Raw genomic sequence first — 141871 nt, 5'->3', positions numbered from 1 at the left:
CTCTGCCAGTCTGGGAGCTGGGGGGGTGCCACTGCCTGCAGCTGCTAGGAGCTGCTGGGGGTCCCCCGCTGCCCAAGCGGCTGGGCTGCTGTGGGAGGCCCCCCCTGCTGCCAGCAGTGGCTGGGCTGCTGCAGGGCTCCAGTATCACAGAGGTCATGGAAAGTTATGGAATATGTGACTTCCATGACCTCTGTGACATACTCGTAGTCTTAATCAGGAGCACCCAGAGTCAACCCTCCACTGAGCTGAATGGGGGCTGATCACTCCCCTCAGCTCAGCTCTGTCTGCAGATGCAGGATGAAAGCAGCACATCAGTTCAGGTTTGTTTGGGAACTTTCCTTCACAAACGTATGGTCTAGAAGCTCGGTTTTTTAAAAGTGAAAGCCTACACAATGCAGGAAGACCTGGGTGAAAAGCGAAGCACTGGCGTGGGGTCTCCCATTGCAGAGGGGGAGGTTTAGGTTGGATATTAGGAAAAACTTTTTCACTAGTAGGGTGGTGAAGAACTGGAATGGGTTACCTAGGGAGGTAGTGGAATCTCCTTCCTTACAGGTTTTTAAGGTCAGGCTTGACAAAGCCCTGGCTGGGATGATTTAGTTGGGTTTGGTCCTGCTTTGAGCAGGGGGTTGGACTAGATGACCTCCTGAGGTCCCTTCCAACCCTGAGATTCTATGATTCTATGATTCTAAGGCAAAACTGATCAAACCAAATAAGTAAAACAGAAAAACCAACAGGCTTTCAGTGTGGTGCTACCCTGCTGATGGAGTCCCCATTTCTGGGCCTAAACCAATAACCTCTCCATGGAAAGGATTCGATTTCACCTTCTGCAGGGTCTTGTTATTAAAACAATAGATTTTCTTCTCCAGTGTTGCAAGGCCTGTCAAACCAATATGGTTCCCATGGGACTGAGTTAATTAACAGGGAGTAGTAACAGAAAACAAGATATTCTCATGGAGAGCATTGTGCAAACATCCGTACATATACCGTTGTCTGCACTGCATGACTGGAGCATGACTTGGGTGTCTGGGGGTGTGAAGGGGTGCCCACCCCAGCCAAGGCCTGAACAGGTAAAATAGGCCGATTAACCTTTAGGCTGCACCTGGAGGGGAGCCAAGGCCTGATGATGCTCAGCTGGGGGAGAACACAAGCAAGGCTTATAAAACCAGGATGTTGTGAGCAGGACGGGGGCTGCAGTTACTCCCTAGAATGAGGAGGGGAATTGAAGGAGTTCTAGGGGAACAGGAAGCCCTGGGCTCCTGTCTTGGACTACAGACTGGCAAGAACTCGAGAGCAGGTAGTAGTCACGGGGCCCAGAGGAAGCTCCCATAGTAAACCCAGAAGGTAGGGAAAAGAGGTAGGAAAGAGTCCAGAGAAATACCAACAACAGGGTCGGAGCTTCAGCAGACTGTGGTTGCTGGCCATAGGGTCTCTGGTCAGGAACGTGGAGTAGTGGGCAGGCCTGGGTTCCCCTGCCAGACACTGGGAAAGTGGCACTGACTGGGCAGTGGATTGGGAGGCTGAGACGGCAGATAGATCATTTGGCTGGTGGGCCTTGGCTACCCAAAGGGGGCAGAGCACATTGACTGTAGTGCCCATCTTTTAAAAAGGGAAGGAGGAGGATCCGGGGAACTACAGGCCAGTCAGCCTCACCTCAGTCCCTGGAAAAATCATGGAGGAATCAATTCTGAAGCACTTAGAGGAGAGGAAAGTGATCAGGAACAGTCAGCATGGATTCACCAAGGGCAAGTCATGCCTGATTAACCTAATTGCCTTCTATGAGGAGATAACTGGGTCTGTGGATGGGGGGAAAGCAGTGGATGTGTTATTCCTTGACTTTAGCAAAGCTTTTGATACGGTCTCCCACAGTATTCTTGCCAGCAAGTTAAAGAAGTATGGGCTGGATGATTGGACTATAAGGTGGAGAGAAAGCTGGCTAGATGGTCGGGCTCAACGGGTAGTGATCAATGGCTCCATGTCTAGTTGGCAACTGGTTTCAAGTGGAGTGCCCCAAGGGTCGGTCCTGGGACCGGTTTTGTTCAATATCTTCATTAATGATCTGGAGGATGGTGTGGACTGCACTCTCAGCAAGTTTGCAGATAACACTAAACTGGGAGGAGTGATAGATACGCTGGAGGGTAGGGCTAGGATACAGAGGGACCTAGACAAATTAGAGGACTGGGCCAAAAGAAACCTGATGAGGTTCAACAAGGACAAGTGCAGACTCCTGCACTTAGGACGGAAGAATCCCATTCACTGTTACAGACTAGGGACCGAATGGCTAGGAAGCAGTTCTGCAGAAAAGGACCTAGGGGATACAGTGGACGAGAAGCTGGATATGAGTCAACAGTGTGCCCTTGTTGCCAAGTATCAGAGGGGTAGCCGTGTTAGTCTGGTTCTGTAGAAGCAGCAAAGAATCCTGTGGCACCTTATAGACTAACTTCTTGTTGCCAAGAAGGCTAACAGCATTTTGGGCTGTATAAGTAGGGGCATTGCCAGCAGATCGAGGGATGTGATCATTCCCCTCTATTCGACATTGGTGAGGCCTCATCTGGAGTACTGTGTCCAGTTTTGGGCCCCACACTACAAGAAGGATGTGGAAAAATTGGAGAGAGTCCAGCGGAGGGCAACAAAAATGATTAGGGGGCTGGAGCACATGACTTATGAGGAGATGCTGAGGGAACTGGGATTGTTTAGTCTGCAGAAGAGAAGAATGAGGGGGGATTTGATAGCTGCTTTCAACTACCTGAAAGGGGGTTTCAAAGAGGATGTTCTAGACTGTTCTCAGTGGTGGCAGATGACAGAACAAGGAGTAATGGTCTCAAGTTGCAGTGGGGGAGGTTTAGGTTGGATATTAGGAAAAACTTTTTCACTCAGAGAGTGGTGAAGTACTGGAATGGGTTACCTAGGGAGGTGGTGGAATCCCCTTCCTTAGAGGTTTTTAAGATCAGGCTAGACAAAGCCCTGGCTGGGATGATTTTAGTTGGGAATTGGTCCTGCTTTGAGCAGGGGGTTGGACTAGACGACCTCATGAGGTCCCTTTCAACCCTGATATTCCATGATTCTATGATTCTATGACCCAACCTGAGGATTACAAAGGGACCAGGAAGGTAAGAGAGTGAGCAATGTTAGGTCCCTTCTACACTGGGCAAAGGTTTTGGGATGGGGAATAACATGGTAGCACACAAAGTAAAGGATGTTTCAGCCTTGCAGTGTGGATCAGACTGAACCTGCCTTAAACTATCATGTTGCAGCCTTGGACTCTGAGGACTGAGAAGTGCCCCAGTCTGTCCCAGTAGCTTTTCGCTCCTTGCAAGCATTTGGTGTAGGCAATCTCTCCAAGTAAGATCACCCGTGCACACCCGGAGCATCCAGTGCCAGGGGCCCTGGATGGGCACCAGCTGCACTTCAGCTGAAAAATTGGAGTCTCTTGCCCTCTGCTGGTGAACTTCTGACATTGCAGGAACATGCCAGCTCCTCACACTGACTGCATGTGCTGTGTAGACCCTTCCATCACTGCCCCCAAGGCTTTAGCCAGCCCCCGTCACAGCCAACTCTATTGCCAGGATCTGTGCCCTGCCACACATGCAGGCACTCAGCACAGCGAGCTCCACTCTTAGCTCACCCAGGGCTGCTTCCCATTTGTCTCTCCCTAAATTATAGTAATAGGAATTTATTTTTACAAATGGACCAGCACATGTTGTGCTCTCCAGAATGGACAGAACGACAGCCTTGGCCTTCCGTGCCTGAAGCCAGAATTTTCAAAAGAGCTCAGCACATAGAAGGGCATGGTGGGAGCTGAGCTCATCTGAAAATCTGGCCATGCTTGTGGGTGCTGAGCCTTTGAAATCTGGCCTCATTTTATATACACAATCACAGGTGCTGGAACTAGGCATGCGGGGGAGTGCTGCTGCACCCCCTGCCTTGCAGTGGTTTCCATCATATCCAGGATTTACAGTTTGGTTCAATGGCTCTCAGCGCCCCCACTATACAAATTGTTCCAACCCCCCGTATACAATATATAAATGTGAAACCTGCTGTGAATGCAGCATTATGGATGCACACTTGAAAGGGAGAAGCAAAGTGTGAATGTGCAACCTTAACTCTGCCCCCTTGTACACCACCAGACAGTACTGCCAACTCTTGCTGGCTTATGATGAGATTCACAATATTTAGTATTTTTCTTTACAGCTCCTGGAGTCAGGTGGTTCCATAAAACTCTTGGCTTTCATTAAGAATAAAGTAAGTTTCTACCTTTGTGGTTGTGGAGAAAATGACACCCCATATGGCTCAAAAACCAGGCGACAAAGACTCAAACTTTATTATTTTTTAAGATCTTGTGATTTTTTTTTTTAGCCAGTTTCACGGTTTTGGGGGGGCTGATGCTTAACGTTTGAGCCCTTGGGCTTGGCCATGCTGTGTGCAATCATCCTTACCACACCTTTCCTGATTGCAGTGTGTTTAACAGAGCAGCCTTAATGTTGCATTCCCAGAGAGCTCTTTTATTTAACTGTCCTAAAGGGGTAAAAAAAGCAAAGTCTACTTCTCTAGCAGGCAAAGCCCGGCCGCAGGCGTAAGCTGTGTGTATGGTGCCTGCCCAGGCTGAAGGGTGAGCATTGCCTGGGAGTACTGCCGGCTAGCTGTATGTTTCCACACCCGCATATATACTTACTCTGTAAAGATGCAGTTTGAAACATCCTTCAGGGATTATTTATAGCCTCCAACCACTGACCCAATTCTCACAGCTCCTTGCTGTCCCCTTTTCCCCATTTTGGTGGAGCTTTTTCCCCAACCACACTTATGGGGGGGAGAAACCGTGAATACCATATATATTCAGGGATAAGTTGACAAGCTGCCCCCTAACTTATATCTGCAAATTCTTACATTCAGTTAGTCACCATCTCATCAGCGTGTATATAGGTATTTCTGGGAGCACTGGAACGTCACTACAGTGGCAGGGGAGCTGTAGGAGCAAGTTCCACTTGAGAAACCTGTTCCCCAGGCAGGGGAAGAGGAGTAGCTATCTTTTAACACAGCATAGTGAATTCATAAGTTCTTTGTGCTCCCTGGGCCTCGCTGATCCCCTCCTGCAGCGTTTGTACATTTCCTGACACAGGTTGTGCACTGGGGGTGGGAGGAGAGGGGCAGGATCTGTCCCCACAAAAGAAGCACAAACCCTGACTGGTAACTGCTCAGCTCATGAAACCCAAATCAAAAGATCCCTCCCTGATAAATGAACCAGCACTGGCAGTGTCCCCTTCCAGAGGGCACTCCACCCATTGAATGAGTTCCTGGTCTGTTCAGGGACAGTTCCCAAATTGGAAAGGAGCAAACATGTTGCATATAATCTTCAGTATGAAGGGGTCACCAAGCTCTATTCAAGGCACTAGACCAAACTGCAGGAAGTCAGCTGCCAGCATATTGGGAAAAACAGAGCAACTCCCCCACCTGTGATGCTCTGTACCTCAGGGGAACACCCTGCACCCTCATGTTCATCCTTATAATATGATTGTCTGGTATCCAATGCAAAATTTGTCATGTCAGGTGTCTTCGGAAGGCTCATGATGCACTGAGCATTGTTGTTATAGTAATGTTATAGGCTGTAATTTCATGTATATAGTTATGAGGCTGAAAATGTGTCCTCATGGCTTAAAACAAGCCCAGGCAAAACTCTCCAGGAAGAGAAGGGCAGTTCACACCTCATCAGGGCATGTATGGGACAAACTCAGCACAGCCTCACAGGAACAAAGGACACTGGCCTAGGTAGCAACAAAGGATCTGTTGGACTTTCAAGTGAGTCACCACCTTCCATTGGTCAGTTTGGGACTACAATAAGGTAATGCTCACCTGACCCTGAAGGGGGAGAGGCAAAGCCAAGAGGGAAGAAAGAACATTATAAATGTCTTGATTTGCCATGCTCTTCCTCTCTCTTCCACTTCCATCTACAGACACCTCCAGCAAGCGACTGAAGGGGAGAGCCTGGCTGAAGAGCAACCAGCCAGCCTGTGGCGAGAAGCATCTAAGTTTGTAAGGGCACTGAAAGTGTTAAGATGAGCTCAGAATGCATTTTTTTTTATTTCATTTGACCAAATCTGACTTGTTATGCTTTGACTTATAATCACTTAAAATCTATCTTTGTAGTTAATAAATTTGTTGGTTTATTGTACCTGAAGCAGTGCATTTGGTTTGAAGTGTGTCTGAGACTCCCCTTGGGACAACAAGCTTGGTACATATCAATTTCTTTGTTAAATTGATGAACTCATATAAGTTTGCAGCGTCCAGCAGGCATAACTGGACACTGCAAGACCGAGGTTCCTAGGGCTGTGTCTGGGAACAGAGATATTGGATAGTGTCATTCGATTGCACAATCCAAGCAACAGCTGGCCAAAAGTGCTCACTCACGTAGCAGGGAGCAGCTTACATGCTAGAGGCTGTGTGTGAACAGCCCAGGAGTGGGGGTTCTCACAGTGGAGCAGGGTAAGGCTGGCTCCCAGAGTTGAGGATTGGAGTGACCTAGCAGATCACCGGTCCAGATAACACCAGGGGAAGTCACCTCCCCCCAAAGCTGGTTTGCTAAATAGCCCCGAGCAGAAACGTTCCCCAGAAGAACCCTGACCATAGTGATAGATTCAAAACCCAGGCAAACCCTCCCAACTACACAGTCAGTGAGCACAAGCTAGACCGAAAGCAAGAACCACTGTGCAAACCATGTGTCAGAGGAGATCCTGCACTGTAAGGCATTTTCAGCTCAGTTGTTCAAACCACAGGAAAGACACTTCTCCAAATATCAGAAATGACAAGAAATCTCCCATTAAGGAGCCTGGGAAAAATGAGTCAGAAAGAAACTAAAGAGACAGGGGAAGCAACCTGCCAGCTAATCCCTGATGATAAATAGTCACAGTAAAACTCAGCTTCTACCCCCTGTGAAGCACCCTCCTAGACAGCTACTCGATTGACTATTATTTACTGCTGGCGGCAACGGTGCCCCAGCCATTGCAGTACAGTTATGAGCAGGCTTGGTGTGGAGACGAGGAGTGTGAAGGGAAGAAGAGCCAGACAGGCTGAGGGTGAAGGGGACAAGGCGCTCTGATGGTTAGGACACTGCACTGGGCTCTGGAGACCCACATTCAACTGACTCGACTGCTGACTTCCTCTGTAGGTTTGGGCAAGTCACCGTCCACCCTGCGCCCTGGTTTGCTGTCCGTAAAATGGTGACGATACTTCCCAGGGTGCTGTGAGGGACAAATCCATGAATGGGTTTGTCATGTCAGGTGTCTTTGGAAGGCTCATGATGGAAGATGCTCATGTCGTACAGGCTATGGACGGACCTAGACAGACAGAGGGTCAGCGAAGGTTGTTGTGTCCAAAACAAAGCAGCAGGTTGCTCTGTGTCCTGCTCTGCAGCACTTTTGGTTCCAGAGCCCTGCAATAGCAGGGGAACATTAGGGTGCTCACAGCCGCTGAGGCTGTGTCTTCCCTGCCCAGGTACTGGAGACCTGCAACATTGAGCTTGTCCTACCCAAGTTACTGTGTCCGCACTGGTGTTGCACTCACCTGTCTCTCTCACTAGGGCTTCTGGGGGCAGCTCCCATGGTTCGTTGCGCTGCCATAAGCTGAGCCACTCTGAGAGTATTTCCCAGTAAATTGTGGGAGAACTCCTGGGCACATGGGGAAACTTGTGGGAAGGCACTGGCAGACTACCAGTGATTTAGCTTGTGTCCTCATGGCACAGTGGATAGGTTTCCAGCCCAAGTGAAAGCAGCACCCATGCTCTAGCTTGTATTCCCAGCCAGGCCAGCTAGCCGAGGTGTAAAGCACCACCGAACACTGGTGCATGGGCTTTGTGTGTGGCCAGGAGGGGGGTGAGGGGCAATAGCTGAGAATGAGCCTGAGTTAATGGCAGTGGAGAAATACCCTAAGAGCCAGGAGTTCTCACTCCCACAAACATCCACATGGAGCACCCCGTAGTGTTGCCAACCCAAGTATTCAAAACTCAGGAGACTGGCTTAAAAGAATACATCTGGCGTCTTTCTAGTTACCTTCTGGATTCTGAGCCTTTTAGATGTCACATTTTCATGAGGGCTAGAAACTTCCTCTTTTTTACACTGAATTGCTACGAGAAGCATGCGATCACCTGATGAGGAGCCGAAGCTTTAAGAGAAACACCAAATAACATGAGTTTCACAATAAACTTGCAAGAGTTGCCAGCGGCACCCAACTAGCCAAGTGGGGTTCTTGTTTGCCTTTTCCTGTCTTGCTCAGACGCTGCAGGGCTGCAAGCTGGGCTGTGACTGGCTGGTTGGAAGGTGGCATTTCTCCTGCGTTCCTTTGATGGAGTGGGTTGGGTTGGGCAGGCGGCTCGATCGGAGAAAGCTGGACGTGTTGCAGAGAAGGGCATTGTCAGGTATGTTGGACCCAGCGATATGGACCGTAGCAGGGCAGACAGGGGAGTGTGGAAACCTGTACCCAACAGAGGATTGGCTTAGCTAAAAGGATGAATAGAAGGGCTAGGCCCTATCGTAGCTGGGTGCAAACAGCGACGGGCCCAAGGCCTGCATTTCACTGCAGTCTGGTTCCTTCTGTGAGGAGATTCCTGCGTTCAGCTACTGAATGAAGCAGCAGCTGCTGCAGTCTCCCAAATATGTTGAATCATCCCTGGGTGACAGAGAGCTGATGGTATAAATGGCATATTTATCTGCTTATCAACCGAATCCACAAGCCCCATCTAATTGCTGGCTGCTCCACAGACCCATCTCACTTTGAAGGTTGATTACACACAACTGGACACCAGGGGGCAGTGTGTTATTACTCATCCACATAACATAGCAGATTGGTGCCTCAGAGGTGTGGTCAATGGTTAGAGCAGCAGACTGGTAGTCAAGTAGGGTGACCAGATGTCCCAATTCTATAGGGACAGTCCTGATATTTGGGACTTTTTCTTATATAGGCTCCTATTGCTCCCCACCCCCGTCTCGATTTTTTACACTTGCTATCTGATCACCCTATAGCAGGGATCGGCAACCTTTGGAACGTAGTCTGCCAGGGTAAGCACCCTGCCAGGCCGGGCCAGTTTGTTTACCTGCTGCGTCCACAGGTTTGGCCGATCGCGGCTCCCATTGGCCGTGGTTTGCCGCTCCAGGCCAATGGGGGCTGTGGGAAGCGGAGTGGGCTGAGGGATGTGCTGGCTGCTGCTTCCCGCAGCCCCCATTGGCCTGGAGCAGCAAACTATGGCCAATGGGAACCACGATCGGCCAAACCTGTGGACGCAGCAGGTAAACAAACTGGCCCGGCCTGGCAGGGTGCTTACCCTGGCAGACTACGTTCCAAAGATTGCCAATCCCTGGCCTATAGTCAGGGGCGGCTCTAGAAATCACGCTGCCCCAAGCAGCGCGGTGCGCTGCGCCGCCCTTCCCCGGTCCTGCGGCGGGTCCCTTCTTCCCGCGGCTCCGGTTGAGCTCCCGCTGCGGCAGGTCGACCGGAGCCCGGGACGAGTGGACTTGCCGCAGGCATGACTGCGGCGGGTGCCGTGGTCCCGCGGCTCCGGTTGACCTGCCGCAGTCATGACGGCGGCAGGTCCGCCGGCCCAGACTCCCGCCCTCCCCGGCGGCAGGGGACGCCCCCTACATTTTGCCGCCCTAGGCACCAGCTTGTTTTGCTGGTGCCTAGAGCCGCCCCTGCCTATAGTCAAGACTTCTTGGTTCTTGTCTCGACTCTCACACTAACTCACTTTGTGCATTTCGGCAAGGTCCAAATCTTTGAAACACACACCAGCCTTTGCACAGGCTTGGCTGGTGCACATAGAGAATTGCCTGTGGGTGTGCAAGTCAAGTGTGCGGGTGTGCAAACCCCTGACCTGCACGTGAGATTCAGGTGTAGCCTGTGTGCAAGCCAGGCACCTGCAGACATGCCTGTGTACTGCTGAAAATTTAAACCTTCACTTCTTTGCGCCTCAGCTTTCTTCACCAGTAAAATTGAGATGAGGAGCTTTCCTGCCCACCTGCTACGTGAGCTGCAGGGCTCACGTCCGTCCGTTGTTGTAAGATCTCCAGAGGGAAGCAGCTATTGGGGGGTGGTGGTGGGGTGTTAATGATTTCTGCTGTTCCAGATGGGACATGTGTGAAGCAGTCAACTTGGGAATTTCGGGGCAACACGCTGGTTTCCCACAGAGGACTCTGCACCGGGGGTTTCAGAAATCCCTGTTAAAGGACATGCTAGCCCTGCCCAGGAGTGCAGGCCTCCGCCCCTGTGACTGGCAGTGATCTAGCCAGTACTGCCAGCCGGCGGAAGGGTGTGGCTTTGGGCAGAGCATGTCTGGGCTGTAACCCGGCCCATATTTCGAGCACTTTGTTTTGAGCCGACATTTCCTCTCAGTCTCTCTCTGAGCTTAAGCTGCAGATAAGCGTCTCTGCTCATCTCTGTTCTGATTTCATTTTCTTCCTGCTGCTTGTTGACAGCCTTGGTCCCTTTACCTGTGGCAGATCCACATTGCTCTGAAGGCCAAGGCTCTCTGCCATCGCCATGGAAACAGAGCCTGTGGCTCCTATGGAAACAGGAGTGGCTAAGAGAGGCTGGCGGGCCCCTGTGGAGTTAGGGATCTGGAAAGGCTGCCACAAGCCAGTTGCTCAGCTGCCTGGACAAGCCCACTGAGTTGGGGGGCTGCCCTCTCCTACCCCTCACAGGGCCCGGCCCAGCCTCGGCCATTCCACCCTACTGTCCCCAGGTGGTGGCCACCTCTTCCTGACACTGCCGGCCTAGCGGTGCCTGGCTGGGGTCTGATTCAGGCGTACGCTGGGGACGGGTGTCGTCTCCTTCCAGGCAGGGCTGGGTGACCTGTGCAGGGGAAATGGGCCAGACCAAGCCTTCTCCCTAGACGGGAAACAAACCCGCTATGATGTTCAGAACCAGGCAGTGAATCACTCCCAGGCGCTGTGTCTTCCCTGCGGCAACAGGGCCGAGTCGGGGCTGCCAGGCAGCTGTTCCCGCTCCAGAGATGGGGCAGCTCAGTAGGAAGGGTGTTCGGGAGCCTGAAGACAAGCCAGTGTCTCACAGGCATCGCCAGGGGTGACCGTGTGGGTCTCACAGTCACGCTCAGCCCAAAGGCCCTGTAGAGTTGAGGCCCCCAAGAGGCCTGCAGTGTGGGGAAATCCCTGAGCTATCCCTGCTCACTTCCATGAGACGCGGTTCCTGGAGGTGAGGGGTGGGACTCCAGGGTTCCCCACAATGTCCTTCATTTAACCCCCTTAGGGCTCACTCGGTCAGTGGCAATCTGGACAGGTTAGCTAGTTGCTTCCAGCATAGGAGAGAGAGAAGAATTGCAAAGGAAGTTTAGTGTGCGAGGGCCTAGGGGCCACGGGACGGGGGACAGGTGGCGAAGGGACAGCGGGCAATAGCTTTGGCATGTCCAGGGAACATGCGAGAGCACCAAATGGGGCAAGAGGCAGGGTTTGTTTAGGCCCAGAGGATGAGGTGGGTGCGGTTCTGCATGCCTGGAGTCCCAGTGGTATTGCTGGTGGGCAGGGCGCATGACGGTGCAGTAACAGCCTGAGGGCTGGCAGGAGAACAAACTTTATTCCCTGGCTTCAGGCTGCAGCCGCACGAAGAGCCTTTGTGCCCTCTGCCCCTTCCGGCCTGTTGCTGTTTAGGGAAGCGCTCTCCGTTTGGTTTTACATTAGGAAGTCAGGTCTTCTGCAGCCTGTTCAATTCCATGGACAACTTGACTAAAATTCAGTTAATTTGTGCTTGAAACTAGCCAGTGGTTTAGGCCTTTAGGATTCCTGGTGATGCTTAAGATGGGTTGGTTTTAGACTCACGTTAACCAGAATTTCATAATGAAGACATGGTGCAGATGGGGATGCCTTTGCGTTCAGCCACGTGCATCCCAATGCCAGGTGGTTTGTACCACAGCCACCCAGAGGCAGGGGCAGATTTTAGTTATGGGACAGGATTAGAGCCCATGGTTTGGGCCAACTTTTGGGGGATGGAGGAGGTTAGAGCCAGAGGCGATATGTGTGGGGGGAGGGGTGCCCCCCAGATTGGCTTGCCAGGGGCAAGGAGGGAGAGGGGCTCTGTCCTTCTCTCCCAGAGTATTTTCCCCTCTGCCCCCCTCTTTCCCCTATAGCACATTCCCCGCTTTCGCTGGCAGCTGCATGGGGAGTGGGACGGAGCCACTTCTGCCTGAGAGAGCCTGGCTGGGAGGCAGCATGCCGGTAGAGGGGAGCGGGGGCTCCGGCTTGCTTGGCCCCTGTCCCCAGCAGCTAAGCCCAGGCAGGGTGCAGGCCACCACTGCCTTCCAGCCAGGCTCTCTCAGGCAGAAGCGGCTCCATCCTTCTCCCCATGCAGCTTCCAGGGAGAGTAGCTGAAGGTGCCAAGGGATGGGGTGGGTGAGAGGCACAGGGAGAGAAGGACAGAGCTTCCCTCCCACTCCCACAGGTAACATGGGATGGGAAGAGCACGGTGACCCTGGGCTGGGCACAGGGTGGGGAGGGTGTCACTGGGAAGGGGAGATATATCTGGCAGTCACATTTCGCACCCTCCAAGCATGAGGAGGCACAAATCGTCCAGGGTTAGCGCCCACATTTTCTGATTGGACAGGATGAGAATCTAGGGTTGGGGATCAGAAGTGGCTTATGGGTGGCTTTTTGAGATGTGATGGGGTAAGAGCCCATTGTTCGGGATAGGACTGGGTTGGAGCCCCCAGTTTGGATGGGATATGGTTCGAGCCAGCATTATAGGATCGGACAGTACACTTTGGGGTGGGCATTGTGGGATGGGATGAGGCACAGGCCACAGTTTGGGATGGGACAGATGGACTCACAGCCCAGGTTTTGGAATGGAATGAAGTTAGAGCCTTATTTTAAGACAGGATAGGGTGAGAGCCCCCACTTTGGGATGGGCTGGGATTGCAGCCCACGCTCTGCGATGGGATAGGCCTTAGACACGGCCTGAGATGGGACACGGCCAAAGCATATGTTTGAGTGGGAAGGTAGGAGATCCCACGTTTGGGATGGAACACGGTAAGAGCCTACACTATGCTAATGGTCTGGGCTGGAATCAGAGGCCATGTTTTGGTCTGGGCTGGACTTACAAACCATGGTTTAAAGAAGAGATTGGTTAGTGCCCTCATTTGGGGTGGGACAGCGTTAGGGTTCCTATTCTGGGCTGGGCTTGGATCTCACATTTTGCGATGGGACTGTGGCACAGGATTTGGTGGGTGGGCGGGCGGGCGTGAGGGGGACATTCACCTGTCGTGCGTGTCTCCTATCAGCTGGGTGCCGTGCTGTGATCTTTTCCCCCCACTCCTGGTGCTCCCTGTAGGTTGCTGACCTCACTAGGCAGGCCTCCAGTGGCTCAGATCTCTGGCCAAGTCACACAGTCAAAAATGGATGAACCCCTTCCAGGGGAGCAAATGGTTCAACCAACTGCCTGACCTCCCAGGGTCTTCAACCCTGTCTCTGGGCCCTTTAAATCCCACCATTTGCTTGGGCTTCTGAACACGCCTGGCCCCCTTCTCAGGGTTAGGCCTCTCGAACAGTGGGGGAGCCCAGCCTGCCAATGCTCCAGGCTGCAGCCCTGGGACCCTATGAACAGCAGTTATGTGCTGCTCCCTGCAATCCTCTGCTGCTGCTTCTTCTTCCGGTTACAATCTCAGGCCCTCTTACTCTCAGGGCCAGTAAACACAGCCCCAAGTGCCTGGGGCCAGAACCAAACCCTGCTTCACTCCTCCACTCCCAGCCAGGAACTGAGCCACTCAGCCCCTGCAGCTCCTTTTATCTGAGCCTGCTGAGCTCCAATTGGCTGCTTCCAAGAGGCCTCTCTAGGAAGGCCTGGAGGAACCACCTCCACTGCTCCTTCCTGCCACGGGGTGTAGTAGGGCTGCAGGGCCTCCAGATCGGGGCCACAAAGTGTCTTGTGCACCCCATCCCAGTGGGGTTGGGGGCCCACAGCTTGGTTGGGATTTAGGGACTGTGGGAGGAGGAGCCCCCGGCTCGGGATTTGGAGACAGTCTGGATGGGGCCCACAGCCTAGGTTGTATTTGAGTTTGGAGACTAGGTAGGGTCCATGGGTCAGGATTTGGAGACTGGGTGGGGCCCATAGCTCGGGATTTGGGGACTAGGTGGGGCCCATGGCCCAGGTTGTATTTGAGTTCTGAACACAGACTAAGTGATTGTGTTTCACTGGATTTGTTTCACTATGGGGCAATGTCATCGCTCGTGGGTCTGTCAGAGGAGACTCTTTCTCAGACCCTGGGGCTGAGTCTCCATCGAGTACGGACGAAGACATACTGGGGTAGAGCAAACAGATCTGAGGAAGGTTCAGGGGATGCCCCAGTGCATCCACAGGTGGCTGAGGGCAGGACTGGCTGCCAACGTCACACAGTTCTTGTTCTTCCCCTCTGGAAGCATCAATGCTCCAAGGCTCCATCGAGCAGGAGGACAGAGCCGGGGGTCCTGGCTTGACTCCAACTCAGGCAAACACATTCCACTGACCCACTTGCCTCCCTCCAGACTAGCCACGGGAGATATATTGGGCTCCTGGTGGCTGGAAGAGGTGGCAGACGCCATTCTAAGCCATTTAGATCAAAGGTGCCAATAGCAGAGATCCGGGACTCTGTGAACCTGCATGCGTCAAACTCTCTGTGATGATTTATTAATCAGCTTGTTTGACCATGCAGTGCTAGGGGACAGAGCCAATAGCCGTTCGATGATTCCACGGAGACAGTGCCAGGAAGATGAAAGGCCCCAGGGGAGAGTGTGTGGGCGCAAACGCTGTGTTGAGTTTCGTCAGCAAAGACCTGGGGACAAACTAAGATGGGACAGTGCTTGGCAGAGCCCCCAGGCTCTGGCTGGGATGGCCCTGTGCTCAGAGCAGGACTGCACCTCGTCCCAGCCAGCACTGGTGGAGAATCGCCGCCCACCTGCTCATCTGAGCTGCAAAGTTCCCCCAGAACCCCAGCCAACAGTGCATCAGGCTGAGCTGGTTACGGCAGGTCATTTTCACAGCCAATGGTACATAAGGGAGCCATGTGGCCAGCATCACATCCGCCTGCCTTTGGCTGCCCCTGCCAAAGGATTGGCTTCCCATGTTGCAGCTGGCTGTCCCCCATTTAACCCCCCGTCTATTCTGCTGCCCAGACAGCTGCTAGAGGGCAGTGAGGCACCAGGCACTAGGCACCCCCTTCCCACTGGACCCGAGCTCTTTGCCCAGGATCTTGGAGTGAAAGTTAGTGCTAGACTGGGAGCCCTGGAGCTTGAAGGCCTCTCTCCATCCCCAGGACAGGCCTGGCAAGGACAGCACCAGGACAAGCTTCCCCACCCACTGCCTCTCAGCGTGCTGCAGCATCGCTGTCCCCAGACAGTCAGGTAGCCTGAGGCAGGCCCGCCAGCGTCATGAGACTGATTTAAAAATCAAGAGGATCAATTTCAGCTCTGCCTTCTTTGCAATCCACCATATTTGCTGGATGTTTCTGAACTGATCCATAGTGAAATACCTGACAATACTGACATTTACGGGTCATCGTTAGACATTCTAATTAAGACACCAGTGAGATGAATGGGGTTGTTCACACCTCACAAAGGTATTTTTCTGGCTCTCAGCAGACTCAGGCAGACAATACGGGATCAGGTCATCTTTGAAAAGTTTACTTCACACCCAAGGGGAGTGGAAAAAATGAAAAATTAAACCTTGCAGATACTATTGTGCCCCAAGGGGCATTTATGGCAGCCAGAGGGCTGCAGGCCAGGCAGCATTGCCCTCAGGAACAGCACGTTTGTTAGAGATGCTGCTTTGCTCTGACACAATGTTAAGAAGACGATGAGGAGACCGAGATTTTAAAGAGATTTTTAATGGCTCTTTTAACAGATTTATTTTAGATTTTTCTTTTCTACAATAATTCAGTGTAAAAAGTCCCAGTTCCATATACAACAGTTTGAACATCTGGAATAAGAAATCCAGCTCAGGGAGACAGTGGGATGCCTAGAATCAACTCATTTTCTAACAACACAGGTAGAGAAACCCCCATAGAAACTAACCAGAAGGGGAACATTTCAACTGGAACGCTTTGCAAATGGCAAGAAAAGCCCCTGGCCAAAGCCCGGCAGCCCCCAAGTAAATATTTACAGAGGGATCATCTCTTTGGACACATCCCCATGGCAGGGAAAGGGGACCGGACAGCTGCAGCTACCATAGCCTCGCTGAGCAGGGAGAAGCGACAGCTCCCTGGGAATTTGGTAATGGTTACAAACAGGTTTTCTCTTTTCCTCAGTGGAGCCAGCATTGGAGTTGTCCTCATAAATCTGCTGTCAAACAACCCTTCTGTCCCCAAATAGGAAACATCTAGCAGCCCCAGAGAAAGAGGCAGTTTCCCCCTGGGAAGGGGGTTTTGCCTCCCTCCAGGTGTGCCTGTCTGCAGGTGATGAGCCAGGCTCTGTGTGCACGAAGATGTGCTTGGCACAGGCCTGGCTTCCTGGGGTGGCCTCAGCTGGCATTTGCTCAGTGTGGGTTTCCAGCATAGCCTTCCCCTACTATAAGGAGCAGGCATGGCAAAGCCCACTGTAATGCTGTGAGTAGGGAATGTCTCATTCCCACTGTGCTCCCAGTTCTGACTGGGTGCTGCTGTGATGCAGCCCACAAAGAATACTGAAACTGGTGTGAACGCCCCATGTTCCAGGGGCTCAATCTGAATGAAAATGAAGTTCTCAGTAGATGCTACGTAGTTTGGGGCAGTTTCTTGGCTGGGTGCAGCAGAGCAGGGCAGCCACCAGGAAGCTGGTTACAGCTCCCTGGCCTCTCCCGGCTCTGGATGCACGTTAGAGCACCCTGGGGGCTGCTCCAATGTGTGCCAGCTGGCAGTTGTCCCCAAGGATCTGAGCACCAGCTGAGCACAGCTGGAGTGCAAGGGATGCCACCCACCCACCTTTTATCCCTCCTTGCACCCAGGTAGGAACTGCTACCTGCTAGAGACTGCCCTCATTTCGTTAACCAGAAAGAAATGTCCCCACATTTGGAGATATTTCTCCAGGCGAGATTTTTATGCAGACAAATTGCCGTAAGCAGAAGGCTGAGCAGGCCCCAGCAAGCAGGGTTGGAGGGGGCAGATGCTGAGCTTGCGTACTGTTTTGGAAGGGTCCTCTGCCGCATTTAAAGTCATGTCCCCTTGGCAGGATGTGTCTTGCTTGCTCTGCTGTGCTGCTTTGGCTGAGGGTTGTTTTCTTGGAATACAATTTCTCTTTGGCCAACCAGGCCCGGAGGGACACTGGAAATGCAACATGTGCCTGAGGCTAAATTAGGGTGAAAAACCCCCGCTCCCAAGCCTGCTCCCTCTGAAGGGTGCAGCTCACATCCATCTCGCAGCCTGAGCTCCAGGAACTGTGGAAGGGGATGGGGCTTGTGCTTTGGGTGTCAGAGCATGGGGAGGTATGAGGGGGTGGGGGGCTCAGAGGCCTAGGAGAAACACGAAGGCATCAGTGGAGCACCAGAGTGGGAAGCAGCATGGGGAAGTCAGAGAATTTACCCAGCCCAATCTGGAACACCATGGAGAAAAGGGATGTTTGGGAAGCTTGAGGAAAAGGAATGTGGTACCAATCTTCAAGCAAAGGGAAGGAGAGAGATCCTGACAATTACTGTGTCTTGCATCCGACGAAGTGGGTATTCACCCACGAAAGCTCATGCTGCAAAACGTCTGTTAGTCTATAAGGTGCCACAGGACTCTTTGCTGCTTTTACAGAACCAGACTAACACGGCTACCCCTCTGATACTGTGCTGGAAGGGTAATTTATAATGGAATAGCCAAGGCCATAGTGAGAAGAAGAAGATGCTGAGGGGGAGAGGACAGGGAGATGCTGCTGAGATTCCTGCAGGGAGAGGCAGCATGCTCACTCCCCAGGCAGGATCAAAGGGCTTCCAGCACGCACTGAAGAGCCCTTCCTCTCACTATTGCAGCACCGCAGCATCAAAGGGGTTATTCAGCCTGCACTGAATGCAAGCGCTGGCCTAGAACTTGGGCTCTGCCTCTGAGGGGAAATGGAAGATGAGTTAACAGAAGGGCAGAGGCAGGTAGAAAGATGGTTGGAGAGGAGGAAACAAGGGGATCAGGTGGAGAGAGGAGGATGCACAAGAGCAGGTCACAAGATTGATGGAGTTAGTTGAGGAATCACAAAGTGGTGGGTGAGGAGGAGGGTTGTGAAGTGAGACAGATGCATGAGTGGGGTGGGGGTTCTGGAGGAGTGAGGGAGTGAGACAAGGAAATATGGAGGTGGCATAAGAAGCAGTGGTGGAGAGAAATGGGGAAGTACAAAGGTGACTGAGTGAGCTGGGTAAGCATGAGGGAGGGATAGTGGAATCATTAGGGGGTGCTGTTGGGAAGTGGTGGTGGTGGAAGAAGAGAAAGCACAAGGGGAGAATCAGGTGGACAGATGGTCAGGAGGAAACATGGGAGTAGGTGGGAGATGAGGAAGGTCAAGGGGACAATAATGAAGGGAGTCAGAGACACCTGAAGTGCGGAACTGAGTGGGGAATCACAGCAGGTTATAAGGAAACCTGGTGGACAAGCCAAGGGATAGCAATGGTGGGAGCTGAGGAAGCATGCAGGTGTTGTCTTGTGAGGAGCAATTTTGGAGATGAGGAAGCACTGGGGCGGTCAGTGGAGAGTGATGCTGGAAGATGAGGGAGAGTAAGGCAGGAGAGATGGCAGCAGATGAGGAAGCATTGGGACAGCTGGGAGGCAAGGAAGCACAGGGGAATGAATAAAGGGGAGGGTTGATGGCAGCTGAAGAAGCATGAGGGGATGTTGGGGGAGAGGTGGGCAATGAAGAAGCACAAGGGAATGAATAAAGGGGAGAGTTGGTGATGGATGAAGCAGCATGTGGGGGTATCACGGGAAAGATGGCAGGAGATGATAAATATGGGGCAGTCAGAGTGGAGGGACAGTGGGAAATGAGGAAGCCAGCTGGTGTCAGGTGGGAGAGCTGGCAGGAAATGAAGCATGAGAGACACCGTGAGGGAGAGATGGCAGGGAAAGAGGAAAAGAGGACAGTGTGGGCAGAGCTGGTGGCAGATAAGGAAGCATGAGGGGGTGCCAAGGATGACAGAAGATAATGAAACATGCGGAGGGGCTTAGTGGGGAAGGAAGATGGGAAATGCAGGCACATGGGGATTGTCAGTGGAGAGCAATGGCTGTATATGAGGAGGCACAGAGGTGTGAGTAAAAGCAGAATGATTGGAGGGGTGAAGAAGCACAAAGTAGAATCAAGGGGCAGTGATAACAAGACATGAGGAAACACAGAGAGGGCAGGATGGAGAGATGGGGTCATGAGGAAGCATGATGGGGAGTAAAGTGGGAATGATGCCATGAAAGGGGGATGAATGGGGGTGGTAGATAGGGAGAAGAGAGGGTGAGAAATAAGGAAGCATGGAGAGATCAGAATGGAGAGAACGCAAGAAATGAGGAAACATGGGGTTCGGAGCTGAGGAAGCATGAGGGGGTCAGTGGAGCGTAAGGATTGTAGATGACGATGAATGAAGGGGAATCAAGGAGGAGTGATGAGAGTCAGACAAGAGAGATGGCACCACATGAGAAGCATGGGGGCAAGTCAGTGGGAGAGATGGTAGAAGATGAGGAATCATGGGGTGGTTAAATGTGAGTGATGGAGTGAGATGGGGAAGCAGGAGGTGGGGGATCAAGGTGAGGCCACATGGGGACATGGAGAAGTCCAATGGGATTTGAGGAGGAGTGATGGAGAAAGATGGGGAAGCCTGAGGGGGGATTGGAGACAATAGTGGGAGATGGGGAAGCATGAGGACGGAATGGGGGCAATGGTGGGTGACGGGGAAGCACAAGGAGGGAATGAGGGGATTATGGGAGATGGGGAAGCACTAGGAGGTAATGGGGTGAGGGTGGGAGACAGGAAAGCACGAGTCGGGAATGGGGGCAATGATGGAGAAGGGGGTAGCATAAGCTGGGAATGGGGGAAGGGTGGGAGACAGGGAAGTATGAAGTGGGAATGGGTGTGAGGGTGGGAGATGGAGAAGCATGAACTGTGAATGGGGGTGAGGGTGGGAGAGGGAAGCACTAGGAGGGAATGGGGGTGTGGGTGGGTGACGGGGAAGCAGGAGGAGGGAATGGGGGTGAGGGTGGGAGATGGGGAAGCCTGAGTCAATAATGAGGGGATAGTGGGAGACGGGGAAGTACAAGGTGGGAATGGGGGCAAGGGTGGAGAAGGGGGTAGCACAAGGTGGGAATGGGGGTGAGGGTGGGTGATGGAGAAGCACAAGGTGGGAATGGGGGTGAGGGTGGGTGATGGGAAAGCACAGTCGGGGGGGGGGGGTGGTGGAGAAGGGGGTAGAACGAGGTGGGAATGGCAAGTCGAATGGGGGGTGGTGGAGAGGGGGGGGAAACGAGGTGGGAATGGGGGTGAGGGTGGGAGATGGGGAAGCAGGAGGAGGGAATGGGGGTGAGGGTGGGCGACAGGAATGGGAGTAATGGTGGAGAAGGGGGTATCACAAGGTGGGAATGGTGGTGAGGGTGGGTGATGGAGAAGCACGAAGTGGGAATGGGGGTGAGGGTGTGCGATGGGGAAGCCTGAGTCAGGAATGGGGGGATAGTGGGAGACGGGGAAGCATGAAGCAGGAATTGGGGGGATGGTGGAAGATGAAGCATGAGTGGGGATCAAGGGTTAATTAGAGAGAGAGGGGGAAATGTGAGGGGTGGGGGTTGGAGGAACAAAGAACGGAGATGGGGAAACATGATGGAGGATTTAGTAGGTAACTTGTAGGGGGAAGAAGAAGCTCGAGGGCCTTCATGGGAGCACTGCAGGGAAATGGGGAAGCCTGAATATTTGGGGGCATGATGCAGGGAGATGGGGAAGCTGAAGAGGGTTCAGGATATGGATTGAGGGAGTTGAGGTTTCAGGATATGGACTGAGGGAGCTGAGGGAACACAAAGGGGACTTAGGGGAGCAATGCAGAGAGACCGGGTGGCAGGGGTGGGTTGAGATGTGATTGGAGAGAGATGGGGAACACAGGAAGGGAGGCTGCGGGGAGCAATAGAGGGAAACAGAAACACAGGGGGTTGGCGGGGGGAGTTACAGAGGGAGATGAGAGGCATGAGGGTGGGGACTGGGGTAGTGAGAGAGGGAGATGAAGCAGCATGAGACAGAGTCAAGTGAGAGAGGTGGCAGAAAATGGGGAAACACAAGGGACAGTTTGGGGGACAAAAACTGGCAGATGAGGGAACACGAGGGGGAGTGAAAGAGGAGCGATGGAGGGAGATGAGGGAACATGGGGGGTAGTGAAAGAGAAGCGATGGAGGGAGATGAGGGAAAACGGGGGAGTGAAAGGGGAGTGATGGTGGAGATGAGGGAAGACGGAGAAGTGAAAGGGAAGCAATGGTGGAGATGAGGGAACACGGAAGGAGTGAAAGGGGACAGATGGAGGGAGATGAGGGAACACAGGGGGAGTGAAAGTGGAGAGATGGGAGATGAGGGAAAACGGGGGGGAATGAAAGGGGAGCGATGGTGGAAGATTAGGGAACATGGGGGAGTGAAAGGGGAGGGATGGTCAGAGATGAGGGAACATGGGGGGAGTGAAAGGGGAGAGATGGAGGGAGACAAGGGAACATGGGGAGGAGTGAAAGGGGAGCAATGGTGGGAGATGAGGGAACATGTGGGAGTGAAAGGGAGTGATGGAGGGAGATGACAGAACACAGTGGGAGTGAAAGGGGAGCGATGGAGGGAGATGAGGGAAGACGGGGGAGTGAAAGGGGAGTGATGGAGAGAGATGAGGGAACACAGGGGAGTGAAAGGGGAGAGATGGAGGGAGATGAGGGAACATGAGGAGGAGTGAAAGGGGAGAGATGGAGGGAGACAAGGGAACATGGGGAGGAGTGAAAGGGGAGCAATGGTGGGAGATGAGGGAACATGTGGGAGTGAAAGGGAGTGATGGAGGGAGATGACAGAACACAGTGGGAGTGAAAGGAGCGATGGAGGGAGATGAGGGAAGACGGGGAGTGAAAGGGAGTGATGGAGAGAGATGAGGAACACAGGGGAGTGAAAGGGGAGAGATGGAGGGAGATGAGGGAACATGAGGAGGAGTGAAAGGGGAGAGATGGAGGGAGACAAGGGAACATGGGGAGGAGTGAAAGGGGAGCAATGGTGGGAGATGAGGGAACATGTGGGAGTGAAAGGGAGTGATGGAGGGAGATGACAGAACACAGTGGGAGTGAAAGGGGAGCGATGGAGGGAGATGAGGGAAGACGGGGGAGTGAAAGGGGAGAGATGGAGGGAGATGAGGGAACATGAGGAGGAGTGAAAGGGGAGAGATGGAGGGAGATGAGGGAACATGAGGAGGAGTGAAAGGGGAGCGATGGTGGAGATGAGGGAACACAAGGGGAAGTGAAAGTGGAGAGATGGTGGAATATTCAGGAACACGTGGGGAATGAAAAGGGAGTGATGGAGGGAGATGAGGAGGAGTGAGAAGGGAGTGATGGTGGAGATGAGGAAACACGGGTGAGTGAAAGGGGAGCAATGGTGGGAGATGAGGAAACATGGGGGAATGAAAGGGCAGCGATGGTGGATGAAGGAACATGGGGGTGGTCATTTCAGAACTCTGGAGAGAGGATGATGAAGCACAATGAGGAAGTGAGAGGAAGAGAGATAGCTGCAAATGAAGACACATGAACGGGAGTCAGGGAGAGATGATGGAAAATTAGAAAACTGAGGTCTTGAGGATGAGTGACCAAGACAGGATAGCACAAGGTGGAGGGGTCGAGGTAATGCCATGTGAGGAGGTGGGGAAGCACAAGGCAATTGAGGGGGAGCCATTAAAGATGGGGAAGCCTGAGGAGGGACTGGGGATGATGGTGGGAGATGGGGAAGCACAAAGGAGTTCAGTAGGAGACTTGGAAGATGAAATATGAGTGGGGATCGAGGGTGAATTGGAGTGAGATGGGAACAAGAGGTGGGAGTTGGGGTAGCACAAAGGGGGCTGTTGGTTGTGATGGTGGGAGATGGGATAGCAGGAGGAGACTGTGTGGTGTGATGGTGGGAGATGGGGTAGCAGGAGGGAGCGATGGTGGAGATGAGGGAACACAAAGGAGTGTTCAGTGTGATGGTGGGAGATGGGCTAGCAGGAGGGGGCTGTAGGGAGTAATGGTGGGTGAGGGGGCTGTAGGGAGTAATGGTGGGAGATGGGGTAGCAGGAGGGGGCTATAGGGAGTGATGGTGGGAGATGGAATAGAAGGAGGGGGCTGTAGGGTGTGATGGTGGGAGATGAGATAGCAGAAGGGGGCTGTGGGGAGCGATGGTGGGAGATGGAGTAGCTGGAGGGGGCTGTATGATGTGAGGGTGGGAGATGGGGTAGCAGGAGGGGGCTCTACGGTGTGATGGTGGGAGATGGCATAGCAGGAACGGGCTGTAGGGAGTGATGGTGGGAAATGGGCTAGCAGGAGGGGGCTGTAGGGAGTGATGGTGGGAGATGGGCTAGCAGGAGGGGGCTGTAGGGAGTGATGGTGGGAGATGGGGTAGCAGGAGGGGACTGTAGGGAGTGATGGTGGGAGATGAAATAGAAGGAGGGAGCTGTAGGGTGTGATGGTGGGAGATGAGATAGCAGAAGGGGGCTGTGGGGAGTGATGGTGGGAGATGGAGTAGCTGGAGGGGGCTGTACAGTGTGATGGTGGGAGATGGAGTAGCTGGCGGGGCTGTATGGTGTGATGGTCAGAGATGGGGTAGCAGGAACGGGCTGTAGGGAGTGACGGTGGGAGATGGGGTAGCAGGCGTGGGCTGTACGGTGTGATGGTGGGAGATGGGAAAGTACAAGGGGGAGGTAACAGATGACAGGGAAGCACCGGGAGGCACCAAAGGGAGCCACGGAGGTTGCTGGGGAAGCAGTCAGGTGGACAGAGGTGAACACATATGACGGGGGTCAGCGGGGGGCATCACAAAGAAAAGCATGTGGGGCGGGCTGGGGCAGCAATGACGGTGGATGGGGGCAAACGGGGGCTCAGTGCAAGTGTTTGGTGGAAGCTGGACTCAGTGGAGGGCAATGGAAAGGAATGAGTGGTCTGGGGAAGAGTCCTGTGGAAAGAGGCGCACTGCTGAGCTGCAGTGGGAGCACTGGGAAGAAGGAATATGGGGGTGAAGGGTGAATTGAAGGGTGTGGCAAGCCCAAGGAGAGGGCCAGGGAGCAATGGAGGAGCGTGGAAGATTGAGGGAGGAGTCTGGGGAACAATGGGGGAGATGTCTGGGGGACCATGGGAAAGGCTGAGGAAGCAGCGTGGAGGGCTGTGTCCGAGGCTCACAGTGGGCATGGTGGTAAACCTCCGCACTGCCGGGTCTGGTTTCCCTGTGGACCCTGGACTAGGCTGAGCTGGGTGGTCCAGGAGGCACAGAGCTGTGCAGGGCTAGGGTGTGCAGCACCTTCCCGGCACTTGGCAGGTTCAGGTGCATTCTGGGAGCACTGGGCCAAACCCTGGCAGCTATTTAGGCTCCCAGTGCCTATGGATTTCAATGGAGTTCAGTGGGAGCTAGCCAGCGACAAAACCCGTTTGAGGTCCTGGTGCTGTGGGGTCTCTGGCGAGCGTTTGGGGCAGTACGCACATATGAGGAGTGTGCAGGTTGGGAGAGACCCACGTTTGCACTGGGCTCTGTATGTACACGGATTGCTGTTGTGCCCTCAAGGCTAGGCCCCTCTGCATCACCCCTGTAACATCCCCCCCCCCCCATCCCCGGGGGTGAGCTGTTCTGTGGGTCCTGGGGTGGGGACAGTGCCAAGCACAAACACCTGCCTTGCCACAGCAGAAGCCCTGGTGGGTGCATACTGCCTGCCTCCCACACTGGGGCCATGGGAACGCTCTACCTGGGGTTTACTTGGGGGATATGGTCCCTTGGTCCCTGCAGCCCAGCCTCTAGACCAGGGGTGGGCAAACTTTTTGGCCTGAGGGCCACATCTGGGCATGGAAATTGTATGGTGGGTCATGAATACTCATGAAATTGGGGTTGGGTGCTGGAGTGGGTGAGCATTGCAGCTGGGGGTATGGGCTCTGGGGTGGGGCCAGAAATGACTTCAGGCTGTGGTAGGGGGCTCTGGGTTGGGCCAGAGGTGTGTGTGTGGGGGGGGTGAGGGCTCCAGCTGGGGGTGCAGGCTCTGGAGTGGAGCTGTGGATGAGGGGTTTGGGGTGCAGGAGGGTGCTCCGGGCTGGGACCAAGGGGTTCAGAGGGCAGGAGAGGGATCAGGGCTGGGGCAAGGGGTTGGGGCACAGGATATTAGGGGTGCAGGCTCCAGACAGTGCTTACCTCAAGCGGCTCCCAGAAGCAGTGGCATGTCCCACTCTTGGGCTCCTATGCAGAGGTGTGGCCAGGCGGCTCTGCGCGCTGTTCCATCTGCAGGCATCGCCCCTGCAGACCCTATTGGCTGCAGTTCCCAGCCAATGGGAGCTGCTGAGGCAGTGCCAGTGGACAGGGACAGCGTGTGGAGCCCCCTGGCTGCCTCTACGCATAGGAGCCCAAGGGGAGAACATGCTGCTGTTTCCAGGAGCTGCTTGGAGCCATGGCACACGTGGAGCGGGACAAGTCCCCGACCCTGCTCCCCAGTGGAAGCTCGAGGGCCGGACTAAAACATCTGATGGGTGGTCCGCAGTTTGCCCACCCCTGCCCTAGATGTAGGGATGCCCCATGACATGGGACTGGCCAAGGAGCAGCAGCTGGAAAGGATGCAGGCCAGGGCTGAAGGGCTGCTCCAGCCAGGAGCACTCTGCAAACGTGTGTGTAATTGTGTGCCTGTGACACTACATGAGTGTGTAGCAGGGTGAATCCTTGGGCTGGGACTGGTTCAGCAGCTGTGACCCAGGCTGAGGCTGGCTCAAGTACGTCGCAGGAAGTAGCTGCTGGAAGCAGATGGGAGGGGACAGCTGGGCGCCAGGGCCTTCCCGATCCTCTCAAACCTAGCTCCTGCATGGGGTGCAGCCAGGCCAGGTGTGCTGCAGGCCTGAGACTGACCGCTCCAGCTGGGCAGGGTTACTGGGGGCAGATGGAGGGGCAGGAGTAGGGAGAGCCAGAGCTGTGGAAGCTATTAGGGCGGGTGTTAGACACAGATGTTGGAGAGCCCTGCACCCCGCCCAGCGATGGTGTGCAGCTAGTGGCTGTTCGGCACTCCATGTGGTAGCCCTGCTGGTGAGGGACCGGTTCCGTGATCTCAGCTGCAAGCAGCTCGATTTCCAGGGCAGTAGCTGGGAAGCCCTGCAACAGGGGACACTGACTGGAGTAGAGGATCAACGTGGCTTCCCTAGCAGAGGGAGGCCTTGCCCCACGGCACAGTGCAGCATGAGCAGCTGCTCCTGTGGCAGGCAGCAGTTTGCAGCCCACAGCCCAGAGGATTTGCTGTCATGGCTGCTGAAGGTTGCCAACCCTCCAGGATTGTCCTGGAGTCTCAAGGAAATAAAACATTAATCTTTAAAAATGGTGGCATGTGACAAAACCTCCAGGACTACGTCCAAACAAAACTAGCAACCTTATGGCTGCTCCAGGTCCAGGCAGCAAGGGACATGGGGAGGCGAGGCTTTGTCCTTCTGCCGCATTAACCAGGACCTGCTGTGCCAGCACCTGCAGGACCCTGGGCCAGGGCCGATGAGAGGGGGAGGAAGCCGGTATAAATTACTGGGGCCTGGTGGTCTGGCCCTGTTTAGCCAGTCTGTCCTTGCTGGGGAGGGGCCTGAAAAAATTTTTTCACCGGGGCCCAAACCCGCTCTCGGGGGCCCTGCACCCACAGGTGCCATGCACAGCGAAGGGGCTGCACCGAGTCCAGCCCCACTGCGGGGCCACGCAGCAACAGAGTCCAGCCTGGTGCTCGCACCCAAGGAAAGGGCTGACTAGATTGTAGCAGTGGGCTCTGGCTCCCTTGGTCCAGCTCCTTCTGGGATCGCTTGGGGAGGAATGGGAGTCCAGGCGCCCCTCAGCTCCCCTGCTCAGTGGGGCCTCCTGCTGCTCTATCACTGGAGCCTCCTCCTGGGAAGAAGGTGTGTTCCTTCCAAGGTCTATCCAGGCAGCTGTTGCTGCTCCTAAATCAACCAGCAGGGGGCTGTACCCCAGCCTGCTGTCTTCTGCCGGCTGTTTACACCCAACTTCCAACAGCTGAAGCAGGGCTCCAAGGTCACCTAACGGGCATGAGGTTCCAGAAGCCGCATGTACCAGCAGGAGACCAAACAGCCTCCCTCAGCTCCTCTCTCTGTCTCCTGGGAACAGTCTGTCCCCTCAGCAACGGAAACACCCCTGACCTAGCCCCCAGGATCTGCTCAGGGCAGGATGAGCCAAGAGCAGGATTTTGCCTTTCCCTTGGACAGAGAGGGTGTCAGGGAGCTACTCCCCCGACCAAGGGGTCAGCCAGGCAGCCCGCACACATGGACACAGAAGGTAGCTCTGGGGGTTTCATTTCAGAGCTCGCAGGCCCTTTATTTTCTATCACACAACACACAATTGTACAGACAGAGGATGGAGTGAGTGCAGAAGCCCCGTCATCAGTGGCAATGAAACTGCCCTTCATGTGAGTGTGGGGCCATGCAAAAGGAAGGGGTGAGCACATGGAACCCAGACCTGGACACCGGAGGCTGCTAGGGAAACAGCGCCTGGGACAGAGAAAACAGTCCCCAGCCCTGCCCTATGCGTGAGCTTTGCGGCAGGACAGGCCTTTGAAAAGAGCTTGGCTGGCTTTTCAAACCCCACCGCTGCAGTGAGGAAGAGCAGGGAAAGGCTGCGATGGTGCAGGTGACATGGACAGTGCTCTGCTTGGGAATAGCTTACCAGTCATGTGGCAGGGCTGCAGGGGGAACAGTCCCCAAAGGGCAGCTTTCCTCTCCCCCCCCCCGCCTCGCCCCGCAGGGAGAAACCCTAATCCGGTAAGATGCATGGGAATGACATGAAATCAGCACCTCCCCGTACACAGACCCTTCCCCACAGGAGACACTGGGAAACAGGACATGGCTGACTGAATCAAACGGGCAGCTGGGAGTTAAAGAAGCCAAATTGGCTCATCTTTAATTTCAAGTATGCTATTTTCAGAATGGCCGGCACCTGGGGCTGCAGCCAACTGAGGCTCAGCTCATATTGAGATTTTGCTCTTTCAAATTCCAAGCAGGGAGATGACAGTGTCAAGTTTAAAGGCTGCGTATTACACACACCATGGCTCAGGGTTGCTCTCTCAGCTACCTCCCCGCATCCTTCAACTGACTTTGCTGAAGCAAAGTCCAGCTTCTTTGCACGCTCGTTGGGGTGGGCCATCAGGTGGCCAAGACAGAGCCCTGGGCACATGCCCAGTGCCATCCCTCCCAACCACAGAGCCGCTAGGTCACACATGGCCCATCACCTCCACCCATGGCAGAAATGCTCAGCGCTACTATTTACAGGACAGGACAGACACGACGAGTATCACAAATAATTAAAAAGGCATTTGTAAAAATGAGAAACCACATTCCAAAAAGTAGATTCTTTAAAAAAACCCTAGTTACCAATGAAAACGCGAAACCCACCCCAACAGAAGTATTTACAGTGGGTGTTATCGACCAATTAACAACACTGTCCCAGCCCCCTCCCAGAACAGACACCCATGCCTGCCAAACGCATGCAAGAACTAGCAAGAGCTGCACTAACCACCAGGCTCCCATAGCTCGTTGTCTGCTGGTAAGATTGGACAATAAGCTGCCTGTTCTGCCTCCTGCTCCTCTCAGGTGAGGACGTGCCCGGACCCTCTCTGGCTCTGCCAGTGGAAGGACACAAGACCCACCCATAGTCACCAGGCAGAGTAAGGTGACTTGTGCAGAACCAGCTGGGCCACTGCACTCCCCTCCTGTAACAGAGGTGCACAGAGTGTAGCCCAGGGCTGCTGACAGAGAACAAGGCTGTGGTACTAGCATACACACTGCCGGAGCGCAGAGCAGGGTGGGCAGGAAGCAGCAGCTTCATTTGCACGGACCCTCTGTTTAAGGGATAAATGCATGAGTTTCTCCGCATCCCCAGAGGTGGATTCATCCCTGGCTGTGCGGCTGTTACACATCTGGGTAGATGCATCTTCTGGCTGGAATCCTCTCCATGGGTTTGGCTGGCATCTCACACACCTACCCCCTGCTCTTCTGCAAGCCCAGGTGCTCTCCACACTAGCTGTCATAATCCTCTATGGGGAGGATGTTTGTACTCTATCCCAAAGCAGTGCAAAGAGCAGCAGGCCGGTAATTGGACTTCATTAGCACCTAATGCAATGGGCATTTATTTTTAGCTTCAGAAATCTGCTGGCATTGGGCGCCAGGGCTTCACAATAAAGTGCTGATGCCTTCCAGGGCTCCAAGCTGATAAACACTGGCTCTTTATTAACGGGGTGGCTTGTTGGCACTTCCTCCCCTCCCCCGAGACTCCATTCCCAGCCAAACAGCAGTTCTGTTCCTGGGCAGGATTGCACGACTTGCAAGCCCATAATCCAATTGGTATTTTTAACTCATCTGCCACCCTCCCACTTTAGCTAATTTCATTATTTTTAAAAATTCCTTCAGCTCTAAAGTTCGTGCTGATTTAAACTGACCCTGCCATGTGCTCCGCCCGGGCCTGCAGCACATCAGAATAGGTCAAACCAAAAGGAAGGGACATTTGCAAGACACTTGTAATGAGCAAATAAAACAGCCCCCCAAGGAGCTGAGGTGTCCCAGCTGAGTCTGTGAAACTGAGTAATAGATTCAGCAGGTGCTGTTAGCGAGAAGGCCAGGGCTCCCTGGACAACCCATATCTGCTCAGGGATACAACAGGGCTTAGGGGTAGCTCTGGGGCCTGTATTGTTTTTTTAAATATTGAAGCAAAATGCTGTCAGATACGGCTCCCCAGTACAAGTACTGGACAGGGCAGTGGGTTGAAGAAATGATTTCCCAGTTGCAGGCTAAATTAATTAAAACTCCCCACTCTGCGCACGCGCTCACACTCTCTCTCTCTCAATGTTCTCAGAGACCCTGGGGAGGGAAGTCAATCAAAATGCACCAGGAGCCATGATGATAAAATGGGCTAGAAACGGAGTTTACAGCGAGCACAGGGCTGCAGAGGAGGCTGATGCACAGCGAGGGTGGGTGGACCCTGCCAAGGCCCGGGGACCAGCATAATGGAGCAGCTGGAATCCATGTCTGATGAGGTCAGCTTTTCTCACACCACTTCCAGCACAGCTGGGCTTGGGGAGGGCTGGAAACACAGGCAGGAAAAGGGTCTCCCGCCTCCAGAGGTTGTTGGTGCCAGTCAGAAGCAGCAAGTGCTGAAAGGCAGAAGGGGGGCATGCTCCCACAGCCCTTAACTAGCCCCCCTCCCCTGGCGGGGCCAGGTCCAGCCCGCTCCACACTACTGGCTTGCTCTGAGGTGAGCTGTACGGCCCAGTCCGAATAGCAGAGGAGCCCCCCCCCGGGGGGGAATTCTAACTTAGCCTGTCTAACTGCTAGGAGACATGAGCAGAGCACAGTGTGGGGCTTACTGAAGTGTAACTAATAGCCCTGGGAAGAAGGGGCCAGACAGTTTGTGCTGGCTGTAAACACCCTCACTCACCACCTGAACTGGGGAAGTGGTTTCCAAGCACCAAGATCAAGCTGACCCTGAGCTTTGCTGTGGCAGGTCATGTGTCCCAGAGCACCCGAGGGACAGCCCACTCCATCTCATTGAGCATTTCCTGCCCTGACGCACCCTGGACACACTCTGAAGCAACAAGAGACACGCGACAGGGCAAGGCTATGCTACAAAATTAAGTTGACCATTGGGTGTCTACACTAAAAATTACTTCAGTATAAACTCCCAGTGATGTAAGTTACACTGATCTACGCGCTGGTGTGGACAGCACTACGTTGGCAGGAGAGCTCCTCCCGCCGACACAGCTATTGCTGCTCGCGGAGGCAGGAGTTAAGCCGCTGGAGAGCTTCACCAGAAGCGCTACAGCAGCACAGCTCCATGAGTGCAGTGCAGACACAGTCGAAGTTGCGATGTCCAGCCACCGCAGTAATTAAACCACCTTTGCACGTCCACACTGTGCTCCTTGTGGTGTCAGTGCGTGTCCTCACCAGGAGTGCTTGCACCAATTTAACTGTCATTGTAGGGCATTGTGGGAAGGCTTCTGAAAGGCAGCAACAGGATCTCAGCAACGCAATGTCTGCATCGACCTAAGTGCTCTACCTCTCGCGGAGGTGGAGTTATTGTCAGCAGGGCCGGCTTTAGGCCTATTCCACCAATTCCCCCGAATCGGGCCCCGCACCTTAGAGGGCCCCACACCCAGTGAGAATCCCTTCCCTGGCTAGAGGCGCCTTTTTAATTTTTACTCACCCGGCGGCGCTCCGGGTCTTCGGCGGTACTTCGGCGGCGGGTCCTTCACTCATTCCGGGTCTTCAGCAGCACTTTGGCGGCGGGTCCTTCAGTGCCGCCGAAGACCCGGAGTGAGTGAAGGACCCACCACTGAAGTGGCACCGAAGACTTGGAGCACCGCCTGGTGAGTACAAGCCCCACGTTGTTTTTTACGTGTGTTTTTTTTTTTAAGTCATCCTTGCTGGGGCCCCGTCGAAACTGTTCGAATTGGGCCCCGCACTTCCTAAAGCTGGCCCTGATTGTCAGCACAGCGGGTGAGTTACATTGGTGGGAGCTGCATTCTAGTGTAGATGCTGACAGAATTAGGTCGCTGTGATCTGTCTCTGTCGTGCAGACCAGGGCTTAGAGGCCTAGGGATGGATTTAATTGCAGTATTAAATGCAGCACGAGAAGGTGGGTTACAGACCTTCAATTGCTTTGCCTCGCTCACTCCATGGCAGTACTGCAGTCTCCTGCACTGATAGAGCAAACAGTTTGAAGTGTTTCTTGGGAGGTGCTGGGATGTTTAAGATTCTGAGGCCTGAGGGGACTGTTGTGACCATCTAGACTGGCCTCCTGCCTACCACAGGCCAGAGCTCTTCCCTGCATTAATTCCTGTTAGAACTAGAGTTCTTGGGAAAAAACCCACAATCCTCTCAGTTTACTAATGGCCAGAGATGGCAAATCCCCCCCAGCCCTGATGGCTGCTCCAGCAGTTAATCCAGGCGCCTGGCAGCAGAGAGCAGGGGAACGGCGCATAGGGCTGCCCTGCCTGCCACCCTGCCTCCATGGGCGGAGCAGCTGCTCAGTACGGCCCCAGGGAGAAGACACAGAAGGGTGCAATAAACGCTGTGTCTGAAGGGGGCTCAGGGAACATGCTCTGATCCCCGGGCCCTTCACTCAGCTCTGGGCAAAGTGGGAGTCAAATGTTACTAGCTGGGAAGCTTTAGCAGAGGGAGGCCAGAGAGCTGCCATGCAGGTCTATGCACTGTGACCCCAAGCTGCCCTAGCCTTTAGTACAACAGGGGGGCCCAAGACCCCCAGAGTCCCTGCTCAGCTCCAGCTGGAGCGGGGCATGCTGGGAGCTGCAGGCTCCCTGGGCAGCACAGCCTAGTCAAGCCGATGGCAGCTGCAGTCTGCTCTGGGTTTTGCCCGCGAGCTGTGGCCTGCATTGCCAGCACAAACTGCACGGCCCAGCCCGGCAGATTCTGCTCTGCTGATTCCTCCCCAGAACCTGCTGCAAAGCTGGTGAAAGCCGCAGCAACCTTGCCTTTGATGCTAAGTGAGCCTGGCCCTGGCCTGGCCCAGCACCTGCTGCTATGACCACCAGAGGTTCAGGGATATTTAATTAGAGCTCATTAACAGGGCTTGGTCTGAGAGCTCTCCAGGCCTGCCTGGTGCCACATAAAGCTGCCTGGAATAGGAGTTTGGAGACTGTTTCTGCACCTTTAATACAAAGTCCAAATGCCCCCCCCCCCTTCCTCTAGTGCACAAGGCCCAATGGAAGGGCAAATAGCTCAGTGGTATCAGTGATATTATGGAGTCTGTTCCCTGTCACAGCTCACTAAGTCCTGGAACTTTTAGTGCTGGGCAACCATAGCAAGTTGGGTGCTAAGCCTCGGGTGAGAATCACACTGGGACAAAGGCAGCCCTGGCTCTCTACACCAGGGATTACCCTGGCCCAGGTACTTGCACCACTCTTGTTACTGTGGTGGCTAACCCGTGCTAAGGCACAAATGCTTGGCCTTGGAGGCAGCAGTGCATGTGCGGAGGAATCCCCGTCCCAACGGAGGACACGAGCCAGAATGCAGCACCCACACTGAGGAAGGGAGCAGAAGGGCTAGGAAGAAGTGAGTGCGGGGGTCCTTGAGGGGCCAGCATGAGCTCCTGGGCAGAATTAGGGGTCTTAGAGCTGTTTGGCCACTGAGTCAGAGCCAGGCTCCCGGTAATGGTTGGGGAACATCAGATTGAATTCCAGCTGTGGCCCTGCTGCCCTCTGCCTCCTCCGACCGACACACACACACACACACACACACCCCTCCAACCGACACCGCCCCGTTCGATCTCCCACGACTGGCACAGTCAGACACAACCACAGCAAGGTCCAGGCTATCAGGCCAAACACACAAACAAATAACCCTGAGGGGACCTCTGCGAATTGCATCATAAACCATGAACAAATACCTTAAATAGTGAGAACCAGGAGACCCAGATGACCCTCCGTGTCCAACGAGACCTGCCAGACACTAGGTGGGACACAACCTAGGGAAATGCTGCCACCTTGGTTAGAACCTTGCTCAGACCAGCTGCGGGGGAACACAGGCCTGGCTCATCTTGTCCCCAGGGTTTCAGTGCTCTCGGCCTAATGCTCCGGAGGGGAGGGGAGAGGAGGGGAAGGGAGAACACACAAACATTCATTCACACATACAGACACTCTCTCTCTCTCTCTGCTCCTGCACAGCCCCCTGGAGAAGGGAGAATGCGTGCTGTACTTCCTACTGGCCTAGGCTCTGCAAGGCTGCTAGGTCCCCTCTCTACTGCAGTCTACCCACCCCCGCATTGCATTTTCTCCTGTTCCCATCTGCCTTTGGCTGTGCCTCCTGAGATCAGGCTTTCAGAGGCCAAGCGGCTGCACAGCTTCTGAGCCAGGATCCAGCTAGGCGAGCCAGAGACAAAGGGAGCCCCATAGCCACTCGGCCAGCACGCTAGCTCGGTGAGCATTCCAGGGGGGCAGCTTGCTTCAGCCACTGGCCACTCTGGTGCTGGGGTGGGGAATTAAACATTGTTTGGGTGAGGAGAAGGGCCTGAACGTGCCCTGTGCCTGCCCCCAGGATCCTCCCCTTGGCATCCTTCCAGCACAGCAGGTGAGCCTAGCACGGCATCAGCTGATGCAACAGCAGGGCAATCCACCCTGGGCCTGGGCTGGGTGTGCACAAAGCCCCCAGGTGCAGGGGAGAGGGGCCGTGTCAGTGAAGGGGTGTGCCAGTGCCACTCGAAGACAAAATGACAAGGGAGGCGACACAGTGAAAGAGCCTCACACCCATCAATCAGCATTATACAGCATGCCCCACAGGGCACACCCCCGGCCCACAGCCCTGGCTGTGAAGTGCAGTGACAGTATGCCTGGGGCATTTCCTCTGAGCGCTGACCCAGCTGCTCTCTGCGCTTCTGCTGCTGATTCCTCTCCAGGGCGCTTGTCAGCAGCACGGCCCCAAGGAATCCCAGGCTCGGGGCCTTGGCTTTGCCAGCTTTCCAGAGGCTGCTGCAGGGTGGTAGTTCCCAGTTCCCACATCCCAGGGCAGGCAGGGCCCATCTCTTCATTCCCCCCACCCCCCGCCGGCTGCCTGGGAACAGTCCATCTCCCTGAAGTGCAGGTCTCTGAGGAGCCTGGAAGGGCTATGGAAATTGCACAGAGCTCCCCACCCCACCCTCCTCGCTCCTGGAATCATCCTTCCCTTGCAGGAGCAGTGAGGTTGGCAGGCTACTTCTTGGGGGTCAGGAGACACCCACCCAGAGTAACTTCCCCTCCATCCCTGGAACCAGGTCCAGGCATAATGCCGGAAGCCTCCGTTCCCGACTATCCTGCAGCATCTGCTTCTTAAGCGCCTCCATCAGCTGGGGAACAGTTAGGAGACAGATGTGCATGTGCCTGTGTCTCTGCGAGAGTGAGGGGCCCACTGAGACCCAGCACAGCTCTCTCAGGGCTGGCAGGTCCCGCAGGCTGCGGTGGAGCTGGCACAGGCGGGAAGCGTGCTCTTTCGTCAGGACCGCAGAAAGCAGACACGGCTTAGCCCAGTCCCCGCTGCCCTCACTCACTCACTCAGAGGCCCTGCCTTCTCCTCCGCCCGGCTGGGGTCAGAGGGATGCAGCTTGCACTTGGAAGGGGAGTGCCGCACAGCTGAGCGGGAGGGCCGGGCGAAGCAGGAGGTGAGGGACTGGGAGCTGCAGTCGCATGCTGTGTCCTGCAAAGAGAAAGAGGAGGGGGGGATTAGAGGTGTGGAAACAGGGCTGCCCAGGAGGTGGGGGGTGGGGGGAGAGGGAGAGGCAAGTGGGGCAATTTGCCCCAGGCCCTGCAGGGGCCCCGACGAGAATATAGTATTCTATAGTACTGCAACTTTTTTTTAATGGAAGGGGCCCCCAAAATTGCTTTGCCCCAGGGCCCCTGAATCCTCTGGGCAGCCCTGGGGTCTCAGGGGAGCGGCAGCTGGGACCAGTCTGGTACCCACTTGAGGACAGATCTCCTTGGGCTAGGTGCAGTGCTAGCAGAGGGGACTGCTCTTATCAGCCATACTGCAGCAACACCCAGCTGGGACCAGGGCCCCCTGGGGCTGGCACTGGGTAAGCCCAGAGGCAGAGTGCCTGTCCCGAGAGCCAGCTCTTTAGTGCATGAAGCCCTGATGCGAGTGCAGGCTGAGGTCCCCCAGACCGCCAGTGTCTTGACCCAGCTCCATGAATGAGGGCGTGTACCCAGCCCCCCTGTGGGGAGCAGTCTCTGCATGGGAAAAGCCAAGGGCTGAGCCAGTGGGGCCCCTCCAGGCTGCAGCACAGGCCTGGGCTGCTGCTGCCTGAGTGTGTCTGGTTGTCAGATGCAGACAGTGCTACAGCCAACCCACCAACTGCTGCAGGAACAGGTCTACTCTTCTCACCCCTCCAGCCCCCAGGGTGGAGAGGGGCTGCACTTCAGGCTGGGGAGGAAGCTACCTCCTCTGGTGGGTGCAGAAGCTAAATACATTTGCTTTGTCAGCCAGCTCTGCCCTGAAGTCTGTGTCATTCGCTAGGGTAAAAACAAAGCTGCCAGGGGATGCTGGGCTCAAAAAAGAATAAGACAAGTTCATGGAAGCTATGTCCATCAATAGCTATTAGCCAGGAGGGGCAAGGATGCAACCCCATGCTCTGGGTGTCCCATAACCTCCGACTGCCAGAAGCTGGGCCTGAATGACACGGGATGGATCACTTAATAAATTGCCCTGTTCTGTTCATTCCCTCTGAAGCATCTGGCACCGGCCACTGGCAGAGACAGGATACTGGGCTAGATGGACCATTGGTCTGACCCAGTCTGGCCGTTCTTATGGTCTTACCTCATTGGCTATCACAGATGTGATGTCCAGGTCCCTTGGGGTCCCATCTTTGCTCCCCTGGTTCGGGGAAGACACCTTGGGCTCCTCGCTGCTGCTTTGCTTCGGGAGTTTCTTGTTTAAGCTCCGGGAGACATTTTCAGATGGATGGCAGGTGGGCGGCTGGGAGTGATCCTGCTTTTTGGTGCCATCATCTCCCGGTGATTCTTTCTTCTCTGGGGCAGAAGTGGGGCTCTGAGCCCTCCCGCACACATTCCTGAAGAACTCTTGCACGATGCCGTATTTCGGGGCTTCTGGCTTGGCTTTGCTCTCTGGACAGCCTGGTTTCCAGATGGACTCTGTACTCCCAGAATGCTCCACAACATTGAACAAGCTGGACAGGCCATCGTTGATGTTACTGAGGACCGGGCTGTCTCTGGTTGTGGTCGACCTAGCCCAGGCCGACCCATTTTGCTTACTCTGATGAAGGTTCCACAGGCTTCTGTCCTTTGAATTGTCGAGCTTGGAGGAAGACCGTCTCTGGAGCTTCGGGGAGCCATACTTGGGAGAACAACAGGGCCGTTCGATCCTGGAGTGGACTTTGTCCAGAGACGAAGAAATCTGTTTGCTACGCACAGACATCAGGGAGGAGCTGCGTGGGGACCAGCTCTTGCTGTGGAGGTTTCCCCGGGGCGTGTCTGTCTGCAAGCCGATGCTCACCATCTGAATGGTCTGGGTTCCGACGGTTGTCAGCCCTGTGGTCTGACTGGAGGTGCTCTTCACCTTCCTCTCCAGTGAGCTGGAGCGGATGGCCTGCCGCACGCAGTTGGTGATCTCTTTCATGTCGTCGCTCATGTTGCCGGAAATCTCAAAATCGTGCAGGGAGGTTGGGAACCTGGGGCCAGAAGGCCCAGCCTTGTCAGCACTGCGGCTGTCCAGCAGCTCGCGGTGCTGCTTGGAGAAGTTGCACAGCCACCTGCTGTACGTATTCTCCGAGCGGTCAGATTCCTCCAGCTCTGTCGGCTTGGCCATTGTGAACAGGAAGCCCGGCTCAGTCATGATCTTCCCCTCCTTATTGTGGATTAGCGGCGCCTCCAGTCTTCGCACCACCGGAGGGCTGTAATAGATGCGGATCCCGGTCTTGTCTGGTGCCGTGTAGCTCCTCTGCATTTGCTTCTGGGCCGGATCCTGCCCAGAGAGGTTGCTTGCCCGTGAATAATCCCATGAGGAAATGTTCAGCTTCTCTTTTGCCAGGCTCTCAGGGGCAGGTTGCTCTGTAGTCACATACGTACAGTTTTTGGGGTGGACTCCTGCAGGGTCTGTTATGCCATTAGGCAGTAGCTGTGTGGCTGGGGACACCTTGCCTCGCGCGTGGTCAGCGATCACAGGGCTGGTCTTGCCTGGAAGGTAGGGAGAACAGTCGAGCAAGCTTTCAAACTCGGACATCGAGGAAACGGACTTCGTCCTAAGTGGAGAGAAGAGGGGAGTGGTCAAAGCACACGTGGGAAAGCCGGGTAAAGAACTCCAGTGAGAGGCTGTGGATCCCATTGTAAGTACACAACTGCCCCATCCACGAGACTAGAGTGTTTGAAATAACAGTGTCTGTTGGGCCTGCGCTTGTTCCCCCTTCCTGCTCATGCTCCAATACAAGGGCCCACTGTGAGCCTCCCATTGTACCCTTGCAATTCAAAGCCCATGCTCCCGAGGGCTCCGAAAAGCGAGGGTGGGTCGGGATCCATGCTGACAATGACATCTCCAAGAACCGCAGTTCCTGCAGGGTAAGTACCCGTTCTTCCTTCTTCGAGTGTGCGTCAGTGGATCCCGCAGTAGGTGACTGGCAATTTCCCCCCTGGGCCATGGGTGTGGGGCGTTTCAGCTGTATCACTCAAACAGGGATTGAATCAGGGACTCACAGGGCTGGCAGGGACCTTGTGGGGTTATCTAATCCAGCCCCCCCCCCCCCCCACTGAGGCAGGACCAAGTAAAACCCAGACCACCCCTTGCAGGTGTTTGTCCAACCTGTTACTAAAGACCTCCAGTGTGGGCATTCCACAGCCTCCCAGGGAAGCCTGTTCCAACGCTTAGCTACCCTTACAGTGCTGATTACTTCTTGTCCTATCTTCTGTGAACATGGAGAACAATTGATCAGACCTCTCTATCACAGCCCTGAACATATCTGAAGACTGACTTTCTCTTTTCTCAAGACTAAACATGGCCAGTTCTTTTAACCCTTCCACATAGAGCGGGTTTTTCTAAACCTTTTTTTTGTTTGTTTGCTCTCCTCTAGACTCTCTCCGATTTGTCCACAACATTCTTAAAGTGTATTTCCCAAAACTGGACACAGTACTGCAGCTGAGGCCTCACCAGTGCTGAGCAGACACCTCCCATGTCTTACATACCTCCTGTTAATACACCCCAGAATGATATTAGCCTTTTTTGCAACTGCATCATGTTGTCCAATATTCAATTTATGATCCATTATAACCCCAGATCCATTTCTGAAGTCTTACTGCTGAGCCAGTTATTCCTCATTTTGTATTTGTGCGTGTGATTTTTCCTTCCTAGGTGAAGTACTTTGCACTTATCTTTACTGAATTTCATCTTTTTGATTTCAGACCAATTGATCATGGTCATTGTGAAGTCTAATCCTGTACTCCAAAGTACTTGCAACCCCTCCCAGCTAGGTGTCACCTGCAAATTTTATAAGCATACTCTCCACTCCATTATCCAAGTTGTGATGTTACTGACATGAACTGTGACCATATAAATCATTGTAGCAACCAGGGTCCTATGGTTGTACCAGGTCCTGTACAGAGGAGGTCAAGTGGGGGTATCTATGGAAAGGTTGTAGTTTGCTGGTTATGATTATGCTGTCTGTATGTGTGTATCATTTTTGTATTTGAAGTTATGAATATTGGCTATGTACTTTTATCTCAATGTGTTTGATTCTAAGTAGCCTCAGTGAAGCATTTGGTCAGCTTCTTGAGAAAGGACTATTCTCAGTAAGTGCCCAATCAAGGAACACTTAACTGACAATGGACTTTGGGAGATGCCAATCCACATCTGAGCTTTCCTGGGAACATTCAGACTAACATGCAAACAATGGCATCCGCCTGCAAAAAGCTGAATCATTCATGGACATATGACTTGCCCAGGTGGCTATAAACTCCATCTTGTTGCTGTGACTTTGCACAGAAGAACAAAGAGGTTTCCGCCCACAAGAGAGAGAATATAAAAGGCCCTGGAAGCCTCTCCATTTGGTCTTCAGCTGGCTCTCCACCCCCAAGAGATGCCTGAAAAAAACTGGAACAAAGGTCAGTAACTATGGGGGTATGAGTGAGTGCTGGACCCAGACTAGGAAGGAGTCCAGTCTGTGAAAGAAGCTTATTGGAACATCTCTGGGGGTGATATTTCACCTGTAATCAGTTTCTTAATGTATTAGGCTTAGACTTGCGTGTTTTGTTTTATTTTGCTTGGTAACTTACTTTGTTCTGTCTGTTATTACTTGGAACCACTTAAATCCTACTTTTTATACTTAATAAAATCACTTTTGCTTATTAATTAACCCAGAGTAAGTAATTAATAACTGGTGGAGCAAACAGCTGTGCATATCTCTCTGTCAGTGTTACAGAGGGCAGACAATTTATGACTTTACCCTGTATAAGCTTTATACAGAGTAAAATGGATTTATTTGGGGGTTGGATCCCATTGGGAGCTGGGTATCTGGGTGCTAGAGACAGGAGCACTTACTAAGCTGTTTTCAGTTAAGTCTGCAGCTTTGGAGGCATGGGTCAGACCCTGGGTCTGTGTTGCAGCAGATTAGCATATCTGGCTCAACAAAGACAGGGTTCTGGAGGCCCAAACTGGCAGAGAAAACAGGCTCAGAAGTAGTCTCAGCACATCAGGTGACAGTCCCAAGGGGGTCTCTGTGAACGAACCCGTCACACAAGTCATTAATTAAAAATTTTACTAGTACCAGAACAGGACAGACACCTTCAGGTCCCCACTAGATAAGCTCTCCTAGTTGGACAGCGAACCATTGAAAACATCTGTGAGTACTGTTTTTCAAACAGCTGTGCACCCACCTTACAGTAATTTAATTTAGACCACATTTTCCTAGGTTGCTTATGAGAACATCACGTGGGATTGTGTCCGAACAAGTCATACTAAGATCAAGATGCATCACATCTACTGCTCTCTCCCTCCCCCAGGCCAGTGACCCTGTCAAAGAAAAGCTCTTCCAAACTTGTGATCTGCCCTAGCTGCCATGTCAAGGACATAATGTTTAGCAAAAGTTAGTGGGTTGCTCCGTGTTCCAGCCTTGCCCATCTCAGAGAAGGCACATTCCTGGAGCAGGCAAAAGACAGTGCCTGTGCCTTGGTGGAGTGTGTGGTGACGTATGGAGGGAGAGGCTCACCAGCCATCCGCCAGTAGATGGAAATGCACAATGGGATCCATTTAGAGATTCTCTGTGGCAAGATGGCATGGCCTGTCGATGGGCTGGGGATAAATACAGAGAGGCCTGGTGCCTGATAGGTGTTAAGTCCTGTTAAGACAGCAGAGAAAAGCTCTGTCCACAGCAAAGGTATATGGCTTCTCTTCCCTCAGTGTCAAGTGGGGTTTGGGAAGGACACTGACAAGGCAATTGATGGGTAGGTGGAATTCCGAAGCTGCCTTGGGGATGACGGGGGGATGCTGAGCACCATCAGGTCCATATGGAAAGATGTGTAAGGCAGCTTGGCCATGAGGACTTGCGCACAGATCCACAAAGGGACTTGAGCATTGCAATGCCTCACTTTTGAGCACCCAGAAAATCACTGCTATGGGCCCAGGCTCCCTATGCAAGGCATGGCGGAGCCAGGTACCTCAGAGTGGGACTCACAGAAGCCAGCACACTGAGCAGTGAGCCGCCTAAGCTAACCCACGGGAGATGCTGACCATGAGAGGGTGTGTCCTAAGCCCACCCCCCTCACAGAATTTGGCACCTATGGCTGCTTGTGATCCTGGAGCCACGCACCATTCGCACTTAACTCCACACAAGTGAGATGGCTCCTCCCTCATAACCTTAGCCCAGCGGTTGAGTCACTCACCTGGCATGTGGGAGACCCCAGTTCAATTCCCCCCATTGCCTGATGGGGGGAAGGGATTGGGATGGGGTTTCCCATCTCTTGAGTGAATGTCCTAACCACTGGCTAAACTTTATAAAGTGGTCCTTCTCCTCTGGTCACTGGGTGTGGAGTTAGGCGTGCTCTGGGTCCACCAACCGGATTGGGCCCTGCAGATGAGGTAGGCGTGACCCCACCCATCTTCCCCGGCCTGAAGATTGTGCTGGGGGTTAGATGTGAGACAGACATTCAGACGCCTGCCAGCGGGGAAGGGTGCATTGCCAAGGAGAAAGGCTGGTACCCTCTGTTGTATTGGTGTGGTACTTAGGTTGCCTTGGATGGCAGGATGGCTCCACTGTCTTGATGGAGGCTGAGGACGGTATGGGATTGGGGCGTAAACCTCAGGGAGCACAGGATGGCCTTGGAGTCTTAATGGGTGTAGAGCGCCATCTGTCTGCTCTGTGCCATCAAAGGACAAGGCTCAGTCATGGCCCGTTCCTCTCTGGGGGTACCTGATGCCTAGGGCCACAACACTCAGTGCATTGTCATAGCGGTGGCCATAGACCGAGCTGCAGTGTCAGTGGTGTCCGTCACCAATGTAAGGCCATCTTGGCCACCAACTGGCTGTTCTTAATGACGTCCCTGAGCTGCTCCCTCTTGCTAGGCAGGACCTTTGAGAGGAAGGGGGCGACCCAGTACAGCCCAGCAATTAGCCGCATTCAGCTGAGGCAGAGTACGACTTTCTCCAAAAGAGCCTTCAGGGTCCTTGTCCTTAGGGATGCTCTTACTCAACTGAGACTGTTCTTGTACCACTGACATGGCTGGGGAAGCCTGGGCTGGGGTGAGCAGAGACGCACTTGAACCCTGTCAGAGACTGCACACAGAGTATTACTGTGGCAGGCATCTGCCACAAGGCCCTGGCCAGGCCAACGAGTCTCTCATTCATGGAGAAGAGAACCCTCGCTGGACCAGAGGTTGACACAGATGACAGAAGAGAGGGCTCTCGGCCGGAAGATGGGGTGACAATGCTCCAATGAAGGAGCAGCAGATCCCCTCTGGAGGCGGCACTGGTGTTTATGGCACTTTTGGTACCGGGGACTGAACTGGTGAAGGCAGGTTCTTCAGCAATGATGAAGGTCCTGGCATCGATGCTGAGGTATCACCAGAGTCTGCCTCTGACACAGGCTGCTCGTTATCAGCAGCCCTCGGGCTGTGCGGGGCATGGTGGTTTTATCCCCAGGGGCTATAAGTGGTCTGTCTTTATGAGAGGACACCGAGCTCCACTTGGAGTCTGCCTCTGTGCTTAGAGCTTCCTCTTGGTGTGACTTGAGAACAGGAAATGGTGCCTGATTTGGCACTGCAGGGAGTGTCAGTGGGGGTGCCGGAGCAGGGACCCTTCTCAGCATTATCTTCTCCATGCTGGGCTTTGGCACTGTGAGTCTGCTAGACGGGGCACTGGATAACACTTTCTACTAGCAGGGCTCTGGGCACGATCCTCAGGTTTTGATGAAACTCCACAGATTGCTCCAGAAGATGGGCCTTCAGCCACGTCTCATAAAAGACGGTTACTCACCGTAGTAACTGTTGTTCTTCGAGATGTGTTGCTCCTATCCATTCCAGTTAGGTGTGCGCGCCGCGCGTGCATGGCTCTATGGAAGATTTTTACCCTAGCAACTCCGGCGGGCCGGCTGGGCGCCCCCTGGAGTGGCGCCGCTATAGCACAGGATATATACCCCAGCCGGCCTGTCCGCTCCTCAGTTCCTTTTTGCCGGCTACTCCGACAGTGGGGAAGGAGGGCGGGTCTGGAATGGATAGGAGCAACACATCTCGAAGAACAACAGTTACTACGGTGAGTAACCGTCTTTTCTTCTTCGAGTGATTGCTCCTATGCATTCCAGTTAGGTGATTCCCAAGCCTTACGTAGGCGGTGGGGTCGGAGTTAGATGTTGCAGAACGCAACCGCTAAGCCAAAGGCTGCATCAGCTCTGGACTCTTGGACCAATGAGGCAAAGGTGAGGACCGAGGACCAGGTAGGTGTACAACACATCCCCTGAAAGGGTATGCGAGCCAGGAAGGCAGCTGAGAGGCGTGAGCCCTGGCGGAATGTGCAGCAAGGTGGCTCTATGGAACATGGGCCAAAACAGAGGAGGTGCGGATGCACAACGTCATTGAAGATGAAATCCTCTAGGAGGAGACAGGTATGCCCTTCGTCCGGTATGCCGGTACGATGAAGGTTTTGGGGGCGTTACGAGAGGGCTCTGTCCGCTAGATATAGATTGCGGACGCCCGACGGATGTCGAAGGAGGGCCACCGTTGCTCTCCTTGCAAAGAGAGTGGCTTCGGAAAGAAGACCGGAAGGAAGGTATCCTGGTCGATATAAAAAGGCCGACCCGTCCTCAGGGAGGCAGGTCGGACGTGGTAATAACTGCCCTTGTCCCTGAGGAATACAGTATACCTTGGGCCTATTGAGAGAGTCTGAAGCTCGGAGACTCGTCTGGCCGCAGGAAAGGCTACAGGAAAACTGTCTTGCAGGACAGGTGTACCAATGAGCATGTTGACATTGGCTCGAATAGGGCAGTCATAAAGCTGGTTAGAACCAGATTGAAGAGCCAGGTTTATGGCGGGGCCCCACTGGGGGGGAGGTATAAACGCTCCAAGCCCTGAGGAACCAGATGGAATGGAGCGGGACCTTGGCGGGGGAAACATTGCGCGTTTCGGAGCAGCAGGAGAAACGCTTCCGCTTGGCCAGATACTTCAACCGAATGGAAGATTTTCTACCACCCCGGAGAATCCTGTAGAACCGAGGCAGAACAACGTAACTCGGATCGGTTTAGCCACGCAGGAGTCCTGCTGTGAGGTGCAGGGATTACAAGACCGGGTGGTGAAGGTTGCCGTGATCCCACGTCATGGGGTCTGTGCCAAGAGGGTTGCTACCGACAGGTGTAGCAACATGGTGTGCCAGTGCTGCCCAGGTTACACTGGAGCGATCACGATCAGGGGCGCTCTGTCCCTGCGGAGTTTTAGCAGGACCTTGTGAACCAGCGGGGACAGTGGAAAGCGTACGGCAGATGGCTGGTCCACAGCCTCAGGAAAATCCTCCAAGACTGAGCCTGGGGAGAGGCCTTTGAACGAGGAGAATTGTCTCTCTTTCCGTTCTCGCGAGAGCGAGGAGGGCTATGCGGGGAAAGACCCACTTCTGGAAACAGAATAGATAAAGACGGGAGGAAACTACCACTTGTGAGACAGGAAGGATCTGCTGAGACAATCCATCAGCTGAATCACCTGGTACACAAGGCAGACTGCTCTCAGCTCTCGGACATTGATGTGTAAGGCCAGCTCTTGCGCTGACTGAAGGCCGTGAGTGCGAAACTACGCCAGGTGCGCTCCCAGCCGAGAGATGGGCTGTCTGTCATGAGGGACCCCAAGGGGTGAATGAAACAGCATCCCTGGATACACCAGGGAGGACGCTGACTCCTGGTCGAGGGAGCCTAGGCTGCTCGGGGGGAACGAGACGACCACGAGCATGCCGTCTCTGCCCGGGTGGCACACCCAGGTGAGCCACGATCGAAGTGAACAGAGGCGAAGCCTGGCATGTTCGGTTGCAAACGTGTAGACAGCCATGTGACTCAGGAAACCTAGGCAAGTGCGAGTCCAAGTTGGCGGAAAGGTCCATAGACCTTGTACAATTGTTACCCTCGCCTGAAACCAAGGCTGAGGTAAGCAGGCTCTGGCGAGTCTGGAGACCAGGACGGCCCCAATGAATTCCCATCCCTGTATGGGAATCAGAGTGGATTTTAATATTGATCATCAGGCCTAGACACAGGAATAGGTTCGTGTCGATGCCCACATGACTGGTACTTTGGGCCCGGTGGTTCTTCGAATGAGCCACTCGTCTAGATACGGAGAACGTGTATCCGACGGTGGCGAAGAAAGGCGGCGACTACAGCCATGCACTTTGAATACCCCTGGACCGTATATACAGGCCAACCGGGAGGGCCGTATACTGGGAATAACAATGGTAGGCCCCAAACCGAGGGTACCTTCTGTGTGGAAGAGAAATGGCGACGTGAAAACACGCGCCCTTCATAACGAGGGCGGCGTACCAGTCTCCGGGATCCCAGGATGGGATGACGGTCGCCCTGGGTACCATGCGGAACTCATCTGCATCGCGACTTGTTGAGTTCCCGCAGGCCTAGCATAGGTCTGAGACCTCCCTTCGCCTAGGGGATAGGTTTCACCCTTAGGTACCTCCTGTATAGCTCCGATGAAGAGGAGCGTCCGCGCCTCTTGCCAGAGGAATCGCTCGAAAGAGGGGTCCTTAGGAGGGGCGAGGATGGGTAGGCTTTTGCCCCATTGGTGGTCAGAAGGACCCTAATTTCGGCTCCTTTGGGGTGCGGATTGATGGCCACGACCGTGTAAGCCACGCCCGCTGGCCAAGTCCTGACTTTGTCAAGGTGCAGGGTAAGAGCGGAGGTTGGGGACGGAAACGTCGGCGCTGAATCACCGGCGTGTGCACGCCGAGAGAGAGAGAGAGCAAAGTGACCCTGCTCCCCTTTAGGTTCTGCAGCCTAGGGCCAGTGTTTTCAGAGAACAGGCCTGTGCCATTGAAGGGCAAGTCCTGTATAGCGTGCCGCAGCTGCGAGGGAAGGCTCGACAACTGGAGCCATGAAACGCGCCGCATGGCAACACCCGAGGCCAGAGTCATGGCAGCGGAGTCAGCTGCATCCAACGAGGCCTGGAGGGAAGCTCTCTCCAGCTCCGTCCTTTGCTGCAGGAGGGCATCGAACTCTTGACGGGAGTTCCGAAGAACCGACTCTGTAAATTTGCCCACCGCCACCCACAGTAGCGGATAAGCGGGGCTTGCTGGTTCGCTACACGAAGTTGCAGGGCCCCCTCCGGGTACATCTTACGGCCCCGTAAGACCACACGCCCAGCCTCTTTGGAATTAGGGGCTGGTCGCATTTCGATTAGCGGAGGGCCGGAGGGGTATGTTCCTGCCCCCGTCTCATCTGGGGAGGAGGAAGAAGAAAGGCCAGGGACAAGCGGGTCCCGTGTGGGCTCGAGCTCCTGGACGACCTCCTGATCCGGTGGGATCTGGGAGCCCAGTGCCGAACCGGGGGTTACTCTGTACCGGTCGGACGGGGACGACTAATTGTCACCTCTGGAACCCCGAGCTCCGAGGGAACGGAGCGAGATGGGATCACCGGTACGCCTCTGGCGTGGTAGTACACCGAAGGCGTCCAGAATGACCACTGATAGGTCTCCTGGAAGACTCTGGAGGGCACATCGGAAAACAGAGTGCTACGCATATGAAGTGTCCGCACGGGACGACACTGATGCGTGGCTGGGTGGCCCTGGAGGAGCTGAAAGCTCTTGGTAGAGTCTCCGTCAGTAACTGACGTCGCTCGATGCGGCACCGGGGATCGGTACCGGTAGGCAGACCGGTACCAAGAACGGGACCTGCCACCGAAGCTGCGCTGGGCGGTCGACCGAGGGTGCGAGGCTCGATGATCCGGAGTGGCTACGGGCGTCCCGGTGTCTGGGTCAGTGCCGGGAGCTGGATCGGTGCTGAGTGTCCCGGACCAGCGAATGGGATGCTGACCGGTGCCGCGAGTACTACTGGTACCAACATGGAGAACGGTGCCGAGACTGTGAGCGGCATCGAGACCTAGATCGGTGACGGGACCGAGAACATCCGCGACCCTGAGCGAGCGCTCCGCGGTGCCGACGTAGGGTGGTCTGATCAAGGCAGGCTTGCCCATCGACTATGTAACCCGCACCGGCGGTGCCGGGGGTTGAGGCAGCGCAGATGCTGTCGGTGCAATCAGCTCCCTCGCCGTGGACACTGTCTCCGGCGTGGAGGGAATAGTGAGCTCGACCATAGCTCGCACGACGGATGCAGCTTCATAGCGAGCTCGACCACGGTCCGTACCGGGGAGTGTTCCAGCACCGGACTCGACGGCTTTTGCCTGGCCGGAATGGTGGCGGCATTGTCGTGCCGCGCGGCAGACACGGTGCCCGGGCGCGATCCGAGGAGAGAGGAGCTCGGGCGGAGCAGGCGGCTCGGACGCAGCTTCCTAGCGAGCTCGACCACGGTCCGTACCGGGGAGCTTTCCAGCACCGGACTCGACGGCTCTTGCCTGGCCGGAGTTAACGGTGTGGATACTGTCGGCGCCGCGGCAGACATCGGTGCCGGGCGATCCGACTGAGCATCGCGCTCGGCTGCGGAGCAGGCGGCTCGGATGCAGCTTCCGGGCGAGCTCGACCACGGTGCGTACCGGGGAGCTTTCCAGCACCGGACTCGACGGCTCTTGCCTGGCCGGAGTTAATGGTGTGGATATTGTCGGTGCCGCGGCAGACATCGGTGCCGGGCGATCCGACTGAGCATAGCGCTCGGCTGCGGAGCAAGCATCTCGGACGCAGCTTCAGAGAGAGCTCGACCACGGACCGTATGTGGGAGCTTTCCAGCACCGGACTCGACGGCTTTTGCCTGGCCGGAGTAAATGGTGCGGGTATTGTCGGTGCCGAGGCAGACACCGGTGCCAGACGATCCGACTGAGCATAGCGCTCGGCTGCAGAGGCGGCGGCTCGGACGCAGCAAGGATACTGTGCCTCTTCATCCTCCAGGAGAGGGATCCATGCCGAGGGTACGTTGGAGCCAGCGACGGTCGTGCCAGGAGGCCTTGGCGGTACTGGCGATCCGGTGCCGAGGGAGCGCGCCTTGAAAACTAACTAGCGCTCGGCGCCAAGAGCGGAGGAGCAAGAGCTGCCTCCCTCAGGAGCTGTTTAAAACGAAAGCCCCGCTCCCCTTTGTTCACGGATTAAAGGCCTCACAAATGCGGCACTTATCTGTGAGGTAAGATCCCTCGAGGCACTTAGGAGAAGATCTCTTGTCGGCAGCGGCTTGTGGCCGGCCGAGCATTATAAAACCCTGTGGACCGGGCATCGGACCCGGCACCGGGTGAGGGGAAGGGGATAAACCCCGAACCCCTGTAAAAGAAATACACTAAACTAAACTATTCTACAAACAAACAAAGTTAACTACAACTATAAACAGAACGAGAGAAAACTACGAGTAGCTAGGGAAGTGGAGGTCAGCTAAGCTGTGCTCCACTGTTCCAACGGCCGTCACGGGCGGAAAAAAGGAACTGAGGAGCGGACAGGCCGGCTGGGGTATATATCCTGCGCTATAGCGGCGCCACTCCAGGGGTAAAAATCTTCCGTAGAGCCGTGCACGCACAGCGCGCACACGTAACTGGAATGCATAGGAGCAATCACTCGAAGAAGAACTTGGGAGTCCTAGACCAGAACAACAGGTATTCCAAACCCCTGCTCAGTATGTGCGACTCTTCTAGATACCTGCCATGCCCAGCTTTCAGTGAGGAGTCCTTCACAGGCTGGCCAGGGCTTGACACCCTGAGGTTTCCAGTCCACCACGTTAAGTAGCTGTGTCCAGGGTGGATGTCCAGCGGGCTTTGACACCATATTAAGGAGCTGCACCCGGGGGGGCGGGGGGGAGAAGAGGAGGAGGATGTCCAGTGAGGTCTGACAGCCAATACTCAGTCCAGACAGGTTGATGTAGATCAGGGGTCGGCAACCTTTCAGAAGCGGTGTGCCGAGTCTTCATTTATTCACTCTAATTTAAGGTTTTGCATGCCAGTAACACATTTTAATATTTTTTAGAAGGTTTCTCTCTATAAGTCTATATATTATATAACTAAACTAGTGTTGTATTGTAAAATAAACAAGGTTTTCGAAATGTTTAAGAAGCTTCATTTAAAATTAAATTAAAATGTTGATCTTACACCGCCGGCCCGCTCAGCCCACTGCTGGTCTGGGGTTCTGTTCACCTAGGCCGGCAGCGGACTGAGCGGGGCCTGTGGCTGGGACCCCGGCTGGCAAGGGTCCGGCAGCCAGAACCCCAGACCGGCAGCGGGCTATGCGGGGCCGGCTGCTGGGACCCCAGGCCGGCAGTGGGCTGAGCAGCTCAGCCCGCTGCCACTTAGGGGTTCCATCCGCCGGCTCCTGCCAGCCGGGATTCTGACTGCTGGATCCACTCAGCTCACTGCCAATCTGGGGTCCCGGCCCTGCCCACATACAGTGGGTACCTACCTTCTCCCTGGTCTGGCCCATTCTCTTCCTCTCTGCACTGAGCTGAGGGTGGGAGTGCACTGAGCACAGGGCTGGGGGTAAAGGGTCTGGCCAGGAGCTAGAATGAGGGAGGGGGCTCAGGGTTGGGGCAGGAGGTTTAGGTGTGGGGCACTTACCTGGGCAGCTCCCATATGATGCGATGGGTGCAGGTGGGAATGTGGGGTGGGATGGTGAGGAGCAGGAGCTCCCGTTTGGTGCTCCAGGTGGGGGTGGGGATGTGGGGGGGTGCAAGAGTCAGGGCAGAGGGCTGGGGGCATTTGAGGGGGGTGCAGGTGTCAGGGCAGAGGGGGGGCTGGGTATGCGTGGGGGGTGCAGGTGTCAGGGCTGGGGTCGTGGGGTGTGTGTGAAGAAGTCAAGCAGAGGTCTGGGTGTGTATGAGGGAGGTACAGGGCCCTGGGGTGTGGGGGGCGGGGGTCAGGGCTCAGGGCTGGGTGACTGCCCCCCTCAGAACCCCCAACCCCCTCGCTCCTTGTCCCCTGACTACCCCCTCCTGGGACCCCTGCCCCTAACTTCCCCCCAGGACCCCATCCCCTATCTAAGCCTCCCTACTCCTTGTCTCCTGACTTCCCCCCTAGGACCTACCCCCTACCTGTCCCCTGACTGCCCCAACCCTTATCCACACCCCACCCCCAGACAGACTCCTGGGACTCCCATGCCTCATCCAACCACTCCCTGCCCCCTGACAGGACCCCCAGAACTCCTGACCCATACAACCCTCCCCCTGCTCCCTGCCTGCCGCAACCCCTCTCCACACCCCTGCCACCTGACAGCCCCCCACCCCGAACTTCCGACTCATCCAACCCCCCCAGGTCCTTGCCCTCTGACCACCCCCTCCAGAGACCCCCCCACCCTAACTGCCCCCTCCCGGACCCTCCTTGCTCTCTGTCCCCTGACTGCCCTGACCCCTATCCACCCCAGCTTCCTAACAGACCCCGAACTCCCATGCCTCATCCACCCCCCCCACTCCCTGACCCCCCCTTATCCACACCCCCTCGGAATCCCACCCCCTATCCAACCCACCCTTCTCCCTGTCCCCTGACTGCCCCCACCCCTTATCCACCCCACCCCACCAGCCTCGGACCCCTTACCTTGAGGCTCCAAGCAGAGCCAGATACACTACCCCACGGGAGCAGGCAGCCCCGCCCCTTAGAATGCCACGCGCACAGCAGTATGGCTGCAGGTGAGCGGGGAGTGTCCTTCCCTCCCTGTGGAGCCAAACACTGCACCGCGGGAGCGCGCAGCCCCAACCCCCAGAGCAATGTGTGCGCGGCAGCAGGGCTCCAGGAGAGGGGAGAAGGCGGGAGAGGGGCCGGCGGCTTGCTGCACTCGGTCCGGTGCTCCAGCCCGGGACCGCAGACCTTGCGGCTTGCCGCGCCGGGCAGGATTTTTAATGGCACGCGGAGTCCCAGCAGGCAGCCACGTGCCATTAAAAATTGGCTCGCGTGCCGTCTTTGGCACGCGTGCCATAGGTTGCCAACCCCTGATGTAGATCATGGCAGTCATAAGTGGAAGAATCGGAAGAGCTCTCACCATTTGTAGAAGATTTTTGAGATCAGCCAAAGCTAAGAACTAGCAGGTCGGACACCAGCCAGGTTTCGGACACCCGCCAGGTTTCATCTTTGTGCTGCATGTGGTGAGAGGGACCTGAGGGAGGGTCATGGATGCCCTGCCCTTTATGGGAGCATGTGTAGGCACATGGGAAGACGTGAGAGACTCTGCTTGTCAAACCAACTCCGGCCTTGTGCACGAGACGCACGCTCCCTGCAGTGGGATCCACACCGACACATAACGCAACAAACCCCTGCTGCTTCTCCCTCCAGCTGTTCAACAACACTCGCTAGCCAGCAGAAAAAGAAGGAGCCCAGCCCAGCAAGCCTCTCTTGGCTGCTCATGGAGACGAGGGCTTGGACCTGTTCTGGGCTAGGGTGAACAGCTAGGCCCCTCCTGTTCTCCCCACAGCGCTGGCCCAGTGCTCCTGATGGCTTTGCTTCTGCTAGCCCTGGCTCCAGCTCTCTGACATACATGGCCAGCTACCGCCCTGGGGTTTGTTGGAATAACGGCTTCCGTAGGCTCCGACTACGTGGGTGCTCCGGGGCTGAAGCACCCATGGGGAAAAAAAATGGTGGGTGCTAAGCACCCACTGGCAGCTCCCCTACTAGAACCTCTCCCTTCCCCCAGTGCTTCCTGCCTGCTGGTGGGCCCTGCAGATCAGCACCCCCACTTCCTGCCCTGGATCAGCTGTTTTGCAGCGTCAGGAGGCACTGAGGGGGGAGGAGCGATGGAGCAACGCACTTGGGGGAGGGGGCGGGAAAAGGCTGGGTGGGGACGGAGCCGGGGTGGGGCCTTGGGGAAGGGATGGAGTGGGAGTGGGGCCTGGGCAAAGCTGGAGGAGCACCACCCCAGGAGATTAGAAACTTGGCACCTATGATGGCTTCTGACGTTAGGAGCTGGGTGGCAACGCAAACTCACGCCTGCCTTTCGTCTGAAAGGGAGAGGGAGGCAGGGACCCCCCAGGCTCAGCCCTTGGGCTCTGTTGTGCAGAGCTGCTCCCCGGGGAGGGTCTGGGTGCACGCTCCAGCTCACAGGGCTGGGTGAAGACACTCACTTCCCTGGGGATCTGAACCTGTGCACAGAGAGGGCATCACACCCCAAAGGGGTGAGGCTCTGTATGCCTCCAGGTCCACCCAGCACTGAGCAAAAGGGGGCCCTGGTCCAGCCTGGGCCTCTGGGCGGTGCTGTCAGACACCTGTGCTAGCACTGTGCCAGCCCGAGGAGGGGCGCTGCCCCTCAGGGGGCACCGGACTGGGATTCACTCTCAGGACTCTACTCGGAGCGTCAGCGCCATGTTTGTGCTAGGAAGCGCCAGAGCCGCACGCATGGGCACTCTGCCCTTGTGCAGCACGGTGGGGTTCTCAACCTGAACTGACCCCCTGGGCTAATCCAGAACTTGACAACACTCAGCTACCGATGGGTTTCTCTGCAGGGTCATCGGGGCCCCTGGGCTTTCTATAGCACCCCAAATGAATGGTCCCATCCACGCTCGCCTCTCCAAGCTGGGGAGACCCAAACAGTGATAGGCACTTCCGGCATTCTTCCTGGCCCTCCCACCCCAACCCTTCTCGCTCCCTCTAGGACAGGGGTGGCCAACGTGCGCCTGAGAAGGAACAAGAATTTACCAATGTGCATTGCCAAAGAGCCACAGTAACATGTCAGCAGCCTCCCATCAGCTCTGCTCCCCACCCTGCCCCCACCCGCCAGCAGCACCTAACCCTCCATACCTGCGCCTCCCGCCCGCCACGATCAGCTGTTTTGTGGTGTTCAAGAGGCTGGGGGAGGGGGGCAGGGAAGAAGAGCAAAGGCGCAGCAGACTCAGGGGAAGGGGCGGGGGAAGGAGCGGAGTGGGGCCGGTGGCAGAGCCAGGGGTTGAGCAGCGAGCACCCTGTAGCACACTGGAAAGTTGGCACCTGTAGCTCCAGCCCCGGATTCCATGTCTATACAAGGAGCCGCATATTAACCTCTGAAGAGCTGCATGTGGCTCTGGAGCTACAGGTTGGCCACCCCTGGGCTAGGAAGTGACTCTGCTGAGCAGCCTAGTTTCTTGCTACGCTCAGTGCTCGCTCCACTCCAGGGAGTTCACACTGGGACTGATTGACATTATCCTGCAATCAGAGAGACGAGGTGGGGGAGGGAATAGCTTTTACTGGACCAGCTTCTGTTGGGGACAGAGAAGAGCTTTCGAACACACAGAGCCCTTCTTCAGGTCTGGGAAAGTTACTCCCAGCCTCATAGCGAAATACAAGGTGGAACAGATTGTTTAGCGTCAGTAGTTAGCACACAATCTAAGCGACCATTCAAGGTCAAGTGGCTGTTAAGACCTTTGCAGACATAGGACAAAAAGGGGGCTACTGTGTTAGTTTGTTGTAATGAGCCATAAATCCAGTGTCTCTGTTCAGTCCATGATTTTTAGTGTCTAGCAGAGTTATGCATTTAAGCTCCCAGGCTCGTCTTCTGAAGGTGCTGTGCACGTTTCCTTGGAGGATGAGGACTGAGAGGTCAGACCCAGCGTGATCGCTTTGGGAGAAGGGTTCACTCACAGGTGACAGGGTGGTTTTGTCTTTTATCAGAGGGGTAACCGTGTCAGTCTGGATCTGTAAAAGCAGCAAAGAGTCCTGTGGCACCTTATAGACTAACAGACGTATTGGAGCATGAGCTTTCATGGGTGAATACCCACTTTGTTGGATGCATATTTCCACTACATGCATCTGACGAAGTGGGTATTCACCCACGAAAGCTCATGCTCCAATATGTCTGTTAGTCTATAAGGTGCCACAGGACTCTTTGCTGCTTTTGTCTTTTATCGTTTTCCACCCACCTTGTCTCTCTAATACCCTGGGACCAACATGGCTACAACTACACTGCATGCAATATCCTGCAATGTCCTTGACAAACTTTATGGAATTAAGATAAACCTTACTGAATTAAGGGCATCACCAGGGAAACAGACTAACAAACTCTAACCATATACAATAAGAAACTAGACAATTTGCGAGGTTGTGAGGCTACAACCACACAGAGCTCTGACTCCGGCCACAGGAACGGAGTGGGGTCGGGGTGGTGCTGCCTGAGCCAGGGGAGGGGTCACAGCCACGAGCACCGCCCCTCTACGGGTACTGCGCTAGGCAGAATCTCGGGCTCCAGCAGGCTGGGCACGCACACACCCAGCTGCACTAGACGGCTGCATCTACTTGAAGAACCACCTTACGGAATCAAGTTTAATACCTCCCCATTGTATGAAAATACAAATGTATGAGTTTTAATGAGGGCTTTATAGACCAGGCAGGCAGGATTAATGATACCTCAGTGGTTTGAGCATTGGCCTGCTAAACCCAGGGTTGAAAGTTCAATCCTTGAGGGGGCCACTTAGGGATCTGTGGCAAAATCAGTACTTGGTCCTGCTAGTGAAGGCAGGGGGCTGGACTCGATGACCTTTCAAGGTCCCTTCCAGTTCTAGGAGACAGGTATATCTCCATTATTTATTTATTTTTTAAATTTATTTATTAACTTAAAGGCCTTATGGGAACAATATATGTGAAGTGGATTTCCTAGGAAATATTTGGAGGCCAGGGGAAGGCAAAGACTCCACCTCGAATTCAGGCTTCTGAAGCTGCACTTTGAGCAGAGACCCACTATCGGGTTGGTGACCTGCTCTGGGTCTCCTCAGAGAGCGTAACTGGATAAACGAGTGAGCGGCGTGCTCAGGTTCAAGCAAAGAGGGTGGGGACCTTGAAGCCACAGGAAAACTTCTAGGATGGCAGAAGGACTGTTCCTGCCAGAGCCATTTGGCAGCTGGGTGACCTCTGGTAGGCCTGTCTGCATGTAGGTTCTTTCATTGTTGGTAAGCGGTTTTCTCTGTAATGCTTCTACCTGACAAATGAAATGTGCTGGCTTACAAAGGCCTGGGTGGTAACTAATACCTGGGGCAATCACACACTGCACTGCCTCAGAGGAGAGAAGCGCCGCAGGCCTGCTTAGGGGATAACACCATGCAGGCAGGGGGCCATTCAGCCTGAAATACCCTGCTCAGAAGGGAGAGAGGTGCGGGTCTCCAGCCAAGAGAGGCTGCAGCTAGGGAGCCTAGAGAGAGTGTCCTTGCCCTGAATTGTGACCCACAACCATCTAGCTAGATGAGAAGTGGCTGCTCTCAGGGCTGTTGTAACTCACCAATGAGAGAGCAAACCCAGAGGAGTGGCTAAGGCAGCCACATGCTATCACTGGCGCAGCCCCAGCAGCGAAGACGCTGGAGAGCGGGGAAAACCCAGAAGCAGCAGAGAGAGCCTGACAGATGAGAGCTGAAGAGGTGCCAGGAATTACAAATGCGGTAAGAAGCCTACAGCCCGGACGAGCCGAGGAAGATGAGAACACAAATGACCTGCCACTGGGGTCATGCCAAGGAATCATCCCAGTGCGTGCTGAGTCCCCTCCGAATGCAGCTGCTCTGGGCATGTTTCCTGCATGGCTAACAGGCTCTAGATGGGCTGGATTACACAGCTGGAGTTGTGATCTCGAGGCGCACACCCGGTATTTATTGCTGCTCACTCTGCTGGGCCTTTGTGCAGTGTGGTGAAATGCTGGGTGGGCTAACAAGCTGCAAGGAATGGTTCTACACCAACCCAACCTTCCTGTCCTCAGGCAGGATTTATGGCTACAAGCCAGCACAGCAGTTCATGCAGTGTGTGGGGGGGGCTACCCGGTGTTGGGTGCCCCTTGCTGCAGGGCACACCACCTTGGCACACCCCACCCAAAGCAGGTGTCTTTTGGGGGGAAAATGAGCATCAAGTTTAGACCTTCAGGAGGTGCCCAGAGAGGCCATCCATGATCAGCTGCTGGTGGAACCAATAAGATTTGGTCCTCCAGTGGCTAGAAGAGCCAGGAGTGGGCAGAAGCCAACCAGGGCCCAACAGTCAAGATGAAAAAGGCTGGCTGCCTCCTCCAAGTGTCCAGTTCTGGGTGAAGCTGGGATCTGTCTTAACCTGAAAGCCTGACCTGGCCCCTCACTCTGCCAGCACTGTTCAGCCTGAGTCAGCGAAGAGACTGTTCTGGGTCAGGTTATGCCAGGCACAGCCTGCCTGGCCAGCCTGCCTTGAGTATCGTTTGGTTGTATAGGAGCTTGCTTTCAGGTGAATCTGCCACAGGCAGGTCCCTGGGAGAACATGCTCGGGACTGGGAGCATGGAGCAATGGCATGTTTGGGGGAGTGCTGGCTGAATGCGGGCTGGAAGCAGGGCAAAGCAGGGTTCAGGGGAGTCATAAGCCAAATCCTACAAGTCTGTTTGCAAGGGCTGGCCGCAAACCCACCCTATGCATTCACCTTTGGGTTCAAACCTGAGCATCTGTACCAGACGCACTCAAACCCCGCCAGTCCTCGCCCCCCTGGCAGTCCTGCCCCACTCACACACCTCTGCAGGCTCTGGGAGCACCCAGGGAGCAGAACGTGCACCTCTCCCCTGCACAGCAAAAACAGCCATGATTCCTCCCACCCTGCAGCCAGGTCCTTGTGTGAACAGTGAGCCCCCCCCGCCAAATCCCTCCCACAGTAACACCCTGGAGTTCCCTAGCAGCAAAGGATTCTGGGGCATCTCCCAGCCCCTGCCCAATAACGGTGCTTTATGCTCATGTTCCTTGTGGAGGAGAGGCCGAGTTCACCTCTCTACCCCAGGACACCAGTGTTCCCTCTAAGCTGCGCTGCTGCCCAAGAGTCAATCAAGTGCCGCGCACATCGCGTGTGTTCATGTGCCCCTCCCCCCACTGCTCTGCAGCCGCATTGCTCCTGCCCTCTGCCTTCGAGCCCCTGGCCAGCTGCTCCCAGGACCCTCCTGCTTGCTGTGCACAGCAGGGGAGTGCAGGGTTGGGATGTTGATTTCAGGGTGTCCCTCTCCCCCATGCCCATGTACCCCATCTCCACAGAGCAGGGATAGGGAGACAGGGCTCAGGAGCAGGACGGAGCTGCTGCGGTCTGAGTTCTGGTGAGTGCCTCTCTGCTTAAAGGGACAACGCACAGCCTCTCATACACTTCCCCAGCAGCTTGCGCGCGCACACACGCATGCACGCTCGTGCTCTCTGCTCTCTCTCTGTCTCTCTCTGACTAGGGCCCTACCAAATTCACAATCCATTTTGGTCAATTTCACAGTCAGAGGATTTTAAAAATTGTAAATTTCATTTCAGTGATTTAAATCTGAAATTTCATGGTGTTGTAATCGTAGGGGTCCTGACCCAAAAAGGAGTTGTGTGTGTGTGTGTGTGTAGGGAGGGGACTGCAAGGTTATTGTAGGGGGGATTGTGGAACTGCTACCCTTACTTCTGCACTGCTGCTGATGGCAGTGATGCTGCCTTCAGAGCTGGGCGCCCAGCCACTCTCCGGCTACCCAGCTCTGAAGTCAGTGCAGAAGTAAGGGTGGCAATAGCACAACCTCCCCCCCGCCCTAAAATAACCTTGCAACACCCCTGCAACTCCCTTTTGGGTCAGGACCCCCAATTTAAGAAACACTGGTCTCCCCCTGTAAAATCTGTACAGTATAGGGTAAAAGCACATAAAAGACTAGATTTTGCGGTGGGAGATCAAATTTCACAGTCAATGACACATTTTTCATGGCCACGAATTTGGTAGGGCCCTATCTTTCACATGCACAGTCTCTGTCTGTCTCTCTCTCTCTCTCTCTCTCACACACACACACACACACACACACACACACAAACTCACTCTCTCTCTCTCTCTCTCTTTCACACACACCTCCCAACACATACTTGTGTTGTTATTATTGTTACTTCTTGGTACTTCCTGCAATGCACATATATTCTCTGTAGTTTTATTCTTTCAAAGTGTTGTTATTTTAGTTTTTTGACTGGTCTGTGCATTTCATAATTTTATTTCTCTCTTATGCTTAAATTTAATTCTTTGAGTAGTGAGTTCTAAAATTCTTAACCTGTCCTGGCTGGAGTCATTATCCCCACAGTAACTTTTTAAAAATATATATTATAGCTGGGTTTTTGGTTTCTACTGGTGGTGCCCACCCACACATTAACTTGATATTGGTGCACTTAACAAAATTCATTCCACACAGGGATGGAAAAAATTGGAGGGAACATTGCAGGGCACCATTCTAGGGGTTGGAGCTGCAGCCTCCCCCCAATGAGTCTGTAGGGGGAAGCAGGTCCCCAGCCCAAGCCCACTGAGATAGATGTGAAGGCCATCAGATACTGAGGAGGTGAGCTGGGGGGTCCTGGCAATGGGACACCTGTAAGGAGGGCTGTGAGCCCATCAGCCTACATTCACCAACCAGTTGTAGACCTGGACTGAGGCTCCTGCACTCACCCCCCACCCTTCAGCTTCTTCCCACCCCCCAAGAGGAGTGAGCAGTGCTGGGCTGCCCTGTACCAACTGGGGGTGTGTGTCTCACCTTTTTAAACTGGCTCCCTTGGGGTCTGTTTCAGAAACGGTCTCTTTGTCGGTGATCTTTTCGTTGAGCGTCTAGAACGACACAGGAGGAAGCGCTGACATTCGCTGGCACACGATCTGGACTTGGGAATGGTACGTCAGGCCAGGGTACTCTAAACCGAGGAGCTGCACTGGCAACTTCCCAGGAGCAAAGGAGCTACACCTCACCCGTATCCAAGTGACAGTACAGCTCATCTGGCAGCCAGGATGCCTGGGTTCCATTCCCGGCCTCATTGAGCCAGAACTTTTCACCTTGAGAGCCTAAAGTTAGGAACCTAAATCTGCAGGAGAGAGACATACAGCCCCCATGGCGCCAGGCAGAGCTGCCAGCGCTCGGCAAGCCTGGATCTAAAGCCATGTATTCAGGGCTCTAACTGTAGGGCCCTATGTTTGAACCTGCCCATCATCTTAATGCCACATTAACCTGCCTGGTAACAATGGCCCCCCTCTGAGATCTCAGGGTGCCAACGGTTACATAAACACCACACCCAGTGAGGGTCCAGTCACGATCCAAGGGAGCGGATTGGTCAGACTGAGTGCTCTGGGGCAGGGACTGGCATGTTGGTGTCTGGCACAGAGGGGCCCCACCACAGCTGTGTGCGGGGCATGACTGTAACACAGGTGACGAGTCCCAGCATGCAGTGCTGCACCCCAATCCAAGGCAAGGGGGCTGGGCTTCTCCTCTCAGAAGGCAGCTGCTCCGCCTTCCCAAGGATCCAGTCCCATGCCCAGCTCACTCCCTGGGAAGCAGCTGGCAACCCCCCATTCCTCAACAGTCAGGGCACAGCTGTTCTCCTGCTCACCTCTTTCCAGTTGCTGCCCTGCTTCTCCATGGCCCACCGGTCGGCTCCCCTCTGCAGCTGGGAATCACACAGAAAAGGAACCAGTCACTTGACAAGGCCTCGTTAGAGCAGCTGCTGCCTGCAGGCAGCGACGGCTGAACTGAGGCTCAGCAGCGCAATGGCTTTCCCATGGCCTAGAGCACTCTCAGCCAGCGGCCAGGGAACGTACTGGACTCCTCAGGCTTAGGGCAGGACCAGGGCTGGGCTGGGCTGGGCTGCAGGAACATGGCTGGGCTGGGGAGCTTACAGGACTGCTGCATGGGGAGTGGGAGATCTAAGGACTGGGGCAGGTCCGCAATGGGGGGATGGTGAGCCAAAGGCAGAGGGGACGAGTTCCACCCTGGGGATCAGACAAACCAGCTAGCAGAGTGCAGGGCCTGCGTTCACCCAGTCACCACAAAACGTGAGCCATTGCCCGCGGGAGAAGGGGCTTCTGAGAGCAGTTTGGGGCGATGTGTGAATGTGTATTCCTGTGAGCGTGTTCCTATGAGTGTGCACTACGCAAGTGTCATGTGAGCATGTGCAAAAGCATGCCGGGACCAGTTGTGTGGGAGCATGCATGGCAGTGGGTGTACATGCGTACGCTCATGCGAGCATGTGCTTGTGTGTTAATGGGAGCAGAGAGCACTGGCGTGAGAGCTTGGGTGTATCCGTGCACTCACACATTCACACAAATCCCTGTGAGCTGCAAGCACCTTTGTGAGAGTGAGCCCAGCTACTCATACATGCATGCACATGAGAGGATGCTCCTGGGAGCATCTCTAAGCACCAGCTCACATGCATATGCGTATATGTGTACACATGCAGGAGCAATGCTCCCATGAGCGTCTCTGTGAGTGAGAGCTCAGGCGCGCGTGCATGTACACACATGGGAATGCACACTCCAGTGAGCAGAACACGTGCGGGTACGCCCCCACCTGGTTGATTTTGTTCTGCAGTTCTTTCACTTGCTGCTCTGCCTGCTGCTGCTCGTCCTTGAACCTGTCCAGCAGCTCCAGCTTCTCCTGGTTCCAGTTCTTCTCACTGATCTGCAGCTGCTTGGTGAGGTCCATGACCGCGCTGTAGGACTCGGCCAGGAGGTGCTGGTGTTCCTCTCGCTCCCTCTTCAGAGCCACTTTCCAGTCCGACGGGGCTCGCTCTGGGACCCCTTTCCCAACCTTTGACTCCAGCTGTAGGGAATCCAGGGGAGAGATCAGAGCGCAGACACACCTGCCTCCAGCGGATTATTACAGCTTGCCAACCACCAGCCCTTGCTAACACTGGGCTGGACCAGGGGGCTATCACTGAGTCAGCTTTCCAGAGCCTCTCCCGGCATGTCTTCCTGGAGCTGCTGTGCCCACAAGGGGACAGTCTCTTTATTAAAGGAACAGCAGGGCAGCTGCAGCCAGGGTCATGCAGAAGGGAAGCACGAAGCTGAACATGCAAGCTCAGGTGCTAGCAGCCTGTGACCGGCTGGCTCTTGGAGGGCTGGCTGGGAGGGAGAACACAGCTCAGAGGCGTGGGCACGAGCAGGGGGCATTACAGATCTTTACAGCAGATCACTGGCTGGGACCTCATGGACGGTGCTGGTTCTCAAAGCCACGAGCCAAATCCCAGCTGGGCAATGACTGCACAGGGACAAACACTCCCCAGGTAGGACCCTCAGCCTCCAGCGTCCCAGGGTTAGTTAGCCCCAATTTTTCAGGAAAGGTACCATTAGATCTTCAGCTTGCCTCTGTCTCATTATCTAGTCATACCACGCTCCCTGTGGCAGTGTCTGAGCCCCTCTCTGGGCACACACCAGGAATGGGCAAAAGAAACCAGGGCTTAGCCCTTTCCAGTGCTGCATGAGGAATGGGCCCAGAACCCGGCACAGGGGTTTCAAGGCACAACCTGAATGGGACTGGGATCACGTGGTGCCTGCACAATACAGTACAGAGGCCAGGCAGTGAGAGCAGTGCTCAGCAGACAGGCTGGCTAACACCCCACAGCTGGGAGAGGGACAGCACTCAGGCTGAGAGCAGGAGGCTGCCCCCTTCCAGCGCAGCAGGGAGACTCCTGGCTGGCCTCAGCCTGGACACAGATGAGCTGCACTCTGAAAGGAAGGGGCCACACTGGGAGAAGGCAGGGCTAAGGCGGGCTATGAGAAATCCTAGAGCCCAAAGCCAGCCCATGCCTGTGCCCTGGAGGGAGCAAGCATGGGATGCGATACCCAGGATCTCCCAGAGACCTGGTGAACACCCCCTCTGCAGAAGTGGCCCCAAACCCTGAGGCCAGCTCACGAGCAGGTGTGAATCCACGTGTGTCTCATCCTGGGCTCAGCAGCTCAGACAGCTCACAAGGGGCTTAAGCACGTGATGGCTTGAGAGGCAGATTGAAGTCACTGACAGCTGCTCAGAAAGAGCATCAGCAACAGATGCTGCTACTGCCAGGAACATCGGCTCGGCAATACGGGCTGGGGCACCGCTAGGGGGCTAACCCCTCGAGCAGTGTCCAGCGCCTTGGGAGGTAGCACCGAACAACAGCTGGCCATTTTGGGGTGTAAACCAAACTCGGTTCTCAGTTAGTTCCTCACGGATCTGCCTTGCAAAAGGGAGATGAGGACCCAGGAAAAGCAATCAGAGAAGAGAACAGAGCTCAGGGCATCTGAGGGCAGGTTTGACACAGACCCCAGTGAGATGGACAAGGCAATACCACTACAGAACATGGCAGGGTCCAGCTAGCAGGCAGCCAGGGCAGGGCTCAAGTCCTCTGGCAAACAACAGCTCAGACAGCAGAGTGGGAAATGATTATTCTAAGCTTGACGATAAATGGGTCTGGATGCTGCACAGATGCATATAGCCAAGCCAGTGCAATGACACTATGGGATACTAGAGTCTGGAGGAAAGCCTAAGAATGACACCACTGGAGCATGGGGCTGGCAAATGGTTTATTATTCATGACTTCATTAGGGCCCAGTGCGTCTCTGAGCAGGCCCTGACAATCACATTAAGTTAGTATCACACTGACACGGCCCCAGCCCCAGACAGCTCAGCGTTTCAGTGTGATGGGGATGAAACCAACCAGTAGCCTCGGGACATTTCCAAAGCAGTAAGAGTTAGATGACGGGACAGAAAAGGTGCCCTGGTGTCAGAGTGGCCAAAGGAACACAGCTAGCTTATCAGACACCAGCTTGGAGTGGGCGGGAACCATTGAGCAGCAGAGTAGCCAGGACTGCAGTGAGACAGATCTCAATGGCCAGGGAGTGCCAGAAAACTCAGGGCCCACATGCTGAGAAGCAGGAATGCAAGACTGCCTTTGTATTTGGGCACGTGATGCTGCACAATTACCCCAGTGTGCAAACAGCTGTGGTAACCGTGCACTCAAATGCACACGTAGCTCTCAACACCTAAACCTGGATTTTAATACATTACCACAGGCACCTTTGTTACAACCGTAGAGGCTTAAAAACAGAGAACGAGCGCGTGCCTAATGGCTAGCGCCGAGAGCGGGGCTCGAGAACTGACTGTGACATTGGAGGCATGTCACACTCTCTGGGCCTCCATTTCCCCTCCACAGAATGGGGTAACATGGAGCTTCCCCCAGGGCAAGGCAGGGTGGTGGTGGTGGTTTGCAGGGTGCATCGAAGAGGCAAGGTGCCATGGGCCATGCTGGGTGCTACATTCATATCAAAGCTGCTCCCAGGGCTGAGCTTGGCCTCTCTCCATTTACAGAATTGACTGTTTTACTAGTAACCGTGCCGCGGGAAGCTGTTCCATTTTCTGGCACAGGTGCCCGCGTGGGGCCCATCGCATGCTCGGGAGGGGACAGAAAGGCACCCGGGAAGCAGCTGCAGTTCCGAGATGGGGAACGTTATAGCTGCAGCCTCTCTGGCCCTGCTGCTGGATGGCAGGTCTGGCAGAAGGTCTCCCAGCTTCGCCCACTGTGTTTGCCTAATGGCCTAACTGTTCTCCTTCCCCCGGCCTGCAAATCACCAGCACACACAGCCTGCTCAGCTGGAGAGGGTCTCTGACACTCCAGGCTGGCTGCAATTCCGCTGACTGCGCCTCACAACACCCCCCACAACAGAGGGCGCCCCTTTCCCAACAGGGTTAACCACCATTAGAAACAAGCTCGGCTCCCCGGCTACTGACATCCCCAAAGGTGCCTGGTGTGACCCTAAGGTTGCCAACTTTCTACTCGCACAAAACCAAACACCCTTGCACTGCCCCTCCGAGACCCCGCCCCCGCTCACTCCATCTCCCCCTCCCCCCACTCGCTCTCCCAACCCTCACTCACTCACTCATTTTCACTGGGCTGGGGTGGGGGCTCCAGCTGGGGGTGCAGGCTCTGGTGTGGAACCGGGGATGAGGGATTTGGGGTGCAGAAGGGGGGTCCAGACTGGGGGGGTTCAGAGTGCGGGAGGGGGCTCTGGGCGGGTGCAGACTCTGTGATGGGGCTGGGGATGAAGAGTTTGGGGTGCAGGAGGGTGCTCTGGGCTGGGACTGAGGGGTTCAGAGGGCGGGAGGGGGATCAGGGCTTGGCAGGGGCATGGGGGAGAGGGGGAGGGCTCCAGCTGGGGGTGCAGGCTCTAGGGTGGGCCCAGGGATGAGGGATTTGAGGTGCAGGAGGGTGCTCCGGGCTGGGATTGAGGGGTTTGGAGGGCAGGAGGGAGATGTAGGCTGGGGCAGGGGGGTTGGGCGTGGGAGAGGGTCAGGGGTGCAGGATCCAGGCAGTGCTTACCTCAAGCAGCTCCTGGAAGCAGCGGCATGTCCTCTCTCTGGCTCCTATGCGGAGGTGCGACCAGGAGGCTCTGCGTGCTACTCCATCAGCAAGCACTGCCCCTGCAGCTCCCATTGGCCGTGGTTCCCAGCCAATGGGAGCTGCAGAGCGGTCGCTTGGGGCAGGGGCAGCGTGCAGAGTCCCCTGGCTGCCCTACATATAGGAGCTGGAGAGGGCACGTGCCACTGCTTTTGGGAGCCACATAAAGCCATGGCAAGCAGGGAGCCTGCCTTAGCCCCACTGCGCCACTGACCGGACTTTTAACGTCCCAGTCAGCACCACCACCAGGGTCCCTTTTCAACCAGACATTCAGGTTTAGAACCGGACACCTGGCAACCCTATGTGACCCATGGGACCCACACAGCGCCCCCAAGGGAAGGTCTTGTCAACACGCTGGCTCCAGCTCCCAAGCTCAGGTGCAGTTGCAGCACCTGGCCATGAAACGGTTCCCCAAATGAATCTGTCGAGTAACACAGTCTCCTGAAGCCTGGGCATTGTGATCATCCAGCCTTTATTGTGTCCGGTCATTGGAGCCAATGAGGCCATAAATCCAGGCTTCATTTCCACTAGTTGGGTTCTGCTGATCTCAGCACTAAGCTTTGAGCTGCACGTAAGCCTGGCATGGCTCTGAGCACACGACAGCTTGGAGATGAATATTTGTAGGCCAGAGACATCGACCCTGCACAGCTAAGGGACTGCACGTTCACCAATTCTGGGAAAGCCCACAGAGTGGACATGTACTGGGCGAGTATTTCCAGGCTTTAGGAAAACGGGCTGATTGCCAGATGAATCGGCTCTGCAAGGCTAGCATAATGGACTCTTGATGTTAGATGGGCCAGGAATGTCACTGGAATCTGCTCGCCTTAAAGTGCAGATCTGCTCAGAAACAGCCCTTCCCGCTGCAGTGTGTGGATCAGAGTCCGAGCCACTGTCCTTAAGGACTAAAATCAGTCTGTGCTCCTGGCAGCCCTGCCCAGCCAGCACAGCTGACAAAGAAGGGTCTGGAGTCTGCTCACTCGCTCCCACTCAGCAACCCCTGTGCTAATGCCTGCTGACTAGTGGGGCCACACAGGGCAAAGTTAGCTACAAAGCCTTTATTAGTGGTTTCCTATGCATAGGAAAAAGCCCAGCTTGATTCTCTGATCCCAGGCTGATTCACCAGGTCGGGCTGTTTCCTTCTACTTGTGACACACATGAGATGGAGTCACTAAGATAAATACTGAGCCTCCTGGTTGAAAAGGTGACCCTAGTGTCACAGATGTGGTGGTGTCTGCCTGAGTCTGCAGAAAGCCTGACAAAAGAACTCAGAGATGGGAGCTGGTCCATGCAGCTCCATGAGTGTTAACCTACAGTCTAATGATGGCAACGCTGTTGACTATTTCACTGCCAATCAGCACTCAAGGAATTTCTGAAAACTGCCGACCAATCCACCGCAAGCGGCACCTCATTTTGCCATCACACGTGGGTGTAGCATGGATTATGGGCGGAGTTTGGCGGGTACCACCTCTTACTATCTCCCAAAATGAGTGATTGTCAGAAGTGAGGACTTGCAACTGCACCTGCTCAGTCTCAGGACAGCCTACGAGCACAGCAGGGCCACCTGATGGACTATTCCACCTGACTGGCTGAGGAGGTCACCAGGCCTGCTCTTACACCCAACAGCAAGGACTGAATGATCTCTGGGTGCTCATCACACACGGCCGCAGCTGCTCTCTCTCTGGTGCCTGCCCTGCTCTTAGCCTTGCTTCAGCCCTGATCCTGGCTTGTTCCCAGCATTGCTCCGGGCTTGCCCAGTCTGTTCCCTACTTGCCTACTGGCTTCCTGACTCTGGTGCCTGAGTCCTGCTCCAACCACTAGGCTTGGCTGCCCACATCCCAGTTCATGACAGTGGTGCTGGAAAGCTATCCTGTTCAGCCAGGGTCCCTGCTGAGCACCCTCAAAGCTCACTGCACGTGCAGCCAGCCTCTCCACTGCTTCTGTCTGGGATCTCTCCAGCCAGGATACTCCTCCCACCTGCTCTGGGTCCCCAGCCCAGCAATCCCTGCAAGGAAAATAATGGGCATCATTTACTCCAACAATTGGATTCTCAGTGTCAGCTCTGTTGCTATAGAAACTCCCTCAGCAGAGGCAGAGATTGCTAATTAAGATCCCCACAATGCACTGCTTTCATCCTCTGCCCCAGCCCAGTTTATCAGCCTGCAGACATCTCCTGCAGCTCCCAGCCCCTCTGATATTAGACAAGCACCGGGAAGTGTGCTCTGCCCTGCTGGGCTCTGAGCACACGCTGCCATTGCATTCAAAGCCCTGCTGAGCGGGTCTGCTGGGGCCATCCTGCTGTCCTGGAAGGAGGGTCATCCCAAAGCAGGGATTTTAGGGTGATGGAGGAAGGAAGCCAAAAGAGGAAAATGCCCACCCCACCCCCCACCTCCAAGAGTCTGCTGCTCTTACCTGGGCGATGTGGCACTTGAGCTCAGTCCGCTCTACCTCCCAGGCAGCCTTGGCCTTGGCAAATTGCAGCTGCAGCTCATTCATGCCCCGCCTCTCCTCACGCAGCTCCGTGCACAGCTCCTTCAGGATCACCTTCATGTCTGCCAGGGTCTTGACGTACTCATTGGGCTGCCGGGCAGGAGAAGGGAGAAAGGCGTGAGCCTGGGCAGCTGTTCACAGACATCTGCAAGGGGGGAGTAGCAGTGGGCGCAGGGCTCTGCGGGCCCCGTGTCTGTCTATACCAGGCAATGAGGACAGGAAGAGGCAGCTCTGCAGGCACCAGGGCTCTGGTCTAGGCTGTGCTGCCTCCTCCCGTGGATTGAGTTTCAAGAATGTGCCTTGCCCTACAGCCAGTTCAGCAGCACTGGAGCCAGCTGGGCTGTCCAGCCCCTGCCCCAGGGACCTGGGGGAGGAAGGTTCACTCCAGTCCAGCACTCTAGCGAGGGGCAGTAGAAGCACCCTGCAATACACATCGGATTCCTGTCATGGTCATCAAACCTCCTGCAGAACCCCCCTGCTGAGACTGATGATCCCATAGGGGGAAGGGACACAGAAGTAACCCTGAGGCCCTCCAGGCCAGTAGGCTGCAGAGTTGGGAGGGCAGAGCACAGGACTGGGAGACTGCTCCAAAAATCCCCTCCACCCCAGTCCCCATCATACAAAGGGGAGAAGGACCCTGGCCAGCTGCTGGAGGGCTGGGAGACTCCTTGCTGTGTGCAGCAGGCCAGTGTTCCTCCATCCATGCCGGGCCCAGGCAGTCAGGTTGGAGAACCAGCAAATGCCAGGCAGGGGCGGCTCTAGGAATTTGGCCGCCCCAAGCAGGGCGTCATGCCGCAGGGGGCGCGCTGCCGGTCCCGCGGCTCCGGGGGACCTCTTGCAGACGTGCCTGCGGAGGGTGCGCTGGGAGGGCGGCAGGCGGCTCCGGCAGACCTTCCACAGTCATGCCTGCGGGAGGTCCACCCGAGCAGCGACACCAGTGAACCCGCCGCAGTCATGCCTGCGGGAGGTCCACCCGAGGCGCGACACCAGCGAACCCGCCGCAGTCATGCCTGCGGGAGGTCCGCTGGTCCCGCAGCTCCGGTGGGCCTCCGACAGGCATGACTGCGGAAGGTCCGCCGGAGCCGCCTGCTGCCCTGCCGGCAAAATGCCGCCCCAAGCGCGCGCTTGGCGCGCTGGGGTCTGGAGCCGGCCCTGATGCCAGGGCAGAAAACGGCTGCAGCCCCTGCCCCGTTCACTGGGCTCTAACCCTCCATCCCATCGGCCTGCGAAGCTGTCAGGCTGCAGAGGAGTCCTGGGGAATGCCTAGGGGCTCCCTCGGCAGCACTGCCAGCCTCCAGGGAGCTGTCCTCTCCCCTTCGCCTGGCACCAGTTTGGAGAACATGACTCAGCTCAGCAGAAGCTCAGTGTTCCACCACCACCTGCTCTCTCTGCCCATTGGCTTCCACCCGCTGCCCCGCCCCTGCTGGAGCAGTTCCGGGGCAGAAGGCTGGGAAACAGTGCACGGACCCCTGCTAGCCACCCTGGGGTCAGACATCTTGTGCACATACCCTGCACTCAGCATGTAGAGGCTACCCCGTCCCTGGCCTTTGAGGAGGGTGAGAGGCCATTCCCCCAACCCCACAGGCTGAAGCAGGGCCAGCTCTAGGCACCAGCGTTCCAAGCATGTGTTGGGGCAGCACTTTTCAAGGGGCGGCATTTTGGCCCTTTGGGGACAGCACTTTTCAGGGGGCAGCACTCTGGCTTTTTTGTTTTGTTTTGTTTTGGTTGCTTGGGGCAGCAAAAAACTTGGAGCCAGCCCTGGGCTGAAGGACCCCAGGAAGCTGCAGCAGGTGCCTGTTCCTGCAGAACTTGGTCCTGTCCACTGAGCTCACCCAGCTGCCGCGGTCTCAGGAAGGCCAAGCCTGCCCGGTGGCTGGGAGGCCAGTCTCCATGTGAGAGCTGCTGAGAAGGTGCAGCCCCAGGGCCTCTCCCAGCACCCCTGGTCGTCCCTGACCCCAGGCCCTCCTGGGTCCCTGGAGGATCAGAGAAGAGGAGGAATGTCTGCAGAACAAGGGCAGAGGGGCACGCAGGCTGGCACGCTCCACGGAGGCTCCCAGCAGAACCTCACACGCTGAAGTGGGGGGAGGAGGGTGTCTCTTCATTGGCACTTCCGCTGTGAGATCTTGGGCTAGCGCTGTGGGCAGGGCAGCCAGGTGTGCAGCCCCAGGGATGGGAAGTTCAGGCTCCTTTGTACTGCCAGCTACACCCAGACGCTGTGTTTTTCATAGTAAGGAGCCAGGCTTCAAAGGCACCTTGTTCTCAGCAGACAGAGCAGCAGGAAGCCGGAGCCCACAGGACACAGCGGCTCTGCCACAAACTAGGCCTGGAGTTTGCTGGTCAGGCCCAGCCCCTTGCTCTACATGACACAGAAAGCGTAATGGCCTGGTGCAGAGACTCCGGCCGGCCAGAGCTTACCCCATACCATGTTTGCCTGCTATGGGATATCCTGCTCGCAGGGGGAGCTGGTGACAGATGCCCAGCACTGCAGTGTCCCTCAGAGCCCAGCCTGGAAGCTGCATGCAGGCTCCCTCCCCATCCAGCTTCTGCCTTACAAGGGCTAAGCACAGACATCTGGATGGCTGCTGCTCTCCAATGTAAACATGGACCCGTGCCCATAGGCCTGAGCTGGGCCAGGCTCAGAGACAGCCCCCACTCAGCCTCAACCATGAACGCCTCTCCACAGCCCCCAGCAGTGGGTGATGTTTCCAGTACAGACCTGCCCACCCCTGCACAGGATCTGCAGCCCCAATCTCTGAGGAACACCCACCTTCCTGCCAGCACTGGGAGCCATGTTACCTCGGCTCGTCTGCGCGGCATTAACACTTTCCGATCAATCCCCAATGCCTACAAATAGCATGAGCGGCCTGCACTGCAACTCTGGCCCTGGTTCCCAGCACACACCAGGGCCCCTGGCCTCACTGCTCAGATGGCAGAGTCTGACCGGGCCGCCGGTGCTGGGCTTGGGGTGCAGCACACCAACCCACAGTCCTTCCTGCCAGCCCAGGAGAGGGGCCAGAATGGCACGACTGAGGGGCTGCCGCAGAAGACACACACAGGGCCCCGGGCTGCCTGAACTCCCCCGGGCTGCCTGAACTCCCATGGGCACAGTACCCTCCTACCCCAGCCTGGCTCCGCACAGCCTCCTGGTCCTGGGTGCTCTCGGCTCTCAGGAAATGAGAACTGAGTGGGAAAGGGATGGGGGATGTCAGGCACCAGCCTGTGCCCAGGGAACCGGGCTGAACCCAGAGACTACAGAGCACTTGCCCCACCACCACCGCTCCAAGCTCAGCGCATGGGCGCTTGCTGCAGCAGGTGTGCCAGGGTCCCAGCTCACCGTGTTCTGGGTCCAGATGTCTCCGGCACACGTCTTGTTATCGGCCTGCTGTTGTGGGGTGAGCTCCTCCTCCTCGATCAGCAGGTACAGCTCTTTCATGCTGTTCACCTGGAAACACGACAAGATACAATGAGGGGAGGTAGCTCGGTCCCCCTCAGCCTCCAGCCATGGGCAGACAAGGGGCTCCTGGCCCAGGGGAGTGGGGGGAAGGGGCCCTGGGGCAGTGAGAAGCTGGCACCCAAGGTTGCCTGTACCCAGCAGAGCCCAGGGATAGGAGGTGACTGTGAGCTGGAAAGGAGGGCCACCAGGAGAGCTGTGTGTGATACCCAGGACTAGAGTAACGGAGGAGCTGCACACGTGGACTGAGGGCCTTCAGCAGAGCTGTGGGGTGGGGGTGATCTGGTCTCAGCACCTCCCCAGCTCGTGTTTCCTGCTCTTCCGTACCAGGCACCAGAAACCGCAGCCTCGTGCCAGGGCACAGTCATCTTCTGGCCTCAGCACAAGGCCGGGCCATAAAGAGGCTGTTGTTACCAAGCCTCAGACACAGTCGCTGCCGTCCAGAGGCTGCACACTCTGTGCACGTCATTTGTTCTCGTTTGTGAATGAGTTTAGTTCTCAGAGAAGCGAGGGACGAGAGCCCGGCACAGACAGGTGCTGGGCAAGCTTCCCCGAGGGGCAGTATGCACTTAACTGGCATTAGAGCAGGGAGCAGCTGCCCCGGTGTGGCATGTAGATGGGCGTCTCACGGACATGCACATGAACAGTAATGATGCAGAGGTGCAGCCCGGAGACTAACAGGCCCCAGCCTGTCTGCTTGGATGCAGGGCTGGAGTCTGAAGGCTGACCTACACTGGCTCCGGACTCTCCTGCTTCCTGCCCTGTGACCTCCTCCCTAGCACGTGACCATTGCTGGGGAGCTGAGTGCAAGCTGACATCGGGTAACAGCCAGCAGGTTTCCAGCAGCCAGCACCGTTGAGAGGCAGACGTGGCCCTTTGCCCCGGGCAGCAGCATGCCCCAGTCAGAAAAACCCTGTGCCAGGCACCACCTCTGCCCACAGAACAATCGACACCGAAGGCAATGAGCCATTAGCCCTGCTGTTACTCCCACGTCTCCATGCTGCTCCCACTCCGCCCCCTGCACTGAGCTGCCCAGCCCAGTTGCTGCAGAAAAGAGGGCAGCATCCAGCACAAGCCAACCTTTGCTGGCACTGCCCAGGCTGTCCCCACACACAGCCTCAGCCTGGGGCCTTTCTGAACCCGCTGAGTTTGGGGGCGTTGAGTGTGAGACAGGAGACAGGACACCACCCAGATGCAGGAAGCCACCCAGGACAGAGCACAGGGCAGGGAGCAGCTTGCCCAGCAATGGGCCACGGGGCCCTTCACTGCAGGACACTGCAGGACTTTACTGCCTAGCAGCTGGTTCCTGCAGTGACCTGGGTTAAATGAGCAGGGCTCTTAGGGGGCTGCAGAGCGTGAGGGTGGCACCAGGTGGCACCTTATACGCAGTCCCATGTGAGAGAGGAAGGAACGGCTAAGCCAGACTGACCCCCATAGTCCCTACAGTGGCCCTCCCCAGGCCAGAAGTGATGGGAGTTGGCAATGCTGACTCTACCCAGCCGATAGCCCAGAGACTGCAGGTCCCAGCATGCCAAGCTCCCTCTCAGGCTGCGGCCCACAGGCTCTCCAGGCTGCATATCTACATGAAGGGTCACAAAGGGTGGGATCGGCTCCACTCCATGCCACATGGCTGGCTGCCTGCACAGACTCTGCTGTAGGTCTCTCCAGTTGGGAAAGTGCAGCCCTGTGCCCGGCAGACTATGGGATGGGAGCTCCTGGCTGCATGTCCTACCTCCAAGAAGCCATCGCCCTCACTGTGAAGGATTTTCCCCTGTCTCCAGCGTTTGAGGAACCACTTGAGCTTCATGAAGAGAAGCAAGAAATTCTGCTTGAACTGCTGAGATTCCTGCACCAGGAGGTTCTTCTCCTGGCTCCAGAACTTCTGCTCCAGCCGCCTCTGGAGGCTCAGGCTCTGCAGCTCAAACTCCCGCCTCAGGAGAGCCTTCTGCTGGTCTTCTTGCAGCTGGGGGAGAGCACCATGAGACGGATCCTCCCCTCAGCCACGCGAGGGGGTGCTGCTGCAGGATCTGTGCAGGTGGTGGGACTGGGGGGTTAGGCCCCTGGTGGGGAGGGGCTGAGGCTGGAGCAGAGCTCCTAGGGCTGTCATTCATTCCCTGGCCCCATGGGCACCAGGACAGCAGCGGTGGAAGAGGGAGGGCCCAGAGCAGGGTCACCTGCCTCTGGAGATAGTGGTGCTGTGCCAGGGAGCTGTGGGCCGCAGCAGTGGGGATGGGGGAGAAATATGGACTTGTTGGATATTTGCCCTGACGACAGGTTATGGGGAGTGTGTGCGCCCCTCAAGAGCCCCGGGCACACTAGTGGGCGAGGGGAGGGAGGGGATGATCTCGCAAGTGTGCTGGGGGAGGGGAGGAGGGAGGGATCCCACAGGCCCTGGGCACACTGGGGGGATCCTGCGGGCCCCAGCTGCACTGGGAGGGGGTGATCCCGTGGGCGTGCTTGTGGGCTGGGAAAGGGGGCAATCCTGCAGACCTTGGGTGTGCTGGTGGGGGAGGGAAAGGAGGAGTGATCTCACAGGCCCCAGGCATGCTGGTGGGCGGGGGGAGGGGGCAATCCCACGGGCCCTGGGCACGCTGAAGGTCTCAAGGAGGGGCTGTGGCACGGCTCTGCCAGTGCTGGGGAAGAAGGGTTTGAGTTAGCGGGGGCCCTGGGTGCTGCACACTCCTCTGAAGGAGCTGATGGCCACAAGCTCTCACGGAGACTCGCCCTCTCCTCCCCAGCAGATTGGGCAGGCAGTGGCTGCCTCGTGCCTACCCAGGAGGTGCTGGGAGTGGGGTGGGGTTCTGTGCTTGTCTCCTCCAAGCTCTGTGACTATCCCCAAGGCCCAGCCTGGCTCTTGGCTGCCCCCCAGTCACTCCCAGCCCAGGCAGGGGCAGATGGTCATGGCACAGACCACACTGGGTCGCTGCAGCAGCTCCCTGCGGCACCTCTCACTGACCTGGCAGATCTTCTGGGAGAAGTTCTCCAGCTCCTCCTTCCTCAGCTGCCTCTCCTGGGCAAGCTGCTCCTGCAGGCCCCGCAGGCTCTCGTTGGCTTCAGCCAGCACCAGCTGCAGCTCCTTGATCTGCATGGGCAGTGGACAGAGTCAGTCCCCTGGCGCCTCGTCACGCCCAGGCCTTGCTCCACTCCCATGGAGAGCAACGCCCACAGTAGCCCGCAGTGGGGCCAGTGCATTGGAACGGGCGGCGGATTCAGTTCTCCTGGGCTCCACCCCAGCCTGCACCCTTGGTCTCTGCTCCTGACACATGCGGTGACTTGAGCTCATCACCGCTCTGCCCCGCAGCCGAGCCAGCTTTAAAACGGAGAAGCCACGTCCTTCCCGCCAGGTTCCTCACTAGCCAGCCTGGGAGGGGCTGCAGACAGGCACACAGGGACTCGGAGCCTGGGGCAGGTGGCCATTTGCTTTACTGGGGCCTCGGGGCAGCCACTGCTCAAGGGCATATGAAAGCAGAAAGGCCCCAGCCCTGATCGTGCTGCTGCTGGGACGGGGGGAGCTCAGGCCATTGCAGCCAAGCAGTGGTTTGGAAAGGCTGGGCCTTCACCCGGGCCCTAACCAAATCCCTCTCGGTTTAGCCACAGAGTCACACTGCACTCAGGGAGCAGCTCGGAGACACCGGGCCTGGCCCAGGAGCTGAAGGGTGGTGCAGGGACAGAGCCACATTGAGCAGCGCTTGCTGGAGACATGCTGGAGGCTGGGGTGTGAACCGGCCTCTTGGAAAGGTCCCCTTCCAGGAGCTCTGTTCTCCCAGTGCACCTGTCCCTCCAAGGGTCTCCTCCCTGGACATGCCTGGCAGTAGTTGGCTGCTCACAGGATCCCTAGGGAGGGACAGGACCTCTAGTGAGCCATCGGGCCCATCCCCTGCCATTGGGGTCCCAGCCCCATATTTTAAAGGCCCCCTTTCCATGTCTGGACCTTGGTTAATTCAGAGCAACTGAGCCAACAGCCCCACTGCTGGCTGGGTGCCCCACACCCGCTCGTCTGGAAGCAGGGCCCCCCCGAGATCCACAGCCCCAGGCCAATGGCGCCAACCTTTCCCAAAGCTCTGCCCTCCCCGGGTCTGACAGGAGCAGCACGCCAGGTGGCACAGCTCAAGGTTTCCAGCCACCAGCCGGGCGTGGAGCAGGGCTGTGCACCCGGAGGCCAGGACACAAACACTGCACCAGTTTGTACAGAGATTCCCGTCAGCAGAGCCAGCCTGGCAGGAACATGCCGCTTTGTGGAAAGGCAGCAATGAGACTCATGCCAGCGCAGCTCAGAACCCAGACCCTGCTCTGGAGAGACTGGCCAGTGCAGGGCTGGCGGGGCAGTTTGTTCCCCCCTGTTGAGGGGTAGCCAGGAGCGGGGAGACCTCCAACACAGGCCCTGCCTTGCATCACTGCTGCAGCCATACCTGGAGCCATTCCCCTCCCGCTCCAGAATGCCCCCTACCAGGGAGGGGCAGGGCCACAGAGCTAGCACTAAGCCGGCAGAAACACCACAGAGAGCCAGATCCATGCCTGCCCTAGGGTGCGCATCACTGGGGCTGCAGGGGAGCTGAGGCAGCAGCAAGTGGGGTGCTGCGAACAGTCAGGCTGAGCAGGCAATGAAGAGCAGGTGGGTTCAGCAGCCCCCAGCCTCGGCAGAAGGGGCAGCAGGTGGGGGCAGGAGGGTGCTAAGGGGGTGGGGAAACCCCCTTAGGCCAGGCTGGGGAAAACCCTACTAACCGGCAGCCCAGGACAAGGGTTAGGGCTCATGCCAGCTGCACAAGGACAATGGGGGCGGCTGAGGGCACTGGGCCCAGCAGCACAGAACTACCAGTCAGAGGGGACGGGGACGGACCAAGCTGCCAATCACACCAGCGACACCGTGGACAGTGGAGGTAGGACCAGGGAGCAGAGCCCTGCTGGCTGTGCCTGAGGCAGGGCCGTGCTGTGAGTGCCCTGACCCGAGCTCTGGGGCAGTGACTGGGGAGGGGAGAGGCAGGGCTTCTCAGTTAGTCATGGCTCCATCTTCTGCCACAAAGGCCAAACCACAGTTAGCTTTGGGGCAAATTAAACCTCCACCTGGTTACATGCCCCTGCTGCAAACCACACATGGAGCTGAAATGAGGAGGAAACTGGCCTTTCGAATTTGTTACAGCTTTGCCTTGCAACCTGAGCAGCTGCTGCGGAAATGTACCACGTGCTATACAAGGCCGTCCTTGAACACACACAGACTATTCCATACGCTCTGCAGAAGAGCTGGGTCCATGGATACTTCGTGAGTTGGGCATAAAAGCATGAAACTACCCTGGGTCAGGGCTAAACCTGGCAACAAACCCACAGGCTGGCTCAGCAGAGGGTAACACTGAAGGTGCTGCGCCACAGAAGCGCAAAGCCCGTGGCACAGAGGAGGTGGCTCAGAGACAGGATGCAAACACGCTTCCCAGAGCTCGTGGAAAGCCAACTACCCCAGGCTTCATGTCAGGAAGACGGAGCACTGGGTGGGCAGCTTGCAGAAAGCACAGGGAGCTCTCTGGGCAAGGCACTCTTTGTTTGGGGCTGGCAGCACTTTCCTGCCTGTGGAGAAGCAATCAGAATCCCTCCCAGCGTCAGACAGACACAGGGAGATCTGGGCAGAGAGGTGGGAGATCGTGAGAGGGGGAAGCCCCCTCCCCTACAGCAGCTAACAGACACAGACCTCAGTCATGTATGGGTCAGGTGCATTTCAGGGACACTCAGGTTGATGCTGCTTGTCCCTCTGTCACACTGCGCCTGCTTGCTTAGGGAAGTGGTCCTGCTGGGAGCAGCGTGCCTGCAGTGCCCATATCACCAGCTGGCTGAGCTCCAAGACACGAGAGGGGCTGCAGGACTTTATGGCAGCCCGGGATCCTCACAGCCTCCTCTCCTCCCAGGACAACTGGCTCCCCTCCGGGCAGTGCTGGAACATGCTAGCTGGAGTCTCTGCTCTCTAGAAGGGGTCTGCCCCATTGCCCCACTAGCTCAGCGGTGCTCTCCCCCATCACCCCATTTACCACAGAGAGAGGGGAGCTCTCCCCATCCACATCTAGAAAGCTCCAGAAAACAGTTTTCAGAGCGATCCAGCAGCTCTTTGGGCCTATGCTCCCTCTCACCCAGCTGGGCCGTGGGCCTGCTGAACACAGGTGCCAAGAGCTCTCCCATGGGGGATCCCCAAGGGCCCAGCATAGCCACCCCTGCTCCACATCAGTGCCTCCCCTTTCACATCTTCTGGCCTTCCCTCTCCCCACACTGACTCAGCATCTCCTAGGCCAGCCCCATCCCCTGCAGGGCGGGGAGCTCCCGCCCCTCTGCTCACCTACCTCGGTGACATAGGAGTCGTTCTCGTCAGGTCGGTAGGGCTTGTAATTCCTGGGGAGTTTCACATTGGAGTCCACGTCCATGGTGTTGTTGCTGCAGTACAGGTCATGGGGTCGGCTCCCCGCGGCGTCCCAGTCCGGGCCGTCCCTAAAGTCTGGCTGCTGCATGCATGGGCAAGTTAATGAGAACAAACCAAAAGGGCGGGAAGAAAAGAAAAACAAACAAAACAATGGGTCTCAGAAACAGCAAAGAACTACAAGACAACAAAAAGGATGAAGATGAAGAGGAGCTTCAGCACCGTGGCATAAGACAATGTGGAAAACAAAAAGAAACACAGGATGAGGAGACACGTGGGCTGGATTGTTTGGGGTGAGGGAGAGAGAAAGGGAAAAAATGTGCAAACCCCAGTTATGGTGCCATGCAGTGACTGGTGGGGTGGGGAGTTTGGGCTGGGTTGGACTAAAACCCAGCAGCATGCAGGAAAATAGAACTCTGAACAAATGAGAGTGTGCTTCGGAAAGGGGCACTGCCACCCAGCCACCTCTGGAAATCTGCTCCCTCTTCAGAGCCCGGAGCCCTCTACCCTCCCCTGGCAGTCTGCAAGTTCTCAGCTATGGTCCCCCTCCTCCTGCTGCACATGGGCTGGGTGATGTGGAGCTCAGGGGGAGGTAGGGCATGCTGGCAGGTTTTGGGAACAGCCTGAACTCAGGGTTTTTGGCACACTCCCAGCACCGTGAGGAGATGGTGCTGCTGGAGATGGTGCTGCTGGAGATCCTCAAGGGGAGCATCACCATGCATCTCAAGGGGATTGTGTGCTTTGGGCCAAGCCACACTCTGCTGCTCCAGCGGCATGGAGGGGCTGCTCCCCGGGGACAAGAGGACATGCTCAGAGTCTTACTAAATTTGCCTTTCAGATGTTCACTCTGGAGTCTCTTGCTCCTGGGCTCTCTCTGCAGCACTTAGCAAAGGGGCTGGGAAGTTCTCTCCCCAAGAGTGCCACATCTGGCTGTAAGGTGGGGTGCCACCTGGATCCTGGAGACCCAGGACAGCACCCCTTGCCCTCTCTCCCATGCACTGTACTGACTTCACACGAGCCTCCCACCTCGCTGAGATAGGGACTGAGCTCACTTGGGGATGTTTCACCATGACAGGAATCTGGCATCAGACCATGCAGCCATTGCTGGATCTGCAGAACAGTGCATTCACCTGGGACGGACCCTGGGCATGCTGAGGTAGGACTGTACTTGAGAGCCCTTACCCTGTGGCTGGGGACAGGCTCAGTGTCAGCCACCCCATGCCCCAAGTGTTCTGAAGTGACGATGACCCAAAACAGTGTTCCTCTGCCTGCCCAATCTCCAGGGCTCCACCTTCCCCACTACGCACACTCTGATAGAGCAGAGTCCTATCTTGTCTGTGGGTTCATTACCATGCAGTGAGTTGTTGTTAGTTTGTAGTTCACTCTAGAGAGGCACAAAGGAGGTTACATTATAGGTGGGGTTTGTTTTGTTAAAGCAGGAGAAACAGCATGGCAAATAAAGCAACCACCACTGCACGGGAACGGCAATGACATGGAAAACACCCTACCTGGAAGTCGGAGCTGTGCTCTTTGTGCAGTGCTCCTTTAGGAGAGTCCTGGGCGCCGCAGCTGGGCAGGAAGGAGAAAGGGTCCATCTGCTCTTTCCAGCAGTCCCCAATGTGATCCACCTTCCTCATGAAGGAGCTCAGCTCCTGCTGCAGGACGCGGAGCCTCACGAAGATCATGTTGATCAGCTTGGAGTCACTGGTGCTTTCACTGTTGTTATCCACTGGCTCACTCAGCACCAGATCCATGCAGTCATTGTCCAGACACACCTTCAGGCTGGAGGTGAAGCCATTGGAGTCAGAAATCAAGACGTCGATGGCTTTGCTAACAAGTGCGGCCTGGTCCCGGATGCCGAGCAGAGTCTCCAAGTCCTTGGATTTGAACAGCCGGGTGGGGCTGTTGTCCTGAGACTTCCCGTTGCCATTGCTGGGCCCTCTCTCAGGGCGGTCCTTGGCATCATTCTCTCCTCCAATGGGCACCTCTCTCCAGAGAGGGGTGGGGATGCAGTCCGCAGAATCGCCAGCCTCAGCGTCGGTCTCCATCATCGGCCTCATGGTCTGGCAGGAGGCCAGGTCGCAGCGCTGAAGGTTAGAGAGCAGCACGCGGTTCTCGTACTGCAGCTTCTTCACCTTACCGCTGAGCTCACTGATCTGCACCTTGGCCGTGGCCAGCTCCTCTTGAGATGGCTCGCTGATCACCGAGCAGCTGTCCTCAGACAGGGTAATGTCCAGGTCGTGGTCCGACTTGTACTTGTTCAGCTCATTCATGAGGAGCTTGTTTTGGTCTTCCAGCTCCATCAGCGACCTCCTCAGTAGCTCTGCCTCCTCTTCCACGAACTGCAGGTGTCGCCTCAGTTCCACCTGGCTCTCCCCAGAGTCCCCACAGCTGGTGGAGGAGAAAGCAAACCGAATGTCCTGCCCCATCAGCTCTCTGTCACCTTGTCCCTTCATGTCATCCATCTCTGCCCTCAGCCCACGGTTTTCAACCTCGAGCTCCACGATCCTCCGACTCAGGATGTTGGCTTCTTCCTCAACGAGCTTCAAATGAGCCTTCAGTTCTGCCTCTCGCGAATGAGGGGAGTCCACCAGCTCCTCTATGGACAGAGAGCTCTCCAAGTCCCCGTACAAGGAGCGGTATTTCACCAGCTCCTCCTTCATGCTGTCATTCTCCTTGGCTAACTTCGTTAGTTTCTTGCACATCAGAGCTGACTCCTCTTTCGCAAAATGCAGCTGACACTTTAGGTCTGCGCTGTCATCCTATGGGCCAAAATGGCACAGGCATTAGAAAACAGGCTGCTTCTGGTTAAAAATGAGAGTCATAGACCACAAAGGACCATTGTGATCATCTAGTCTGACCTCCTGTACAACACAGGCCAGAGAACTTCTCTCAAATAACTCCCAGAACAGAGTATTTTAATACCTATTGTTTGCAGCTCTACAAACTTCAAGTAGTCAACCTGCCTATTTGTAATTTATCAACATACATATGAGCCAAAGCATGAGGCCAGAAGCACAAGACATGGCTTCATACAGACTGTAGTTTATTGAGAATTAATGGCCTTATCTCAATGGTCTCATTGCCTCAGATACACTGGGCACGTGAGAAGTCTGGGAGCTCATGTCACGAAGTGGAGCTGTGCCCTCAAATCTAAGTGCAGAATTTGGCCCTTGAAGTTGTGAATTAATTGGGGCACTGACATGGAGAAAAAACAGGTGAACTGGCCCATAGCAGACATTCCGCCATTGTCAGAAAACTGTCCCTCAGGTCTGCAGAGTGCCAGTTCCTATGGGCCCTACCAAATCTCCAATACCTGGAAATACAGCTCGGTGGAACTGTGGCAAACACAGGAAAAGGGTACCCAGGGAGCTGGAAAGCAGCTAATCATACAGGAGATGGGCCCCAACTGGTCTGAACTGACAGGGAGGAATTCACACCCCTGATGCCCCAGGGCACTGAAATAATGTTCACACTGCACTCTAACCAGGCCAATAAAATAGAGCTAAGTGTTGTTTCAGCAACATGGGGAACAAGTTGTTGGACTCCATGTGGAAAAATAAACCCACAAGCAGGTTTCCTCCTGAACGCCTGGCATTGCTGTGCAAGTGCAGCAGTGTTTGAATTAGTTCAGATTGCTACAAATCCCTCCTCTGGGCTCCCTTCTGCTGCCCAGCCAACAGGAGTCAATTGTTTCAAAACAGAGCAGCCCAGCCTCCCATTCGCTCCCCCCCCCCCGGGCTCGTCACTCCATCCAGCCTGCTGTGTGCTCCTTGTGCTTGGACTGAGCGTGGCGGGGCACAGAGACGCTCTGTGTGCTCTCGGACAGTGTCGCATACATCCCCGCGGATGTTAGCAGCAGCAAACACAGATCTCATTTGTCTAAGGGCTGGAAACGTCAAAGATCCATTTTCAAAATGAGCTGAGCCTTTCACTGTACAGCTCCCAGCAGCCACTGGAACAGCCCCACCCACATCCTGACCCAACGGCTGAAGTATCTGTCCCTGTGTGCCACAACTTCTTTGCATGTGCATAGATGGGGAAACCCTGCTAGGTCCCATCTGCCCCCTTCTCCCAAGGGCCAACGCTGGGCTGCTCCTCTCAGCACCACTCTCTAGTGCTTTGTCCATGGGGCAGTGGGGAGGCCCCCAGTTCCCTGGGAAGACTATTCCCTACCCTCAGGAAGATTTCCTGTAGTTCCCTTTGTGGGAATCCACTCCACTGCTCCGAGAGTTGCCCCACTGCTGACAATGGCATAGAGAGCCAGCACTGATCTGACACAGACCCCTGGTGTCTGTCAAGTCAGCCTTTCAAAGCGGCTTGGGGGAGCCCCCTCCCCTGCTCACGCCAAGAGATGGAGACACACAGAGGAGAGCAGGGTGCTCCCTGCGAAACACCAAGCACATGTCTTGTGGGGAGGGGAAGTCAGCTGCCTGAGGGGCTAGAGAGCACTTCCACTCTGCGACTTCCATCTCAAAACCCAACAGTAAATACTAAGCCAGAAAGATGGGATGAAGCCATTGCATGTGGAATAAAGGGAAAGCTGGACCTGTTCCACGTCCAGAGGGACAATTGAGGGGAAAATCTCAGCTCTGCTGTTCGTTACCATCCATCTTTCAAAAGCCAAACCGTTAGGAATTTGGAGATTTCTTTCCTGGACTCCCCAAGTGCGTTAGGGATTTTTTGCTCCACGAATATGACCTCATGCAAAGGGTCCGTTGGTTGTAAATCTCATTGAACGCATTTCATTTCCTGTTTTCAGGGCTGGGAGAAACATGTTCCTGGGAAAACTCTGCACACTGGTGACGAATCCCTCCCACTGAGTGCCCTGTGAAGCAGTTAAGATCTTTTTTCCAGATGGTCAATACAGTTTGAAAATTCAAATTCAACAGCTATGCCTGAGCCTGCATCATCCTCAGATAAGCAGCAGCTATTGACTCTGCAAACTTCCCAGGCTGCTTTATGAAACCCCACAGAGCTTTTTACAACAGCCTCGTTCAGAGTGTAAAGGTGGGTGCCTGCTCCCAAGCTAGGGTGCAAACCCCTGCTTGACGGAGCAGTGGGCATGATGGCCACACGTTATCCTTCCGGCTCACTCGAACATTCAGCAGGAGCTCACCAGCTGATTTCAGATCAGTGGAAGCACTGTGTACTGCGGAGGGCAGGATATAGCCCTTACTACGTCCTATGAGGGCCAAATTTTCAAGTGTTGAGCATCCTCAGTTGGAGGCAGATTTCCAGGAGAGGTTTCCATTTGGGCACCTAAATAAAAGCCAGATTTTCAAAACACACAACTCCTCGCAGCTCCCGTGGGGACACTCCTGGCCAGATTTTCAAAAGATCTCAGCTCCCAAGATGCGGTACCCTTTTCAAATCTGCCCCTTGCTTAGGTGCCTGAATGGGAGCTCAGATCTTGAGAAAATTCAGGTCTTAGTCTTGAAGATCAACACACTAGAACTGCCAAACCACTGGCCTGGAACCATCAGACCCCTAGAAGTGATGGTGAATGGTCCTCTCTGAACGCTCAGACGGAAGGAAGCCCACCAATAGCAGTCTGTCTGATTTCCACCTAACACCCATTTCATTTGAACAGAGTCACATTTCGTACTACACCAGTCAGAGGTGAGCAGGATATGGCCCCAGGAACTCTCTAAATCAGCGATCAATCATGAATCAAAGCTGTCACAGACGATAGCCCATAGCACACAAGTAGCGGTGCTGAGACTTACCCACGAACGGCGCTCCCTCCCCCAGAGACATGCAAGTGAGGAAACGAACGTGAATAAGGCTGGGCAGAAGGGTGCTATCTCTCTAGGTGCTCATGCTGCACTCGTCACGGCTTACATCAGTTGCATCACGGGAAGGGGCTAGTCTTGCTGAGAAATTGCTGGTCTTTCCAGTTTTACCCACAGTGTTGAGACAGGGGTGGTCATAACTCACATGAGGCAGAGCCTCGAGTCCCCCGGACCCTTTCGCTAAGTAGCATGGACAGCCTAATCCCTTTGCCCACCCTTGCACACCAGTGCACTGCTCACACCCTAGGGATCTCTGGACTATCTGGGGGGTCCATCTCCAGAGCTCAGCCAGCTCTGCAGCAGCCACGGGGTCAGTCTTGGCTCCATGAAGCCAACAGCCTGAGAAAAAGGCGGTTACTCACCATAGTAACTGGTGTTCTTCGAGATGTGTTGCTCCTATCCATTCCATTTAGGTGTGCGCGCCGCGCGTGCACGGTTCTTCGGAACATTTTTACCCTAGCAACTCCGGTGGGCCGGCTGGGCGCCCCCTGGAGTGGCGCCGCTATGGCGCTAGATATATACCCCAGCCGGCCCGCCCGCTCCTCAGTTCCTTCTTGCCGGCTATTCCGACAGTGGGGAAGGAGGGCGGGTCTGGAATGGATAGGAGCAACACATCTCGAAGAACACCAGTTACTACGGTGAGTAACCGCCTTTTCTTCTTCGAGTGATTGCTCCTATGCATTCCATTTAGGTGATTCCCAAGCCTTACCTAGGCGGTGGGGTCGGAATGAGACGTGGCGGAGTGTAATACCGCGGAGCCGAAGGCTGCGTCGTCCCGAGACTGCTGCACCAACGCGTAGTGGGAAGCGAAGGTGTGGACTGAAGACCAGGTGGCCGCTCTGCAGATGTCCTGGATGGGAACATGGGCCAGGAAGGCGGCCGACGAGGCGTGCGCCCTCGTCGAGTGTGCGGTGAGGCGGCACGGGGGGACGCGAGCAAGCTCGTAGCACGCTCGGATGCAGGACGTCACCCAGGATGAAATCCGTTGTGAGGAAACCGGCTCGCCTTTCATGCGCTCAGCAATCGCCACAAAGAGCTGGGAGGAACGCCGGAAGGACTTTGTCCGGTCGATGTAGAAGGCGAGGGCCCTGCGGACGTCCAGAGTGTGGAGCTGCTGTTCACGAGGTGAGGCGTGCGGCTTCGGAAAGAAAACCGGGAGGAAGATCTCCTGATTGAGATGGAAGGCCGACACCACCTTGGGGAGGAAGGCCGGATGTGGTCGAAGCTGCACTTTGTCCCCGTGAAAGACGGTATATGGGGGACCTGCCGTCAGGGCGCGGAGCTCCGAGACTCGTCTGGCGGATGTGATCGCCATGAGGAAGGCCGTCTTCCAGGTAAGATGGAGCAGAGAGCACGTGGCCAGGGGCTCGAAGGGCGGGCCCATCATCTGGGCGAGAACCAGGTTCAGGTCCCAAGTCAGAGCAGGCGGACGCACCTGAGGGTAGAGACGGTCTAACCCTTTAAGGAAGCGGGCTACCATTGGGTTGGAGAAGACGGAGCGACCTCCTATAGCGGGCCGGAAGGCTGACAGAGCCGCCAGGTGCACCTTCAGGGACGAGATCGCGAGACCTTGACCTTTCAGGTACCAGAGGTAATCGAGGACGGTCTGGATGGGGGCCGAGAATGGGTTAAGACCTCGCTGGTCGCACCATAGCGCAAAGCGTTTCCACTTCGCAAGGTAGGTAGAGTGCGTCGAAGGCTTCCTGCTTTCCAGCAGAACTTGCTGCACCGCCGCCGAACATCCTCTCTCTGCGTCCGTCAATCACTCAGGAACCAAGCTGTAAGATGCAGCGACTGCAGGTTCGGGTGACAAAGCCTGCCGAGGTCCTGAGTGATGAGGTCCGGCCATAGCGGAAGGGGGATGGGTTCCCGAACCGACAGCTCGAGCAGCAGGGTATACCAATGCTGTCTCGGCCAGGCCGGAGCGACGAGTATTACGCGGGCCCTGTCTCTCCGAAGCTTGAGTAATACTCGGTGGACAAGCTGAAACGGGGAGCAGCGTGAGCGAGGACTCCGTCCACGGCAGGAGAAACGCATCCGAGAGGGAGCCTGGAGCTTGACCCTGGAAGGAGCAAAACCTGTGGAACTTCCTGTTGGCCCGGGAGGCGAAGAGGTCTATCTGGGGAAACCCCCACCTCTGGAAGATTGTGTAAGCCACATCTGGGCGAAGGGACCACTCGTGGGAGGCGAAGGACCTGCTCAGACGGTCGGCCAACGTGTTCTGCACTCCTGGTAGAAAAAACGCTTCGAGGCGAATCGAGTGGGTTACGCAAAGATCCCAGAGGAGCAAAAGCGGGGAGGAACGAGCTCCGCCCTGCTTGTTGACATAGAACATGGCTGTGGTGTTGTCCGTGTACACCGCTACACAGCGGTCCTGAAGGTGGGTCCAAAAGGCGAGACACGCCAGACGGATCGCTCTCAGCTCCCGGACGTTGATATGGAGGGAGAGCTCCTGGGCTGACCAAAGACCTTGGGTGTGCAGGTCTCCTATGTGAGCCCCCCATCCCAGCGCCGACGCGTCTGTGGTCAGGGTGATCGACGGGCGAGGAGGGCGGAACGGAACCCCTGCGCAGACTGTCTCCGGATCCAGCCACCAGGTGAGCGACTGGAGAGCGGGACTCGGCACCACCACCACCATGTCCAGTGGGTCGCGCTGAGGGCGGTACACCGATGCCAGCCACATTTGGAACGGGCGAAGTCGCAGCCTTGCGTGCGCGGTCACAAACGTACCCGCTGCCATGTGACCTAGGAGACGAAGGCAGCACCGCACTGTTGTCGTTGGAAAGGCCTGAAGTGTCCGTATCAGGGAGGCCAACGTCTCGTGCCGAGCCCGAGGGAGGCAGGCTCTGGCCAGATTGGAGTCGAGGACGGCTCCTATGAATTCCACTGTTCATGTCGGAACTAAGTGGGACTTGTCGGCGTTGACAAGCAGGCCGAGAGATCGAAACAGACGCAGAATCTCGGACACCTGAGCCGCTACCAGCTCTTGGGTACGGCCACGAATCAGCCAGTCGTCGAGGTATGGATACACGTGAATCCGACGACGACGGAGGGCTGCGGCCACGACCGCCATGCATTTGGTGAATACCCGCGGTGCGGTGAAGAGGCCGAAGGGTAACACCGCAAACTGGTAGTGGGCCTCGTTGACCATGAAGCGCAGGTAGCGTCTGTGGGGGGGGGGTAAATTGCCACATGAAAGTAAGCATCCTTCATGTCGAGGGCGGCAAACCAGTCTCCTGGATCCAAAGAAGGGATAATGGTCCCCAAAGTTACCATCCGAAACTTGAGCTTGCAGAGGTACTTGTTCAGCTCCCGGAGGTCCAAGATGGGACGAAGACCTCCTTTCGCCTTGGGGATGAGAAAATATCTGGAGTAAAATCCCCTGCCCCGCCTGCAGGGAGGCACCTCCTCGATGGCACCCACGCTCAACAGAGATTGGACCTCCTGTAAGAGGACTTGCTCGTGAGAGGGGTCCCTGAAGAGGGACGGGGAGGGTGGGTGGGAGGGAGGGGGCGAAATAAACTGAAGGCGGTAGCCGTGCTGGATGGTGTTGAGCACCCAGCTGTCTGATGTTACAGAACACCACGCCTGGAGGAAACGGGAAAGGCGAGTTGAAAACAAAGGGGATGGATCCTGAGGGGAGAGTGGTGTGCCGTCCTTGGGCGTCCCATCAAAAGGTCGGCTTGGGACCTTGAGGAGCCTTGGACGAGCCTTGGGACAGGTTACGCCGCCCGCCCGATGGTCTGCGGCGGAACGGGGCCCTGCGATTATTAAATGGCCGAGACCTGGCCTGCGGCCCGGGCCGATAGGGCTGTTGCCGGAACGGACGCCTCTGAGTGGCTGGTGTATGCATCCCCAAAGTACGGATTGCCACTCGTCCGTCCTTCAGGGTCTGAATTCTCGTGTCAGTTTTCTCAGAGAACAGGCCCTGCATTTCAAAGGGGAGGTCCTGGAGGGTATATTGTACCTCCGGTGGCAAAGTGGATGACTGCAGCCACGCGATGCGTCGCATGGTTACACCGGACGCCACAGTTCTGGCCCCCGAGTCCGCTGAGTCGACCGCTGCTTTAATCAAGGTCCTGGAGGCCAACTTGCCCTCTTCTAGGAGCGCCGAGAATTCTCGGCGGGAGTCCTGCGGGGTCAGCTCCGCAAATTTTCCCAGGCATCCCAAGATGTTAAATGTATACCGGGATAGCAGGGCCATTTGATTTGCGATGCGGAGTTGGAGACCGCCCGCCGAGTAAATCTTGCGCCCCAACAAGTCCATGCGCCTGGACTCCTTCGACTTCGGCGCAGCAGCAGGCTGTCCGTTACGCTCCCGGTCGTTCACGGATTGGACTACCAAAGAGTCTGGAGTCGGGTGCACATAAAGGTATTCGTACCCTTTAGGTGGTACAGAATATTTCCTCTCCACGCCGCGTGCCTTGGGAGGGACGGAGGAGGGAGACTGCCAGATGGCGGCATTGTTCCGCTGGATTGTGCGGATGAATGGCAGCGCTACTCTCACAGGGGCGTCTGCTCCCACGACATCCGTGATGGGGTCATCGACCTCTTGGACTTCTTCGATGGGCAGGTTGATGGCTTTCGCTACCCGCCGAAGAAGGTCCTGGTGCGCTTTGAGGTCTATCGGTGGGGGCTCCGATGGCGCCGCCCCTGCCACCGCCTCGTCGGGAGAGGAGGACGAGGAGTGACCTGGCAGCACCTCTTCAGGAGCTGGCTCCGCGTTTGGGCAGTCCGGTGCCAGTGTCTCATGCCCCAACGGTGTACCGCGGGCAGCGGATTGTGGCGTGGGAGACGGGGGTGGCCTGCTGACAGTGGCCTCTGGCACCGAATGTGCTGAACCTGGCTGCCTCGGTGGAAGGGGAGGCCCCTGCTCATGTTGGGCCCAGGGTACCCAAAACCCCCATTGCTGAGGTCCATGGTCCTGCGGAATAGACCCCGCTCAGAAGTCTACCGCACTGCCCTCAGGAGAAGCAACTGAGGGTTCCCTCGAAGGCCAGGGAGGAGCCGTGGCGGTGCCCGGGTGAACGTCCGGTGCCGGGGTAAACTGCCTCTCCGGTGCCGACAGACGGTGCCGGTCGTCATGCGGCTTGATAGGCGAACGGGATCTGCGCGAAGCGTGGTTCCGGGAGCTCGACCGGCGGCGCCGGGAGCTCGACCGGCGGCGCCGGGAGTCGGACCTTGAGCGCGAGCGGCGGCGCCTTGAGCGGCTGCGCGAATCGCGATATCGCCCGCGATGTCTGGAGCCGGACCTGGTGCGGTGCCGGCGACTCGGCGACCGGGACCTGGAGCGCCGCCGGGAGTGCGACCGGTACCGCGATTGCGAGCAGTACCGGGACTGCGACCGGCGACGAGATGGGGAGCGGCGCCTCGACGTTGACCGTCGTGCGGATCGGGCCCGGTGGCGATCGCCTTCTTGAGGGAGAACGGGAGCGAGAGCGGATCATGGTGCTCCGATCACCTCGGCCGCCAGGAGAAGGAGGGCGCATCATCAGTGGCTTTCCAATGGACTTGACTGTCCGCACCGGCGGTGCCGGTAGCTGATGGCCCGTATCAGCGGTGAGGTCAATCAGCTCCCTCGCCGTTGCGAACGCCTCCGGCGTGGACGGGAGCCTCAGCTCTTCCTCGGTCGGCACTGGGGAGCTGGGCGGTGCCGGACTCGACGGCCCTTGCGGCGCCGGAGTCGACGGCCTGGTGCACTTCTTGTGCACTGCCTCAGCCTGTACCGTTTTAGTCGGTGGCGGCTGGGCTAACGGCTTCTGCTGTTGTTTTGCAGCGGCCGTCTTCGGCACCTTTTGCTTCCTCCCCGGGGAAAGGGAGCGGTGCCGGGTCTTCGGTGCCGGGTGCCGAGATGCGTCGGCACCGGAGCGGCTCGGTGCTGCCGGTGCGCTGCTCACTGAGGCCGGCTTCGGCGCCGACGGAGCTGGTGCCGGAGGTTGGAGAGCCGACTCCATAAGGAGTTGTTTTAAACGAGAGTCCCGCTCCTTCCTCGTACGAGGCTTGAAAGCCACACAAATGGGGCACTTATCTGACCGGTGCGACTCTCCGAGGCAGCGGAGGCAAGAGTCGTGCGGGTCACTCACCGGCATGGGCCGCTGGCAAGCCACGCAGGGCTTGAATCCTGGTGCTCCGGGCATAAGCCCGCACCGGGGCGGAAGAAGAGGGCTAACCCCTCTAATTCCCTAACTACTATACTATACACTAACTATACAACTTTAACAAGAAATCTAACAAACTATTAACAACTATATACACTAAAACTATTGAGAACGCTAGGGCTGTGGAGGTAAGGGAGCACTCCACTGTTCCTACTAGCCGTCACGGGCGGAAAGAAGGAACTGAGGAGCGGGCGGGCCGGCTGGGGTATATATCTAGCGCCATAGCGGCGCCACTCCAGGGGGCGCCCAGCCGGCCCACCGGAGTTGCTAGGGTAAAAATGTTCCGAAGAACCGTGCACGCGCAGCGCGCACACCTAAATGGAATGCATAGGAGCAATCACTCGAAGAAGAACATGAGATTTATGTCCTGTGGCTTGGAGTTGGGTTGGGTTTGTTCCCTCAGCCCCTTGTGGGATCTCATTAGGAGGAAGTGTGGATGGTTTTGTATTTCAGTCTCAACAATGTCTTGTAAGAATGTTTTTGATGTTGTCAAAGGCCTGAACGTCTCCCACTAAGAGGGACAAAGACGGCAGCGGGGACAGTGTTTCCAAGTGCAGCTCAAACGTGCAAAATGGTGCACCTGACCGTTAGCCATAGTGCCCAACACATATACAGACGTGGGCTCCGGGGGAACATCCAATTGTCTTGACCAAGTTCCTCCACTGATAACATACGGGAGGATAGAAGTTAAGCCACAAATGAAAGGAAAAGAAACCAGCAGAAACAGCCCCCCATTCTTCAGCATGTCCCCTCCACTGAAGAGATCGGCTAACACACAAATACCCTGCAAAGGGAAATCACAGACTGCTTCTTGGTCAATGACTTCAGAACCAACACCAAGTGTGTCACCGTGGGCAGTGGATTATCAGGTTTATCCTCACTGCGCAGGTATGGGGGCAAGAGAAACTCTCAGGAGACATGGACCTTTCCCTAACTCTGCAGGGAAGATATACCTGCTATTCCAGTGGCTACTTTGTATGTGTGTGAGAATCTGCGTGTGCGCCCTCCACACTAAGCCCCCACATACAGATGGCAGGCCAGATCCTCAGCCAGTGGAAATCAGCTCAACTGATGTCAGTGTAGCTATGCTGATTTACACCAACTGAGGCCCATTCTGTGTGCGCGCGCAAGCTGGAAGGCGAATTTTATCCTCACTGCAGATTTAAGCAGGGCCATAAGTTTAACCCTGTAATGCAATGAGTTGGAATTTCCTCTAACACTCATTCTGCTGCAGCAGACTCATGTTATTTCCTTTGTATCACTGTATCATTCTAATGAACCCTCTTAGCATTGCTGACAGTGTCTTGGGTTACATGTAATTCAGATATTCCACTGTTATTCGGGATTAACTAATGCAGCTTGTGAACTCAATATCAAGCGTTTGGATGTTGGAGACAAACCAGAGCAATGAACGATGAAGACATTACCAGTCACTCCTTTCCTACCTCTAAAATGCTGACATCAGCCTTTGAGAGAGGCTTTTATGAACAATAAACCACTTTCATCTCTGCAGTGACACCACCAACTCTGAACCTTCACACCCCGGTCAGGTTATCAGAGAGTCAAAGCCACTGAACACACCAATCACTGAGAGACAAAATCCTTCCACCAGTGGAGAGCCCATAACTGCTGCATTGTCCAGTGTCCTGTGCAAGGCAGGGATGCAGAGTGCAGGATGTTCAGGAAGTTTATAAGGCCAGACTGCTGGACAGAGGCACCTCAGCTGCACCCACTAAACGGTTTGAGCAAAACGGATACCTGAGAATGCCCATGGGAAATGGCTCATGCTGCAGAGGCAGAAGTGAACGGGACACACACAATCACCTGATAGCCAGGGCACAGCACCCTCTCTGCAGGCTGAGCTTTGGCTCAGATTTTTAAATATTATCTCAATGTCAAAACTATCCAAGTAGTGCTGAGGTCATTGTTCTAGCCAGGCACGGTGCTCTCTCCACCAGGCACACAGGAACAGGAGGTGGGACTGGGAGGGACCTCCTGGGTCATCGGATCCAGTTCCCTGTTATTGCAGGCAACCCCACCATGTAGTCCCCATCCATCCCATGCAGCTAGGCCCAGAGCCAAGGTGTAAAGCAAGGGCACTTAGCTACATATTGGGCCTGAGTAGTTTTCTGGTTAATGGATCCTCGTTACCTCAACGGAGTCTGGACTGTTCTGAGCCCCACCCCATTTCTTCAGGCTTGACTCTAGCTGTGTCATAAGTATCCTCCCTCCGGCCAAGTAGGCCTGGCTGAGATTCCCTACAGAGCCCATCACTCAGTACACCATATGCTCATCTGCCTCCCCACCCAGCCATGTGGGGGTGAGAGCATGAACTCTGTAGCACTCCCTAGAAAAATGACTGTTAGCATCCCAGCTGGGAGCACTGCTGGGGCAGATACTCCATTTGCTCCTCAGCCATTGCATGTTCTCCAGAGAAGAGCCCCAGCTTGGCCGCAGAGAAAGTCAGCTACATGGCTCTCGGCAGCATCAGCATCGCTCCATGGCTAAGCAGGCTGGCCAGCCCACTTGGCACCTCCAGTGCCTCAGTGGGGCCAAGTTCCAGGCCTCGGGAGCTACATTCCAAACCCTTTATTAGAAACCCTTCACCATAACCATTCCCCGGGGGCCACTCGACTCACCAGGGCCACACAAATTAAGGCATGACACTTCCACATGCATGGTTGCACTGCTATGCCAGGACTGGCCACCTGCAGGGTGAGCATGGCTCTTCGAGTTCTACAACACCATTGATAGTCAACATGGCCCTAGGAGGGCCTGACTGGCTACAGTTTGGGTACCTGGACTGAAGGCTTCTTTTCAGTCTTCCCCACAGAACGAGATCCCCTTTTCTTCAATGAATTCTGGAAAGAGAAGAGAGAAGGGTTATGCTAGGGTGAACAGACAGCAAATGTGAAAAATCGGGACAGAGGGTGGGGGGTTAATAGGAGCCTATATAAGAATAAGATGCAAAAAATCTGGACTGTCCCTATAAAATTGGAACATCTGGTCATCCTAGGTTATGCAGAGTCGTTTGCACACTGCACTTCCCACGCAGCCAGGACAAGCATTTGTGAATTTGCTTATTAATATCACGCAGACACTTGCACAAGGTGACTGCGCTATCGGTTGTGTGCCCAACCCTGAGCTAGAACCCTGCTTTTTGCTGCCAGCTTTGGTTATGGGCTGCTGAACGCAGAAAACCAACCCCAAAATGTGAACTTTGACCTTTTCATCACCAAGGTCAATCTAACCAGCTGCAAAAATGATACCAATGCCTGCCATGCTGCATTATGGGTAAGGCTGTGTTTATGTTAGGGAGGTCATGGAGACATTCTCTGCTTCAGCCCCAGGGGTTGAGGGATGGGAGCTGGCAGCCAGCGGGGCCCCGAGAGGGTTTCAGCGACAGGCAACAGCCTCGCACAGTGGCGGGCAGCGCCTTTGGTGAGCGGCTGGGTGTGCCCTGTTTTCTCTTTGGGAAATATGGTCACCCTACAGCTCCGAGCTGCCGTGGGTGGAGGGAGGCCCCCCTGCAGCTTCCAGCTGCTGCGGGCAGAGGGGGAACCCCACAGCTCCCAGCCACCACAACGGCAGGGGAAACCATGGAGCCACTGCAGCAGCAGAAGTCACAGACAGGTCACAGCTTCTGTGATTTTTTTTGTTTATTGCCTGTGACCTGTCCATGACTTTTACTAAAAATAACCATGACAAAATCTTAGCCTTAATTATGGAGGCATGCTGCCACCGACTAGGAGAAATCCCATCACGACATGGTCCCCAGCTAGATTAATGGACTTTGGCCAAGGATGTAGTTAAAGGAAGGGAAGGTGCAGCAGGCAGCAATGCTGATAGCCACATTCCTCTGAAGGGGGCTTCTGGCAGCTTATTTAATGCCTTGCATTCCCAGCCTCCTGCTTCTGTGGATGGAAGAACACCAAGCACTAAGCCAATCCCCAGTGAAGCAGGGAAGTGCTGTCATAGGCAGGGTCTGTCATGGACTAGAGCAACATAGCTGGGGCTGGAGACCAGCAGACCCAGCTCCCAGCTCTACCCACTAGACCATGCTGCCATCCCAGAGTGTCTAGGGGCACCCTGTGAGCAGAGCGGTGTACCCCACAGGGAGCAGAAGCACAAGAGGAAGCTTCTGCTCCTACTACCCGTTTTGGTGATAAAGGACAGTTCAGCCTGGCATCTCTCAGCAGCACAGTGCAGTGTATGTAAAGCAGACACCACCACAAACCTCCCTGGCTTCTGATTATCTCACTTGGAAAACTTCCACGTGTACAGGAATCCTGTTGCAGACCTTCTGGCGCCACCCACTTTGGCCTGTCGAATGGAGATCAGCCACATGCAGTGAACCTGCACACCAGCTCCTAAAACGCCCAGTGTGGGTATCTTAAGGCTTTCCCTGACTGAAACCCATCCAGCAAGGGCCTAGCGCTCTTCTCCCCTCCCCGGTTAAAAGAGGCATTATCCAACCATAGTAGAAAAGCTTCCTTCTGCAGAGCAGCCCTTCCCCCTGTCCTCAAGGTGGGAGGGAGTTGGACTGTGGAGAAGTCTAATTTCTTCTAGAAGCTGAGCACCCTGGAGGGAAGTCACTTTATCATAAGCTGCCCTGGGCTTTGTAAACCACACTGACGCAGAGACAGCTGCCCTGACAAACACTGGGTGCAGACAGAGTGACTGATACAGCTGACTCAAACCTATTGATGACTTTGGAGATCAGGCCCGAGGCCTCGTACTGGTGATGGAAGTGAGCGGGAAACCAGTGGAGGAATCGGCACAGAGGGGAAATGTGCTCACGACAGGCTCCCCTGTGAGGGAGCTGGCTCCCTGAGGAATGAGACGCTGACAGCTTCGGGGCAGGGCTAAAGAGTGAACAAACCCCGTGAGGTGGTTTGCTGGGCTACTTGACACAATACCTGACTAACCATGTCGGGAGCGGCTGCAAGTAGCTGAGCGGCTCGTGATGGTCTATGCAAAGCCATGTCCTGTACCACCCATCAAGAAAGTCGCAACATGCCCGTGCGGTTCCAGCGTCAGCCCAGAGCTACAATAATGACCTTGGCCCAGGGCATTTCCTGGGGCTTCACAACCAGTGGCAGCTGCTCTGTTGCACCTTAGAGCAGCAGCTCCTGCCAGCCAGTCATGCACCTACACTCCCAGCTTCAGTCACTCCAGTTCCAGGCCGGACTTCCTGGATTGGCCACCCAGCTTTAGTCTTGATCAGGCAGATTTGCATGGAAACAGCATCTTTATTTCTTACCTGCTCCCCCAGCTTCAACCTGACATCACCGGCCAAAGGCAGAGTCTGTCCAGGTCCTTACGGTGCTCCCATTGCTGGCATGCCAGCACCAGAGTGCGAGTCTTTAGACAGAGTCCAGGAACCCACAGCTGCAGCCCAATAGTCTGAGGTCAGAGGTCAGAGAGGAAGCAAGCTCACAAAACACTTCTTCCTACCAGCATCCCCTCAGGCTTGCCTGGGTTCAGCAGCTTAGCTGACCTCCGCCAGGCACTGAGCGAGGGGGAGATGATGCTGAGCCCAGGCTGAGCAGGCACTTCAGCCCAGGCTGCATCACCACCGGCCTTCCCCAGATTTAGGGCAACATGAGGAAGAGGATGGAGCTGGAAGGGACGGCTCAGAGCACTCATGTCTGTTGCTCAGATGCCCATAAAACCAGCCTGGGTTTGCTGCAAGAGCGAAGACCTGAGCCAGTTCAGGGTGTTTCTGTTGATCTGTGCAGGGAGTTAAGAGGTGGGATCGGACTGTCTACTGATCGAAGCCATCCACGGCAGCAGAGGCCCAATGTCACGAGGATGGAGGCACCTGTACCTGCCCACCAGACTGACAGGTGCAGTCTCGCTCATTCCCTGGGCTGGAGCCTGATGCAATAGGGTCCAGCTAGTTGGCCACCAGGAGGAACTGGACCCTGTTTGTTTATTAGCTTCTCTATCAGCTTGTTCAGGAGTGTGAGGCCTGCAAGGCAGCACTGCCCGGTCATTCCCTGGAGCAAGGGTTCTGTTAGTTCTGAGCTGACTCCTGCCTGCCTGGGGCAGCATGGCAGATTCCTCTGCTCAGGCGAGGTGCCCAGGTTGGATGACCATCTCTCAGGCAGGGTCCCAGAGTTCTTTATGCTTTCCCCACCTAAAGGGGCAGATGCAGGCGGTGCCCAGGTGCCACCATTGGCCCAGGAGAGGAGCAGCTTTGCTGCTATAATTCTTTTACCAGGCTGCAGGAACAGATTTTGTTTCACCTGCTGATTCCGGGGGGTGGGGGAGGGGTGGGGGTGGGATGGGCAGCACAGGACTTGGGTGTGCGTTTTCGGCTTGAGGAGAGAGCATTATTCATTGCTCTGCAGCCATTATAAGACCAATTCAATCTCAGTCCCCAGGGCTGCAGCTCTATTTTACTTGCCCAGGCAAAAGATCAAGCACTCCTGCAGGGCTCAGAGGTCGAGTTCTCCCAGGCAGGTTCTGAAACCCCTGGTCTCCCAGCTGCCTGGCTCCGGCAAACCCAGTCTCCTCACCTCAGCCTCCTGGAAATCCCAGTGTAAGATTGCCAGCCACTGCAGGAAGTGACAGGTTGAGGGAATGCAGACGCTCCTGGGCCTCTCCACCAGCAAGGATCCCACAAATCACGTCAGCACCAACATGCCAGCTCCCCTTTGCACTACACATATTGGCCCATGAATCCCAGATTTCTCAGTACTGGGGACAAAGGGACTCCAGGGAAAGCCAGAGCCCACAGCTTCTGCCTCTGGTCCCTTACACAGCATGGAAAGGAAAGAGGCATAGAGCAGCTGAATGCTGCAGAGATGAAGATGGGATTGTCCACAGCACGATGCCACTGAGCCCCGAGCCATCACGCTCCCCCAGGTAGCTGAGACAGGGCAGGGCTCGAGGCTAGGACTTGGGCCATCCAGGCTCAATTTCCTGCTCTGTCTCAGATTTCCTGTGTGCCCTTGGGTGTGCCCCTTAGCCTCCTGGGGCCTCAGGTCCCATCTGTGCAGGGTGGGTCATCACAAGCCTGCCCTGCTTCCTGGGGCAGTGAGAATAAATGCATGGGAGATGGTGAGGGGCTCAGATACTGTGGGGAGGCAGAATAAGTATCTCATAAGCAGGAGAGACTCGGACTGGGCAGCCAGTCCCAGGCAGGACCACCGCAGCCAAGCTGCCTGGCCTGACTTTCTGCACCATCCAGCAGGGAGTGTTTGGGCAGCAGACAGTGAATTCAGGGAGGGGACGAATGACCCAGATGACCCTCCAACACCACAGCAAGCACCTGCCAGCCTCGTCCTCGCTACCACACGTAGGGCAGCAGAACTGAAACCTGGGTAGGTGTTCCACCAGCTGGCGACTTCACAGGACACCACAACCATTTGTACGGCAGGTTTCATTCTGGCCACATGCGCAGCAGCCTGGCCAGCTGTTCAGGCCAATCCAGCAGGGCAGCAAAGCTGCTGGTTAGCCCTGGTTCTCCGCTCAGTAGCAAAGAGGGTACAGAGGGCTTGCTGTGCCGCAAGGGTAAGGCGTTGCACTCAATGACGAACCTGCCCAAAGATGTTCCCAACTTGTTCCCTACCCACAGCAGCTTGGACAACCCAGCTTCCAAGCAAGCATCACCCGGGGCTCTGTCTGACCTCCCCACCCGGGGTTGCAGCTGTGGGCCGTGCTGCCCAAGAGGAATTAAGACCCCACCACACACGCACACACACACGCACACGCCTTCTGGGCTAGTGCTCACTGCCTGGGCCTTGCCATGTCTGCGGCTGCACACAGAGCAGGACCCAGGAACAGCCTAGCAGGGTCAGCTGGGGAGCAGGCACTGCTACCTGGAGGAATCAGAGCTGGGAAGGAGAGAAAAGAGGGGAGCTGGGTTGGGGTGGCTGGAGGGAGGGAGAGAGGGTATGTCAGTGGGGGAAGGTGGCTGTGGGGGGAGTCAGATAAGCAGGGAGGAAGCGGGGGATGCCTGGGGAAAGGGGCTGCCCCCAGCACACACAGAGCAAAGAGGGCCTGCTGCCTGCCCAGAGACACTGCGTGTGGGAAGAGTGGGCTTGCGTCTGACAGGTGAGCAGGCTGCTGGGGCCCTGCCGGGGGAAAGTGCAGCAGGCAAGGCAGGGGCTACTGGAGAAGGGGGCAACTAGAGCAGAAGGATATGGCGGGGCCCCAGAGGTTGGGATACATTTCAGGTAAGTGGCAAAACACACGTGCTTATATGAGTGAGCCCCAAGATTCTCCATCTGTGCACCCACAAACCTGGGGCCTGGGCCGGCACAGGCTCTGTGCACACCACTGCTTGCTGCTGGGTAGGGTTAGCTCCAGTGATGAGCTGCCAAAATGCTAACAACCGGTTCCCTCCTCCTCACCCCATGAGGGGTCATGCCCCCCCCACTCCTGCCCCATCCAACCCCCCCATGTTCCTTGACAGCCCCCACCCCGGGACCCATGCCCTATCCACCCCCTTCCCTGTCCCCTGACTGCCCCTTGCCATCCCATCCAACCCCTTCTCTGATTCCTGATGGCACCCAGGAACCCATCCAACCCCCCCGTCTCACTGTCCCCTGACTGTCCCTGGAATCCCTACCCCTGACTGCCCCCCACCGCCCCATCCAACCCCTGCTCCTTTCTGACTGCCTCCCCACCCCCTTGCCCCCGTTCAATCCCCCTGTTCCCTGCCCTCTGACCGCTCCCACACTAATCCAGCCCCCCAGCTCCCACACTAATCCACCCCCCCAACTCCCCTGCCCTCTTCCAACACACCCTCCCTGTTCCATTACCGTCCTGCCTTGAGATGGGGGATCAGCTGGGCTGGGGCTGGGACCGGAGCTGCCGGGCTGGACCCGGGGGCCGGGCAGGAGCCACGCCGCCCGGCTGGACCCGGACCCGGGCAAGCAGGAGCCGCACCGCCCGGCTGGACCCGGACCCGGGAGCCGGGCAGGCAGGAGCCGCGCCGCCCGGCTGGACCCGGACCCGGACCCGGGCAGGCAGGAGCCGCCCCGCCCGGCTGGACCCGGACCTGGACCCGGGCAGGCAGGAGCCGCCCGCCCGGCTGGACCCGGACCTGGACCCGGGCAGGCAGGAGCCGCCCGCCCGGCTGGACCTGGGGCCGGGCAGGCAGGAGCCGCCCGCCCGGCTGGACCTGGGGCCGGGCAGGCAGGAGCCGCCCGCCCGGCTGGACCTGGGGCCGGGCAGGCAGGAGCCGCCCGCCCGGCTGGACCGGGGCCGGGCACGCAGGAGCCGCGCCGCCCGGCTGGACCCGGACCCGGGCAGGCAGGAGCCGCGCCGGCTGGACCCGGACCCGGGCAGGCAGGAGCCGCGCCGCCCGGCTGGACCTGGGGCCGGGCAGGCAGGAGCCGCGCCGCCCGGCTGGACCTGGGGGCCGGGCAGGCAGGAGCCGCGCCGCCCGGCTGGACCTGGGGGCCAGACCCGGGGGCCGGGCAGGCAGGAGCCACTCTGCGCTGCCCGGCGAGGTCACAGCTGGACCCGGGAAGCAGGAGCCGCGCCGCCCAGCCCCAGGGTCCGGCCGCAACCTCGCCCGGCAGCGCAGCGCCTGGAGCCCTCCTCCCGCTGGCGCTGGCGCCCCCGCTCCCCACCCCAGCTCAAGCTCACCTGGTGGAAGCCGCTGCTTTCTTCTCAGCCCTCCCAGGAGGAGAAGCCGGAGGAGCTTCTGAAGAGGAGGCGGAGTGAGGTGAGCTGGGGCTGGGGGAAGGGCAGGGAGCTGCTACAGCTTTTCTTAAATTTAAAAGCCCTTTTGGAACTAGTTGTCCCTCCAGGAACAACTGGTTCTAAAGGACTCCACTGGCCATCACATACAGTCCCCAGCTCAAACCCCTCCAACGCATCATCAGGGATCTACAACCCATCCTGGACAATGATCCCACACTTTCACAGGCCTTGGGTGGCAGGCCAGTCCTCGCCCACAGACAACCTGCCAACCTGAAGCATATTCTCACCAACAACTACACACCGCACCATAGTAACTCTAGCTCAGGAACCAATCCATGCAACAAACCTCGATGCCAACTCTGCCCACATATCTACACCAGCAAAACCATCACAGGACCTAACCAGATCAGCCACACCATCACCGGTTCATTCACCTGCACGTCCACCAATGTAATATATGCCATCATATGCCAGCAATGCCCCTCTGCTATGTACATCGGCCAAACTGGACAGTCTCTAAGGAAAAGGATAAATGGACACAAATCAGACATTAGGAATGGCAATATACAAAAACCTGTAGGAGAACACTTCAACCTCCCTGGCCACACAATAGCAGATTTTAAGGTGGCCATCCTACAGCAAAAAAACTTTAGGACCAGACTCCAAAGAGAAACTGCTGAGCTCCAGTTCATCTGCAAATTTAACACCATCAGCTTAGGACTAAACAAAGACTGTGAATGGCTTGCCAATTACAGAACCAGTTTCTCCTCCCTTGGTTTTCACACCTCAGCTGCTGGAACAGGGCCCCATCCTCCCTGATTGATCTAACCTCGTTATCTCTAGCTTGCTTCTTGCTTGCTTATATATACACACCTGCCCCTGGAAATTTCCACTGCTTGCATCCGAAGAAGTGGGTATTCACCCACGAAAGCTCATGTTGCAAAACGTCTGTTAGTCTATAAGGTGCCACAGGATTCTTTGCTGCTTCTACAGAACCAGACTAACACGGCTACCCCTCTGATACGGTTCTAAAGGGGCTTCTAAATTTAACAACCGGTTCGCGCGATCCGGTGCGAACCAGCTGCAGCTCACCACTGGTTAGCTCCAAAAATACCCTGGCCCTGGAAGCACCAATGCGTCCCACTGCCTAAAACCCACCTGTGACTCACCAGCTCCGAGTAGGGGAGTGAGCGTGGTTGGGATAATGTCTCGTGGCCATGCCCCTCCCACTTCCCTCACTGGCTGGGGGTGGGTCTGGCTGGCAGGCAAGCAAGGTAAGTTCAGCAGGTTCCATTTGGCAAGCCGGGCAGGAGGCAAGCCAAAAGGGAGGAGGGGGCAGCAATGGGGGGCGATGACCAGAAGGCATGTAGCCATGGGCACCGAAAGGCACATGCGGATTTTCAACATGTTGTGGCTTAAGCATGAGCAGGAAGAGACTCGAATGCCCAGGTGGGCAGGGGGAGCCTGCGGGACAAGGACCCTCATTGCCATTGTTTAATGTGCAGGGCAGCACACAGGATGCAGAACCATGGCAATCCCTGCCCCCGCGAGCCCTGCACGTAGAGTGGTGGTGAAGAGAAGGGCGTGCAGCGGCCTCTGAGGCTCATGATCATCAGCTCTTTGCCAAGCAGATTGCTTGGGGAGCCTCACACGCAGAGGCAGTTCCCCATCATGGATGGTGCAGAGTCAGGTCCCAGGCAGGCATCATGTTCCTGAGCTGCTCCTACATTTTCAGCACATTACCTCCTTCCTTCCCACCAATGTTCACAGCTCTTTTCAAAGCTGAATTTGATTCTTGTTTTCCAGCCACTGCTGCCTGCTCCTGGTGCAGAGAGCCATGGGAGATGGGGTGGGGAGGGGGAAGAGAAGCCACACTGACTTGAAGGGGACAAATTTCATGCCACTTTAGTGGGTCTTGAGAAACCCTCCACTGTGAGGCACCAGGTCTCCTGCTCCTCCCAGATGCAGGCACTTCTCCTCGCCCAGGGGAGCAGCCCAGCTGCCTCCTCCACCCCACAGTCCCAGCAAGTGTTTGGTAAGCAGCCCTGCCAGCCACACTACTAATCAGGGACACTTCAGTAGAGCAGTGCCCCGTGGATGCTGTCCTAAACACATGCTGCACCAGAAATATTCACAAGCTGGTGCTAGGACCCAGCAGCCAAAGAATGCAGCTAAGCAATGCAAGCCGCTGCCTGTGCCAAGGTGCTGAGATCTAGGCCACTCCTATTAAGGACAAGCCCATTGTCAGGGCTGCTGCTGCTGCTGCTGGGAAGCCCACATGCAGTGAGCAAACCCTCCCAAGGGAGCAGGACCACATCACAGGTTTCTCCAATGCTCTTGTGACACCAGCACGACCCTGGAACAGGGCTGGACCCGGCTGCCCCACCCCAAGGCCAGAAAAATGGCTGGGCAAGGTCTGGAGGGGGCGTCCCTGAGCCTGTGATATCAGCACCACAGTCACATCAGTCTCTGTTGCTGGGGTGATGGTGTCGGCGCAGCCATGCCGCCAGGGACCACACCAGGTCCTGACTGCTGGGTGGCAGCAGGACTGTGACTGCTGCGCAATGCTGGGTTCAGATTAACATGTCAGTCCTGCTGCGCTGAGCTGCAGCACGTGGCTCCACTGGGCATCAAGACCAGGTCCTGTGTCATCCCCCTCCCGCCGCCAAAGGGCTCAGGCTCTCCGGGAGATGCCTGGGAGAGGAGAAGATGCACGGAGCCACAGGTGTCGCGGTGCATGCGTTCGGTGATTAATTGGCCTTCCCAGTATTTATCCAATTATGGGAGATGCTCTTCCGGCTGCAGAAATAATCAGCCTCTAATCCCCTTAGGGGCAAGCCTGTCCCTGCGCTGAGCCTTGGAGAGGGGCTTGTTTGTTTTGCTATTAACCAGCTCGACTGCCGTGCTGCCAACATGCGCCTCAGCACAGGAGGAAGAGGCAGCTGGGGGCTGTTAACTCACTTGTTCAGAAATCCTAATGAGACAACCAAATGAATCACTGAAGCTGCTAATGAGGAGCTGGGACCTTGCTGGCTTCGGGGTATCCACTGCATGGACGTGCCAGCCCAGCCCAGCCTCCAAGCTCTCACTAGCCCAACTCTTTTGCTGAGCCACCTCAGCTAGCAACTCAGCCCAGAGGAGCATCACGGTTTGGACATATTCAAAGAACAGCAGGCTAAATAAGTTAGCAGCCAAGCGTGAGTTCCCCAGAGGATGCCTGCTGGAGTCAGGACCTGACCCACACCTGCACTTCAGGTATAAGCCATTGAAAATACACAGCTCCCAGCTGAGAAGAGATTTCAGCCCCTGCTCATCACACATCTCTGAAGCACAGAGTCCTGAGAGCTGGCACAAAGGATGGTTCTCCCCAGCTCACAGGGGACCATCGCCAGGGGCGGCTCTAGGATTTGCACTGCCCCAAGCACAGCGGCACGCCGCGGGGGGTGCTCTGGCAGTCGCCGGTCCCGCGGCTCCGGTGAACCTCCTGCAGACGTGCCTGCGGAGGGTCCGCTGGTCCCGCGGCTCCGGTGGACCTCCCGCAGGCATGCCTGCGGGAGGTCCACTGGAGCCTCCTGCCGCCCTCCCGCGGGACGCCGCCCCAAGCGCGCGCTTGGCTGCTGGGGTCTGGAGCCGGCCCTGACCATCGCAGCCCTCTGTAAAGGAGGCAGGAGAGTTTGGCTTTAGCTAAGACACCTGCAGTGGGCAGTCTCTCTCTCTCACACACACACACACTCCCTATAGATTTGTCTCTGGCACATCTGCAAGCTTTCAGGTGCGTGGGGAACAGTTTCTAGTCATGCTGGCACCTCCAGGTAACTGCACATTTCCCTCAGAGATGACAATATTCTGCACTTATCTAGCACTTCCTCTCTCAAGCCCCTTCCCCAGGAGGGTCACCATTAGCACCTCCATTTCACAGATGGGAAACTAAGGCACTGTGGGGGCAGCAACTTGCCCAAGGCCACGAAGCAAGTCAGCTGCAGAGAAGAGAGCACAAGCCACATCTGACTTCAAGCCCACTACTCCATCAGATCACAACTTCCCTGAGGACCCTAGATCTGGGCAGATCCACCTTCCTAGTCAAGTTAAGGAGCTTCATCTTCCTGTCTGTAGCCTGCCAGGAAGCCTGTGAAGATTAACAAGAGGGACTTCAAAGACCAGTGCACAGCACTGGCCTTTCCTCCCACCTGCCCCATTCATGCACAGCTGCTCAGAATAAGAAATGAAACACGGAGGCAGGAGGACAAACCCAGCTGGGCTGCATCTAGACTGGCAAAGAAACACAAAAAGAACAGGAGCCCTTGTGGCATCTTAGCGCCTAACAAATTTATTTGAGCATAAGCTTTCATGGGTGACAACCCACTTCATCAGATGCATAGAATGGAACATATAGTACGGAGATACATATACATACAGAACATGGAACGATGGAAGTAGCCATACCAACTCTAAGTAATTCCATCCTGCCGATCTGGACCCTTCCCCGCCGCGCGCACACACATATATATTCAGCAACCCCCCCTTGCTTCCTGCCCTGAACTACATGTACTGGTGTTACTGTCAGAGCCCAGAGCGTGGCAGGGAGGGTGGGCCCTGCAGAAGGGAGGAGCAGGTCAGCTCTCAATGCACCTCTCTGGCCTGCCCCGCAGCCGCCTCCCCTCGACAGCCCCTGGGGTCCTGCGGCCAGCCCCAGCTCCCTGGCTGAAGGCAGGGGCTCAGGGCAGAGCCCAGACAACGCATGCTGGAGAGAGGCCATTCTGGGAGGCTGCAAGGCCAGCAGTGCTCTCCCAGCCCCACGAGGCAGGGCATGGTGCTGATGCTGACTGGGGCATGCATGCTGCTGTGAGGCAGCCACACCGGTGGGGGGTGGGGGGCAAGGGCAGCACGGGACATTCTGGAAATGGGGAGGGAGAGGGGGCTCTATGCCCAGAGTGACCCCAGACCTGGGCTGCTGCCAGGAGCCAGCTCCCCACCATGGCACATGCACGCTATCCGTCACCCCCTGCATGCACTGGTTGCCCGGTGCATGCATGGAGCCTCCCTCTCCAGCTCAGTCACACACACCTCGGGCTGAGGTTTCTAGGCTCAGGAGGGGCTGGTTTCCCACTCATATGTTCGGAAAGTGTCACAGTCCCTTCCACCAGCAAACAAACGCACCCCCTGAGGGACATCTGCTGCAGCTCCTGGGCTTCCCACCCTGGCCCCACTCACCAACCGTCACAGGAAGGCGGAGCAGTATTTATTAGGCCATGTCTATGGAGAGTTTCCCCACGGGCAGCCAAAGCCGCTGCTGTCAAATCAGAGAGCTGGAGGCACGCGGGTCAGCTCCTGCCACTAGGGAGGGCCTCCCTGAACCTTAGCGAAGTAAATCCCAGCAGGGCTAGTGTCTGGTGGGGATGAAACAGAGATCTCACAAGCGACTTAGCGGAGGCCCTAGGCCATTGAGGCTCACAGAGAGGAGATAGGCACTGCCCAGGGCTTGCAAACCGGGGGGAAGGTTAAAAATATTTTGATGGCAAAGCAGATTCCATTTAAATGAGGAGAGCAGAGAGGCCCGTGGATTCCCAAGGTGCAAGAAGACAGGAAGCCTTCTATAGGCAGAGAGCCTGTAGTCACTACCACTAACAGCTGGGCTGGCTCCCTGGTACCCCAGGAACACATAAAATACCCCCCACCCCCACACAGCAGGGTGCATACACACTCGCTCTCCCATGCAGCCCGACCCTCTCACCTCACGCAGTTTGTCCATCTCATTCTGCAGCACCTGCTTGGCCAGCTCTGTCTCAATCAGTCTCTGGCGCAGGTCTTCATTCTCCTCCTCCAGCTTGATCCTCTTCTTCTCCACCACCTCCAGCTCGTTGTGGAGCCGCACAGAGACATCCTTGGCCACCTGCAAACAGAGCAGGGCCACGCTCAGGCTAAGGCTCATCAGAAAGGGCGGGAGTAGCATCTCTAATGCCCCTATGAAAGCAGTGCTCAGTGGGGCAGGCAGGACTGGGGCCCATCATGTGGGGATGCTCTACATGCACACAAGGACCCAGACACTGTCACAAAGGGCAGACCAGGCTAGAGGGCTCTAACATTTCCTCATGGCTGGGAATAGCTTTTCGATCCATGTAGACTGGGGATTTAAAAAACAACATGCAAACACAGCCACAGTTTATCTAGGGCCTACAATTTGTGATGAGCAGTAGCAATTAGCCAGGGAGCAGCAGTTCTCAGGGCTGGGCCGATATGCCCACCCCTAAGCGTGTGGGAAGTCTGCCCTCTGAGCCCTCTCTGAGCTAGGGGTTTGCTGCTCTCACTGAGGCCCCCCCGTTCTCTCCTGCATGGGGACAGCCGCTGGCCCAGCTTCCCAAGAGGACTTCCCAAGGGTGCTGTCGCCAGCAGCGTGTTAGCCACCCTGCTGTACTATGTCAGGGGCCTGGCAGTGCTGGTGGCAGCCCCAGGAAACGGGAACTAGTACGGGATTGCTATTCGAACCACTACATTGATTCAAACCTCAGCTCCACTGAGAACGGAGGAAGGAACAACTGACGCTGGCAAGTGCATTGTCAGTCGTGCACAGCAGAGTGTGCAAATTACAGGGGCCCAAAGCGTAGCAGCCGATGTCCCCAGTGCCCGCAGGCAGCCCCAGTCCCCAGGCTGGATCCCCTGGGCGGCACGGAGCAGGAGCCAGCACGGATCATTCAGTGGAAACACTGGTCCAAACAAGTAGAGAGCTCAGACACGGGGACAGAGCGCGTCACGACCAGAGTGAAAATGGCCATGGGGGAGCCTGTAACTGCTGACACAGCCAGTGGGCAACTGGCACAGCTCCACTGTACTGGCCACAGCTCCTGGAGGGAGAAGAGTCACTAAAGTGACAGTGGGTGACTCAGCAAGACACTCTGACAACTACATCTGAAGAAAAGCTTATGCCCAAATAAATCAGCCAGTCTTTAAGGTGCCACTGGACTCCTTGTTTTTGTGGCTACAGACTAACAAGGCTACCCCCTAATATCAGACAACTACAGAGAGCTCTGCAAACAGGTCTGCCTAGCCAGACAGAGTGCTCGGGCTGCCAGAAGGGCCCGAGGCAAAGGCAGACCCGAGCCCCAGGCAAGGAGGAAGGCCAGTTGAATGGATTTAGATCAACTGACCATGGGTTTTAAACACAAATGTATCCGTCACACCAGATGGGCTCCTTTGCTGGGTTCCTGGTAGTCCCCCAGGGCTGAATGTCTGCATCTGTGACCCTAATCACTCACCGCTCACAAACCCACGCCTGCCAATCCCAGTGATGGGTTCTGTCTCCTGGCGTACCACCCGGGCCCTGGGAAGGGATGCTGCGACCGGGCAGCACCAGGCTGTGCGCTCCTCAGCAGTTAGGAGGAAGTTAGCTCTGGTCCAGGATAACACCACTGTCCCCGTGCAATCTGCCAGAGATCAGCACACTTATCCTAGGTGGGGGCAGCTGGCGCAGCCACACATTGGCACAGCCACACGCTGGCATCACACTAAGCCAATCAGGGGGAAGCCATGCCCACCACGTGGCGAGCGCCTCCCAGATTCCAGCAGATCGGAGAGAGAGACAGACAAGGCTCAGATGGCAACACGCACACTAATAACTCACATGAGCTCCACACGCTTGTCTCTCTGCTGGAGGGCGCAGGGTGTCTGAGAGCCCCAGAGAAGGGGATTTATACCTGGGGGTCCTTCCTGTGCTGGGCAGCCAAGCCCTTTTCTCCAGGGCACCCATGGACACAGGCAGCAGGGGACGCCAGAGAACCACCGCGCATTCCTATACCACCATTTTGATTTGCTTCTGGCTCTTCCTTGGGCCAGCTGCTTCCCCAGCCAGGAGCCCTCGCCTAGGTGACTCCATCTCAGGCCTGCACAGCCCCAAAGGCTGGAAAAGCCTTTTCCCTGGATCCTGGGGCACCACCCTCAGCCAGCGGCTGTGTCTGAAATTGGGGTGGCTTCCAGCTGCAGTGCAGAGAGGGAACCAACAGGGCGGCATCTCCATACCAGGCCAGGCCGGCATGGGAACCTGCAACATAACAGCTGCAAAGGCTGGGGGGAGGGGAGGTCCCAAGGCAGCCCTGACAGGCTGGGCGGGAGAGTGGGTGTGTGACACACAACTGCCCAGTGCACAGCTGAGGGGCCAGGTGAAGGAGATGCCCCTTGTTTAACCTTCCGCAGTTATTTGTGCAACGCCCCAGCGTACACTGGTCTCTGGGAACCAGCAAGCGAGCTGTGAGGGCACTGCTGCATGGCAAACAGCACCCTAGGAATGCTGGCATGGCTGTGAGTCTCCATGGGGAAGGCGGCTTTGATGAGCAAAGTGCTTAATTCCTGTGCGAGGGAATACGGCCAAGAGGCAGCTTCTGGGAGTCGGGGGCGGGAGGTGTAGGGACAATACAGACTGACACACATATTGGAGCAATCGCTCCCAGCTCCTGCTCCCAGGACAGAGCCAGCCCCTGAAGCCAGGCACCCTGCCTCGCCATTCACCTCCCTGCTGCAAGGCTCACGGCAAGGGAACAGGAAGATGCAGCCAATGCCTGACACACTGATCCCCACTCTTGGACCCCGACCTCCAAAGCTAAGCCAAGCCTTCCACCCTCAGAACACAAGTGTCAGCGTCTGGACACATCTCCAAGGCAGAGCAAGCAGGCTGTGCCGGGTGGGGAGTGCAGAACCCAGGGGAGACAGGGCCCCCGCTCACGGCCCTGAGATACAGCAAGCTGATTTGATAGGCCTGAACACCCAGGCCTTGGCCAGCTGCACAACCGGGCCTCACCCCTGCTGCTCTGGGGGCTGCAGTCTCACTGACGCCCACAGTAACACTAGACAGCACCACTAGTCACATTGCCTGTGGGTGCCTGTCCTCCAGTCCCCTGGGGTAGCTTCCAGAAGCCATGGCTCCTGGGAGTCCAGGGAATTGTGGGACAAGAGATCAAATTCCCTAATCCCGTGGCATTGGTCACATTTCCTAACCCTGGTCTCAAGACTGAGGCCAGGGCGTGTCATGCAGATCCACAAGGGCTCAGGCTCTCTCCAGGGCACTCAACCCAGCACCCAGTCCACTACACAGGGGCCGTGGGAAGGCGACTGCCACTGGCTGCAGCTACACTATCTGGCAGCACTGCACAAGGGAGCTGGAAGCATGAAGCCAGGGTTGCTGTGTGTCAGTGGAGCAGTGCAGGGGGCCCAGGGGAGGAACAGCACGAGGGCAGCAGGGAAATAAACCCGTATGTTTGGGTACACTGGTTGCAGAGTTCTGCTCTATCAGCTCTAGCAGGGTTTGTCCCCAGCAGGTGTGGGCAGCAAGAGACTCGCTTTTAAATACACACTCAGACTTCGCCTCATAATTACAGGCCAGTTAGCGCCGGATGCAGGGGAGGAGCTGCCATCACTCACTTATGGCGTGTTTCTTTTCCAGGATCAGCCGCTTTCTGGTGCCTGGGGCACTTGGCAACCCAACCCCTCCTTTGTGTAAGGGCCCTTGTTTGGCTCAAATTCAGACTTTGCTCAGCTTCCTAACGCGAGGATGGAAAGGCACTTCATGGCCACAGGACAGCCAAGTGCTAATCTAAGCAGCAAGGCTGCGGTGCCTGCTCTCAGGAGAGCCAGTGGGGGGGAGGGGAAGGTGCCGCCTGGGCTCTGGCTGTGCAAGAGAGATTATAGAGCTGGGGCATGGAGACTTCCTCCTCTGTATGCGCAGCAGGGCAGGGAGGGGAAGCCAGGCCCTGCCCAGCTGCTGCAGCTACCTTCTATTTCTGCCCCTCAGTGACTCTGCAGTGTGAGCTCTAGGAGCCATTTGGGAGAGACATCTGGCTCCCCCCCAGCCCTCTGCCTTAGTCCTATGTCTGCTGATTGGCCCTGGGAGGGAGCACGGCCAGGCCAGGCACTCTGCCTGGGGAGCAGACAGCATTGGAATGGACCCAGAGAAGAGAAAGGGAGGGACAACGGTGCCCTGTGAAAACCACACGCTGGCAAAGGCAGGCCAGGGCCTTGCCCACTAACCCTGCCAAGCTGCACAAAGGCAACAGGGAGAACACAATATCTCTGACTCCAGAGAGGGGAGTGATACGGCGCTATGGGGATCAGCAGACACTGCAGAAAGGAAAGGTTCAGGGCCAAGCTGGAGGGAGGGGCCTGGTTCCAGCTCTTCGCAGGGTTGCTTATTTGGAGGCCTGGGTTCTCTGGGCGATTTGGTTTGCAGGGAATCTGAAGTTGGGAGCAGGGGTGCGGACTGTCAGGTGAGAGTCAGTAAAGACTGTTAACAATCCGGCGCTTCCTGCACGCCAGCAGCTGTCTGCTCCCCTTGTTATCTGCAACCCAGTGGCTTTAGAGACCCCCATGCTCCTGCTGCAGAACCTAAGGCAGGGGTGGGCAAACTTTATGGCCCGAGGGCTACATCGGGGAATAAGAATTATATTGTGGGCCATGAATATTCACAAAATTGGGGTTGGGTGAGGGAGGGGGTGCGCACTCTGGGGTGGGGCTGTGTAGGAGGGTTCTCTGGCTAGGACCGAGGGGGTCAGAGGGTGGGAGGAGGATCAGGGCTGGGGCAGGGGTGCGGGTTCTGGCTGGGAGTGCGGACTCTGGGGTGGGAGTGGGAATGAGAGGTTTGGGGTGCAGGAGGGTGTTCTGGGTTGGGATCGAGGGGTTTGGAGGGTGGGAGGGGGATCAGGGCTGGGGTAGGGGGTTTGGGCATTGGGTTTGCTCAGGGGTGCAGGCACCGAGCAGCGCTTACCTCAAGCGGCTCCCAGAAGCAGCGGCATGTCCCTTCTCTGGCTCCTATGCAGAGGCGTGGCCACGCAGCTCTGCACGCTGCACTGTCCAGAGGCACCATTGGAGAGCGTTGGAGCCGGAGCGGGGCCATGTTGCGGCTTCCAGGAGCCACGTGGTGCGGCCCTGACCCAGCGCCCTGGCCGGAGTGCCAGAGCAGGGGCCGGCTTAAAATGGCCGTAGTTTGCCCACCCCTGACCTAAGGGTATAGCTACACTCCAGTGCCTCCAGCTGCATTGCTACAGAACTGCTGCTTCCTATATCAAAAGGGTTTTTCCATCGCAGTAGTTAAGCCACCCCAATCCCCACAGAGGAGGTAGCTTCGTCGGCAAGAATCCATCTGTTGACCTAGCTCAGGGGTTCTCAAACTGGGGGTCTGGACCCCTCAGGGGGTCGCGAGGTTATTACGTGGGCGGTCGCAAGCTGTCAACCTCCACCCCAAACCCCGCTTTGCCTCCAGCATTTATAATGGTGTTAAATATATTAAAATGTGTTTTTAATTTATAAGGGGGGGGCCGCACTCAGAGGCTTGCTATGTGAAAGGGGTCACCAGTACAAATGTTTGAGAACCACTGACGTAGCTGCATCTACACCGGGGGTTAGGATGACCTAGCTACGTAGCACAGGGTGCAGAATTTTTCCTCATCCCTAAGCGATATAGCCAGGCCAATGTAATATTTACCTATAGACCAGGCCTTAGGTTTTTAAAGTTTCTACATGCAAAGGTCACCTGCCAATAGCGAACAGCATTTGGCTGATCCATGGTCACCTTCCCAGTGGTCTTGAAACTCATCAAGAGCTGTGAATTGCTCCATTCAGCAAAATGGATGTTAACAGTGAACCCTAAGAATGGCAGTTGAAGTGCCAACACTTCTCTGTTTTACTGCTGATCACTTCAGCAGGAACACCTGGTAAATGTTCCTGTCTGTTGGTCTTGGATGCAATGATCGTTACTGAGGAGTGGAGAGCAACCAGCTGAGGGGTGCTAGGAATTAAAGCCCTACAAAATTCAGATCACTTCTGCTCTACTCTGTAAACCAGTCTTCAGCGACACCAGCTACAACCAACAAGGGCTCAGCTCTGCCAGTGTGGCAGACACATGTGGTAGGAGCCAGGAGACAGACAGACACACACACACACACACAGGCTCTACAAGGGCTTCACTTGGAGCTGGGGAAAAGGGGAGCCATTTCCTGTTGTCAGGAAGGCTCAAGCCTCTGACCTAGCCAGGCTCCAGGTCACTGAGCATGGCCAGCACCACCACAATGGGGCGAGCTGCATCTTGGAGCGACACTTCCCTGGGAGACCTGCAGGCTACAACTCTGCAGCTGGAACAATTCCCACACACTCAGCGAGGGTCAGAAAAAGCTGCAGCTTCATGGCCTGCCCAGCTGTACCAAACCAGCCCTCTCTCCTCCGTCTCCCTCCACACTCTCTCCATCCCATCCTCTCTCCGCCCCCTCCTTCCTGTTTTCCTTTCTCCCTCCCCCCCAGCTCCTTTCCCTGACCTCTTCCCCACATCTGTCCCTTGCCCCCTTGCTGCTTGTGCTATTCCCAGGGTCACTATGGCCCCATCCAACCCCTATCCCTTCAGCCAGGGAAGCTCTAGGAGGGGTCCTGAGGCTGGGACCATGCTGCAGAGGGCACAAGATGACACAGCCGTCCATCCGGCAACGTGGGTGCTGCAGTGCCGAGCCCACGCCACCCCCGGGGCAGCAGCGGAGCCATGCAGCCCCCTTTCCCAGCTGCCTGGGACAGGCATTAGCTAGCCCAGACCCTCAGCCAGCTCCCAGGTACAGCTCGCCCTTGCTGGTCCCTTCAGCTGTTCAGCTCCGGGATTCGAAGCAGCATTGGTGGGAAAGCAAATCCCTGCCTGAGAGGCCAGGAGCCCCAGACCTGCCGCGTGGGTGGCCACATATCAGGCTGGGGCGGCACAAACAAAGGGGCATTCGAGGGAAACGACAGAGGAAAACATGGCTCCTGCTGCAGCTCTGCTCCCCGTACCCCCCTACCCCAAGAAGAAAAATGCTGCCATGGGAGAGGGGAGCCCAGAAATCTCAACCCAAGGCTCCACCGTGCAGAGGAGGGAAGGGGGATGCAGGGCTATGGGGTCACAGTGTCAGTCCCCCTCTGGCAGGGGGGGTGGAAGAGGACCTTACAGGCTACCTGCAACGTGAGATGAGTCCAGTGGCCCCTGGGACTGGCCAGTTCAACCCCTCACAGCCAGCCAGCGCGGAGGGGGCCCATCTGACCCCCACCCTGCCCATCCACTGCCCCTCCCCTCACATTGCTTGGGCCAGAGAGAAGCCCACCCCTCCAAAGGGCCCACTCCTCTGCTCCACCCCAGGGAATGTAGGACAGCAGCCCCCAGCCTCCACAGGCCAGTAACTGCCACAGGGCCTCCTTGTCACCCCGACAGCGTGGGGGGGGGCACTTCCACACCCAGCTGCCTTCAGAGCCACAGCAGCGGGCCCTCGGGCCCTTGCCTGGGGCAGCCTGCCCAGTGTACACCTCTGGCTGCACATGGTACCACCCGCCCCAGAGCCAGACTCCACGCCTGGGCCTATGGTGCCTGATGGCTAACGCAGCCCAGGGCATTCAGCTGCACTGGCACCGTTATGGCTATTATGGTTACGCCCACACTGCAGTCATATGGTGCGACGCAGCACATGCAGGCACCCGAGCTAGTGCTGATCCAGCTCACTCCAAGCACGCCAGGGCGCAGGGTCCGCACACCCGAGTCAAGAGGGGCCGGGCAGGAGCCAGAACCCTTCCCAGACTCCCAGGAATGTTCCTGGCTGCAGGAAACAGAGCCCTGGCCCCACGGCCTGGTAATGACTTGGGGCGGGGGGGGAGATTACAGCTCCTGAGCCACTCCTCCAGTCCTGGGCCACCCATGGCTGGCCTGGGCTCCTAGTACTCTCACCCACCGTCCCCACACTGGTTTGTCTCACCCACTTGTTGGGTCTTGCCCCTATTAACTAGGATTGGAAATGTCTGGGGCAGGGGCTGTCTCTCCCTATGTGTCTGGACACCACCTAGCGCAGCAGGGCCTGGGCCTGGCTGGAGCCCTTGGGTGCATCTGCAGTACAAAGTCCCTGGCACGACGGGGCCCCAGTCTTGGCCAGTCCTTAGGCACTGCCACAATAAACATGGTTAATAAAAAATAATCACCATTCAGAAAGGACCACGTTAGTCCTGTCCAACTCAGGGGCCCTGCACACGCCATCAGCCGACCTGGCAGCATGACCCCAGAGATCTCTCTGGCAAGGTCCCCATCCCTGCAGCATCTGAGCTCCCACGACTAACAGTTTTCTGTCCCCTGAAAGCAGAAGCCAGAGCAGATGTGGCTTGGGCCTGTCTTACCTTGACGTCTTGCTCCAGGCTGTGGATGAGCTCGCCGTCCACCTGTCCAGTCTGTGCCACGCGCAGGCTGCGGCGCTCCGCTTTGCGCAGCCGGTACTGCAGGATGCGACACGTCTTGCTGGCCTGGTCCAGTTGCTGCCGGAGCTCTTGCAGCTGGTACACATCCTCCTCCATGTAGACGTCTCTCATCTCCAGCATCTCTGCGCGCAGCTCCTCGATCTCATCCTGAGAGAGAGGGACACGTGCATCAGAGAGGCCCACTCTTGACAGGAAAAGCCCCCACCACAGATCACCCACCCAGCGAGCTCCAGTCTCACCTTGGGGGGTGATGCCAATTCAGTTTAGCACAGCTCCAGCGAGCACCAGACCACAAACACTGGCGCCACTGTGATCCCATAGGCGGGACAGTGTCCTCACAGTCCTCAGGGGCAGCCTGCAGCTCCAGGAAGAAGGAGCTACGGCCCCACCTGCCTCTCAGGGCCCATGAATGAATTTATTCATAGATCCGCAGCTTCCCAGGCCAGAAGGGCTCACTCTAATACCTAGCCTGACCTCCGGTACAACACAGGCCAGAGACCAGCCCCACAATCATTCCTAGGGAAGATCTGCTAGAGAAACAGCCCATCTTGACAGAAAAATGGCCATGGATAGAGAACCCATCAGAACTCTCAGTAAATTGTTCCAATGGTGAATTATCCTCACTGTTCAAAATGTACATCCTATTCCCAGTCTGAATGTGTCTATAGATTCATAAGCAAACAAGTCATCGCTAACAGCAAGACCCCCTGCCCCAGCTTACCTACCCCATTGTCTGGGGTGCATTGGATAATTATGTGATTTACCAGAGGAAAAGCCAGGATTAGAACTCAACCACCTTGCCCCTAACTGCAAAGGCAATCCACTAGCCCACACTGCCTCTTGGGCCCACACTAGGATGGAAGCCATACCCTTGGTATTATCAGCACCAGGCTTTACCCAGCTAAGCTAACTGGCTTGGGGCACCCAACTGTGTGGCACTGGAAGATGCAAAGGCTTTGCTGTTGGGATCGGAGAAAGCATAATACTGCCACAGAGAGAGCTCTGCGCCAGCCAGACCCAGGAGGGGACAATTCCCCTCCCCTGCAGCCACTAGGGTGGTGGCTGCTGACACCCGGGGGACTTGGGCCAAACTGTACAGGCCCTTGGGATGGCTTAGAGACAAGTTAGGGGAGCCGCTGAAAGGGTGACAGGTGCAGCCCAAGTAGATCTACGAGGCTGTCTAGGAGCCTGGAGGGGTTTGCAGAGACCACTGAGCCTATTACAAGCCGCACCCGCAGTCTTCACTGGCCACCACCAGTGAGAATAGGACTTGCCCTCTGCTAGCACCGCCCACCCACACTCTTTCTTCCAAATCCCTTGGCAAGCAATCAATGGTGAGGAACGCAGAGAGGCCCCTCCCCCATTTGCTTTCCCTAGACTGGATACAGGGCTGGAGGATTCAAGGTTTTAAGAAGGTTTTGTGTTTCCTGCTTGCTTTTTACATCTGAAATCCTGAGACTGCATCTCGTCTGCGCCAGCAGAGCCTGGAGAACTGGCAGGGCCATACCGAGGGAGACCTTTGGCCCACCAGTGACAGGGGAGTGGGTTTGATCACACGGCTGGGAATGCTCTTTCCATTTTTGTTTGTGTTTTACTCAAACTCTTGGGAAACAGGAGAGAGAGAGAGAGACTCTCTCCTTGTTAAAGATTCGTTTCCCCGGTGGCCCCTTTCGAATAGGGCTAAGATAGCTCCCAACTCACAGGATTTCTCCAAAAAGTCCCACAGCTCCATTACCCCCAACTTTCTGAGGTGAAGAAACCAAACTCAAAACAAATAAAACAACAAACCTCCCAGCCCTTCTAGACCCCCCCCAAAGGCACAAACCCTCCTCCCAGGTCACCCCCGAGCCTCACGACCCCCTCTTTGAGGTAGGGCAATATTATCCCATTTTAGAGATAGGGAAACCGAGGCACAGAGTCATTCCATAACTTGTCTAAGGCCAGGGGCAGAGCTAGAATAAAACCCAGGTCTCCTCCCACCCACTGCTGTGCTTTTACCACTAGCCCATCCACGCGAAAGATGAGGACCCATTTGCTTCGTTTCATGCTCATCCCTTGCAGCAGCCACATGGACCCGTGACACTCAGCCCCAGCACGCTGGCTCCGTTCTCTCCCAGCACTGGCAGCTCCACACAGGCCAAGGGATGGGAGAGAATCACAGCTACGCGAGTCCAGTCGGCCGCTCGACCACCCCGTGCTGTGACTCCCATCACCGACTTGCCTCCCTACGCTGACATGGCTAATTAGACCTGGGTGATTATGACTCACACAAGGGCAGGGGTTCCTATGCAGCAGGGAAAGATCCACACAGCAGCATTACCAAGGCCCTGAGTTCAGCCTCCCCTACGGTTTTGTCGTTATACCTGCTGGCGAAATCAGTGCTGTCCCATTTACACAGATCTCTCCCCAAAGGAACGTTAAATTGCCCAGCCCTGCAATAGCAAGCCAGCCCGACCCCTGCCCCATGCCAGCAGGTGCTTTCCAGAGGAGTGGGCGAGGGATTGCAGCCTGAGCCCCCAAGAGGCTGCTGTCGTCACAAGGAGTAATAGAGACGACCTCACATGTTGGGAGCGAGCACACCCCCCAGGGATAGCTCCAGCCTCCCCCTCTGGGGCCCAGCCTGGGTGCCCTGCCCTGCAATGCTCCCACCATCCACCAGCTTGGGACACACGCCTGGACTCAGACTCTCACCATCGTTTTGCACAGCACATTAGGTGCCAAGGGCGAAAGGACAATGGCAGTTCTCTGCCACGGTCCACGATGCACTAGACAGTGGCTGGCCATGTGCAAACTCCCGCTCCTCTCCCTACCATCCCCAGCTGACCTGCACACAGCGCAGGAGTGCAGCAGGCACTAGGCTGACCCAGCCCAAGCCAAGGGGCCAGGAGGCTCAACTTTGTGCGATTCATTCCCTAAGCACATCCCCACCTGGGCCCCGGCAGCACTGGATGGGCCACTCCTTCAGCTGTGCTCCCGCAGGGGACAGAAGCCTTTCTATGCCATTTCCAAGAGAAGGGCCCAGGAGAGAACACCTCCTACATGGGGCTGTCAGCCCCAAAGCAGCGGCAAGAACTGCTTAGGGTTCTGCAAGCTGTGGGGCATCTCCTGCCAGTTCCAGCGCTGAGCATACGTGTCGCTGTGCCCAGGCTCTGGAAGGGGCGGGCAGGCAGCCTGGGCTAGCAACATGGGCAGCACAGCCCTGTGCCATCAGCCTGGGAGATCTCAGACATCCTCACGGTGCACGTGCTCCCACTCCATGGGCCCTGGAGTCTGCCCCGAACAGACACACCGAGAACACAGGGCTCGCTAAAGCAGCCTGCAGCTAAAGCTAACCACAGGCTTTAAGTTCAGTGCTCAGGCCCCTGCCAGCTATTAGCAGAGGGCACAGTCAGCTGCTGTGAGCCAGGACACCTGGGTTCTATTCTGGGCTCTCCCGCTGCCTCGCTGTGTGACCCTGGGCAATTCACATAACTGCTCAGTGCCTTAGTTTCCCTTTCTTTAAAATGGAGCTAATAAAACTTTCCCTGCCTCAGGCACATGCTGAATTAGCCAAGGTCTCCTTAGGGCTACACAAGAGCAGTGTGAATAATAAAGGGCTCCTGCTTTTTCTTTAGCATACCCAACTCACCCCACTGTACCAACGGTGCACCGCTGCCCATGTCGACAGCCTGTGAAAGAACATGGCACTGACTCTCTGGGTACCTATGCTCCTCCACACTCACACCACACTGCCACACAACCAGCAGGCCCCTGCTCACAGAGAGCTGGCAGTAATTCCAGCACACCCAACTCCCCCTGCAATGACAGCATGCTGAGTAACCCTGACATCCCACAGAAACAAATCAAACCTGAGAGACTCCAGCAAGGGCGACAGAGGGGGAGGTGCAACAAGGGGCCGCAAATATTTACAGTGAAATAAAAAGGAAGGAGGCGGTGTGGACAGGAGAAGCACAGACAGAAGCAGCAGCTAAAACAAGAGCAATGCAGGTTGACAAGGAAGAGATCTTTCGGCAACGCAGCAGGCGGCCCTGGAGCGATTCACAGAGAGACTGCACTGCGCTCCAACCTCTGACCCAGCCCAGTGAAGGGTCCTCAGCCCAGCCCTGCTGCCTATGAGTGTTCTTGGAACACACCTCAGCACAAAGGGGATGCGCTGCTTTCCCTGCGATGGTCAGAGGGGGATCACAGCAGCAGCAGGACCTGTCAGGGTCTGCAGCCCCATTCAGTTTCTGGGGTTTCACTGCCATGCAGAGAGGCACATCCGCACCTGGGGGGGATAGTGGGACATTTACCAGCCCCCCCATTTCCCCCAAGCTGGAAAAGAAATCAGGCCACGGTGCTGGGCTGTCTCTTTGGACTCAGTCAGTCTCAGGTGAACTCGCGGCCCTGACACCCTCCAAGAGGCGATAGCTTTGCAGGAGGAGGCCTGGCGCCTTATGGCAAAGGAGCCAACACCAAGCAACATTAACACCAAAGTGGAAGGTTAAAAAGCAGATTGTGTGCGCGTTCCAGGAAGGGATCTCTGCTAAGCAGAGACCTCAGCTAATCCTCTAGAGGTCAGTACAGCGTGTCTGACTCCCCTCTGTCTCAGAAGTGCCCCCGCAGCTCCACTCTGCCCCTGGCAAGGCAGCACCAGGCACCTCCTTCTGAGCCCTCAAACAATGGGGCCTCCTTTGCTAAGGAAAGACTCAGGGGCAGTACTGCCTAGCAGAGTGAGCTCAGGACAGGGAGCCAGGAGCTCCCAAGAGGCGGTCTTGGTTCACTGGCTCAGATATCCACGGACCTCCTGACGCAGAGTCCAGCGCTGCACACCAGGCGAATGACTGCATCTGCAAATGGCTGACTTGACACAAGCATAGGGCACTGCAGGGGTGAACAATCACACGCTTAGATTCCTTAGGAACCTGGCTGGCTGCATGGCCTGGGGCAAGCCCTGCCACTGCTCTGCCTGAGCTCCTTTCTCCCCAGGACTAGGCTAGTCCTTAGTCAGCTCCCTCCCTGCCACATATGTAAGAAGTGCTTTCAGTATGTACGGTGCTAGGGATTCCCACGCGGCCAGGTGAAAGAAAAGGCCTTATTGTGCACAGAACACAGACACCAGCCATTTCCAGCACAGGTTTGGTCCGAGCAGGATTCCCACGTGGGAGCAAAGGGAGGGGGAGAGAAGGCTAATACAGCAGCTCTTCCCATCCGTATTCCACAGTGTCCTGGGTCCCCAGCCCAGCTTCTCCTGCCTCATCCCACTAGAAGCTCAGAATCCTGCACTGGGAACATCACTGTCTGGTGCCACAGGAACAACCAAGCAGGCAAGGGATCCGGTGCGGGATGTGGCAGGAAAGCCTGGGCCAGCTGGGAGGGGCGAAGTCCCTCCCCAGACTGACAGGTCCGAAGGCAGAGAGATGGTAATGCAGTGTCCCTCCCCTGACAGGTTCCACAATTCCCATCCAGATGGCAGCACACAACCCTAGGCGAGAGGGGAACGCCCCCCTTTGGGCTTCCTCCAGTTATTACCCATCGCCCGCTCTAGAGAGCGCTCGCACCAGCTGGCACTCCTGGTTGCCCGAGCTGCAGGACTCCACCGCAGACAGCAGGTCTCTGCTGTTCCTCTGCAGGTCACACTTCTTCCCTGAAACCCTCAGGCTTTTACTGAGTGGATTTTGGGGGTGGGAGCAGGGATATAAAGTCCCTTGTTTTTCCAGGCCAATGAGTCACTTGCTGTGATCAGCCGCAGAAAGCCAGTCATGGGACAGCACCCATTAGAAAGCCTTTTGATTGAGCCAGCGTGAAAAGGGGACAGGAACAATGGCTTAGCAGGCCTGTCTTAGCCAGCATGTCAACTCAGATGATAAAACAAGGCATCATCTCCCAGGGCACCAGCTCGATCTGCCATCGGGAAGCACTCGCACAGCACTCTCCCCCTCACTTCAGTTCTTGAATTTGCTAAGTTATGCGATGCAAATCCCTCAGCCGCTACCCCAGAGACCCATAGCATGTACACAGCCCTTCCACCGGGTATCCCAGAGCTGGGCTCTGAACCCCATTCACAGATGGGGAAACAGAGGCCCAGGGAGCAGGTCCCAAGTCGTCCCTGCCTCCCACCTTCTGAAGCCATTTTCAGCTAGTCAAAGGGGGTGAGCGGAGACTCCTGCTCTGGTGGCATTTTACAAAGGTGTAAAGGACAACACAAAGGACAAGGCAGGGTCACCAAGGCACACGATTTACCCAGGGTGATTAACAGAGCCCACCTCCTGCCTCCCAGCCCAGGGCCCTGGCCACACCGCCCCCTTCATGAGGGGAACTTCACCACAGTAACAACAGAACAAGGCACTAGGTGAACGAACGTGGCCCAGAGTTCTGCTCCATGTCCCATGGCTGCTCTGATGGGAAGAGCCCTGGGGCAAGGGGTGTCTATGTGCTGGGCAGCACATTGCTGGTGCTAAGTACATACATAATGATACAGGTTTGCTCTGCAGACTACGGGTCCTAGCATGCCATGCTCCATCTCTCTGGGCAGAGGCTACTTGCATTCCTGAGACTTGTGGTGTCCAAGGTGCATATTAAATAGGAGGCCAGCCACAAATTTCCTCCATTTCATGCTCATTGCCGGTGAAACATGGCATGAATCTGGCCAACGGGAAGACTCCCCAAAAGCCTTCTTTGTGACCTGTTCAGTCAGGACCCACCTTCCTCCCACACCGACAAGATGGCGCCTGTGGCTCCCAGCCTGCCAAAAGCCTGGCCCAGGAACACCCAGAAGGCTGAGACTCAGCAGAGTCCCGAAGCTGGGCGGCTATGGGGACCAGTCACTGTTGCTGGCAAATAGAGACTATCAGCCAGGCAATCCAAGATTACCTTCCAGCAAGGCTAACCCAGCTGCTCCTCAGAGTGCAGGGAGAACAAACAACCAGATGAAATGAGAACTCCTGAAATGCCAAAGGAGAGAAATCCAACCCAGCTCACGATTCCAGGTGCCGTTTTGTGCCAGGTTAATCACCCATTGCCACTTGTGGGAGCCAGCAATCGGAGAAAGCACCAGGCCAGGCCATCGGGGCAAGATGCATACCACTGCAGGTACACACTGGCATTAAAAACTGAAAAGAAAATCTTTGTACCGTAACGACCCATACAACTGGCTCCCACTCATTGGGCTTTTGACTGTTCCCAGGGGCTATTCTGTGTCAGAGCACCAGGGTAGAAATGCCATCGCTGTTTGGAAAGGAGGAACACACAGTGAGCTCTTTGGAACAGCAAGTTCCAGGGAGCAGAGCGGCCTCGTGGGAGACATGTTTGGAGAAAGGATCCTTAGCAATGAAGCTGCCTTTTAGCAAGAGGCCTGCATTGTTAAGAGTCGCTGGGGCTGCGATTGCATCCAATTACACTCAGCAAACAGCCCTGGGGAGCAGTGCGGATTGAGCAGCCGTGTGCAATCATGTAATGAAAGGCTGTATCACAGGGATGCTTACCCACCTTTGGAAAGCCCTATATAGCTATTATTATTAGGAGTATAATAAAGGGCAGGAGCTGGAACCGTACAGTACAGAGTACAGCAGTCCAACCCCCACGCCCCACCCTTCCCAGTGTCCAAGTATAGCGCGCAGATATTTCTCTAGATCAGGGGTCAGTGACCTTTCAGAAGTGCTGCGCCGAGTCTTCATTTATTCACTCTAATTTAAGGTTTTGCATGCCAGTAATACATTTTAACGTTTTTAGAAGGTCTCTTTCTAGAAGTCTATAATATATAACTAAACTATTGTTGTATGTACAGTAAATAAGTTTTTAAAATGTTTAAGAAGCTTCATTTAAAATTAAATTAAAATGCAGAGCCCCCCGGACCAGTGGCCAGGACCCGGGCAGTGTGGGTGCCACTGAAAATCAGCTCATGTGCCGCCTTCGGAAAGCGTGCCATAGGTTGCCTACCCCTGCTCTAGATGAAATTGCCTCCAATATAAAAACAAGGGAAGGAAATTGTTACTGCCAAGAACTCCATGTACACATGTGATCAGCTTCAGAAACCAAACAAGTCTCAAACATGTCAAATTAGAGACCACCAACCCAAAAATGTAACCACTAGCTCTTCAGACGGCCTGATGCAAAAAAGAGTCTCTTTCTCGTCCACCTGCAGCATCACAGCTAGGCAGCAACAAACCCAGGACACACACAGCGAGTGGTGTGGGCATCACTCTGTCCTGCTGCTCCACTCTTGAGGGCAGGCAGCAGATGGGAGTCCTCATGTCTCAAGAACTAACATGGTGGGCTGGAGGAGGGACAACTCAGCAGACCAACCAGGGAAGCAGCCAGTTCTAAGCTGGAGCCTTGCCTAAGTCTGCACTGCCCCTTTAAGACAGAGGTGCCCCAAATTCACCCAACCAAGAGCCACACTGAGAGCTTGCAAGGACTCTTAAGAGCTGCACCGGGTGGCATAAAATGGAGCAGATGCTCTTTAATACAGGGCAGCATGGCCCCAGAGGGACAACAAGCCCCAGATTGCAATGCAGCCAGGCACCTCAGCTCAGGACCAGCATTGCATTCTGGGCCTCACATGTGGCTAGAAAGTCTAAACTTATCTATAAATGCACATGATTGTTGCTCTGACTGAAGGGAAGAGAGCAGGAAATTGCACGGCCCACCTCTGGGCCAGCTTGGCTTGCAGCGTCCCCAAATCCTCTTTGGAATGGTTTTAGTAAGAAAAGCACCAAATGGTAAATAAAGCCATCTGCTTCCTCAGAAGATCAGCTTTTGGAAGTGAGTGAACAAATGTACACCTGACACGTGTGCCCACAGCGCTCACGCCTTGCGCATGCTGGGGATTCGTGACTGCACAGCTGAGCTTTGCATGTGCATGAGAAGGGTGCAAATCACACATTTGAAAATGTAACAGTCCTTCCCTCTGAGCAGACAGCTGCATCACCAGTGCCAGCGGTCTAGAGAATGACTTCTGTACAGAGCAGCCTCCCTCCTCCTGCTCACAGAGTCAGAGATTCCAAGGCCAGAAGGGACCATTGGGATTGACCTCCCATATAACACAGGAGATGGGAACCTCATCCAGCAATTCCTGCATCCAGCCCACAACTTCTGTTTGAGCTACCACGATCAAAACCTTCCAGAGGAAACCATCTCACCAGGTTTTGACGGAATTATTGGTATTGTCTTTTTTTTTTAAAAACACGTGAAGACGAAATTCTAGAAAACATTAAATATCTAGAATGAAATCCAGATTCTACCACAGTCATTGGGAGTTTTGCCACGGGCCTCAATGGGTATGTCTATATTGCAGTTAAAATGCCATGCCAGCTGACTTGGACTAAGGGTCTGTTTAACTGCAGTGTAGAAGTACAAGCTCAGGCTGGAGCCTGAGCCCTGCGACCCTCCCACCTTGCAGGGACCTACAGCCCAGGCTCCCGCCTGACCCCAAACATCTACACTGCAATTAAACAGCCCTTTAGCCAGAGCCCCACGAGCCCAAGTCAACTGGCACAGACGGATTTTTAATTGCAGTGTAGATAGACCCAATGGAGCCAAGGTTTCACCACTAGGGCATAACACACCCATGTGCAGTCAACCCCGAGCTTATAAAGGACAGATCTTGCCCAGAAAATCTGATTGGTTTAAAAATAAAAATGACAAACTGCTAGGAAGCAGCGAGGAAAGCAGGCATATTCAATCTGGATTTCACTGGAGCATTCAATCTAGCATCTCATGAAACCTTTTATCACCAAATTAATTCAGACTGATTTCGCTATTAACGAGCACTGCCACGCAGACTGGCTCAGGGACTCCGAGCAAATGGTGATATATCGAATTCAAGAGAGGCGTCCAGCAAGAGAAAATTACACTGGTCCAAGCGCCTGGACTGTCTATATTAAGTCCTGGACCAGTGCCAAAATAGAACTGCTAGCCTGAGGGACCATTTAAGGACCAGGGTCTTGTGCAGCCCAGGGCTAGAAAGGAAAGCGCTCCGATTCCCAGTGGTGCCTAGTGTTCCTTTATAACCCCAGTAAGTCAAGCCTCAGCCACAATCATTCGGATCACCAGCCTGACTTTCCCATGCACCACCTGCTTCAATTCTGACCTGATTTTAGTGGCCACTGAGCACTGTTAGTTAGTATATTGGGTCAGCTCTCACTCTGTGTGCTACAAACTCATCCAGTTTCCAGCCAGGGATAAGCACTGATCTGTAACTTCAGGGGCTACTGAGACTATCAGCATATAAAACCCAGATGGAAGGGGAGTAAATTGGGGGCTGAAGCAGGGTAATGCTGGTTTACTGAATGTTAACAATGTAAAACAACTTCAATCGCATCACGGCAGCTAGACTTCATTGTATGCCTCACTAGGACAAGTCAGAGAGGCTGTTTGCATCCCATGCAGCTGCTGACATGGGGAGCTCCTCCTCCCGACGCACACAATGGCCCCTGGAGGTGAAGTGCAGAAAAAATCAGCAGATTTAGGAAATGGGCTGATTTTATTCTACCTAACTTCCCTTCAGAACACACACACACACACACACACACACACAGCCTTCAGCTCTGCCCCGGTAGTGATGAACAGGTGAATGCTGTACAGTTCCTACCTCTCAGCACTAGTGTGTCAGGCTTTCTGCAGACTCAGGTAGACAGTGCTGGCTTTACCTCTGGAAGGTTCACATCAAATCAAGGGCTCAAATCTTTCTGCTGAATTAAAAAACCCACAAACTGGCAGAAACTCTGTGCTTTAAAAAATACTCATGTTTACATATTTACCTCCAGGATGGCATCAACTGCACCAAGAAAACGTGCCCATCTCCTCATCAGAGCTGTAAAGAGCTGCCTGGATGAGACCCAGCCACGGAGTCCCAAGCCCTTCTTATTCAGGCTACCCTACCAAAGAGCACAGCTGACCCAGCAGATACGTTTGCACAAGGCAACCAAGGACCCTACCTAGTCCTGGTCTTGAGCTCCAGGGTTGGTTGAGGGCAAGGAGGGAGCGGGAGGGGAAACAGACAGGCTGCACCTAACTTCCCAGGCCTGTGGAATCAGCCTCTGTTCCTGATGCTAACAAATCCATCAGCCATTCTGCAATCACAGCAGCAAGGCCACATGATTCCAAGTTGTGGCTCTGCATGTTACATGGATGGCTCATTCCCTTTGCGGCAAACTGTTCCTCTAAACCAGTGGTTCTCCACACGCAGTTCAATCAGCACACAGCGGCGACCCATGTGACATCTTCAGGGCCATACAGGTAGTGGAGAGAGAGAGAGAGAGAGAGTGTGGATGTGACCCACATAACATGGAGACCTGCTTATGCTGCCCACAATGGTAAACAGGTTGAGAACCACTACTCTAAACCATAATAAATGGATTAGAATTAGAGGCCAGAAAAATGCTGACAAATTGGAAAGAGTTCAGAGAAAAGCCACACAAGTCTCCCCTGGGCTGGAGGAATTGATTCCCATGAATGGAGGAGTTCACTGGGTGCAGCATAGCTTGGCTAAGTGCCAATGATGGGGGAGGGGAACATGCTGACCACCTCCTGTTAGTGAAGGGTGCCCACGCCCTGGAGGGAGAGCAGTTGTTTGCAGTGACACAACAGGCTTCTAATAAGGAGCTGTGGGGAGACATTACGAACGGGAAGTTTTAGCCTGCATGTAAGGAACGACTTCCCAACGAGGAGATGGTCAAAGGGAGGGCCGGGCAAACCCAGGCGACTGTGCACAGGGCCAAGCCAGACATTCCTGCAGAGCTCAAGTGTTCACTTGAACAGCAGTCTGCAAAGGCAAACGGTGCTTGCCGATTTTTTTCATTTGTGTGTTTTAGGAGGGGCCAGGGACGAAGCACAGCACAGCCCTAAAGTAAGAAGGGAGACAAAACTAAAAAAAAAAAAAAAAAACACAACCAAAAACAGAGGCTGGGTGAATGGCAGGGAACAACAGCGGGAAGAGATCCTTCAAAAATTGAGACTTCAGGTCAAGTATCACCAACACAAAGTGCCACAAACTAGACAAGTGAGATGCAGCTGGAAAATAGGAGGGCAAAGAGGGAATCAATCGGAAGAGCAGATAAGCAGAGACATGAATACAAATGACAAGCATATCAGAAGCAGGAAGCCTGAGTCAGCCGGACCTCAGGCACCCATCCAGGAGGACGAGGACAATAAAAAGAAGCTTTGCCTCAGTATTCACCTCAACACATATTGGGTAGATACCTCCCCCAAAGCTACTCTTCAGGTAACTAATGTGAAGTACCATCAGCTGTCAAGAGGTGCTGGAACAAGATAACTAGAGAGCAAGAAGTCGCCCAGCCCAACATACCCAAGAGTTCTAGAGAAACTTATGACTGAAATAGCTGAGCTTCCCAAAGTAGTATGAATTCTATCAGTAAAGTCGCTTGTCTTTGGAAAAAGTGCTGGGGTGAACCCAGGATGTCCTGGGAGCATTATTTAAAACACCTAAGGGACCAAGATCCAAAGGGAAAATGAGCTCTGTTTCTGCAGAGGAAAATCCAACCTGCTAGAATTCTTGTGGGAGTCAGCCAAAAAGGTGGCTAAAGGAGAACCAGAGGAGATACTACTTAGACCTCCAATAAGCCTTAGAGAGAATCCCTCACAAGAAACACTTCAGGAAATTAAGGCCTTAAAGTTAGGTCGACCCAGATACATCACTCAGAGGTGTGAAAAATCCACACCCCTGAGTGATGTAGATAAACCGACCTAACCCCAGGTGTAGAAAGTGCTAGGTCGACCTAGCTACCCCCTCTTGGGGAGGGGGATTACCTACCCCGATGGGAGAACCCCCCCCCCCCAATCAGCACAGGTTGTGTCCACAGTGAAACACTACAGAGGCGCAACTGTGCTGCTATAGAGTAGACAAGCCCAGAGTAGCCATGGGATGAAGCTAAAGTTCTGTCATGAATTAGAAATTGGTTAAAAGAAAAAACAGAAACCAACTGTTCAATTTTAGACTGGAAGGAGGTTAACAGTGGTCCCCACAATCTGTTCTCTAATCAATATATTGATTATATGCAAAAAGAGTTGAATGATGAGGTGGCAAAATTTGCAGATGACATAAATAATTGTGTGTCAAGAGAAGAGAAGAGATTGGGAGGAAATTCAGAAAGCCCTAAAAACTGAAAAAAAACAACAGCAGATGAAACTCAAGGTGCAAGGTGATAGCAGGCAGAGCTGCATGATCATCTCCAGGGATGGGCTGCACATTAATTGTTATCACACAGGAAAAGTTCCTTGACATCACTTTGGGCTGCTCAATGAACAAACGAGGTATCTGAGAAAGGGTTAGGGATCACACTGGACATACTATACCCCGGTGTTTTTCAAACTGGGGTTGCCGCTTGTGTAGGGAAAGCTCCTGGCCGGCCAGGCCGGTTTGTTTACCTGCCCCATCTGCAGGTCCAGCCAATCACAGCTCCCACTGGCTGTGGATCGCTGCTCCAGGCCAATGGGGACTGCTGGAAGCGGCACAGGCCAAGGGACATATTGACTGCCGCTTCCAGCAGCTCCCATTGGCCTGCAGTGGCGAACCACAGCCAGTGGGAGCTGTGATTTGTTTTCCCTGCCCCGTCTGCAGGTCCGGCCAATTGCAGCTCCCACTGGCTGCCTGGCCCGCCAGAGGCTTTCCCTACACAAGTGGCGACCCCAGTTTGAGAAACACTGCTATATCCCTATACAAATGCAATGCTACAGCCTTGCTGTATCAGCTGCACTCCAATTCTAGTCACCCTGTCTCAGGAAGGAGCACAAGTGGCAAAGGTCCAGAGAACAGCAACAAAACTGATGATAGGCAAAGAAAGACTTAGGTTCCAACCCTGCAAACACTTACACATGTGCATGACTTTACTCTTGTGAGTAGACCCACCGCACGAAATTCTGTCTCTGCGGAAGTCAACAGGGTTTTGACCATTGAATTTAATGGAACTACTCACACAAGTGGTTATACATATGCTTAGGTATTTGCAAGTACAGAGCAAACTTAAAACTGGTAAAAGGAATTTTTTTTTATACAATGCATAATTAATGTGTGAGACTTGCTGGCACAAAATATTGAGACCGAGATCTTAGTAGGAGTCAAAAGACATCAGACGGTTGTATGGATAATAAGAATATCACCTGCTGTTATGCTAGTTAGGATGAAAATATGTAAAGGATATCAAACCTCCTGCTTCAAGGCACAAGCTAACTATTACCTGCCTGGAATTAGGGAAAAAACTCTCTCATGAGCCTGTTATGATATAATTTATTACTATTGATTACAGTAGGATGCAGAGCCTCCAGGCAGGACTGAGGCCCAGTCTCACTGGATGCTGGACAACATACAAGAGAAGACAGTCCTTGCACTAAGGAGACTGCAGTCTAAATAAGGACAAGACACAATGGGGAGGGGGGAAGGGAAAGAAAACAAGAGATGGTGACAATAATAGGAGCAGAAGCTTGTGTATATGTTTAGCTAAGTGTGCACTGTGTCCATTCATACTTTCCCCCAAAGCTTCTGGTACCAGCCCCAGTCAGAGCTGGGTCTTAGGCTGGAAGCCCCACAGATCTGAAGCAGGATGGCAGTGCTGTGTCGCTGTGATCTCTCCTTGTAAAATGGGGATTACTAGCCAGGAATGACAAGGCGACATTTCCTCTGAGATTAAAGAACAAAAGCAGCAGCTTTCAATTAGTGCCAGAGGAGGGGATCACACTATAACTTACCAGAGAAAATGAGATGGGGATTTCCACTGAGAATTAGTAAGAAGGAATCTGCCGAGGCTTCCAGACCCCATGCTATGCTGTGTCCCAAACTCCTGGGGCCCCTGACCCCAGCAGACATAGCTGACCTCCAGCCCCAGCGCAGCATCCTACTCTGCTGTAACAGGCCTGAGCTCTGAGTCCCTGCACAGCACAAGAGGACAGCCGGAGGCTGGGATAAGATCGGCTAAAAAAGCACAGGCTCAAACGAAAACTCAGAATCCTCAGCCCCACCCAAAGGGTGCAACGATTGATGTATTTTGACAAGTCAGTCTGAGCTGTGGCAGCCAACCAGCGGCAGCAGTGAGTGAAGCCAGCTGTTACCTGGGGGTTGCACAGACAGGTGAGCCAAAAGCAACCACCCAGGGATTGTGCCCCAGAATCCCCTAGGCTGCCTGAGTGAGTGAATGAAGCCTGGCATACCACAGAGGGCACAAGCTTTCAATGCCAACACAAACCAGGCTGCTAGCCAACTGCCATTGCTCCAGGAAGGGCCTGTAGTCATCTGCCCACAGAGCAAATGGTGGGGCACAGCAGTGTGCTGCAGGAGAACGGCTGTCATTTATGCTGGTGGTTCTGAGACATACCTGGAAGAGTGATGATAAGGGAGATCAGCCCCTATCCCTGCCCTCTCCTCTGCCTGCTCTCATTGTCTCCCCTGCTCCTCCCCAGACTGGTCAGTTCTGGGCTCCTCACAAGTCTGGGGCCAAATCCTGGCTCCAGGGAAGTCAAGGCACAATTTGCCATTGACTTCAATGGGGCAGGATTTTCCCCCGGGATCTAAGGCCAAGATTTTCAGAAGAGATAAGGGCCTCAAAGGGTCCTGAGTTTCAAAGTGCTGAGCACCCAACCTCTGAAAATCAGGCCCCTTTAAACCCGCTCAAGAGGGACCTCAAAATCATGAATTGCTCTTGAAAATTTTGGCCAGCTCCTCCAGAGTGTTCCCCTTTTCTGCCCCTAAATAGTGATGGCAGCATATCGGTTTTCACAATACAAAAGCAATAGACTGGTGCCAGGTTGGCATCATTCATTTCAGCCCTGTAATATAAGATGGGGCAGGTGTGGGGGGAAGAGGGGCATGATGTAACCTAGCCACATCTCTGCTGGAATTGTTGTTCAGGTGCAGTATGTATTCCTGTGCTGTGAAAACACAATAAGTATTTTTGAAAAGCAGTAGCTATTCTGATCTAGCTCTGGAAACCAGAGACAGTCTGTAAACCTAGGCTCCTCCTCCACTGCGCTGGGCAAATAACCAGATACAGCACATCTGGTTTACACTGATGTGCAATAATAAAAAGCTGGACTGTGCCTTCTGCACACGGCAACCTGGAAGAAGAGATTCTCAAGTGCTGCAACACCCCACTCCCCACTGCATCTTGCCAGCAGATAGCAGACAGCTCAGCAGAGATTAAAATGTGTTAAGGGGGGGAAAAAACAAACAATTCACAGCTTTACACTTGCTCTCATAAATTAACAGCCAAACAGCTGAGAGCTTCGATCAACTCAAACATGCAACATTTCAAAAATAAAAAGGGGCCGCAAAGTCTCTTTCCTCACACTCCACATTCAGATCACACACAACTAGCAGGATATTCCACAAAGCTAGCTACAGAGAGCACTGATAACTCGGGTGGCCACATGCACCCAGCGTTCTACAGCAGAGCAGCAGGCACTCTCCTCTGCAGGATGGCAAGCGAGTGGCCCGCAGAGGTGACAGGTCCCAGAATGCAACCCTCTACCTTGATGTGAGCAGAGACATCTGGGACCTATAGTCTCCTGGGGCCACAAAGCCATGTTTTAAGATGGGAGCGGTAGCAATTTGATCCCATTAACAAAAACTAGCAGCAGCCTTGGGGGTCCTGTCATGTTGCCAACAAAGCCTGGGCACCTCTGCAGGAGAGGGGCATATTGGCAGGAGCTCATCAACACATTTTGTTGGCATCTCCTGTTCCCTCCTGGCCCGTTCCGTTAGGTGAGTACACAAAACAACACCAACCAGAGCCCAGCACAAACTGTTCACGTACAAAAAAAAAGGCGGTGCAAGACAATACAAACCAACTGGGGCAGGTTATTGGAGGGGGCAGGGGGCGCTAACAAGCCTAATTCTGGGATGAGCAGAGTCAGGTTTAGAGCCCTGGGCTGTAGCAGGTCTCAGTCCATCTGTTAATGTTTGTAGCATGACCCTTTTCTGTCTGAACAGGGATTGGTCTGAAGGCTTTGCCCTCCCCTCATTCCAAACTAGATCTCCAGTCCCCATTCTTTGTCTTCACATCCCTCCACAGCTGCTGCCGTATCACATCTCACATTTTCCATTTTGCTGAGCAGGGATTCAGGGATCCTGCTCACCACACTGCTGGGTGACAACAAGGCAGCTGGTGGGGCTCTTAAAGGCACAGCTCCTTCAGTTGAAGAGCTCACAATCTGAACATGAATTCTGCTGTCTCTTAGGGGAAATGCTTTTAATAGAATCCCGATGGCTGAGGAGGGTCAGGGCAGGTGCACACAACAGAGCTCCCACACATATCTACAGTAGAAGCCAGAGGGGGGCAGACCTCTCCCTCCAATACCCCTGATCAGAGAGAGGAAGAGGTATCAGCAGTCAGGTTTAGAGGTTTCAGTGACTAGCTTCTGTCCAATTGTACAAAACGCACTGCACTTCTGCGATAACACAGCACAGGCCGGGACACGCACACCTTCAAACAGGGTCATTTTAAAGACCTTGTGCATGTTCCTGGTCCTCCCCCATACAAGATACGAATTATTATCTATCCAGTCACAAGCACAGAGCTGAGCAGAACTGATCATAGAATTATAGAATTCAAGATCAGAAGGGACCATTATGATCATCTAGTCTGACCTCCTGCAAGATGCAGGCCACATAAGCCGATCCACCCACTCCTGAAATAATTCTCTCCCTTGACTCTGCTGTTGAATGCTCCAAATCATGATTTAAAGACTTCTAGTAGCAGATAATCCACCAGCAAGCGACCCCTGCCCCATGCTTCGGAGGAAGGCGAAAAACCTCCAGGGCCACTGCCAATCTACCCTGGAGGAAAATTCCTTCCCGACCCCAAATATGGCGATCAGCTGAACCCCGAGCATGCGGGCAAGACTCTCCAGCCAGACCCTCTGGAAAAAGGCTAACAATATCCTATCATTGACCCTTTGTATTAATTACCATTGTGGCACGTTATTGACCTATTGACTAAACCCGTTATCCTATCATACTGATGTGTTTGTGCAAAACCAAACCTTAGTGGCACTTTGCTTCTGGATCTCGCTTTAGCCAAACCCTGAACGTTTGGAAGTGGTTGATTAAGTGATTCTGGTTTTAGCCCATCTTACTAAAGATTAGACAACATCCCAGACCTCAAGAGCCAGCAGCTTCGGTGCAGCAGAGATCCCTTCCAGTGCTGCCAATATTTTAGCAAGGAACTCCCACAAAAATCTGCCCTCTTAGTCTTTGAAAAACCCTGTGTCCCAAGCATGCATGTGCAGCAGAGAGGAAAGGGTGAGGGGTGGAATTGGTTTATTTGTTTTCCATTTAAACAGGCACTTTTTATAATCATAGCCAAGGATGGAGACAACACCAACTGGCTAACTTATATGAAGCTGCACTTTGCTGAAAGTGTTTATACTTTGATGCTCATAAATATACTGTGCATAATGCTAGCATAGACCTGCTCTACTTGGGCAGTCAGAAATGGGGCAAGGGAGGGCCTCCTCCTCAGGAATCTCTTTCTTTAATACCTGCTTTTGGTGGAAGCTCACAGCATGCCAAAGACTAAGCATTTGGACTTCAGTATTTTCATGAGGCCTAGAAAATAAGTGATTTATCAATAACCAAGAAGGATGAACTTGAGTCAGGAGAACCTCCAACCCTAAGCTCTAGCTCAACCAGACATTGTAGGCTAGCTGCAAGAACCACTGGGAGAGATTCTTTGGACTGTCTTATACAGAAGCTCAGACTCACTTGATGATCATAATGATCCTTTCTTGTGTTAAAACCTAGCAGTCTATGAACTCTTCTTTCAATTTGGAGCCAACTTTATCAAGTGGCTCCCAGGGTCACGCGCTACCACATCATTATTCACGTACCCCCATGTGAAAAGCTGGGCAGAATTCACGCAGCAACTTGCTTTCTTTTGCAGTGCACAGGAGGGCATGTCTGTCTGTGGTTTCTGACCAGCTGGAGCACAGTGTACTACTCCACAGCCCCAGGTTGAGGGTTCAGGAAAGGAACCTGAAATAAGCTGCTTATAACTAGTGTGATCTGAACTACTGACACTCTGCCACACTCCACATGTAGTGCTGTAGCACAGCATCACTCATCCACTTGGGAGCTCTTCCCTAACGTCAGGAAATATTGCTGTACTATTATACAGCCTACTATGTATTCAGCTACAGAAATGCAGGAATCGTACTATACACAAGGGCTTGAAAAAAATCCACCCACCAGACAAAAAAGTGTCTCGTCCCCATGATTGCAAAGCAAACCTTCCAAATGTGACCCACCTGAAAACAATATGGTGCTGACTTCCTGAGCCTCTGCAGAATTAGATCAGTCTCACTCTACTGCACTTTGGAAAGGTATGAGCAGCAGCATAGCTGGGCTCTAGAGTATGAATATAAAAGATGAAGTCTTCAGCCGGGAGAAATTCACCCCCAGTAGAAACCCAGCCCTTCTTCCTTCCCAGCAGCAGCAAGTTGAATCCCCGTCTCTCATTTTATAACCAGTAGGACTGAATCCTTCTGCCAGCGTCTAGTAAGATGTGTAACTGTGCTACATATGCACATTGTCACCAGAAAGGGATCACAGGGATGTGTAATTATTTAAGCTGGATAGACAGAATAGTTTTCAAATACATTCCTGGGAAACTGGAGGGTTCTCATCTGTATTTTCCAACTGACCATAAATCAAAGCCCTAAAGCTCCTCCTACTAATCCTGGTAGGAGTTTGGGCTCCAGCTGTGAATGAGAGCTTTGCTAATGGACAAAAGGCCTCAGGAAGCATCCTCAAGTGTGTTACTTCTGCACGATGCTCATCTCACAGCTGAAATCCCAACACACTTGCAATTTTCTGGCCTCTGCATCTGAGAACTGCCCAGTCTTCCAACCCAAGCCCTCAGCAACAGCAGGTGCCAAGGCATAAAAATCACCTTTCTGAACCCACTCCTGCTGTGACGTGGCTCTCCAGATTACAACGTATATCTCATCCAACACCACATCGCTTAGGCACATTTGGGGGGTGGAAGGTACCTGCAGCCCACCTAGCCCCATTTTCCTGTACTTTTCTTTAAAGTACAGTCACAGCTACAGGTTTTCCTGTACTCTCCAGCAATACTCAACCTGTGCATCACAAAGAACTTTGCTCATTGTCCCAGCCTGGATTCAGACCAGCTCCCTACAGGTAAAAGCCCCTATATCCCATTCCCAATCACCAAGCCCTCCCTCCTGTTTCACATGTTAATGAATTAGATAGCAAAGCCACAGGCCTGGAAAATGGCCCTGAGGCACACATGGGCACCATGCTGACAGCACATATGAGAAAGAACTAATGGAAAAGTAAATGATTTGGAAAATCAGTTCCCCAAAATGAGGCCAACAGCATCCACACGTGCTAGGTGAACCAGTCATTGTGTTTCACAATGGCAATGGGTGCATGCAAGTACTGCAAGAGCATCACACTTGCTTTGCTCTGCTCCTGTGAGCAGACAGGCATGGAAGAGTGGCAGCATGAGCCAGAACACCTGGCAGACCTTATTCCATACTGACCAGCCCCAACCCCATTTCTACATAAACTGTTAAGCGTTACACCTCCACCACACAGGCATCCTTTTCCAGAGCTGAGAAATCTCCCAAGTCACAGGTCTAATGAGCTTTGAGCAGAGTTTTTAACATGCTATTGTTTGTTTCTAAGGTCTAGAAAATGTTGTTACATTGCCATGACAACTTTGAATATCTCCAGCAGTTCTGTATCAGAATATTGAAGGGGGCCTGTCTGCCTGAAGCCCTGATTTCCTGCCAATGTGTTTCAAAAACCACCCTACTACTTTATTTGGCTTTACATGAACTGAGTCTAAATCAATAATCCACAGCTTTTAAACCAGGCTGGGGAGCAAACTGCACCACTGTAAATGGGGCAAGGCCAGAGGCAATGCTTACAGTGAGCAGTAAGGCAGAGGAACAGTATGGGGCTAGTGAACCAGACCCGGAGCCTGTCCCCCTGGCCAGCACCCCACAGTGATCAGACCCTGCTGCTCCCGGCAGCTTCTTTATGGACTTTCTTACAGCACCGAGCTGCAGGCAGCCCCTGAGCCGGGCTTCCACAACCACCGAGCCGTGCCGCTGCTCTCAGCCCAGCCTCCTCCTGGAGCACCAACTCCCTGTGCTTCTCGGCAGGGGGCCTAGACACAGCCCAGCCTGGCCGCCCTCCGAGACGTGGCCGCGGCTGACAAGCGATGAACCTGACATCACCCAAACACCAACCTAACGGCTCCGCAGCCGCTCCCCGCCCAGGGCCGCGCCCCGCCCCGGCACAGCTGGCCTAGGGGGGCGGGAGGAGCAAGCCCGGGGCACAACACAGCTGGGACCCGATTGACACCCCTCCTTCCCCCGCCACTTAACAGCCACGGACGTGCCAGGGTCTCCTGCCCGGCCAGTGACCCACAACCCCCGATCCCGCTTCAGCCACTCCCTGCGCCCGGTCCCTTCCGAGCCCTGCCCCGCACCTTGAGATAGTCGTTCTCGGAGCGCAGCTCCTCCAGCTCCCGCGCCAGGCCCTCCTGCCCCGCGTCCAGCAGCTCCTCGGTGAGGTCGGAGAAGGCCAGCGAAGTGCTGAGCTGCAGGCGGCTGCTGGCCATGGAGGCGGCGGAGGGCTCGTCGGGCGGCGGCGAGATGCCCTGGCCGGCAGGCAGAGCCGAGGCGCTGCCCGGGGACTCGGGGTCGCTGCCGCTCAGCCCCAGCGAGAGCAGCTTGGCCTCCTCCGAGGCGCTGCAGTCCGAGCCCTCCGAGCTGCTGTCCGTCAGGCTCAGGGGGGGCGGCGGCTCCGCCCCGGCTGGCCCCCGGCACCGCCCCTTCGCCTTGGCCCCGGCCCGGCCGGGAGCCCCCTTCCCGGAGCCCCGGCCCCCGGCGGGCTGCGGCTGCTTCCCCTTCTTCTCGGGCCGCCCGTCTTTGCCCCCGCCCGGCCGCCGCGAGTGCCCGGCCCCCGCGCCCTGCTTCCCGCAGAGCGAGGCCGGCGAGCCGGGGTGGCTGCCGCGCCGGCTCTTGACCAGGGACCAGCCGGGCACATCCTTGGGTCTGGCCGGGGACGGCGCCCGCTGCAGCTTCTTCTTCTCGGGCGGCGGCGCTGGGGCCGGGCTGACTGGCTGGCTCGGCTCCGCCTCGGCCGCTTCCATGCCGGCTGCGCGCTGCTCACCGGCCCCGGAGCCTCTGGCCGAAGGCGCGCATCCCTCTGGGCGCGCCGGGGATCGCAGCGCCGGCCCGGGAGCTCCGCGGCTCGCTCCGGGAGCTGCGGCGCGCCCCGCTAGCCGGACGCCCTGGCTGGGAGCTCGGGATCGGCGCGCTGGTCCCTGCTGCGCCCGGGAGCTGGCTGTGATCAGCGCCCGGTGGCCCTAAGCGCGTCCCTCTGCCACGCCACGGGGAAGCCTCCTGCCCCGGCAGCAGCGCGGCTCTGTCTGGGTGTCTCCGCCCAGCAGTCCCCGAGACGGTGACGCGCACGGTCTGGAAACAAAAGGCGGAGACGGGCGCCAGCGGGGCGGTGGGATCCTCAAGGCAACAGCGACCCCTTCTCTGGCTGGGCTGCGAGGGGGAATTTCCTCCTGGCACAGTCAGAGCCGCGCCGCGCTGCGCGGGCACTGAGCGGGCAGGACGGTAGCTCGGCGGCTGGGGAGCAGCCTCCCTCTACTGGCCTAAGGACAAGCCAGGAAGAAAATTAGGCCTCCCTGCAAGGTACCATAGGGGCTGCGACCTTTCAGACACCCCAAGGAAAAGCATCTTAGAGCCCCATCTGTCTTGTGGCTCCACCACCCCATCCTTCCTGCTCAGCCACCCCAACCTCTGGCAGTGGGCCGGGCCAATCTGTATTCCACCTTGGTGCCACAGTCTGCCTGGGATATCAGCTGGCAGCTCCTTCATGGAGCCAAGAGCAGGGGCATGTACCTGGCACGGTTCACCCCCTCCCCGACGCCTGTCCCTTCTGCAGCACGAGGGAGACCCTGGTGCACGTCTACCTGGAGTTTACCAGACTGCAGCCCCTTTTCCGGCTCTTCCAGAACCTTCTCCTCAGGTTCTGGTTGCACTTTTCCCCGCACCTCCTGATCTACGCTCACCCCGTCCATTGCCCCACAAAGTCACAAGACCTCCTCATCAACCTGCTCCTGGCCCTGCCAAGGCGGCCATCCACCATACCAGGAGGAGGAAGGTGCTCTGCGACTGTGGAGCCTATTTCTGCTCTTCCCTCAGATCACATATCCGGGCAGAGTTCCTCTGGGCTGCATCCACTGGTCCCTGGAAGCCTTCGAGGAGCAGTGGGTGCTGTCTTGGATTCTCTGCTTGGTGTACCCTTCCGGCTCCCTACTTTTGACCCTATGACCCTCACTCCTGTCCCCTGTTCATTAGTTGTCCTCCGACTTCAGCTGAGAACTGGGTTCAGTGGCTCCTCCCCTTAGGCTTGGGCGGGGCCTTTAGAGCAGGATGGGCTTGCGCTCGCCCTTCCCCAGATCTTCAGTAGGTGCCCTAACTTCCCACCCCATGTAAGTGCTTCGTGAAATGCTTATTGTCAGCTATGGTGCAATTCTTTTTGCGATACTGACCATATCACCACTAAAGTCTGTTATTCAGTCTCTCTAAGAGCAGGGGCAGCTCCAGGCCCCAGCACGCCAATCATAGAATCATAGAATCTCAGGGTTGGAAGGGACCTCAGGAGGTCATCTAGTCCAACCCCCTGCTCAAAGCAGGACCAAACCCAACTAAATCATCCCAGCCAGGGCTTTGTCAAGCCTGACCTTAAAAACCTCTAAGGAAGGAGATTCCACTACCTCCCTAGGTAACCCATTCCAGTTCTTCACCACCCTACTAGTGAAAAAGTTTTTCCTAATGTCCAACCTAAACCTCCCCCTCTGCAACTTGAGACCATTACTCCTTGTTCTGTCATCTTCTACCACTGAGAACAGTCTAGATCCATCCTCTTTGGAACCCCCTTTCAGGTAGTTGAAAGCAGCTATCAAATCCCCCCTCATTCTTCTCTTCTGCAGACTAAACAATCCCAGTTCCCTCAGCCTCGCCTCATAAGTCATGTGCTCCAGCCCCCTAATCATTTTTGTTGCCCTCCGCTGGACTCTCTCCAATTTATCCACATCCTTCTTGTAGTGTGGGGCCCAAAACTGGACACAGTACTCCAAATGAGGCCTCACCAGTGCTGAGTAGAGGGGAATGATCACATCCCTCGATCTGCTGGAAATGCCCCTACTTATACAACCCAAAATGCCATTAGCCTTCTTGGCAACAAGGGCACACTGTTGACTCATATTCAGCTTTTCGTCCACCGTAACCCCTAGGTCCTTTTCTGCAGAACTGCTGCCCAGCCATTCGGTCCCTAGTCTGTAACAGTGCATGGGATTCTTCCGTCCTAAGTGCAGGACTCTGCACTTGTCCTTGTTGAACCTCATCATATTTCTTTTGGTCCAATCCTCTAATTTGTCTAGGTCCCTCTGTATCCTATCCCTACCCTCCAGCATATCAACCACTCCTCCCAGTTTAGTGTCATCTGCAAACTTGCTAAGGGTGCAGTCCACACCATCCTCCAGATCGTTAATGAAGATATTGAATAAAACCGGCCCCAGCACCAACCCTTGGGGCACTCCACTTGATACCGGCTGCCAACTAGACATGGAACCATTGATCACTACCCGTTGAGCCCGACCATCTAGCCAGTTTTCTATCCACCTTACCGTCCATTCATCCAGCCCATACTTCTTTAACTTGCTGGCAAGAATACTGTGGGAGACTGTATCAAAAACTTTGCTAAAGTCCAGAAATAGCACATCCACTGCTTTCCCCTCATCCACAGAGCCGGTTATCTCATCATAGAAGGCAATTAGGTTAGTCAGGCATGACTTGCCCTTGGTGAATCCATGCTGACTGTTCCTGATCACTTTCCCCTCCTTTAAGTGGTTCAGGATTGATTCCTTGAGGACCTGTTCCATGATTTTTCCAGGGACTGAGGTGAGACTGACTGGCCTGTAGTTCCCTGGATCTTCCTTCTTCCCTTTTTTAAAGATGGGCACTACATTAGCTTTTTTCCAGTCGTCCAGGACCTCCCCCGATCGCCATGATTTTTCAAAGATAATGGCCAATGGCTCTGCAATCTCATCGGCCAACTCCTTTAGCACCCTCGGATGCAGCGCATCCGGCCCCATGGACTTGTGCTCGTCCAGCTTTCCTAAATAGTCCCGAACTACTTCTTTCTCCACAGAGAGCTGGTCACCTCCTCCCCATACCGTGTTGCAGAGTGCAGCTGTCTGGGAGCTGACCTTGTCTGTGAAGACAGAGGCAAAAAAAGCATTGAGTACACTAGCTTTCTCCACATCCTCCATCACTAGGTTCCCTCCCTCATTCAGCAAGGGGCCCACACTTTCCTTGACTTTCTTCCTGTTGCTAACATACCTAAAGAAACCCTTCTTGTTACTCCTAACATCTCCGGCTAGCTGCAACTCCAAGTGTGATTTGGCCTTCCTAATTTCACTCCTGCATGCCTGAGCAATACTTTTATACTCTTCCCTGGTTATTTGTCCAGTCTTCCACTTCTTGTAAGCTGTTTTTGTGTGTTTAAGATGAGCAAGGATTTCACTGTTAAGCCAAGCTGGTCGCCTGCCATATTTACTTTTCTTCCTACACATCGGGATGGTTTGTTTCTGCAACCTCAATAAGGTTTCTTTAAAATACAGCCAGCTTTCCTCGACTCCTTTCCCCGTCATGTTATTCTCCTAGGGGACCTTGCCCATCAGTTCCCTGAGGGAGTCGAAGTCTGCTTTTCTGAAGTCCAGGGTCTCTGTTCTACTGCTCTCCTTTCTTCCTTGTATCAGGATCCTGAACTCGACCATCTCATGGTCACTGCCTCCCAGGTTCCCATCCACTATTGCTTCCTCTACTATTTCTTCCCTGTTTGTGAGCAGCAGGTCAAGAAGAGCTTTTCCCCTAGTTGGTTCCTCCAGCACTTGCACCAGGAAATTGTCCCCTACACTTTCCAGAAACTTCCTGGATTGTCTGTGCACCGCTGTATTGCTCTCCCAGCAGATATCAGGGTGATTAAAGTCACCCACGAGAACCAGGGCCTGCGATCTAGCAACTTCTGTTAGTTGCTGGAAGAAAGCCTCGTCCACCTCATCCCCCTGGTCTGGTGGTCTGTAGCAGGCTCCCACCACGACATTACCTTTGTTGTTCATACTTCTAAATTTAATCCAGAGACTCTCAGGTTTTTCTGCAGTTTCATACTGGAGCTCTGAGCAGTCATACTGCTCTCTTACATACAACGCAACTCCCCCACCTTTTCTGCCCTGCCTGTCCTTCCTGAACAGTTTATATCCATCCATGACAGTACTCCAGTCATGTGAGTTATCCCACCAAGTCTCTGTTATTCCAATTGCATCATAATTCCCTGACTGTGCCAGGACTTCTAGTTCTCCCTGCTTGTTCCCCAGGCTTCTTGCATTTGTGTTTAGGCACTTAAGATAACTCGCTGATTGTCCCGCTTTCTCGGTCTGAAACAGGAGTCCTCCCGTCTTGCAGTCTCCTGCTTGTGCTTCCTCCCGGTATCCCACTTCCCCACTTACCTCGGGGCTTTGGTCTCCTTCCCCCGGTGAACCTAGTTTAAAGCCCTCCTCACTAGGTTAGCCAGCCTGCTTGCAAAGATGCTCTTCCCTCTCTTCGTGAGGTGGAGCCCGTCTCTGCCTAGCAATCCTTCTTCTTGGAAGACCATCCCATTGTCAAAGAATCCAAACCCTTCTCTCCGACACCACCTGCGTAGCTATTCGTTGATTTCCACGATTCGACGGTCTCTACCCTGGCCTTTTCCTGCCACAGGGAGGATAGACGAGAACACCACTTGCACCTCAAACTCCTTTATTCTTCTTCCCAGAGCCACGTAGTCTGCAGTGATATGCTCAAGGTCATTCTTGGCAGTATGCTTGGGGCGGCAAGCCGCGGGGGGGCACTCTGCCGGCACCACGAGGGCGGCAGGCAGGCTGCCTTCTGCGGCTTGCCTGCAGAGGGTCCACTGATCCCACCCTGCGGGAGGTCCGCCGAAGCCGTGGGACCAGCGGACCCTCCGCAGGTAAACCACCGGAGACAGCCTGCCTGCCGTGCTTGGGGCGGCAAAACCCCTAGAGCCGCCCCTGTCTAATAGAAACACTGTTTCTGATGTAGCTGCTGCTATACAAGTTATACCCACATCGCAAACATTTACAAAACATCATAAACATGGTAGAACAGCAAAGAAGACACAAAGGAGTAAAGACCCTTCCTATAAAGCCGGGGTCTCAAACACGCGGCCCGCGGAGTTATTTCCTGTGGCCTGCCATAGGTGCCAACTCCAGGGGACAGGGAAAAATTAGTGGGTGCTCTGCACCCACCAGCAGCCAAGCTCCCCTCCTCCACCTGCCCCATTTCCTCCTCCTCCCCCCCTGAGTGCACTGTGTCCCCGTTCCTCCACCTACTTCCCAGCGCTTCCTGCCACCAAACAGCTGTTTGCATGCTCTGAGGGGGCAGGGGAGGAGTGGGAATGTGGCGTGCTCAGGGGAGGAGGCAGGCCGGGGCGGGGATTTGGGGAAGGGGTTGGAATAGGGGCAGGGAGGGGGCATGTTTTGTTGTTTGAGTGAGGTGGTTTGGCATTCTGCTTTGGCTGCTGTCTGCTGAAGGTGGAAGGTTTGCAGCGCTGCAGGATTAGCGATTTTGGGTGGGAAGTTCTCTTCAGGGTGGGGGTTGGATGGTTTTGTTTACTTGAATCAGATCAACGTGCCTCTATCCCCCACGCTCTCAGGACAGCACCTCCTGCCTCCTGTTACAAGACTGCTCACATGCTGCTCATGCTCCCTGCCTACAAACTGCAGCTGGCTGCTGCCTACCCCTTCAGCATTTTCATTCTTTTGTGTACATGAACCAGGAGGCTGTTCCCACACAGGAACGGTTACAATAGAACATCACCTTGTGGAAGCTAATGTCCTCTTTGCCTTTAACCCCAGCCCAGGTGCTCAGAGCTGGGGGAGTCTCAAGGACTGCATCCTGCACATGTTGCCATACCTCTGGCCCCAGAGCCCTAGACTACCTTTAAATCAACAGACAAGCGTCACAAGAGACTTGACCATCAGAGCCTTAGCTGAGACCAGCAAACTCATATCATGTAACATCAGTTTGGCTTTAAATCCTAGATTCAGGAGGTGAGAGCCAAGTGTCTTGCCCAGGGTCTCCATTGTCCCTTTCAGATCAAATCCCTCTTGGTGCCTCCAGAGTAGCTGACGGGGCAGGCGAGCCATGCTATGTTCAGCAGGACCCCACAGGTCTCACTTAGCTGTAGTTGTTCTTTTTTTTTTCATTTTTGACTATACTTTTGTATCATTGTATGAAAAGGTTTCAGTGATGCAGCCCTCGGGCCAATGTACTAGTCCTCATGTGGCCCTTGTGGTAATTTGAGTTTGAGACCCCTGCTATAAAGCCTCCAAAGCACTTTCATGAACAACTCTCTGAGACCTTTCCCCATTCCTGGAGCCCCTCCAACATCTTGCTAATCATCATGGAAATCTGTTCACTGGGAGGCTGGGGAAATCCAATTTGAGCCCTTTACCTTAATATGAACCTAACATTCACCTAATGCATGCACAGCCTTCTGGTTGCTAGGCCCTGGCGGGTCTTTGGCTCACTAGGAGAATTGTCCTTAGGAAAAATATCAATACGTTGATAACTAGGGGAAAGCCTGGGGGAGGGGTATGGTTTCAGAGCCTCAGGCCCTGCTCTTATAGATTCATAGACTTTAAGGTCAGAAGGGACCATGATGATCGTCCAGTCTGACCTCCTGCACAATGCAGGCCACAGAATCTCACTCACCCACTCCTGTAATAAACCCCTAACCTATGTCTGAACTATTGAAGTTTAAATCATGGTTTAAAGACTTCAAGGTGCAGAGAATCCTCCAGCAAGTGACCCGTGCCCCACCCTGCAGAGGAAGGTGAAACCCACCCAGGGCCTTTGCCAATCTGCCCTGGAGGAAAATTCCTTCCCAACCCCAAATATGGCAATCAGCTAAACCCTGAGTATGTGGGCAAGACTCACCAGCCAGACACCCAGGAAAGAATTCTCTGTAGTAACTCAGCTCCCATCCCATCACAGGCCATTGGGCATATTTACTGCTAATAGTCAAAGATCAATTAATTGCCAAAATTAGGCTATTCCATTATACCATCCCCTCCATAAACTTATCAAGCTTAGTCTTGAAGCCAGATATGTCTTTTGCCCCCACTGCTCCCCTTGGAAGGCTGTTCCAGAACTTCACTCCTTCAGCGGTAATTCGGCGGTGGGGGGTCCTTCTGCTCCAGGACCCGCCTCCCAAGTGCCCCGAAGACCCACGGCAGGGGCCCCCCGCCGCCGAATTACCATAGAAGACCCAGCACTTCAGCGGCGGGTCCCGCTTCAGCAGTAATTCAGTGGCGGGGCGGAGCGGAAGGACCCGCCGCAGCCAAAGACCCGGA

The 141871-nt window shown here is 55.4% G+C and overlaps 1 protein-coding gene across 3 annotated transcripts; it reads right to left on the bottom strand.

The window, feature by feature from the left end:
- Positions 1–31834: 31834 nt before the first annotated feature.
- Positions 31835–134191, bottom strand: SOGA1 (suppressor of glucose, autophagy associated 1). Of its 3 annotated transcripts, none has more exons than XM_039498895.1 (15): positions 133865–134191; positions 112338–112562; positions 103924–104082; positions 91328–91390; positions 78085–79338; positions 76503–76658; positions 73142–73267; positions 71918–72148; positions 70069–70176; positions 66657–66824; positions 60386–60637; positions 59430–59486; positions 58589–58659; positions 36404–37844; positions 31835–35287 (listed from the first exon to the last, which is right to left on the bottom strand). In XM_039498895.1, the coding sequence occupies exons 1-15, from the start codon at positions 133994–133996 to the stop codon at positions 35138–35140; spliced, it is 4593 nt and encodes a 1530-aa protein (XP_039354829.1). In that variant the 5' UTR covers positions 133997–134191; the 3' UTR covers positions 31835–35137. The 3 variants fall into 3 exon arrangements, with proteins under 3 accessions (XP_039354829.1, XP_039354828.1, XP_039354830.1); XM_039498894.1 differs by having other exon boundaries at positions 76503–76661; positions 133865–134190; XM_039498896.1 differs by lacking the exon at positions 133865–134191 and adding an exon at positions 133425–133622 and having other exon boundaries at positions 76503–76661.
- Positions 134192–141871: the final 7680 nt, after the last annotated feature.

Source organism: Mauremys reevesii, linkage group 13 (assembly GCF_016161935.1).
Source record: "Mauremys reevesii isolate NIE-2019 linkage group 13, ASM1616193v1, whole genome shotgun sequence".
NCBI classification, from domain to species: Eukaryota; Metazoa; Chordata; order Testudines; family Geoemydidae; genus Mauremys; species Mauremys reevesii.
This window is presented reverse-complemented; position numbering and strand designations above follow the sequence as displayed.

What these genes read in the sequence shown, in the direction of transcription:
- SOGA1 (XM_039498894.1), bottom strand. Translation starts at nt 133,996, where the DNA reads ATGGCCAGCAGCCGCCTGCAGCTCAGCACTTCGCTGGCCTTCTCCGAC. An exon ending in AGGGCGATGGCTTCTTGGAG is followed by an intron (nt 70,177 to 71,917) that starts GTAGGACATGCA and finishes TCGTGTTTCCAG; the next exon opens with GTGAACAGCATGAAAGAGCT. An exon ending in AGGGCAGCAACTGGAAAGAG is followed by an intron (nt 58,660 to 59,429) that starts GTGAGCAGGAGA and finishes GTGTCGTTCTAG; the next exon opens with ACGCTCAACGAAAAGATCAC.